This window comes from Ammospiza nelsoni, chromosome 3 (genome assembly GCF_027579445.1).
Source record: "Ammospiza nelsoni isolate bAmmNel1 chromosome 3, bAmmNel1.pri, whole genome shotgun sequence".
Lineage (NCBI taxonomy): Eukaryota > Metazoa > Chordata > Aves > Passeriformes > Passerellidae > Ammospiza > Ammospiza nelsoni.
The window spans coordinates 4,903,172-5,039,143 of NC_080635.1; the positions used below are offsets into that span (position 1 = coordinate 4,903,172).

The following is a 135,972-nucleotide window of genomic DNA, read 5'->3' on the forward strand; positions in this document are numbered from 1 at the left end:
CAACAAAACAGGAAAATGTGCTGGCAGTCATTAGCATCTCCCTGGAAAATGCCAGCCCAGCTTCCAGATCCAACTCTCCAGAAACCCCCAGAGAGACTGTGAGCTTTAGGGAATGCCAGAATCATCGTCAAAAATCCCATTTTCCTTCTAAAGAGAAAGGGGTGGGAACTGCTCCTGCTGGATTTTCCCAGTGGGATGGAATATCTGTGGAGGATACAGATCCCAAAAGAATCATGTCACACCACTGCCTGCATCACCTGTAGGGTTCAGCCACATCCACCTGGGCGACGCAGCACCCCAAAGGATCCCTCGGGATATCTGGGATCCCCCACGGGATCGGGCTGCTTTGCCGGGCATGCCGGCACCTGCCTTCCCGCAGAGCGCACAAACAAGTTGCTAAGTCACAGCAAAACCATGAAAGCAAAACCACAGAGCCCCAAAGCGCCTCTGAGTCACTCCCCGGCCGCCGCCACGGCCCCACAGCCCTCCCAAAATTCGCCGCCACCTGCAGCCGCTGATCCGTGCTCCAAAAGGCCGCTCCAAAGGGGCTGGGAAGGGTTTCCCAGCAGGGAAAGCCTCTCTGAGAGCGCACAGGATGGATGGAGGAGCTGAGGGGATGCCCAAACCAACCTGGCAGCTTCCACTCATCCCTTCTCTCCCATAACCTCACCTGGATTTTTTATTTTTATTGCTATCGAACGGTGCCAAACGCTGGTGAGGACGGGGATGGAGCCGAGCCCGGGCAGAGAGCGCTCCCGGGATTAGTCACGGGTTCTGACATGAGTCACGGAGGTTTGGCCGCCCAGTAAACCCGGGATTTTCGGGTTCCCGGCTCCGGGGTTGTCCCGGGGACACCTTTCGGTAAGCGGTGCCCGGGCCTCGCAGCCGCCTCCGTGGGATCCCGCAGCGGCTGGAACGGTGGGATCGGTCCCAAATGACCTCGTCCCGCCCGTGCCCGAGGTGGGAATTGCGGTGGAGTTGCGGGATGCAGGCGGGTGACAGCGGGGCCGCGGTGGCGATGCCGACAGAGGTCACTGTTGCCGAAAAGTTGCGAGGCCCAGCCAAAAAACCCAAAGGGAACTCGGTGGGGAAGGCGGCGATGGGGCCGGGCTGGAACAGCACCGCGTCCCAGCTGTGTGGGGACTTCCCGGGAATGATGCAGCGGGAAAAGAAAGCACCGCGATCCATGGGCTGGGCTGGGCTGGAGGAGCCGCGCTCTGCCCGCAGCCACCGCGGGACATCCCAGGACTAAAGAAGGGTCAGGAGGATAATTCCTCCCTGGAGAGGGAATGTGCTGCCGCCGGATGATCCCGAGGGCGAAAGCGGAGCCAGAGCAGGAAAAGGAGGGAGCTCGGGAATGCTGAGCCCTGGCAGAGCCCCTCAGCTCCGGGACAGCCCATGGGACACAGGGAACCGCAGTTTGGGATGTATCGGGTGGCGGGAGAGCGGGAGAGGCAGGAGGGGAACTCGCTGCTGCCTTCCCCAGCCCAAGTCCCAAAGGAGAGCGCAGAACGAGCGGGAGAAGGCGGCACAAAACACCCAAAAAGGTGACTAAGCACTGTGGGGGCAGCATGACGCCAGCGGAGCCCAAACTCCGCTCCCAGCTGTGCCATTATCACCGTTATCAGGGAATGTCTGGGGTGGGAATGTCCCATAGAGCCCATCCCTTTCCACCCCTTGCCATGGGCAGGGCCACCTTCCCCTCGCCGAGGATGCTCCAAGCCCTGTCCAACCTTTCCTGGGACACTTCCAGGGATGGAGAATGGAGTTACCCGGGTGCAGGAGAACCTGCACATCCCACCTCCCCCTTCTCCGCGCCCGAGCAGCGCTGCTTCCCCCATTGTGGCTCCCGGAGCATCCCTAAATCCCTCCCAGCAGATCCCTGCGGGGCGATGCACCCCGCGCCACATCCCAAACCTACCCCGCTGCTTCCATGGATTGTTTTTTCCCCCCGCCTCGCAATTCCTGGCAGCAGGCGAAGGGAGCAGCGCCTTACCTTAGTGGGCGGCGTGTTCCCGGTGTGCGTTCCCGGTGTGCGTTCCCGGTGCGTGTTCCCGGTGTGCGTTCCCGGTGTGCGTTCCCGGTGTTCCCGCTGGAGCCGGGCGGCGCCGCGGCGGGGCCGTAACGGGCGCGGGCGGCCCGGGCGCGCTGTGCCCCGATCATTGGTCCAGCTCACGGAGCCGCTGCTTTCAAATCGCGCTCGGAAGGAAACAGGAAGCCCCAGAGCTCCTCGCCAGAGCCTCCCGCGCCCACCCCCGCCCACAGCTCGCCTCTCCCCATCGCCAGACGCCGGGAATGGGGAATGGGGCTGTTCCCGCATCCGGCGGAAACCGGGAGCATCCCGAAGCGCCGGGGTCGCGGCGGGGAGTTGCTGGAGATGATCGGTTTCGTGTTGTCATTTTTCATCGTATCCGTGGTGAAATGGATCGTCGCCTTGCAGCCTGCTCGGCCACAAGGCAGCATCACCCTGGGAATGCGGGATAAACCCCATGGATCCATCGGGACAGCCAGAGGGTTTAGGACACCTTAGCTTTCCACCCCAAATCCAGCATTTGGATTTTTGCCTCTTTGTCCAGCTGAGATAAACCCGGAGGTTCATTCTGGGGCTGGGGTAGAGGCTTGAGGAGGCAAAAAAGTGTTTGTCCTTGGAAAACTTGTGGGGAATTTAATTCCCCATCCCTGGAAGTGTTTGAGGCCAGCGTTGGATGGGGCTTTAAGTAAGGTGTCCCTGCTCCTGGTCTTTAAGGTCCTTTCCAACCCAAACCATTCCAGGATGCCATGATATGCCACTGTCTGGAAATTCCCTCTGGAAAATTAGCACTTCATGCTTCCCATTTCCTCAGTTTAGAAGGAACTTCCCTGAGCTGCACCCAATTCCTAGGGGAAGGAACATCCAGGATTGTCCCATGAGACCTCCTGGCTCCTCTGATTTCCCATCTATTCAAGGGTCCATTGAAATTGGGTGCTTGTGCTTGTGGAGGTGTGATAAATTACTTAAATGTGCTTGTGGAAGAGGTGTGACAAATTAAATTAATTAAACTGTTTTTATTAAATTAGAGAAGTTTCTGAACAGCTTAAAAAAAAAAGGATGAGGGTTGGAATTTGGCACAGGCTCCGCCTCCTTCAGGACACCTCAAGCAATTGGAAAACCTCAGTTAATACACAATAAATTGGTTTTTTGTAAGAATCAGGTTTGCATCATTTTCCTGCTTTTGCTCTATTTTTAATCACTCTTGGTTGTCCTCCTCCCTCCATTTGACCCTTTGCAAAATCCTTGAGGATATGGGAAAAAACCAGGGAGGAACTGGCACAAATCCCACAGAACAGGATTAAATTTGGAAAAACAACAATCAGAATCCAAGCCTTTGGCTCTGCCTGAATAATCCCTCAATTTCTGGCTGCTTTTCATGGAGTAATTCCATGTGTTTGGTGACAAATTAAGGATCTGCTCTGCCCAGAACCAACAAGGAATGCGCCCTGCTCCAAGTTCATCCAGGGGGATGCACATGAAGGAAGGGAACACAAAGTGTTTAAACCAGGAATTATTTCCATTGTCCGGAAATAAGATCCACAAGCAAAGGAGTTATACAGCCAAGGAAAAGCACCATTCCCAGCCAAGGTCTTTCCCAAATCCCCCACAGAAACCACACATCTGCAAACAAACCTTCGTTACAAAAGTAAATTTATTATGACCTCACTTTTATAGCTCTTTTTTTTTTTTTTTAATTCCTCATAACAATTTATAAATAACTCCTGGTCGTGGTTGCCACAGCTGGGAGCGAGTCTGCTGTTTGGGAAGGTACAAAAAGAGGGAGATTTTTGGGAAGCCTGGTGGGACTACAGCACCATGGCCTGGGGATTCCCGAGGAGCAGCGGGGCCAGGCGCAGCAGCGCCCGCACGGGCACGTGCAGCCTCCTCAGCTTCAGCAGCAGCTCCGAGAAGTTCCTGCTCCCTAAAAACATCCAAAGCAAAGGAAAAGGGTGTAAAAATGAGCAAAGATTTGCACAAAATTGGAGGGGGAAGCTCCAGAGAGCTCTGGAGGTGTCATCCCATGGATCCGTCTGTTGTGTGCTGGTTGGAAAGTGAAATTCTACAGGAGACCTCAAATCTCTTTGAAAAGAGATCCCAAATCCAGGAAGAAGGAGAACACAGAGGAAAAGAACAGCCAGAAAGGGATTTGTAACAGGTAACTGGAATCTTCCATGCCCAGACACAGGAATTTGAGGCCAGCATAGGATTCCTGGGATAGGCCCCTGATCCCTCATGGATGTGGTGACATTTCTGCCCCAGCCCTAAGCAAGGAACAGAGCTCCCAAAATTAAGGTCCAGCTGCCTTTCTTTTCCCTCAGTAACCTCAGGACTGGTGTATTCTCAGGCTGCTGGAGAGCAAGGAGAAGCTGCCCAGTGAAGGATCCAGGATTTCCCCAAATCCCAGTTCCAGACTCACCTTCCAGGCCTCCAGCTGCCAGCTGCCCCGGTGTGGGCACAGAGTGGTAGATCAGGAAGCACGCCAGCATGCTCAGCTGGGATTCCTCTGGAGCCTGCCCGCTCAGGTAGGAATGCAGGGACACGTCCCCTCCGGCTGCAAGGCACAAGGAATACCCTTGGTGACATTTGGGAAGCAGGATTTCCACAGATAGATCCCACCGAAGTCTCCATTCCCCACAGAAGGTGGGCTGGGAGGTTGTTTTCCCACCTCCTTCCTTCTGCCATGGCCACCCTGCTGTGGTAACTGTTTGCTTTTGCTCTGGGAAAATTCTCCCTGTCCAAGATGAGGAAGGAATTTTCCCCGGGAAACATCACCTTCCCTGCTAAAAACCCCCATCACTCCAGGCAAACACAATTCTCCAGGGAATGTTCCACACTGCACTGAAAATGCCCTCCCTTCCCTCATCAGTTTTCCACAATTTTGAGGCAACAATCAACATGGACAAGACAAGAACAATCAACAAGACAAGAACCAGGTGAGCAACAGGGGGTGGAATGAGATGGTCTTTAAGGTCCCTTCCCACCCAAACCATTTCAGGATTCTTGGATTGAAATTCCTCCTTACCTTGAAGCCACTGATCCAAGGTGTTATCTATGGTGCACTTCATCACTGGCAGGAATTCCGAGTTCATGAAGAGCCCTCGGGTTGGATTCCTGCTCATCCTCTCCCGGTGGCTCCGGGAGCTGAAGAATTCCAGCACCAGCTTCATCTGCCACAGCTCAAAGGTCTCGGACATTTCCCTCCTTTCCAGCCTCCTCACGGCCTGGTAGTGGGAATTGGAGCAGGAATGAAACAAGTAAATGACTCCTCAACCCCTGCCCTCACTCTTCTGGAAAAGTGAGGAATGGCCACTGTGTGCCCCCCAAAAAGTGGAGAAAAGTGTTGCTTCCACCAGGAACAGGAGTTTCCTACCTGGTCGATGGCAATGTAGGTGGGCAGCATCTCTGGATTCTCCTGGGTCACGCACTCGTAAAGGATGGAGGAGAAAAGATCCAGGATTTCCTGTTTCTGAAGAAAGACAGGCGTCAGGCACAATTTATTCCAGGTCCCTGCCTGGAATTAATTGACTGAAGTTAATCCATGCAGTGGCATCATAGGAATTTGGGATAATTAATGATACCACTTGACTTCATCCTTGGGATAATTAAACTGGGTTTTATGCCTTCCCTTAAATAATTTTTAAAGAAATTCCATATAAAGCACCTTCTGTGACTTCCCCTAAATGCTTCATGGCTCTCTGGATTTGTTAAACACATTCCTCAAGGAATGAGACAAAAAATCCCGATATCAACCAACAGGAATCAGAGGATCATCCTCGTATTACACAACATCCTGCAGGATATTCCCTGCTCCTGCTGGTTGCAGGGCTAAATTCTGCTCTAGAGTTTAAGGCAGGTTTTCCCAACTTTTTATCCATGGAGTAAGTGCTGGTCCACACCAACACATCCTACCTGGCCCATGTCCATAGTCGGTTTGCAAAAATAATCGGCGAAGGAAAAGAGAGCGGGATCGGAAGTGAAAGCGGAAATTGCTTCTGGCTGGAAAAAAAAAAAAGGATTGAAACACATTCCTAAAGCGAACTTTTTGAATTTGTGCACAAAGGTAGCAACAACTGATTTCCAAAGCGTCCAGAACACAGGGGAGAAAACTGGAACCCATGCCAAAAGTTGGAATCAATGTCTAAAGGTTGGACTCAATGATCTAAAAGCTGGACTCAATTTAAAGGCTAGACTAGATGATTGAAAGTCTGGACTCAGTGATCTAAAATTTTGATTCAATGATCTAAAGGCTGGATGCAATCTAAAAGTTGGATTCCACGATCTGAAGGCTGGATTCCATGATCTAAAATTTGGATTCAATCATGTAAAGGTTGGACTCCATGACCCTGGAGGACTTTTCCGCCCTAAATGATTCCACGATCAAGCACTTCATGGGCAGGACGTGTCCAACACTCATGTCTGCCCATGCAGATGCACCTACACAAGAATTCCTGTGAAAGCCACCAGAATTCCCTCCCTCAGCAGCGTTCCTGGCAGGAAGCACCCTGGGAGCAGTACCTTGAAGGCGCGCGCTTCGGAGCTGCGGTGGGTGACGGTCTGCGCCAGGAGGCTGCGCCATCCCATGGGATCCTCCTTGTAGGAGAGCTGCCCAGCCCGGAGCTTCACGTACAGGATGCCACCCTTGGAAAGGATCGACCTGGAATGGCACAATGGGGCTGATTTATGGAATCAGGAGGAAATTCAGGCTGGATATTGGGAAGGAATTCTTCCCTGTGAGGGTGGGGAGGCCCTGGCACAGGTTTCCCAGAGAAGCTCTGGCTGCCCCATCCATAGAAGTGTTCCAGGCCAGGTTGGATGGAGCAACCTGGGGTAGTGGAAGGTGTCCCTACCCATGGCAGGGTGGCACTGGGTGATCCTTAAATCCCTCCCAACCCATGCTGTACTAATGGACTGAGCTTAATTTAATCCTTCCACTTGACAAGGGGGCAATCAACGATTAGACTCATTATCTTGGAGGTCTTCTCCAACCTAAATGATTCTGGGATTGATCAAGGGCAAGTAAATGACCTAAAAGCACCCCACTGCTGAGCAAAGATTGAGCTGGTTTCTCCCACCCTTCACTGGGAGTGCAAAGATGAGAATGATTTCCACACCCCCACCCCAGATCCTGTGTTCCGATAAAATCTCTGGTTCCCACAGCTGCCCGCCACCTTTCGAGTGCGTCACGAGGGCGGGTGGCACTTTTGTGACATGGGGTGACACGAGAAAAAGCACTTCACAGGGCTTTGTAACAGTCCCCAACAGTCTGGGAAATGTGATATCACCACCACTCAAAACCAAACCAAAACCATGAGTAGTAGCTGCTCTCTGGTGCCTCCATCCCACTGCCAGTCTCTGCGGGTTTTACTATCAGGTTTTCCCCGACCTGTTTTTTTGCATGAATTATTCACCTCAATGGGTGAAACCCAACTCTGCAGTTTCTTCCTTTACCCCTAAAGTGCTGTCAGATGCACAACAGTGACTTGATGAAACCCAGAGCTGTGGGAGGGTTTAAAAAAAACCATGAAATACGATTACTACGAGGTCATGATTCAGTTGAGCGTTAAAAACACTTACTGGAGATGAGTCGTTCCCTTGCTTAAATCTATTAATAATTCCCAGTACCGGGGGCCCTTCACTCTGATCTGTCAATAGAAACATTTTATTACTAAATATAACCAGAATCATTGAATTAAGAGGCTTTTACTTTTTTTTTTCAGGGCTGGTTTATAGTGTTGCCCACACAGAAAATTCAGGAGGAGGTTTGTGTCTCCTACAGGGAATTCCCTGCTGCATCAGATCTTGGAAGATCTTGATCAAGACAGAGAATTTTCTTTGGAATCATAATGGGACAATGTCATCCAGAGTCAGGCTAAGGAATCAAAACCCATCAGATCTCAGCTCTTGAGATTTGTGACACAAAATCCAGGTGATTTTCCATTAAAAAGAGATTTCCTCTACCTGCTTCAGTAAGTGGAGCTCTGGGAGAAGCGTGGGTGCCATCAGCTCCTCGGTGGCCTCCCCGTACCACTGCGTGCCCTGCAAAACATCACAACAGCCATGGGTTGGAAAAGCTCATTTCCATGGGAAAAGGAAGGAAAAGGGAACCTTGTGGGGAACAATTGCCCTGGCAGCAGGCAGGGGGTTCTGTTCCTAAGTAAACACAGGACTCATGTCAGGAAACACAGACTACCCAAGCTGTATTTTCCATGGATGGAGGGACCAACACCTAATGCTGGGCAAGGCTGAAACGTGAAGGTTTGGGAAGCAAGCTGTAATGGGAACATGGAGAACTCTTTGTCAGAATCACAGAGATGCACTTCTTCCCCCTAAAAAATCCAAGAAATCAGTTCTGAGCTTCTCCCATATAAAATAAATCCCACAGAAAGGACTCTTCCCTGAAGGACACCTGATGGAAGCACCAAGGAGAAACACCAAGTTGCTCATCTCAGAATTAGGAGAAGGCTTGGAAAACCACAAATGCTTCCAGCCACCTCTGAGCCTTTGGAAATTCTTCTGAAGAGGGAGAAGAACATGGGTCAGTCAGGACACCCTTGAAGACTCTGGTGACTCTCCCTGTCCTCCCTTCTGCTCTCCAGGCGCCACCAAAGCACACCTGAGGTGTGAGTGGGTTCAGCCCAACCCTTCACTCATTTGGGCAGAATTCAACTCGTCTCCACCACAGCTTGAAACCAAACCCAAGACTGGAGGCCACTGCAATGAAAACTGGGATAAATCCGAGTGTTTGGCCATCCCACAGCTCCTCAGGGCCTCCCAGTCACATTACCTTGTAGGTGACCTCTATGAGGGCGTAGCAGGGGGAGTTGGTGTCCACGTCCACGGGAGTGAGGAGCCTGGGCTCGGCCGCCAGCACGTACAGGTGACGCAGAGCCTGCAGGTGGTACCTGGGGTGGCAACCAGGAGCTCAGCACGGGCTAGGAATGGTCCCAGACACCCAATTCCTGCTCCACACCCAAATACAGCTCGTGTAGCCGTGGTATTGGTTAATTAACAGAACAGGGCTTAATGGAGCAGAACCAAAAGTAATTAAGGGTCATAAATGGACAGATCTTCCAGGGAAATCTTTCCAGCTGAGCAAACTGGAGCAGCCTCATCACAGCAGAGCTGGTGTTTCCTCACTGCCCAAAGATCCCTACCACTGTCACTTACTTCTTCCATTTCCCACTTTTTTTTTTAATGGAGATTTTTGGTAAAAGTCCATCACTTGTCTTTTGTAAGAAGATGGTTCAGCCAAAGGAAATGGAATCCCCACGAAAGCCTTACCGATTGTCCGTGCTGTGAACAGGGAAGTGAGGGTACAGAGCACAGAGAAGAGCAGCAATGGAGGAGTTGGAGGTACTCAGAGAATATCTGTAGGAAAAAGACAACATTGTCCTTTAGTTTTCCTTCTAAAAAACACAGGAGGCCAAAATATTTTGGTGGGATGAGGAAAGGAATTTCCAAAAGTGCATGAAGACAACATGACTCCCTCTGCCAACAGAAGGCGCATTTATGCATCCATATAATAAAAACAGAGAAATAGAGGAAATGGAAATAAGGGCAGAGATCTGCCTTTGGAAAAGGCCCATTACCTTCCTCCTCCCAGGAAGAGGAGCCCCAAAGCCATGTGGTGAGCCAGGTGGAAGCCATAGTTCATCTCTCCCCCCGTCTTCTTGTGCATGAAACGGCAAAGCTGGAGCACTTTGAGGTTCCCAGAGCCAGCCATCACCATGGCCAAGGCCAGGAGAAGGACACTCAGGCACGTTTCCAGGTTATAGTGACCCGTCTTCAAGCACAACAGAAAGGTTTCATCACAATTCCATGGCCAACAGCACATTCCAGGTGGGATGATCCACCACTTTCTACCCCAGCGCTTGAAAACCACATTCCCCAGAAGGAGGGAGAGCCAGCAAAGTCCTTCAATGATTTGCAGCTCTGCCACATCCTATAGATCATGTGTAATCCAGGAAATTAAAAGGGCTGGGTTTGTTCCCATTGAACTTTTGCTGAGGGTCACACAAAGCCATCTTTTTGCTCGGAAAAACTTACTATGGACGCCGTTGGAGCCGACAAGCACTTCAGGAAATCCGTGGCATATTTGTACTAGAAAGAAAAGGAATGCCCAGTGAATATGGATCCAAAAGGTGAGTGACAGCTCCCTGGGAAGTGAATGGAATCAAATAACCCTCCTCTTACCAGGCACTGAAATGCTGCCAGATTTTCTGAGCCGGCAAAACGAAATCCCAGGGATAAACACGCTCCGGCGATGATGTAGACGTGAGCTTGCCTAAGGAACAACACAAACGGGAAATGACTAAATGCTCCTCTTCTCCTCATCTGAATACACAGCACAAACCCCTTCATCCCTTAAAAATAAAAGGGAAGACTCATCCTTTATAGGATATCCCATATAACAAAACTCCCCTTTACAGGACAGTAAAATTCCCTGGGAGGAGATTTTTGGGATGTTACTCACGCCAGTGTTTCCAAGCTCAGGTCTTCAGAGGAAGGCAGCTCTGTTGCATGAAGAGAGATAATGTTCTCTCTTATGATCTGTAAAAAGCAAGGAAGGAAAATAAATCCAAGGGAAAACTGATGGCTCATTGAAACTTTGGCCACCAAGAGTTCATAAGTGATACCAAACAGGTCTAAGGGAAGGAAAAGCTGTTTCTTCCCCCAACAGAGACCATCACCATCCTGTAGTTCTCATATGTATTGAGCTCTTAAAAATTCCATACAATATCTTGGAATATCACTGATTCCACTGCTGGGAAGTTACTCCTAATGCTCAACTCCATGCAGCAGTTTTGGACCTGGCAATGCAGGGAAAAGTTGAATCCCTTCTTTCCCTGACATCATTTTGTGTCTGGAATAATCCCATCTCTCCTCAATCATCTCCTTTCCAGTCCTGGTGCTCCTAAATCCATACATCCCAGGGGACAGTCACCTGCGTCATGTTAATGCTCATTTCCTTGTGCTCCTGGCATGACAATGGAAATACCCACACAGAAAACAATCCAGGGAGGTGTGAAATTGAGAAGCAAACACACCACACATAAACAAACACCCACCTGAGGCACATTGCTGTTGACCCACTTGGAATTGGGCAGGATGTCATCCCACAAAATCAGGCATCGAGCCAGGGTCTGGAAAAAGGGAGAAAATGTATCTGTGGAATTGGGAAAAGCTATAAAAATATACCTAAAATTTAATGTAACATTCCCCATAAATTGTGTCATTCATCTATTTCTCCCCAAATTCTGTCTCCATGATAAGGAAGCTGCCACACTACACGGAGGAATTCTTGGAAGGGGTGAATTTGGCTGGGAAGCAAAGGGCTCTGGATGATGGGCATGTTGGGCTGGAATTCCTAAACATCATTTAAATGGATTGAGGAAGGAACCCAAGGGAAATCTTACCCTCAACAAAAGGAATTCTGGTTTGACAAAGTCCAGCAGATACATGGTGTCTGGTGCTTTGAGCCAGTCAGCAATGGATCTGCAGGGCATGGCAAAAGAAAAGGGTTTCCAGGTCACATTCCAGCAATTCCAAACCTCAGCAGAGCCAACACCAGGGCAGTTTAACCCTGCAGGAATTCCCTGGTCAATCAATACCTGTTGTTGGTCTTCAGGTAGATCATGGCAAGTGCAAGGGTGGCACCTGGACACGTCACATCCACGTTGATGGTGTCTCCTTCCTGGGAAAACACAGGGAACACTTCCCACAGGTTCACTTGGAAGGGAATGATGCTCCCAAAGTCATGGAGACACCTCCCAGAATTCCAGCTTAAATGAGGCAGCACTGGCACCACGTACCTTGATTTGGTAACTGGGAGATTTGTGCTTCTCCCTGTGCATTCCTGCCTGGAATCTCCTGTGTCCCCCCACCATGTACTGGTAGAGCTGCTCGGGAACGTTGAGGTCTGACATCCCAATCAGGTTACTGCCATGCTAAGGAAGGGAAAGAAGGAAAACATGGAAGTGCCTTCCTCTAGGAGAAAAACCCACAGGCAGCAGGGAGCCAAGTATGGAACAGCTCTTGGAATGCCATCCCAGTGGATATTGAGTCTCCTGACTTACCCCAAGGCACACCATTCCCAAGGCCAGCCCTGATGCCAGGGAATAGGACTCTCTGTCTGTGCAATATTCCATTTCTGGGCCGGGGGGACGCCCTGGAGAAACCAAATGAGCAAAATTCACCTTTGAAAATTCCAGCTTATTGCTTAATTCCTAGTGAAAGGAGAAAAAATTATCTGTCCCTCCTTAGGGAAGTCCTCATTGGAATGACAAGGAGCTGGCAGTTCATCCATCCACTCCCAAATAGCAACTCCCTCCTAAATGTTATGGTTGGAGTTCAGAGCCATGGTGAAAATGCCAAGTTTAACTGAGGATACTTTAAGATCCCGAACCAATCCAAATGCTATTGCTATAAAAGGATTGCACATATCCAATTTCTAGAAACACAACGATTTCACCCTTAAAATTTATCCCATTCCCTGTTTAATAAACCACACAGTCTCCAAGTATAGTCCCATGTAAACATGGAGAAAAACAAATTAACTCAGAATGAGAGCACAAGTGAGATCACAAATCTGCTGCTCACATCAGTTCTTAAGGCCTAGTGGTTAAAAACCCTTAAAATTCCAAACAGGGGAATTTAGGACACCAAATTTCCAGGTGGAATAAGTAGGAACAGTAACAAAGCTGCCATGTTTCTTTTCCTAAGTTCAGTGACTTTCCTTTTTATGCTGCACAAGCTCCCAAGAGGGACCATGAGGTTTGGAAAAATGGGAAGAAAATGTGGTGGGAAAAGGTGCCAAGGTTACAATCCCAACTCCCTGGTGCACACAGTGTCCAGCCCTCATCCTGTTTTTCCAGTGTTGGCACCCACCTATCTCAGCCAGCAGCACCTCAGCAGTGTGCCTGTGGGCAGTGCCCTGGTAGACCAGGCCTATCCCAACCACAGCAGCCACCTGGACGTTGTGGGGCACATCCAGCTCCGTGGAGGTGGGAGGCAGCAGGGCAGGGATGTGGATGCTCAGCAGGCGGGTGATGGACATGTCCATGGTGCCCAGCTTGGCAGCGGAGACGCCGAGCAGGAGCCCGATGCTCGTCATCTCGTGGCCCTGGGCAAGGGGACAAGGAGCAGTGAGGCACATTCCCAGTGAGGAATGGGAAAACCCCTGTCCCAGTGTTCCACTGGCTTATCCCAATGAGCTGTGTGCAGGGTGGAGAGGTCTGGTGGTAACACTGCAGGATGGAAATGGAGGTTACTCATTCTGCAGAAATTAGGATTGGGAGCGACCTCTGGAGATCATCCAGTCCATCCCCTCTGCTCACTCAGAGCAGGTGACACAGGAAGGCATCCAGGTGGGTTTGGAATGGAGTTTATTCAGAGGCTCCATGCCCTCCCTGGACAGCCAGCTCTCCATCACTTCTTCCAAAAAAGCAGTCCTTTTTTTTCCTCACATTGAGAAAGGATCCTTCCAACCCAACCCAAACCATGCACCCCAACCATAACGAAGCAACTCAGACATTCTCCCACACCAAGAAACTCCCAATGCAGCAGCAGTTCAAAGAAACCTTCCTTGCTTTTTTTGCCTAAAGAATCCAATCCCACTGGGACCTGCCTCTTGGATGCGCCAGAATTCCTCACCTTGGTCAGGTAGTCGTGGATGTTGAGGGTGGACAGCTTGGTGAGGTGCCCGCTGAGGCCCAGGGCCATGAGGAAGCCGGCGTACTCGTTGGCCAGCTCGGCGATTTTGGGCTTGTTGTAGACGATCCAGGCGGAGTCGATCTGGGAAGCGGGAGCGATCTTCAGGCCGGCGGCCACGCCGTTGTGGAAGCTGGCCCAGCAGGCCATGTTGGGGGGAACATCGATGTTCCCGCTGTTCAGATCCACAGTGGTGTTCCTCGGAGGGGCACGGCCTGCCATGGGAGAGGGGGTAACAGGGTCAGGAAAAGCCAAGCTCTTCATCCAGGGCCAAGTGAGGGAACAGCTCTGAACAGCTCTGTTCAGGAATGTCAGGACAGCCCTTTGCAGGATCCTGTATGACCCCAGGACTGCTTAGGCCATTTTTCTACTTCTCTCTCCTTCTGCACCTAATAAAAGGTTTCAGTGTTTGATAACACTGGCCCTGACCATTCCAGAAGGATCTTCCACCATTCCAGGTGGCAGATTCAAAGCCCAAAGGAGCTGCTTCCTCACAAAACCCACACCTGAGCCGTGAAATTCTTGGTGGAGAAGATGCTGTAAAAATTACTGTAGTGGGATAACAGCTGGAAGAAAGCCCATCCTGCTCTGGGATGGACTGGGAAGGAAGCCCTGACAAACGTACCAGTGAGGTTCAGCTTAGGGATGGGCAGCTGCTCTGTTGGCACAGGATGGTAGGAGAACAGGGTGAACATTCCTCGTCCAACTGGGAGTGCCATGGTTCGCTGGCACAGCTGCAGCAACCTGGTGGGGAGGTGAATCCAAAAATGACATGGAAAAATTTCCCAAATATAAACACCTACAAACAACAGGCACTGGACAGAACCATTTTCCCCTCACTGTGGCTCCTTCCTTCTCCTTTTGAACCAAATCTTTGGTCCTAACAAGGTTCATCTCCAAGATACCTTTTAGCTGCTGGAACCTGGCACTATTTTTCCCTTAAAGCCGGTTCAATAAATCCATTCCACAGACACTTCCCAGCTGTGCTGGAAGCGAGGTGAGGGGAAAAAGTCAAGTAAAAGTGGTTGCCCTGTGGGATCCTGCTATGAGTGGTGATAACACCGAGTAATAACTCACGTACAGAGGTGATAAGGTGCTTCCAAGAATGCCGACCACAATTCTCTATGACTTAGTCTGGAAACACTTTCTAAACTCCTTAGATTACTCAGCTCCCTAGGTCAGATTCAGAACCATGAATGCTGCATGGTAATGGTGTTCTCAGGTTTGCTTTTCAATTTGGTTTTTAAAGAAGAGGTTTTTAACTCCCCCCAAATTGAATAAAGCAGGACAGGGATAATCAAGGCCACTGGACACGGGTTTCAAAGGAATGGCATGGGACAGTGAATGTGCTTTCTGCGGAATTCCAAGGTCCCCTGTCTCAAGACCAGCCTGTCATAAAGGGTTCTCCAGCTTTGGGCATGGCATGGATGGTTTGGTCTCTACAGAGTAGGTCCTGCTTATATTTAACATTTTTTGGGCAGAACAAACTGCTACAAAATCCCTTCAAACCCAACAGACCTCAGTGTGCTGTTTGCCCTTCCCAAGAACCCCCTATTCCAACAGTGCTTTGGAATGGAATTGAAAGACTTGGATTATGGGTTTTTCTTGTAATTAGATTCTGAGCCTCCAAAAATATCCCCACAACCTTTCAGCTGAACGAAATACTGGGAAATAGAAACAGCTGGAAATGGAGAAATTTCCAAGGCCACATCGGATGGAGCTTGGAGCAATCAGGGATAGTGGAAGGTATCCATGGCCACGCTTGGAATGAGATGAGCTTTAAGGTCCTTCCAGACCCAAGCCAAGCCAAGCCATTCCATGCTTCCAGGACTCCCTACCTGTTTTCCTTCTCCTCGATGTACTCGTGGTCACTGGCCTCTGGCATCTGCACCACGTTGACGCGGACGGGCCGGGCGCTCTGCAGGAGCCTCCTCACCTCCTGCACCCGCAGGTCCTCGCTCCAGATCAGGGACATCACCTCCTCGTTCATGTCGTTCATGCCATCCTCATCCTCCTCCGACTCGGCTGCCGACGGAATGTCCGAGGACGGCACCGTGCCCACGGACTGCAAGGGAAAGGGAAGAGACAATTCCAGGGGGGAAAAAGTGCCAGGAAGGCACCACAGCCTGAACTCAGCCAGCACAATGTGATGGGTCTGTACACAGAAGGGATGGACACACTGATGGAGGGTCACAGCATTCCCATGTTCCTCACAGGAATTTAAAGGCCTGGAGGATTTCCAAAGATGGAAATCAAGTCGTTTTGCACAACCAAATGGGATAAATAACTAAAGACAAGAGGATATGACACCTCAAATGCATTGAGGAGGTGACGTGTGATGAAGTTCTTGCCCTTTCAAAATCTTTCCTTGTTTTGGAGCAATTGTAGGAAAGGGTTTTCCTTTCCCTGCCTACTCCATCAGCCCAGTCTGTGATGATCCCAATTTGTGATGAGTCCAACCTCAGCTGCTGTTCTGCAGATTCTGCTCCAAACCATGTGTTATTTTTCAAAGTGTTGATGTTTTCACACATCAATTTGGATTCCCTCCACAACTACCTTGAAAAGCAAATTACCCATTAAAGCAGCCTGCACAGCAGAAAATCCCAAAATTCCTCACTATCAGAAGACTTGGGATTCATCACAGCACCAGAATGGTTTTGGAACTTCTACACATGACCAGAAAAGCACCAAAGCTTAGGAGCACTCTTGGAAAACCCTTTTCCTATGTGAGATTTAAGAAATGCTTTTCTAAAGTTCTGCTCTCCTGTTTGCTCACATCACACAAGTGATGAGAGGACCCAAAGGGAACAGATCTTCCCGTGGTTCTCAGGGAACGTGTGGCCCCAGGAAGGCAAGTAAATGAAGAGCTGATGAATGAAACTCAATTTCTTCTGGTAAATCCACACTCAATCTCAACACACAACTGCACCACCCAGAGCTGCAGCGTCCGTTCTGAAACAGGAAACTCCACCCTGCCCTCCTGAGAAATGACAAACAATTTGGGGTTTGAAGCTCACTTTGGCCTTTTAAGGTCACATCAATTCGAGGCATTGTTATAAAGTCAGTGATAAAATCAAATTTATCATCATTTTCGATGATTCGTGAGGGTTTCGGTTGGGCACAGCTTCCACCAGCAGTAAACAAAAAGGATTTTTCGTGTGGTGGCAGGTGGGGTCTGACCTGGAGTTAATTAACCTTTCTGCCAAATTAATTACAGTTTTTATATGCAATTAGTCATAAAGCCTTTGCTGCAGAGAACTGGAATAACTTTATTGTCCCTTCCAAAGTTGAGACAGCAAAAAAGGATCTTGAGCAAGGTGAACTTCAGATTTCAATTCCAATTCCTGACTTTGGAAAAGGCTCCAATCTTCTGCCATGATAGGGTTTTATGTCAGCCTAAAGAACAATTTTGGTTTTCAACAAAGGGCTTTCAGTGAGATACAATTCCTTGGGATGCCGGTGATAGCCACTATCAGAAGAAAATGTTGAAGAGAAAAACATCACACTGGTTTTTTTAATCATTTTACCTCAGGATACAAATAACTAAAACCTTTTTTGGGGAAAAAAAGAGAAATGTGGCAAGTGTATTTCCAAATCCAGCTCTTCTAGTGGAAAGGAGGATGCCAGCCATGCCAACACAATGAGCCTCTGACAAATACTCACTTCCTTCTCCTTCTGTCATGGCTTGATGGCAGAGCCTCTGGAGAAAGCACCAAAGAATGGGAGGAGGAGGAGGAATCCAACAGCTCTGGAGGTAAAACTTTTGTCTAAATTTAAAAATGTGATTTATCTTGAGTTTTTTCCCAGCTATCCATGATTACCCATCCCTACTGGATGTTGCTTTTCACACCAAAACCCTTGTACGTGTAAATCCTCCATTTTGTCGCCCTCAGTTTGGGAATTAAGCTGGAAATCCCTGAGCTGCCTGCTGTGCCCAAACCCTGGGATTGGGAAATCCCTTTGTGGCCATACTCACGGATTTCCCCTTCTGCAGGCTCCCTTCCCAGGCCTGCTTGGACAAATCCTGGCGGCCGATGAGGAGGCACACGGCTTCCGGCCAGTCCGAGGACGGCTGCTCCCGGCACTGGTAGATGGCATCCCGGATGGGAAGAGCCACGCCAAAGGGAAGAGATTCCAGATCCCTCAAGGTGAAACCTTAAAAATTAAGGAGGAAAAAAAAACCCCTAAATAAGTGTTATCAATCCCAGACAAAAAGAGTGTTTCCTGTTATCCAAGCATGTGGTTATTTGGGAGTGTTGTTGATCCGCTCTTACCAACACTGGTCATCCAAAGGACCAATTTTTCAGCCAGGCTGGAAACAGAAGTGCTGGATTTGAAATTGCACCTGGAAAATTAAGGAGAAGCCAATAAAAGCTCATCCAGAAGTCAGCAGGAAGTCACAGACTCAACAGAACAACACCAAAAAAGTTTCCATACCGATTGTCATCCTGCTCCATCTGCTGCTTCCGTTGGCCTAGGAAAGACAAGGCTGTGTTAATTCCATGTTTTCCAAGCTCAAGGCACTCCCAGGATGGAGTCAAAGCATCCTTACCTGATGTGATCTTGTACAAATAATGGGAGGCTTCATTCAGCACAGCACTCTCATCCCCAAGGATGTACAGAGCCACACTCTGGGGAGGAGAGACACCAAAAAACATCATTTCGGGGTTATATTCCTGATATATTTGGGGTTATATTCCTGATATTCCTTTGCTTCCCAGAAAAACAGGCAGGAAGTAACTGGAATACTACCTCAGAAATGGTGCAGGTGTATTGTGGGGAAAAGGAGATTGAAACAACTGAACAACAACAAACTTTGAAGCTTTAAATTTTGGAGGGGAAAAAAATCCACCCTGAAACAATGCACTGAATTTTCCCTCATTGCTTCAGAGATAAAAGATAAATATCTTCCCAACAGAAAAACATGTTCCCAGTTATCCTTCTTGTGTTTCTCATATTTCATTTCTCTTGCAGGACACACACATTTTCCACTTGGTCTCCTCCACATCTTGGCTATTTTGTGAAGGTTCCAAGTGAAAAGCTGTTGGGTCCAGCCAGCAAAATCCAAGGGATCAGTCACTACATTTTGAAAATTCTGGGAAAAATCATATCCAGGTAAAATGACTCTGTTGGCTTTATGAAAATCTTTTAACTCTGAGCTCTACAAGGGCAGATCAGGCAGAGAGAGGAGGAAAATAGATCCTGGCTTTTCTTCCCTGTTTTTCTCCTTAGGCACCTCAGGCTTGACACCTCTGCTCCCAGTTGGAAGGGTTTTCCCATCAATGACTCAGGAAGTGATGCTGACCAGGAGATACCATCAGCACTCACAGGACTAAATACTGATGTTGGGGCATGCCCAAGGAGAAAACTGGGGAATTCTCATTCCCCAAATATAGATAATTCCAAGTTCCATTATTACTTTGCACAAACCACAGAAAAACACAGAAGTGGTGAAGCTGCTCAGCTCCAATACATCCAGTAAATGAATCCCTCTATTATTTCACCCTCCTTTAGGGATGTTTCACTCCCAGGAAATTCAGCAGCTGGAGCAAGCCCTGCCCACAGGGCAGTGCTGACAGAACGAGGCACATTCCCTGTATTCCCTGTCCCCCAGTACTCACCAGTACCACCAGTTTGCTCCTCTCACAGATCCCTGGTAAGTAGGGATAAGGCTGCACTCCCTCTCCCTTCAGGCAGGAACTCAGCCACTGGAAGATACTTGGAGGCTCAGCAGAAAAAAAGGAAGGATGTAGCATGAAACCTGTTTGGACTTAAGATGAACAGCAAAGACCATGAGCTCAGGGAAAAGGCACAAGAATTCCTCACCATTCCCAACTCCTCCAGCGTTTCCTTCAAAAACAAAAATCCAGCATCTCCCCACAAAATGTCACAGATCCCCCGTGTCAGATGGGATTTTATGACAGGAAGGAAAACTCAAGGCATCTATTTAAGGAAGGAGAATTATCTCAAAGGAATACGTAGGGGATAATCCTCCAGAATGAGGATAATGTTAACAACAAAGGGAATACCCAAGTATCACAGAATAGCCAAAGGCTTAAACTCACCCTGGTCAATTATGCAGGTCTGCCTGGAAGTTTTGACAAGGGCTGGGTAGTCCCTGTAGTAATAATCCATGTAAGCTTCCAGTTTCAAATCCCTGGAATGAGACAGAGGGGAGTCACAGACTGGGACAAAAACATTCCAACCTCCTAGATGCCACCTTTGGGCAGTTGCTGCTACTGGGGGAGAATCTGGAGCCATGGAACAAACAGGAAAGGTTTTAAATATTCTTTTCCTTCAAATACAGGGCAAGTTTGCTCAAATTTGGGCAATCCCACCAAAAGAAACAATTTTCCAGTGGGAATACCTGGCCAGCTGAACCAGGAGAACCACGAGGGAGCGGAGTCCTTCTCCCATCAGACTGTTCAGTTTGAGCTCCTCATAGATGAGGTGGAGAACAAAGAAAATGGCAGGAATGTGGGAGAAAAGGAGGGTGGAGGAATCCAAACTGAGGCTCTGGGAAAAGTCATCCCTGGAAGCTGAAACTTCCAGAGGGTCCAGGCGCAGAGCTTTGGCAATGGGGTGAGACTCGAAATTCCTGTGGTAGTCAGAGCTCAGGAGATATTCCCAGTCCTAGAGCAAAGAAACAGAAAGAAAGACAGAGGATCCATGGTGAAAATAATTTCCAGAAAGGTAATTCCAAAGCACTGTTACAGAGGAATTTTTTCCCTAAAAACCAATCCAAATATAACAGAGGGAACCATTTCTTACCTCATCTGACCCAGTTTCTGATGGCCTTGCCTTCTTTGGAGCAATGACTGGGGAGAGTGATCCTTCAAAATCAAGCTGCAACAAATTAAAGAAAAAGAAATAAAAATAGAAGAAATAAATAGAAAAGTTAAATAAAGAGGTTTCTTTGTGATTTCTTAGGAACCAGGGTTTCTTGCAATTTCTTTGGAACCAAGGTTTCCTAGGTGAATCACAACATCTGAACTCAAGCCAAGTAGGACATGATGTGGCTTGAGGTACTTCTGGATTTGCTGAACAAACCCCAGAAATACAAAATCCTCTTTAGGAAACAACAATCTGAGTTGTGACCTGTGTTTAAACTCAGAATTGATTTAATATGGATGGGATTAACCAAATTTAATACAGTGTTACATGTTGAGGTGGAATCAAATCTTCATCATTTATTTTTATAATAAGCACCCTGTAAATGTACCTCATGACAAAGACAGAGTAAAACAGGCCTGAAAATTAGAAGTGAAGAATGGATTTACTCACATTCCGTGTCCAGCAGAGCCTCTCAGTGTTGTACCCCATCATGTTCATGAGACAGGTGACAAATAAATTCCACTCTGAGTGGTAGCTGGGCCCTCCTGGGGCGTTGTAGGCGTTGTACCACTTCACCAACATCTGCACAGCTGTTTCCTTGGGCAGGATGGCTTTCAGCCCCTGCAGGCATCTTTTCACTGTTGGAAAAGAAGGAAACCATCCATCAGCTCTGGTTTCCTGGGATTTGCTTCACCAGTGGTGGAATTCTCCACAGGTTCCTCTGGTTGGACCTGCTTTCAACTCAAAATAAAGCCACAAAACTCCAACAGCTCTTCCCTGAGATGAGCACAAACCCTCCAATTTGGAACAAAAATAAGGAAAAATACTCCTTTTTTTGCTCATTACTGAAACCAGCCATGTCTGAACTGGCACCTCAGCCCTTCCCCAAGCAAAGCAAAAGCCACCCAAAGCTTTGGAATCCTACCTAATTCCGAGGTGGCGATTTCAGGAATACTGATCCGAACCATGGTGTTATTGCTGAGCTCCTGGAAAATCCAACAAAAGTGGAAATAAATCAGGAAATGCAGCAAGTGCAGGCAGAACAATTTTCTATCAATTCAGAACTCCTTAGTGGGTAAAGATATTCCCAAATCCCGGCTTTTGCTACATTAAAATGTGGAATTCAGACGCCAGCTCTGTGAAACACTGGAAATCTTGGAATGATCTTGAAATAATCTTTGTTCTGAAAAGTGTTGCCCCAAATGACAGGGAAATACCTACTAAAGTTACTCTGTTGTGGACAGGATCCCTCAGAGCTTGGATGAAAGTCCCAAGCTGCTGGAAAGTGCAGTCCTCAACGTAGGGGGAGTCGTGGAGCTTGGAAGAATCCCTTAATTCCGGAACTGGTGACAAAAGCACGCTCTGGAAAGTGGGAAAAATGAGCCCAGTTTAGAGTTCAAATTGAAGTGGAATTCAGAATTAAAGTGGATCTGAGCAAAGAACAGCTAGAATTGTTGGGTTTGAGGTACTAACAAGAATCTTGGAAATTACTATAAAACTTTCCAATCCCTGCCTTGGAAGTTTTATGGCAAACAGAAATAAATAAACAGGGCAGCACCACAGAAATCTTCTTTAAACACAGTTTATTCAGAGGATTTACAGAACAAGAAGGAAAGATTCAATTGCAAAAGTCACCTTAGAAGATAAAAAAACATTGATCATTACAAAAAAAAGGAATATTTCCTTATTTGTTACCTCTTCCAGGGGTCCCAGATGCTTGTTCAAAGGCTTGGATGGAGTACTGACACTATCCAAGGGAGTGCTTGGCCGAGGCATTGGGTTGGACATTGTCAGGGATGGAGCAGGAAGCCCAGGAATAAAAACCTTTCCTACCTTTTTGGTGGAAAAGGGAAACAAAGTTAAGTTTTTCTCTAAAAATAACCCTCACAAAAATTATTTAACTGCCCCATTAATGCTATGGATGCTTCAGAGCTCCCCTTTCCAGCACTGCTCATAAATTAGGGATGGAAAAGGCGTCGCTTACCCGAACCACTCCGGAATAAAGCACCAGATTCCCACTGCCTTCCAGAACCAGCAGTGTGTCAATTCCCTGGAATAATCAAGCAGCACATTCAGCTCCTTGTGCTTAATTAAGGAGGCACCAGCTGCATGACAAGGACATTCCACAGGTAACAATACCTCCACTGGAGCTGCATCCTTTGCTGGAATATTGGTGACAGATCCAAAGATCAGCTGTGATTTATCGTTGCTCTCTTGGAATTTTACACACCTAGGGATTAGGGAGAACAGGAAACATAAAAGATTTGTTTTGGGTGCTGTTACAGAAAAAAACCACAGACTTCCAACAGTGCAGTGAATTATCTGTGGGTTTTGTGGTTCCTTCATCCTTTTCCCTGCTTTGCACAAAATAAATCAACTTATTTTTAATTTTCTAGTTAATTAAAACCCCTGATGTATGGATTCCAGCTGGGAATTTCTGGAGTGCTTCTCCTGGTTCACCTGTCCCCAAGGAATGCTCACCTCAGCTGGAGCTGGGATTCCACTAAAAAGCACAGGAATTTCTGCCCACAAAGGTCGGTGGAAATGAACACTTTGGATGCCTGGGAATTCTTCTCTCTGGAAAAGAGGCCCAAGGACCAGGTTAGAACGTGCTTTGCTTTGGAGACTCCATGAAACATTCAGAAAGCCTGGAATAACACACCAGGAAAAACTGGTCTGAGTGCTCAGTTCTCTGCAAGGGAGCCAGGCACTAAGGGAACATCATTTCCCAAAAAAATCACGGAGTGCAAGTCCATGAAGACTCCAAGATGGCTCCAAATGAAGAAAAACCACTCAAATAAGCAGTGATTTCACTTAAATTCCTGCTTCCCAACTCTCATCCCAAGAAAACCAGCTGACCTCATGCTTGGGACTGTTTCTGTCCACAGGTGGTCGATGCAGAGCTCAGGAACGATCGGCTCCGTCTCCGGCACGAGGAAGGAGTCGTTGGCAATGGAATTTGGGGAATGGGTAACGCTGGGTCTCCTTGGGGACTGGGCACTGCTGGAAAGGTTGAACCTGTGCACTCCAGAGAAGGAATGGACTCCCAGGGCTGGGGAATGGGAACGGCTGCAGGCAGAGAAAGGGTATGGATGAGAAAGAGATCTTCAAACTCACGGAAAAATCAGATATTGATGCAGTCAAAAAGTGGATCTTCGAAATTGGGATAGAATCAGTCACTGGATATGGCCCAAAAGTGGATTCTCAAAATCAGGGAGAATCCCAGGGGGCCCATCCACTGACTTTAAAACCCAACCAAATGCTAAAGCAGCAAAAAGCTCATTGATGATGTCCTTTAGTTTTCTAGCACAAGAAAATGATTCTCTAATTATTTTCCAGGCATCTCTGTCCAAATCCAACAGATGAGATTTCAAAAGATTTCAGATGGTCCATTCCATCAAAAATCCCTTCCAAACTCTTCCCTCCAATTTCTTTAGAGAAGCCAGCCCAAAACATCCTGGGACTCAAATACCCTGCAGGCATTCCTTGATCCATGCCAGAACAGACTCCATGGCTCTGGCACAGGCACCACCCTCCTGTACTACTGGGATAATGGCACAGGAAGGGCATTCCAAGGGACATTTCAGGTGCTGCAACACAAGAGGCACCAGAGCCTTGCATGGAAAGATCAAGAGCAAAACGTGTCCATGCTATTCCATGGGTGCCATCCTTTGGGATTTGCTGTGGGTGCTCACCTCAAAGCTGCCATGTTGGAGATGGTGGGAGAGCGGGATTGCAGGTTGGGAGAGGAGCTGGATCTGCTCTGGCTGTGGATGGAGGAGTAGTTCTGGAAAGGGGAGCCCCCAGGGGAGTCTCCTTTGGAGAGGCTGCGGAGATGAGCGGTCAGGGAGCTGCTGGTGGCCATGTGCTGGGGGGTGCCCCCCTGATCTGGGAATTTCAGCACCAGGCTCTGCTCCTGGAAGGAAAACTGATGGCATGTGGGCAAGGGCAGCCAGGGAGAGGCTTTTCCAACAGCTTTTCCCATCAGTTACGTGTTACAAATTCATGCTCAGCCTACTGAGTTAATCCCATTAACCCTGCTCCTCTACTCCCACAGAAACTGCTCCAATGTTTGGTTTTTGGTTTTTTTTTTTTTTTTTTTTTTTTCCACAAAATCACAGGATTTGGTTGGAAAAGACCTTAGTGCCCAGCCAGTTCCACCCTCTGCCATGGGAACACCCTCCCCTATCCCAAGCCCTGTCCAACCTGGGACATTTCCAGGAATGGAGCAGCCACAGATTCTCTGGGAAACTCTGCCAGGGCCTCACAACCCTCACTGTCAAAGTTTTCATGGCACTAAGTGACTTTCCACTTTTCCTAAGCCTTCTGGTCCAATGTATGGAATAATATATTAATAATATAATACATGACCATCACCACCCCATGATCCCCCTGCTCCAGGCAAATCCATGGAAAAATTTTCTTAAAAACCAAAAGAACCAGCCTCATTAGATATCTTACTTTTATAAATGAAACAAATCCCAAATCCCAGCCATTCCTAACACACATAAGGGCACAGAAATGAACAGAGCTGTTTTCCAGGGATCTTCATTCCCCAGGGAATGTGTACCTCTGGCTTGACTCTCCTGAGGGCCCAGACTGTGTGTAAGCTCTGCACAGTGTCGTAGGTCATCACAATGGAAGGGTCAGCGCTGAGGAACACGATCCTCAGCGTGTGGTCAGCCACGTACTGCACCCGGGACGACCCAAACACTCCTGGAAAACAGGGATGCATCCCAAAAGATCAGCCCCACAATGATACTGTGAGCATCTCTCACACTCTCTCCCTTCCACAATCTGGGTTTCTCCCCTGGGCAGCCTCCCTGTTCATGCAGCCACTCTAACTGCATGCTTGGAAGTGACTCTTCCCGAATTTTTTGCTACAGGGACACACTGGGATTTGCTGCCACCCCGAGGGACTCTGGTGACATCCAATGTACCTCCAGACTTGCAGACCAGAGGGGCGATCTCATCCAGGGGGTGCAGCATGCTGAACATCGTCGGCAGAGGCTCCCTAGGGAAAAGGCACACAAATCAGAGCCTGGAATGTGACAGCAGGCACATAGATCTCATCTCAAAAAGCTTGCTGGATTCACTGAGTAGACTTTTTCAGGATCTCTGTTCCTAATCCCAGCTCTTCTGGGCACTAGAGAATCCCAGGGGAAAACCCAAAAGAGGGGATGAAAGCTGCTCATTAGTGCATTGCCCAACTGCTTCCTTTGGGATCCACAGAGGGCTTCCACAGGGGCTGGGAGCCTCAGCCTACAGGGAATGGGATGGGATCCCCACCAAAGAGGAAATGGGATCCTGCAGCTGAGAGAAAATGTCTCAATGGCAATGCCTCAGTGGCTCTCCCAGCTGTCCATGACAGCCTGGAATCAATTCCTCGGACAAACCTCAATGGAATCAGGCTGGTGCTTCCCAGATCCTATTCCCAGGACCAGCACTCCCAAACAGTTTTTAACACTCAGCTTTGAGTGTGCTCATTCAGAGTCACTGGGATGGGATAAAAAGACTGGAAGAAGCACATCAATAAAATCCCAGAATGGTTTGGGTAGGAAGGGATCTTAAAATGATCCCATTCCCCCCCCTGCCATGGGCAGGGACACTTCCACTATCCCAGGTTGCTCCAAGCCCCATCCAAGCTGTCCTTGAACACTTCCAGGAACGGCCCAAACACAACTTCCTCCTTTTCCACCCAATTTTACCTTTTCCCATCAGAAACACACAGATCTTTCACCACTGCCCTCCAACTCCTCCATTCCTTATTAGATTATCCAACAGGAAACCACCCACATTCCTCATCCCATACCTGGGTGGACTTGGAGGCACCTCATGGGAAGAACTGCTGCGCTCAAATAACAACCCATACTTGCTTGGCCAGACACTTGCAACCTATAAAAAAAAATGGATTTATGGTGGGATAAAAAAAATCAACCATGTGGTGTGTTGATGATGTCTTATAGGAAAATAAGATGTCCAGGGTTTTTATGCAGAGCAGGGAAACATAAATGTGGATAAAAATGTTACAGTTGTGGACAAAAAGCGTGGCAGAAGTTACCTGGAAAGGCAGAGCAGCGATGTAATCCTTCCCCTCCATGCTGTGCACGTTTATGCAGGAATTCTGCAAAATGCAGATACATTTCTCCAGTGTTTCCTCACTGCCTGGCACTGGAAAGGAAGGAACAAAACAATTACACAGTGAAGTTTTACTCCGTTTCAGACATCCCTTATACACAAAAAGTAAATTCTGACATTTCAAGTGGTGGTGAATGAGCTCCTGGAGTGTGTCCAGAGAAGGGAATGGAGCTGGGAAGGGGCTGGAAAACAAGGACTGGCTGAGAAAGCTCAGCCTGGAGAAAAGAAGGCTCAGGGGAGACCTTCTGGCTCTGCACAACTCCCTGACAGGAGGCTGCAGCCAGGTGGGGGTCAGGCTCTGCTTCCAGGGAACAAGGAACAGGATGACAAGAAACAGCCCCAAGCTGCACCAGGAGAGATTCAGGGTGGATATTGGGAAAATCTCTTCCCCCAAAGAGTATCCAGCCCTGACACAGGCACAGGGCTATAAAAGCCACGTGGATGTGGCACTTAGGGATGTGGTTTTGGCAACAGCTGGACTGGGCAGTCTCTGAGGGCTTTCCCAACCTAAACAATTCCATGATTCCAAGCCAAGGGAGCCGAGCTCTGAGCATTTGCCCAGCAGCACAAGAAGCAGGACACTCACCATCAGCTTTTTCCGACTTTTCCTGGGGGATAATGAAGTCACACCACAAGGCCTGAAACCCAACACAGCATCATTAATTCTCCAGAACGAGCTGCTCCCACAAAATACCACCTTCCCGTGTTCCCTGTCTGGGAAGGGTTTGTGCATTCTCTCAGTGCCCCTTTCCCACATTTCTGTACCTGCAGGACGGGGCTGTCGACGGTGAATGCCTTGTACACGGCAGACACTTGGCTTCTGCTGCCCTTGCTCCAGATGACCACGTTGCTGGCCACGTACAGCTCCTCGTCGTAGTCCACCTCCTCCCCAACATCACTGATGCCCTTTCTCAGCTGCCAGCTTTCCTGGAAAACAGAGGTTTGTCAAGGGAAAGCCACAAGAGCCATGGGTGTGATGAGTTTGGCACAGAGAAGTTGTGGCTGCTCCGTCCCTGGAAGTGTCCCAGGCCAGGATGGACGGGGCTTGGAGCACCCTGGGATAGTGGAAGGTGTCCCTGATCATGGCAGGGGGTGAAATGAGGCGATCCATAAGATCCCTTCCAACCCAAAAAACCCTGGCATTCCACGGAAAAGGACAATCAGGATCCATTTGGATTTATTTTGATGGAAGCCAGGGAGGAATGGGTAAGGGAGACCCTTTGTAGAGTTCTGAGATTTAGAGTGAAACCCCTTGCTTCCCAAACTCCTTCTCAGAGAGGAGCTGGGATATGGATGGATCCAATCTTAGGCTCGATCTCCATCAGAGCTGGGGATGTTCACCTGGAGAAGAGAAGCCTCCAAGGAGACCTTAAAACCCCAAAGGGGCGCCAAGAGAGCTGGAGTGGGACTTGGACACGAGTCTGCACTGACAAGACAAGGGGAAATGGCTTCCTGCTGCCAGAGGCAGGGTTAGATGGGGCACTGGGAAGGAATTCTCCCCTGGAAGGGTGCTGAGGCCCTGGCACAGGCTGCCCCATATCCCTGGAAATCAAGGCCAGCCTGGAGAAGCTTGGAGCAACTCTCTCTGCTGGAAGCTGCCCCAGCCCACGGCGGCGGGCGGGAACCGCACGGGCTTTAAGTTTCCTTCCCTCCCAACCCCCGGCTCAGCCAGGCCCGTACCCGGTGCCGGTCGTGGATGGTGACCTCTCGGAGGGAGCCCACGAGCCCCGCGGCGCCGTCGGAGGAGCAGAGCTCCGGCGCGGGCTGCAGCCGCCGCAGCTGCAGGCTCAGGGCGCTCGGGTGCCGCCGGCTCTGCTCGCGGCCCCGCGGCGCGAACTCCTGCAGGTCGCCGGCCGCAATCATCGTCGCCCTCTCGTCACAGTGGTCCGACATGGGGCCCCGATATCCACATTATTTCCGGGACGCTCCGGCGGCTCCCGCGGGCACCGGGACGCGCGGGGAGCAGCACCGGCGGCCCCTCACGCGGGCGCGGCCATCTTGGCGCTCCCGCCCTGCCCCGCGCGCGCCCGCGCCGCCATGGCCGCGCCTCACGGGGCGCCCGCGGCGCTGCCGGGGGAACGCGGCTGCTCCCGGTGTGTCCTGGCGGGAATCCAGCGCCTCTCGGCACATCCCGAGGGGAGATTTCCCCCCAGAATTGCCATTTCAAAGTGCCACAGTCCCGCCGAGCGCTGTTGGTGGTGGTTGGTGACTGCTGTCCTCCCGTGGCCGCTTCCGTCGCGGATCGCCCAGCTCGCAGCCTGGGGCTGTGCTAGACTGTCTTTAAATATGTTTAGACGGGATGTTGGAAAGTAATTCTTCCCTGTGAGGGTGGCGAGGCACTGGAAGAGTTGCCCAGAGAAGCTGTGGCTGCTCCATCTCTAGAAGTGTTCCAGGCCAGGTTGGAGTGACTTGGGATAGTTGAAAGTTTCCCAGTGCATGGCAAGGAACTGGGTCATGTTTAAAGTTCCTTCCCACCCAAATCATCCCAGGATAAAGAATAATCAGAATCCATGTAGGGGGATTGTGATGGAAGCCAGGGGTGTAAAAGGGAGGAAAGGGTAAGGGAGATTGAGAATGAGCCCTCTTGTTTCCTAAACTCCTTTTCAGAGAGGAGGTGGGGTGAAGATGTATCCGATCTTTGGCTCAATCTGCATCAGAACTGACAAAGAGAAGGAGGAGATCTAAGAGAGATCCAGGGAGATCTTAGAACCCCTTTCAGTGCCTGAAGGGGCTCCAAAATAAAGGAAGAAAGAATTCTGTGCTGACATTCTCGTTTTGTTGTTGTTGTTGTTGTTGTTGTTGTTGTTGTTGTTGTGTCCCCGTGAACTGGAACAAGGGTGTTTGTTCCAGAACAGCCCTGCCCTACTTCTGCATGGCTCCTTCTCCAGTCACGTCTTATTCATTTCCCTGGCATTTGGCACCAAGGATCCTTGTCCATTATTCCCAACAATAACCATTTGGCTCCATGGCTGCCTGTGTTTGAGCTGTGAACATTATCCCAGAGAATGCCCCATGCCTGGGAGTGTTCCAGGCCAAGCTGACAGGGCTTGGAGCACCCTGGGATAGTGGAAGGTGTCCCTGCCCATGGCAAGAGGTGAGGCTGGACCATCTTTAAGGTCCTTTACGACCCAAAACATTCTGGGATTCTGGAATTCTCTGATATGGTGCTTAAGAAACTACTTTGTGGGTCTGATGGGAACTGATGCAGCCATAGGTACAGCCTGGGCATAGGTACAGCCCTGTTCCCAACATTCCATGTGCTCGTGACATGGATTAGCATAAATCTGTGTGAGTCTGGGCTCTGCTGACTTATCCCAGCTAAAATCCTGGCTTCTGGCACACAGGAGGGGCTGTTCTGTCTGGAGTGGAGGGAGGTTGTGCCATCCCCTCTCCCTCCTGGATGGGAGTTAAGCTTAGGAAAGACCTTTCAGATCATCAAGTCCAACCGTCAGGCATCACCACCACCATGTTCACCACTAAACCACGTCCTCAAGTGCCACATCCGCAGGTTTTTTTGAGCAATTCCAGGGATGATGATTCCACCACTTCCCTGGCAGCCTCTTTACAACCCTTTCTGTTGTCATAGGATTTGTGCCCCATCCATCCTGGCCTTGGACACTTCCAGGGATGAGACAGCCACAGAATCTCTGGACAAGATGTGCCAGGACCTCCTCACCCTCACAGGGAAGGATTTCTCCCCAATATCCCATCAAACTCTCCTCTAAAACCTGAATGGAGTAGCTCAATGGGAACTGAAAGGGCAAATTATTTATTTTCATGACGTGAATTTCACAATAATAAAGAAGGGAGAAGCTGTGGATGAATCGAAAACATACTTGAAACTGGGCTTTGGGGTTCTTTGGTTTAAGCTGGGACAGAAGCACTTCTGAGAAAGGAGAAGCAGGGTGGGAAAAGCCAATGTCCAACCTTTGTTTGTCCAAAGTGATTTGCAGAGCAGGAGAAATTGTTCTGGGAAGAACCAGCTGAGCCAAGGGACAGGATGTGCCCGGTAAGAGCTGCAGCGTGTCCCAGTGCCCAGAGCAGGCACAGCAAGAAAAAAGCATTTTAGTGGCATCACAAAATGTTCAGTTTTTCCCTGCAAATTGTTTGGGAGCTGCATCCTGTGCCTGGGGTTTAGCACTGAGCACAAACGGGCCAGCTGCCCTCAGCTAAGGACGTGTTGCCAAAGGAGTTTGGCATTTGAGAGAACAGGAGCCCCTGCAAACTGAAATAAAAATAGGCCCAAAGAGGAAGCAGAAATAAAGGAATGATTTAGCAAAATGAAAATAAAAACACAGAAATAGCCAGGGGGGAAAACCCTCAGCAGACAAAAACCCACCAGTCTGATTGCCAAGTGCCATTTCTGCTAAACAATCTGATTTCCCAAAGGTTCTGTTGACTCTGAGGTCTCCCAAAAGTCTGGTGAGGAAACAGAGTCGATGCTCTGAAGTGAAACTGCAGAAAAGGGGTCAGACTCAGGCACCTGCATTGCTGGGATCCTGCCAAGGGAGAGCTGGGGATCCCTGCAGAGAGGGATCCTGTGGGAGGAGAAGCTGTGAGGATAAGGATCTCTCCCTCTGGGGCAGGACACAGCAGATGAACACAGACACCTTGCTGCTGATGGATCGGATAACCTTGGGTAGCGACTGGTTTAGCTGGTTCAGGGCCAGTCCTGCTGCTCAGGCAGGCAGGCTTTGTGTCCAGGAAAGGTTTTCCTCTCCTTCCTTTGACATCAGTTGCCCTTTTCCCTCTCCTGCTGTCCCAGGAGGTGTTCTCAGGGCCAAATGCCACCTGATTCCCAAAGCTGGGCAGCAGGAATGGGGGATGCTGCTTGGGGAGATCTGGTGAGTCAGGGGCCAAAAACCATGAGTGGTTTGTGTGGATACCCCCCAACAACTGTTGAGTTTGGGCTGTGGGGATGGAAATCTGTCACCTGCTCCAAAAAAGGCCACTCCAGTGTTCCATATGCCATGAGGAGCAGGAGGATGGCAGCTAGGTATCCAAGTGCCAAAGGGTGAGACTGGCTCCTGCCAGCTGCTTCCAGGCCTTTCCTATCACAAACCTCACCTGAGAGCTTCTCCTCTGATTTCTCCCCTCTGACTTTTTCCTCCCTCTCCATGCACCAGCCTCTTCCTCACGTCAGGTTGTGCAACAAGCCCTCTGGAGCTGGAGCAGAACCCAACCTGCTGCAAAGAAATGACCCAAATCAGGGGATTTTGGGGAGCTGCTGAAATCCTCTTTATGGTCCTGCGTGCTCTTGTTTATTTCTTTAATTCCTCTTTTGCACAAACTTCTCTTCCTCACCCCGTGTTAGTGGGACAACTGCATCCTGATGCAAGGGCCATTCCCACTCTGCAGCCCACAGAATCCAAAGCTTTTCCATTGCTTTGTTCCCAAAAATTGCAAAGCCAGCAGGAGCAGTGAGGAATGCAGCCAGATCAAAGTGCACTCGTGTGGCAAATGCTGACCACAAATGACAGGCATGGGACAAATGTCTGTCCCTGGTCTCGTCCTGCTCCCTGGGAGATGCTAGATCCACAGGGAAGGAATACCCAACATCTGAAGGAAAAGCAGTGCTGCTGGATCTGCATGGAAGATGCTCCAACTTCTTGCAGCAGTTTTAGTGAGAATCTCCCCTTTCCTCAGGGCCTCCAACTCCAGGAGCCCTTCCTTGGCTGCTGATGGCTTCAAGATGTGGGAAGCTGGGAGGAAAATTCAATACCTGTCACCAAAGCCTGGGAATGTGCAGTGAATAAGCAGCTTTGCAAGTCAAAGAAGTCTGGGAGTGATTTGTCGGAGGTTTTTCTTCCCAGATGGAAAAGGCTTCAAAGTGGATTAGGAATGGTTCTGTTCTTTGGGAAGAGTGCAGCAGGCAGTGACTCGTGTCACAGGTTCAGGGAGCAGAGAGGTTGGAGCAGAGAAATTCCAGTGCCTTTCAGCCACACCCTCAGGATGCTGGTTCCCCAAATCCCAGTCCCTTCCCGTGGAGGGGGGAACACTCATGGCCTTGATCCACCTTGGTCCCAAATGTCCCCATGCAAGGCCAGTGTTGGGGCCGGGTCTGAATATCCAGAACTCCCTTGTTTCCTTCCCATGCCACAGGAGATGTGTTCAGTTTGCCTTGTGTTAACAGCTCATGTTTGTTTCACCTGGGTCTTCCTCCTTTTCTTGTTTTTGTCCCTGTCCCCTCTTGTCCTACTGGTGTGGGCCAGGTGGGAAGGAGCAGTGCCTTCAGCTCAGCATTCCCATGCTGGACAGGCCACAGGGCAATGGGGGGAGATCCCAGAGGGTGAAGTCACTGGTCCTGCACCCGGGTCACAACAACCCCATGGAGCACTGCAGGCTGGGAATGAGTGGCTGGGAAAGGTCCGAGGTGTGCAGTGCCTGAGCACAGGCCCAGGTGTGCCCAGGTGTGCCCAAGGAGGCCAATGGCACTGGTGTGGCCACAAGACCAGGGCAGTGACCATCCTCCTGTGTGACCACTGGTGAAGCTTCACCTCAAATCCTGAAGGCAATTTTGGGCCCTGCATGGAAAGAAAGACTTGGAGGGGCTGGGGTGTATCCAGAGATGGGAATGGAGGTAGGGAAGGGTCTGGAACACCAGGAGCAGCTGAGGGAGCTGCGGAGCTTAGCCTGGAGACAAAGACGTTCAGGGGGGACCTTGTCACTCTCTGTAAGTGTCTGAATCATGGAATGCTTTGGGTTGGAAGGACTTTAAAACTCATCCCATTCCCCACCACGGGCAGGGACACCTTCCACTATCCCAAGTTGCTCCAAGCCCCATCCAACTTGGACACTGCCAGGGATGGGGCAGAGGAAGTTGTAGGTGAGAGTCGGAATGGGGCAGAGGAAGTTGTAGCACTGTGAGAGTCGGTCTCTGCTCCGGGGTAACAAGTGACGGGACAAGAGGAGTCTGCCTCAAGCTGTGGCAGGAGAGGTTTAGGTTGGACATTGGGAAAATTCCTTCACAGAAAGGCCTGTCCAGACTGTCCAGCCCTGGCACTGCTGCGCAGAGAAATGGCGACTCCCCACCGCGCAGGGGTGTAAGAGCCGTGCGGCCCTTGGGGACAGGGCGCAGTGCTGGCTCCGCAGTCCGGGGGAGCGCTCTCGGCCCGGCCGCGCCGGTGCTGCCCGCGCCCTCCCCCGCCGGGAGGCGGGACGGGGCCGGCCCGGGGCGGAGCGGCGGCGCCGGCGGCCCCCGAGCGAGAGTGTCCCGTTCCCGGGGCCGCTGCCAGTCCTGCCCGGTCCCGGTGGCGGAGCGGTGCCGGTCCGGTGTCGGTGTTGGAGCGCGGCGGCGGCGCTGGCGGTGCCGGCGGGCGATGGGCGGCGGGCGCTGGGCGCTGCTGTGGGCGCTGCTGGCGGCCCTGCGCCCGCCCCGCGGAGCGGCCGGTGAGTCCGCAGGGGCACGGAGGGGACCGGGGAGGGCACCGGGACGGGGGAGACGAGCGGAGCTTGGCCGGGGAGCGCCTTCCCCGCGGGGGCTGCTCCGGGCCGGCTGTGGCGGGGACAGCACGGGCGGCCGGTGGGTGCCGGGGAGAGGCTGCGCAGGGATGTCCCGAGGGGATTCTGGCCGATCGCAACCCGGAGCGGGTCTGGCTGCTGTGGTACGCGGGGTTCGGCTGTCCCGGGACACGCAGTCTGGCTGTCCTGCGACACAGGGTCTGGCTGTCCCGGGACACGCGGTTTGTCTGTCCTCGGACCCGCGGTCTTGCTGTCCTGCCACACAGGATTTTGCTGTCCTGGAGAACAGGGTCTGGCTCCTCTGGGACGTGACTTGGATATCCTGGCACACCATCTGGCTGTCCCAGGACAAAGCTCTGCCTCCACAGCGTGGTCCTGCCCCAGTACTTCACTGCCTGATGTGCCTCTGCTTGCCGGGGACACCGCGACAGGCAGGGACCACAAATTGTGGCAGATCGGGGTGGGATTTGCCCCGTTAGTCTTGAGCCAGCTACGTAGCGATGCTGAGGAAAATCCTCGGGAATCACCACGGTTTGTGGTGCTTTGCAGTGCAGGCAGTTTGGTGGATTTTCAACTCCATTTGGAGAAAGAAATGAGGAAATAAAGTAGTTTTTGGACTTTCAAAAATCCTGTGATCGGGACTGCCTGACCTTTGGGAGCTGCTGGGTGACCTCAGGGCTGCTGGGGGGTCTCGGAGTCGCTGTGCTGATGGAATTTAGCAGGGAAGAAAGGAATGTGAGTGTTTGCTTTGGGCAGGGAGGAGTTAAAGTCCTGATTGTCACAGCAGGAGCCTGCAGTGAGGGGAACCCTCTGTGGATGTAACCAGGAATCCTGGGCTGGTTTGTACAAAAGGTGTTTGAATAAGGAAGATTTCTTTGGATTCAGGTGTGGCCTCGGGGAAAATTAATTTCTTACAATCACAGAATTGTTTGGCTTGGAAAAGATCATTGAGTCCAACGTTAACCTGACACTTCCAGGTCTACCACAGCTCCCAGGGAATGGGAGGTTGGATTCCCCACAGGCAGGGGCTCCTCATTCATTCCTCCTGCTCAGTGAGCAGAAGCTCTTGTCAGCAGGTGAATTACTCCCAGCAGTGGGAATTCCAGGGCTGGGGATGCAGCCAGTGTTTTGGCAGACCTGGATGCATCATGACTGCAGTAAAGACCTTGTTTCAGTCGTGGTTACTTCATTCCTAATGAAGTATTCTGCCCGATTTTCCTGCTAAAATTCCTCTCCCTCCAGGGAGAAAGGCACAGAGGACCTGTGCAGCAAGCTCTGCCTGTGCTGGCCCTGGAGTTTTGCTGCAGTTCCAGGTGTTCAGGAGAGCAGCAGTGCCCTTGCAAGTGGTTTGATTTCCACGCCAGGTTTTGCCTCAGGCCTGGCTGTGGTTGGGACGGGAGTTGCTCCTGCACCCACACAGGCACGCCAGGCTTGCAACTCCCTGGCTTTAGCCCGGGGTTTTAGAGCCAGCCTAGCTGCTCTGGGCTCAAGCAAGAGCTCTCCTGCCACACAGGGTGAGTCCCTTCCAAGCTGCTGGAAGGACATCCCCATCCCAAACTTGTGGGGTATCCAAAGGCGGTGCTGGAGATGAGGAATTCCTGAACTCTCGTGAGTCAGAGAGGAAAGTATTTCATTCCCCGGCCAGCAAACACCTCTTCCCACTTAATTAGCGTGAAAACAAGGCTGAGATCCTCCTTGCTCTTTGTCTTTAAGCTTGGAGCAGCCCGGGGAAGCAGAAAGCATCCCAGGACACAGCACAAATCCATGGCCTCCCCAGCCAGGGGTCTGTGCCGGAGGAGCTGCTCTGGCCAGAGCCAGAACCCTTCAAATGGAGCATGAAAATAGCACTTGGAGCCTGGATTGTGCCAGGCAGGGAGCAGCTCCAGCCTGGGTGACCTCCGGGAGGAGCAGGGGAGGGAAGGGAATTTGGGGTCGCTGCTTGTTTGCGTTTGGCAGATCCTTTGGGAGCTCTGGAGACGTGGCTGCACATCCATGGCTGTCCCTGCAGCTTTGCAGCAGTCACATGGGCTCTGTTTGTGCTGCTTTGGGAGGCTCAGGGACACAGGTTGGAAAAGCTGCAGCTCTTTTTGTGTTTTGTTTTGTTTTTTTTTTTTTCTGAAAGGGAAACCCATTGTGCTGCGGGAGAGGCAGGGAGAGCCTCCCCCTTCTCTCTGGATTTAAAAACCCTGCTGGCATTCTGTCCTCAAGCAGCATTTCTTGAGGGTTAAAAATAGGAAGAGATTTAGCAAAGGGATATATCCAACCTCAAAATTGGGCTGTATTTCTTGGCTCTGGGAAAAGCACACCAGGCTCGTGCACCATTACTCACAACAGTGATGACGTAGCTGTAAAAACTTGTTGTTTGATGTTTGAGGGCTAAAACCTGCCCAAAAACAAACTCAGCTGAGCTCAGGTTCAATAAGAACTGTGCTTTCTTTATCTTTTAAACTGTGAGTGGTTGTTTGGCTTTTCTTTCTTGGAAAAGGGAATTAATTTAGTTGAAATTCCTGTCTGGCACAATGCCTTTGCTCGCTGAAAGGGAGATTTACCACTCAGCTCGGGATTGCTGATGGCTGGGAAAGCCTCAGGAAGCTCAGAAATGGTCCAGAAAAACCTCCACGTGCTGGATCCCCTAGATGTGATCTCAAAAACACACGCATTTTTGGAAGAGAATTGCTTGAAGTGGAGCTGCTCTTCTTCTCAGCCGTGGCTGGGTGGGAAGTGCTTGGAGGAGGGGGAAAATGCCATTTGGTGACTTGGAGGTGAGGGTATGAAATCCTCAAAAAGAGCTTTCCCTTGGGAAAAAAATGTGGGAGAAGACCCTGGGAGAGCAGCACTGAGCAGCAGCTGGCTCCTATACACTGTCCAAAGGCATTTCTTCATCTGTCTGCAGCTCTTTTCCTGGGAAAGGCAGTGAGTGGAGGCACTTAAAGAAAGTTGACTCAGAGCGTGTCCCGCTCTCCCTGTCCTGGGAAGGGACAGGCTCCTGGCAGAGCCTAAAATCAGCAAAATTCCAGCCGGGAGCTCTTCCTCTGCCCCAGCTGAAAATGCTTCAGATGAGGCCCCGCAAGGGGTTTGCCGAGTAAAGTCCTGTAAAGTCCCAGATTCCTGCTGCCCAGGCATCCTTTTATGTTCCAGTCCCGGGGGTGTAACACAGCAGGAATAGCTCCTGCCTCTCCCCAAAGAAACGTGGCTGAGTGTTTTCTCTAGCTTGGGCTGCTGCTGTTTGTTTTAAAAAGGACTTTTTTAGAGCTGCTACCTGTACAGAATCCTGGGACGACATTTTGGGAAATGGAAATGAGCTGCCTTTGATTATTCTTGGGGTTGTTTTGCTGCGAGGTCTCCCAGACTTGCTGGTGGTGGTGACAAGCCTCAGGTGTTGCCTTGCAGAGGATGCTGATGGGGAAGGAGGTGTGAGGCCATTCCTGTTGGCACATTCCCGGCGTTCCCAGCGGAGCCTGCTCTGGAGCACCGGGGAGGAGCCCCCAGGCAGCTCTGCTGGACAGCTCAGCTTCAACCCCACGGTGCCACGCGTGGTCATCAACGAGCACAAGGACGTCACCTTCAACTGCTCCATCCGAGTGCCTCAGGAGCTGCTGCGGCCCGATGCCCCGGGAATTTCCCTCTGGAAGGACGGGAGGGAGCTGCACGTGCTGGATCGCATCGCCAGCAGCCACTTTGAGATCGTCGTTGAGGAGGAGGTGGCCATGACCTCCACCTTCAGGTGAGTGCTGCTGGGGCAGGTGGGGATGAGGGCTGGCTCCCAGGGAAGGTGGGAAGCCGCAATCCCTGAGGTGGTGTCCCTTGTGTCCGGCAGCATCCTCGGCGCCCAGCGCTCGGATAACGGCTCCTACGTCTGCAAACTCAACATCTCCGGCGTGGAGGTGGTGTCTGACCCCATCCTGGTGCTGCTGGAAGGTGAGCTGGAGCAGCTCTGGAGTTGTGTCCTGGCTCAGTGACCAGGAGTCAGAATTGGGGAATCCTTTGCTTCCCTGTGTCCGTGCAGGTCTCCCGCACTTCATCCATCAGCCCGAGCAGCTGAATGTCACCAGGAACAGCCCCTTCAACCTGACGTGCCACGCTGTGGGGCCTCCAGAGCCTGTGGAGATCTACTGGTTCCGGAACAACATCCTGGTCTACCACAAACCCCAGATCTCCCCATCGGTCCTGACTGTGCCAGGTGAGCTGGGAGTGTCCCTGCCATGGAGTGTCCCTGCTGTAGGACACCACAGCTGGGAATGTGTCCCAGAGCTGCTCCCTGCCAGGAGGGGCTGTTCCCATGCCATGCACAGTCCTGGGGCCCCTCTGGAGCAGGAAGCCCCATCTGACCCCTTCTGGCTGCTGCCAGAAATCCCTTCCTTGATTTCAACTCAACCAACTCTTTCCTGAGCAAGCAGCAGATTTTTCCGCCAGCCTCTGGCTGTGCCAACAGGAACCTGGCTGCTCTCCTGGGCTGCTGGAATGTTGGTCCCCACTTTCTGGAAGAGTTTGGGATGCCCCCTGTGCTGTGTGTCCGTGACAGCTGCTGGGACACAGGGAGAAAAATCCTTGGTGTCCCATAAACCCCCACTCTGGTTTGCTGCAGAGGCAAAAGATGGGGTATTTCTTGCTTTGCTCACGAGGAGGAGGCTGGTGGTTAATTAAGAGCTGGGCTATAATTGCCTGGTCTTGGCACCCAGCAGCAGGCAGCCTTTAAAGGGCAGTGAAAGCCGGAAGGAGTGACTCATTCCTCTTGGATGTCCTCACATCCGCCTGGCACCCGCCAGGATGGGTCATTGGAGCAGAGCTTCTCCTGGCCCAGGAGCCCTGGCACCCTGCTGGGATGAGCCAGCACTCCCCACGTCCACCTTGGCACGGGACAGGCATCCCAAGCCCGGGGTCACCTCACCCAGCCGGGAGAATCCGCCCTCGGGTATTTCCAGTGGTCCTTCCCTGCCATCAGCTGCGGGATTTGAGCAATCCTTGACCAGCACTAAATCATCTGACCAGGCCGTGGCAGGGGCTCTTCTGCTTTCTGCCTTTCCCCTTTTGGAGGGAGAACAGCCCCTTGCTCAGGAGCTTGTGCAAGGTTTCCGCGGGGACATCCCGTCCCTGCTGTGTCCGGCAGGGATGGCACACGTGTGCCCCCGGGGTGGGACTGGGACAGCTGGAGCCTGGGGTCACCCCCGGGCACTGGCACCAAAAGTGTCACACAGGGAAGTGAAAACAGGCTAAAACCTTGAGTGTTTGGTGGTGGGATTGGGATGTTTTTGGGATATCCAGGGAACGGGGCTGTGTTTTCCGGCAGGACTCAACGAGTCGGCGCTGTTCAGCTGCGAGGCCCACAACAGCAAAGGCCTGACTGCATCCAGCCCCGGCCAGGTCAACATCAAAGGTCAGCTCCCATTCCCTGTTAAACCCCTGTGCAATCCCACACATCCCAGCACTCATCCCTCACAAGCTGAGGGAGATCCCTCCAATCCTGCAATTAAAATCCAGCAGGATCTGGTTGTAACGTGGTCATCCTGGTTTGGTCATCCCAGCACTGGGATGGGGGAGGGAGAGCCAAAATCTAAATTTGAAAGCAAAACTGTCAGCTTCAAAGCAGGATTTGGAAGGGCTGCATCGCTCCTTTCCTTCCTTCATAACCAGGGCGGTGCTCCATAAGAATTTTCCATAGGAAACAGTGGAAATTGCTGACATTCCTGATGGGAGCCGCTCCAGCAATGTAAGGAGGGTGTTCCCCAAAATAAATCATGGTCTTTAGGCTGCCCAGAGTGGTCACAAATATAGAAATGGCCAAAATAGTTCTGAAAGTGACATTTTTGTGCTTCCCTATCCGGTGGTCCGGCGCATCTGCAGAATTCAGATGTGGGGTCACACACTGAGCCCTGGGAGCTCCAGGGAAAAGCCACCGTGCCAGGTTTGTGTTTGGGCTTCCAGCTGACTGACTGCCCTTGGCTTCTCCCTGCAGGAATCCCATCAGCTCCTGTCAGTGTGCAGGTCCTCAACAGGACAGCCCATGGAATCAGGATATCCTGGGTGCCAGGCTTTGATGCCTTCTCTGCCTTGAACAACTGCAGTGTCCAGGTAAGCATCCAGAATTCCCATATCCCTGCAGCTCCCCCACACGGATGCTCCGAGGCAGGTGGAAGTTGGTGGTGTTTGGCATGAGCTGCACAGATTTCATGGAATCCTGGAATGGTTTGGGTTGGAAGGACCTTAAAGATCATCCAGTTCCAGCTCTCTTCCAACACCTTCCACTATCCCAGGTTGCTACAACCTGGTCTTGGGCACTTCCAGGGATGGGGCAGCCACAGCCTCTTTGGGCAGCTTTGCCATAGCCTCACAGGGAGCATTTTCTTCCCAATATTCCATCTATCCCAGCCCTCTGGCAGTGGGAAGTCATTCTCCCTTGTCCTGTCACTCCAGTCCCTCTCTGGCTCTCCTGGAACCCCTTTCCATTGGGCAACACAGTCAGGTTGCCATGTGTTTTATGCACCTGGTCGAACCCTTCCCAACCAAGCAGCATTCCCAAAGTCAGGATTTGGAGGGGCAGGTTTCCCTCAGCTCCCCACTCCTGGGAAGGAGCTGAGGGATTGCCTGTATTCCTGGAGAACTCAGGGAACATCACATCCATGGGTAGAGCCTGCAGGCATTTCCCACCTGCTGCACGTGGCTGGCTTTGCTGTCTCATGGATATGATTTTTGTCCTGGAAAAATCTCCACTCCAGCTGGGATAACATGTGGAGAGAGGAGACCTTTGAAGCCAGGTAAAAGTGAAAGGAATTTCAGGGAAGAAAGGTACCAGGGCTAATATTAGCACCATGTCCTGCTGCTGCCTTCCAGCCGGAGCTTGGGAAGCGGGGTGGAGAGCCAAGGAATTTCCTATGACTTAACATTCATGGTGTGTCTGTAGGAAATAGCCTTTGAAAGTGGAAAACAGGAGAGGGTTTCTGGCAAAAACACAGCAGTGACTCAGCCCTTTTGCTGCTGTCCCCTTGGATAATCCCCGGGCCCACCGAGCCAGTGACTCATTCCCGAGGGCTGCAGCTGGCCCACCTGCCAGTTCCAACTGCTGCAGCCTGCAAACATCCTGATTTCTTCCCAGAATCCATGAATTTGGTGGGTTATTCTCAGAAGACAATTGAGGATTGGGCTGGATGCTCAGGAGTTTGGTCCTGGAAGCGTCGTGTGTGTTCCTGTGGTCGCTGCTCGCCTCCCTCAGAGCATCTTTTGACAGCTTGGGGATGGAGGTGGCATTCCCTGACTTTTTCAGGAGACAGGCAACCCTTCCCATTATTTGTAAGGAATGGGAAGCTGAGGGAAACCTGCCCCTCCAAATCCTGACTTTGGGAATGCTGCTTGGCTGGGAAGTGTGTGACCAGGACAGCAGCAAGCCCAGGCTTGCAGAGTCTTCCAGAGAACTACTTGAAGCCTTTCTGGGAATTTCTCCATGAAAACCTGAGGATGAGGGCTGTTCCTTTATATTTTGGCTGTAAAACAGATGCTGGGACCATCCTGGGATACCATGGGGGACTCTTTAGATTGAGCACAAGGATGGGTGTCCTGCCATCCCAAAATAATGGATGGGGGTTTTTCAGAGAAGTGCACAGCCCCTGGCCACATGGATTGGGTTCTCCTTGTTCTTGCACTTCCCTCTTTCCCCCCTCTGTCCCAATCCAGGAAGTGCTTCCTACAAAATGAGATGCTTCCTAGAAAGCTGCAGTGGCTCTGTGGGCAGCTCCATGGGGGCTCCACATCCATAAATTTGTCTTTCTGTGAAAAGCAGGACTTGTTTTTGGGATGTTGAATTCATCCATGCTGCTAAATGTTACAAGGATTGGGATTAGTCCCGTTACATCCCATGGAGATAAATCCTGTTTTCCAATGATGTGCTGCACAAAAAGTGGAGCTGTATTTTGTTTATTTGGGATGTGCTGCCTGGTTGTTTTATTCAGGGCTCCTTTTACTCTGAAACAGCAAATCATTCCTCCCTCCTTCCCAGCATCCCTGGAATATTCCCAGCTCCACATGTGCTGGAGCCCTCTCCCTGTGCCCTGTGAATGTCCTGCCATGAGCTTTCCCTGCAGGAGCTTTTCCCCGCAGAGTTCAGATGGGAGGCAGGGCTCTGGATCCTGTTTTCTAACATCTCTCCCTGCAGGTTGTTGCTGACTAATCCCTGTTTGTGGGCTGATTTTCCAATTAAAGGTCAAGGAAGTCGTTCCAAGAGGCAACGTCTCCCTTCAGGCCTTCCATGCCTCGGTGCCTCCCCACGTGTACCACATCCAGCAGCTGGAGCCCATGGAGGAGTACAGCATCCGTGTTTCCTGCGGGAATGAGGTGGGCTGGTCGGCATTCAGCCCCTGGATAACGGCCAGCACCACAGAGGGAGGTAGGAAATGGGAAGTGAGGGCTGAGAAGGGTTTCCCTGCCTCAATCCCTCTGGAGGAGAGGCACCTCCCGAGTCCTGGTTGCTCCCAGGGTGGGAAAGGAAACTTCTCCCTTTTTCATGGGCTTTCTGGTTGAGCTCCAGCTCGTTTTCCATCAGATTCCCACATCTCTGCACCATTTCTCCCAGCTTCCCTGAGCTCCTTTCCCATTGATCCCCACATCTCTGCACCATTTCTCCCAGCTTCCCTGAGCTCCTTTCCCATTGATCCCCACATCTCTGCACCATTTCTCCCAGCTTCCCTCACTCCTTTCCCATTGATTCCCACATCTCTGCACCATTTCTCCCTCACCTTCTTTTCCCATTGATTCCCACATCTCTGCACCCTTCTCCCAGTTCTCCCAGCTTCCCTCAGCTCCTTTAATTCCCACATCTCTGCACCCCTTCTCCCAGTTCTTCCAGCTCCTTTCCCATTGATTCCCACATCTCTGCACCCATTCTTGTGGCTTCCCTCAGCTCCTTTCCCATTGATTCCCACATCTCTGCACCCATTCCTGCGGCTTCCCTCAGCTCCTTTCCCATTGATTCCCACATCTCTGCACCATTTCTCCCAGTTCTCCCAGCTTCCCTCACTCCTTTCCCATTGATTCCCACAGCTCCGACCACGCCACCCCTGAACATCACAATGTCCTTCAATGAATCCAGCTCCTCGCTGGAGATCCACTGGGTGAAGCCACCCCTGGAGAGGATCCATGGGGAGCTCCAGGGCTACCACATCTGGTACAGGTGGCACAACTCCGAGGGCATGGTGAGTCACCAGGAAGTGGGGAAGAATGGCTAAAATCCTGGAAAAATTCCCAGCAGGGATGTCCAGATGGGTTTTGGTGCTTCCACAGATTCTTTTGGAGTTCATTTCTTTGCTGTCTTGGGCTTTCATGTGGGCTTCAATCCACTCCTGGCCTTGCATTCCCTGGATTTTGAGCTGTTCCTTACTCAGATGGGGTTTTTCCCTTCCTTAACCCACAGCACAGAATTTCAGAGCTTGAGGAACTCTTTGGCCCAAAGGCCTCTCTGTGAGTGCATGAAATCACCTGGCACACCCTGCTTGCCTTTTCTAGGATTTGGGAAGCAGCTGCAGGAATTTGCTAGGGCAAGGTTGGCCCGGGCTCTGGGCAAAAGATCCCATGCAGAGCCTGTGGATAAGAGCAGGAATGGATCCAGCTGTTTGAGGTTTGGGCTCCTCTGTGCCAGGCTGGCAGAGTGACCCCGGCTGGAAACAGTGACTCATGCCATTTTTTTGTCAGATGCTGCACTTTCTGTTCTCCTTTTGCTTCCCTGTATAGATCCAGCCTGAATGAAGCCAGGGAAACAAAATCATGGTCTTGTGACTCGGAAAAAAAGTGCTGACAGGGGCTGTCTCCCTCCAGCAAAAGGCCAAGCCCAGGCCTTGCCCTTTAAGCCCTGAGAGATTTATTGTTGCTGTTGTTGTTTGTTCATTTTTGTCCATTTTTCCAGCTTATGGAGTGAATTTTTTTCCAGTTCTCATTTTTTCCGTGAGTCTGAGACACGAGACTGGAGTTCTGACTCCTCAAAAAGCTCCTTCTAAGGTTGGACCTGATAATCTCAGAGGTCTTTTCTAACCTAAATGATTCTGTGTGAATGATTCCATGAAATAAAGTCCCTGAGTTGTGGCCCTGCACAGGCTAAATCTGGACTGCCCCAAAATAACCACCAGTTTTTGCAGGATAAAGTCGGGAAGAAGCTGGATTTTGGTGTCACAGGGCCACCTGCAGGCCTCTCAACAACCAGAAAATTCCCAAAAGTTGGTTTGTTTTCCTTCTTAACCAGCAGTCCTTGCTGGAGCCAAGGCTGCCTGAGTTGGGACAGGAAGAAATTCCTCAACTACCACAAAACTCATAAAATCCCATTAAATTTGGCAGGTCAGCCCAGCTTTGTGCTCACAGTCTGGGCTTGTCCTCAGATGATACAGCAGAGCCCTTTAGGACAGGGAAAGATCCCAGTTTCAGGCTGGTGATAGGGAAAGGATCCCATGTGGCTACAAGGAGGAGGAAGGCAGGAATGTGGGAGCAGAGGTGACAACAGGTCCCAGCTCCTGTCACTGCCACTAGGTGCCCACGCATTCCCAGGGCATGGGTGTTTCACATCGGTTTCCGTGGCTTTTTTGGGACAGGGAACAGAAACTGGTTCCATTTGAGAAGCTCTGAGTCCCTCTCCTCATCTCTCTCCTCACCCACTGATCCCCCTCAGCTCCATTTCCTCACCCACTGATCCCCCCTCAGCTCCATTCCCTCTCCTCACCCACTGATCCCCCTCAGCTCCTGCTTTTTTTTTTTGTGGGATGTTCAGGAAGGAGCCAGGTACTGCTAGGCACAGCAGCCTGCCAGATGTTTTGGCTGCAGCTGGGCAGCTGTTTTGCAGCTGGAAATCGGCAGGGAGCAGCAGCAGCACTTTCTCAGCTGGAAACGACCAGGAAAGGATGGAATTTGCAGGGAAAGGCTCCTATGTTTTTACTAAGCCATGCTGCCTCCTGCCATGGTACCAGCCAAGGAAATACATAAAAAAATACATAAAAATATGCATAAAATACATGGGACTGTAATTAGCTGGACACAAAAGCCACAGAAGGAGTGGTTTGTGAGCTTAGGATCTACTTCCAGAGCACTTGGACAATCCTACCAGGAGCACACGGATCCTGTGGGTGCTCCCAGGGCTCCAGTGGCCAAACTGGCCACAACAAAGGCTGAGGGTCACAATCCATGTCACCAGAGCCTTTCCCTTCCTAGCCAGCTCCTTCCCTGCCTCTTTTCTGGCTCTGGCTGCTGCTGTTGTGAGGCAGAGAGGGCCAGGAATGCTTGGATTGAACGGGAAGCGCCGCTCAGCCCCGCTCCCGATCCCATCCGGCCCTCGCACACAGGGCCATTCTTCTCTCTCAATAGCCGGGCGCTGCACTTCCTCTGAGCTGGGAAAGCAGAGCAGCTCCAAAGGTTGCCAAGGGGACAGTGCTCAGTAAATCCCCAGGTTTCCCTGCCTTCCCCAGCCCAGGATGTTCTTCTCTTTCCTCTCTCCAGCAGATCGTGTCCAACGAGGTCCGGCTGAACGGCAGCGTGGCCGTGCTGCCCGTGGTGGCCACCAATGCCACCTGCTCCGTCCGTGTGGCTGCTGTCACCAAGGGGGGAGTGGGACCTTTCAGCACTCCCATGGACATCTTCATCCCTGCCAGTGGTAAGGAGATGCAGGGCTGGATGCTGGGAATAGCCCAGGGCGTGCTTTCCATGAGGCCGTTCTGCATCACTCCTTCGGATGCTTTCCCTGTCAGCCAAGGATCCTGATTGGGGAGCAGGACAGCCTCACCCCTCATTCCCTTTTTTCCTCATTCCCATGTAACCCTTTGGGCTCTGCTGAAAACCCCTGGGAATTCCTGCCCCAAGCCCCAGGTGCTGCAGGCTGATTCTTTCACCGGCTCCATTAACAGGATATTTTCTTAGGATTAATAACCTCAGCCCCCTCTTCGACTCCAGCCTCCGGGAATGCCGACTCCTTTGTCGTGGCCCTGGGATTTATCTGCGGGACAATTGCTGTTGGAATCATCCTCTGCTTGTCCGTGGTCATCCACAAACGATGTGTGGAGACAAAATATGGGTAAGGGGATGGAAAAGAGGGTGGCTCCCAAGGGGTGGGGGGCCAGCAGCCTGTGCTGGATTTGGGGACAAGGATTCTGTCTCCAGGACTGATGTTGTTACCACAAATGACATTTTTTAAGTGGGTTTTTCCTTCCCCTCCCTTCCTTAGCTCAGCAGTTCACCTTTTGCTCACTATTCCTATTTTTAAAGGGAAGTGATCTTGTGCAACTTGGTGGGGGAGATGTTTTGGCACGGAAATGAGAGAGCAGAGGGTGTCACTGGTCACCAGAGGGTGACCTGAATCCAAGGGAGTGGCTGGAGCTGTATCAGGAGAGGTTAGGCTGGATTTGAGGAAAAGATCCTTCCCCCAGAGGGAACTGAACAGGCTCCCCAGGGAATGGTCACAGCTCCAAGGCTGCCAGAGCTCCAGGAGCATTTGGACAATGCTCCCAGCATTTGGACAATGCTCCCAGGAGCATTTGGACGATGCACTGGGTGGGATTGCTGGGGTGTCTGTGCAGGGCCAGGAGCTGGACTGGATGATCCTTGTGGGTTCCTTTCAATTCCACGATTCCATGATTCCATCATATCCCATGTCCTGGAGAAACCCTCCTGCCTCATCCCACGCCCGGGTTCAATGGCCCAGCATTGTTTAAAAACACAGACAAAGGGCTGTTATCTCCTGCAATAACCCAACACTCCTCACTCATCCTCGTGACTTCCCAAGTGCTGTTTAACTGCCCCGTGCTCCCAGTTTGGGAACTGGTACCGAGTAAGGATCCCTTTCCTAACTGGTTGTTGTCACTCTTTCCCTGCTTTCCCAGTTCTGGAGCATCCTGCCCTGGTTTTGTTTCCCAAAGCTGGACTCTGCAGGGCTCCAGCAGCATTCCTGCTCCTTGAGTAGGAAATGAGTATCCTATTTCCTCCCCAAAACCTCTGTGACTCACTCCTTGATGGTCCAGTGGTGTTTGTGGAGCTGTTGTTTTGCTCAGACATTGCAGGCGATGGTGCTGATCCAGGAAAAAGGAAATGGAACATGCATTTCCCCTTTTCCTGTGCATCCCCTGGGCTCCTTCCCCTGCCATGTTGATTCCTTCATCCAGCTGAAGCAGCCACAGCAGATGTGTTTGTGTTCCCTTAGGAATGCTTTCAGCAGGAGCGACTCGGAGCAGATAGTGAGCTACACAGCCAAGAAGTCCTACTGCAGGAGAGCCGTGGAACTGACCCGTAAGGACACATTTTTGTCCCTCTGGAAGAAGCTGGAGGGGCAAATGGCAGCAGGCAGGACGTGCCTGAGCTCCTCCTGTCCCCCTCTCTTGCAGTGGGAAGCCTGGGTGTCAGCAGGGAGCTGCAGCAGAAGCTGCAGGATGTTGTCGTGGACAGAAATGCCCTGAGCCTGGGGAAAGTCCTGGGAGAGGGTGAGTAAAACTCATTTAATTCCAACCTCCTGCCATGGGCAGGGAACCTTCCATGAGCCCAGCTTGTCCTCCTCCTGTCGCTGATGAGGAACGAGCCTTTTGGCTCCATCTTGGAGCATTCCAGATCTTAGGAATCTGGTGATGCCCTGAGAGGTGGTGCTTTGGATAAAGGGATTCCTTCTTTCCCGTGGTGCAGGGGAGTTTGGATCCGTGATGGAGGGACGGCTCAGCCAGCCCGAAGGGCCCCCACAGAAGGTGGCTGTGAAGACCATGAAGTGTAAGTTGTCTCTCTGCCCCACTGGATACCAACATTCCCAGGACCCCTCTCAGGAACAGCATCCTGGCAGCATTTTGGGGTTCTAAAGCTCTTTCTTTCTCTCTGCTTCCCAGTGGATAACTTTTCCCAAAGGGAGATTGAAGAGTTCCTCAGTGAGGCAGCGTGCATGAAGGACTTTGACCATCCCAATGTCATCAAGCTCCTCGGTATGGGCTCCCCCTTCCCACCCTCCAGCTGGGATTTGGGTGGATCCTTTTCCCAGGGCACTGTGTGAGGTGTCCATGTTTCCCAGGGGTGTGCATCGAGCTGAGCTCCCTGCAGGTGCCCAAGCCCATGGTGATCCTGCCGTTCATGAAGTACGGAGACCTGCACAGCTTCCTGCTCCGTTCCCGGCTGGAAATGGCCCCCCAGGTAGGGAGCACCAGGAGCAGAGGAATGGGGTGGGATCGAGGTGGGAAGGGAATCCCCTTCTGCAGCTCCTGCAGGCTCGTTGGTCAATGAATGGCAGGGTCTGAGGGATGAGAGCTCGTCTGCTGCCGTGGGCTCATCCATTGGGATGGCAGCCCTGGATAGGGAAGCCTTTTGGATCAGCACTGTGTAACCCCCACCTTCCCTCCCCAGTTTGTGCCCCTGCAGACCCTGGTGAAGTTCATGGTGGACATCGCCCTGGGCATGGAATACCTGAGCAGTCGGAACTTCCTGCACAGGGACTTGGCAGCTCGAAACTGCATGTGAGTGTTTTCCTCTGCCCCATCCCGCGGGATGAACCCTGCGGATTTACAGCACAACTCTGCTCCTTTCCATAAAAGTTCCCTTGGTTCTGAAACCCAGAGCTCAGCCTGGGGTCTGTGTGCTCATCCCTGGGGCTGTGCTGATCCCTGTTTTGCCCCAGGCTGCGGGATGACATGACGGTGTGCGTGGCAGACTTTGGGCTCTCCAAGAAGATCTACAGCGGCGATTACTACCGGCAGGGCCGCATCGCCAAGATGCCCGTCAAGTGGATCGCCCTCGAGTCCCTAGCTGACCGTGTCTACACTACCAAGAGTGATGTGGTAGGTCCCTGTGCCTGGAGGGACAGTCCCCTGGGCTGAGCCACGCCGTGCTCCTGTTGGAGTCATTCCCTGGAAGTGCAGAGGGCTGCCAGAGCCAGCGCAGTCGGTTCCTTGAGTAGGCCCCTCGCTTCCATCCTGGTCATTCCAGTTTTGGGAGCACCACAGCTCTGCCCGTTGTCCCTTGGATGCCAGGCAGTGACCTTTCCCCATGAAAAGCTTCATTCCATTCATTCCTCCTGGAAGTGTCCCTTCAGCCCTTTTCCCTTTGTGCCGGCAGTGGGCATTTGGCGTCACCATGTGGGAGATTGCCACGCGCGGGATGACGCCGTACCCAGGGGTGCAGAACCACGAAATCTACGAGTACCTCTACCATGGGCAGCGCCTGAAGAAGCCTGAGGATTGCCTGGATGAGCTGTGAGTCCTGGGGTCACAGCTGGGAAAATGGATTTTCCTAGAAACAAACCTCTTAATGTTTGCACAACATGCCTAAGGAAAGCTGGATCCTGGAGCAGAGCATGTGCCAGCATCTGCTGAACTCCAGGCAAAAATCCCAACAAATATCCTCAGGGGAAATAATGGGTTTGGAGGGCTGGCAAAGTCACCAGGAACAGTCAGTGATAGGACTTTTTGGTATTTTATTTATCTTTGGATTTGTTTTGGCCAAAAAGGTCCTGGCTGGTGATGCTCCTCTTTGTTCCACAAAACTCCCTCTAGGTCCCTTCCTTGCCTCAAATCTATAAATCTGTGTCCCTCTGGAAAGGGAAAATGCATCATACACAGACCTGTGGATTTCTGAGCAGCTCAGCAAAGGCCTTTCTCCCAAGCTTCTTTGCTCAGTTTTTCTCCAGTGCTGCTAGAGCTGATAATGTTTAACCCCCCATGGCTGAGAGCTTTGAATCCCAACTGAATAACCAGAGTTGTACATTCCTAAAAGGCTTCTCTCCATGGCCTGTTCCTGAAGGAAGCAGTGCAGGAACCTCTACGAATCCAGCCTGCTGGAGGGCAGAGAGGCTGGCAGGGACATGCTGGGAGCTTCCAGGGTTCCCTGACATCCAGCCTGGGAGCAGGAACCTGCCAAGGGAAGGACTGGGCATCCCACACAGAGAGCTGGGATGTTCCCAGGGAACAGATCCCAGGGCTGCACTGGAAGAGACTTCTCACATTTCTAACAGCTTGGGCTGATGAATCCATGCCCTTGGGAAGCAGCCTGAGCAGAGGGAGTTGGTTTCACTTTGATTTAATGGGAATTTCAAGGCTTGCCCAGCTTGGAGGAAAACTGGGAATCAACCCCCATGCCTCCCCTAATCCAGAGGAGTGCAGGCTGCCCAGAGAAGCTGTGGCTGCTCCATCCCTGGAAGTGTTCAAGGACAGCTTGGAGCTACCTGGGATGGTGGAAGGTGCCCCTGCAGGGACTGGATGAGCTTTAAGGTCCCTTACAAACCAAACCATTCTGGGATCCTCTATTAACCACACTCCTCTCCCGATTTCCAGGTATGAAATAATGTCTGAGTGCTGGAGAGCCGACCCTGCCACTCGCCCCACTTTCTCCCAGCTCAAAGTCCAGCTGGAGAAGCTGCTGGAAAACCTGCCCAGCTCCAAGGCATGCGGGGACATCATCTACATCAACACCGGCCTTCCCGAGCAGAGCCCGGACTCCACGCAGGATTCCGGCTTCCTGCAGGCGGACTCGGACTTGGACGCCGGGGAGGCGTCGGAGCCCGGCTCCCCCGGGGCTGAGGCGGCGCTGGTGGCTGTGGACCTGCATCCCAGCGAGCTGTGGGACAGCAGGTACATTGTGGAGGAGCAGCTGGCTGGCCCCGTGGAGGAGCCCTACGTGCCGCTGCTGCCCTGCCAGGCGCTGGAGCCCGGGAGCCGATGGAGCCAGGCCAGCACTCTGCCGGCATCGGAGCGGCCCGGGCAGGACTCGGAAGCGCCGCCGGGAATGGTGTGAGCGGCACCACGGCCAGGACACAGAGGGAATATTTTAATAAACACTCGTCTCTTTTATTTATTATCTCCTGCACGGTTTGCCTGGTGGAGGCTGGCTCTCCCCAGGAGCTTTTTCCTGGGCTGAAGTCCCAGGGGTTTGGAATTGACAGCGGAATTATTTTGCTGTAGTTATTCATCTTCTCCAGGAGGAGCAGAGCAGGGTGGGGTGGATGGTGCTGAGGGGGCAGCTGGCCTTGCAGGGCCTGGTGTTTTCCCCCTTTTCCATCCCGTGTTAAGGTTTCTGGGATGGGCATCCCCCTGGATGGTGAGTGCTCCAGCTCTACAGCCTGCTGGGGGATTTCACACTGCAAGAGATCCCCATGCAAAACAGCAATGGGAGCTCCAATGGGAGCAGCGGGTGCTCCCACATTCCCTTCTCCCTGACAGGTTTCCATCCATCCCATCGCTCCTGCGGCAACACCAGGGAAACAGGAGCCTGAGGGGCTCCTGGAAGGGCTGGAGGCTCCCAGACATGGCCTGGCCCTTCCTTGCTGCCCCTTCTTTCGGGGGGAATTCTGCTGCTTCCATAGCTGGGGCTGCTCGGCAGCAACCAGAGCTGGACCCAGCACCTCTTGCCTCTCCTTGGGGGAGACCGGGCTGGGAATGGGGCGACCAGGCTGGGGAGGGGGTGCAGGAGTTGTTGAAGGGGGTACCGAACTGGGGGCGGAGGGTTGCAGCAGCTGGGGAAGGCATTTTGGGGCTAGGGAAAGGGATGCAGTGACTGAGATAGGGTGCAGGAGCTGGAAAATGGGGTGCTGAGCTGGGGAGGGGGTGCAGGGCTGGGAAAGGCTGGTCCCGGCCCCGCTGGAGCGGGGGGCTGACAGGGGCTCCCGCTTGTCCTGGCAGCACCAGAAAGAGCTTTGCTGGGGGAAAAGCCACCCTCCGGCACCCCAGCCGCGGCGGATGGATGCCCGGCCGGTGTCTCCCGGGGGGTGGATGCACAGGGAGCCCGGCCGGTGTCCCGGGGGATGGATGCAGAGGGAGCCCGGCCGGTGTCCCGGGGGATGGATGCCCGGCCGGTGTCCCGGGGGATGGATGCCCTCGGAGCCCGGCCGGTGTCCCGGCGGATGGATGCAGAGGGAGCCCGGCCGGTGTCCCGGGGGATGGATGCAGAGGGAGCCCGGCCGGTGTCCCGGGGGATGGATGCAGAGGGAGCCCGGCCGGTGTCCCGGGGGATGGATGCCCGGCCGGTGTCCCGGGGGATGGATGCCCTCGGAGCCCGGCCGGTGTCCCGGCGGATGGATGCAGAGGGAGCCCGGCCGGTGTCCCGGGGGATGGATGCCCGGCCGGTGTCCCGGGGGAGGGATGCGCGGGGCCGGCCTGGCGCCGGGGCGGGGAAGCGCCGCGTCCCCAGCACGGGGCAGCGCGGGGGCGGCGCGGGCGGGGCGGGGAGAGCGCGGGGCAGCCGGTGCCGAGAGCGGCGGGGCCGCACCGCACCATGGCGGGGCCGCGGGGGGCGCGGGGGGCGCGGGGCCGCCTCCCGCCGCTGCTGCTGCTGCTGCTGCCGCTGCTGCTGCCGCCCCCGGCCGCGCCGGCCGCCCAGGTGAGCGGGGACCGGGACCCGGGAGGGGCTCTGGGGGCTCCTCTGCGCTTCCCGCTCGCTCCGCGCTGCCCGAGAGCCCCGCAGCGCTGCCCGCGCTCCTGCCCCGGCAAACAGGTGGGCAAAGCCCCAAGCCGCGCTTAAACTGCACATGAGCTCTTTTCGCTGCTTCTGGGCTCTTTTCGCCCTTCTTACCCCACACCTGAAGCTGCCCCCGAGCAAAGAATCCCCGTTTGGGGCTTTTGGTGGTGGTGGGGGGGGATTTTCCAGCTTTCCGATGGCTCAGCATCCCGCCGGAGCTCGCGCTGGCTCTCGGAGCTAAACCCAGCCTTAACAAAGAGCTGTTTATTAAAGCCAGCGACGCGCCAGCATCTATTTGCTTTTGCCTCCCTTCCTCTGGGCTCGGGGTATCCCAGAGCTGCCAGCACAGCCCGGCTCATCCCCCCCGGCAGCCCGGGACCTCCGGTCCCGCTCCCGGGGAAGCAGAGGGCACCGAGAGCCTTGCTTGCGCTGCTGTGTTTGTCCTCTCTCAACCCTCAGCAGCTCTTTGGAAACGGGAATCATTCCACAGGGCGGTTGTGGAAAGGGGGGGAGAAATCCCTTCGACCAGGTGGGGCAGAGCCCACCACCTCCGCTGGCTTTCCCGGAATTCCATAGCCCCCAGCCTGGTCCCTGTGCGCTCTCTCCCCACATTTCTGAGCTCTGGGAACGGCTTTGCTCTTTTTTCCTCGGTTTGAAGTCAATTCCGCAGGAATCCCATAATAACGGTGCCCGTCTCCGGCATGAGTCAGTCCCGTGGGAGCGATCGGTTTGCAGGCAGGAGTCCCACCAGCGTTCCTGGCCGCGGCAGAGCTCACAAGACAGCTGTTTTCCTCTTCTTTTGTCATGTGGAAGTGGGACAGGGCTGGAGCTCCTGCAGGATGAAACATGAGTTATAGCATCTCTCCCACAAAGCGATCCCAGCCCTGCCTGGAGCGCTGGCCTAGGTGGAAAAAACTCCTGGATCTGGGGGAAAACACAAAGTCAGGGCGCTCAGGGAACATCGGATGCTGCGGAGCTCCCGCGCCAGCCTCCTCCCACGGGCAGCAGGTTGGCTCCTGGGAGGAGTGGCAGCACAGGGAGGTCCCCATCCCTGTCCCCATCCCTGTGTCCCGCAGAGCTGCCTCAGCAGGCAGCAGCTCCTGGCTGCCATCCGGCAGATGCAGCAGCTGCTCAAGGGGCAGGAGACGCGGTTCTCCGAGGGGCTGCGCGCTGTCAGGAGCCGCCTGAGCACCATCCACGCCTCCCTGGCCAAGGCCGCCCCCGAGCCGCCAGCCGGTGAGTCCCTGGGACAGCATTCCAGGGAAAATGCAGGTAAAGGGCGGCTTGGAATGATAGGGCCCTCTCCAAACTAATCCCTTTTCCATGACCTCGCAGCCGCTTGTCCTGCCCTCCAAGCCCCTGCGGATGGGAGGAAGTTCGGCAGCAAATATTTGGTGGATCACGAGGTTCACTTTGCCTGTGACCCAGGATTCCAGCTCCTGGGCTCCAGCACACGGATATGCCAGGCCAACGGCAGCTGGACAGGGCAGGAGGCCCGCTGTGCAGGTACTGCTCATTGCCCACCCTGGGATGTGCCTTGGAAAAGCGGATTTGTATAAACATGGGGGGGATAACGGGGTGCTCAAAGTGGGGAGGGATCTCGGCTCCCCCATAAAGTTCCAGGGATGGTTTTGGGATTTTTCTGTTTTAAGGAAAACTGGGAATTACAGCTGGAGCAGCTCAGCAGGAGAGATGAGGGGAAATGGTATCATGGCTATGACGTGCCTGGTGTAGGGTACCAAAGCATCCCGGTGTGTGCAGCATTCCTGAGCCTTGCTTCCCAAAAGGAGATGACACAGAACGTGCCTGCTTTTCCCGCAGAGATCAGAGAGTGCTCGAGCAGCCCCTGCCAGAACGGTGGGACGTGCCTGGAGGGTCTCAACCACTTCAAATGCCTCTGTCCCCCGCAGTGGACCGGAACCACCTGCCAGTACCAGGCTCAGACTGGTGGGTGACCCTTGATGGGGCATAAATGGGAGCATTTCATCCCCCAGCTCATCCCAGCTCATCCCAGCTCCCCATCCCGCCGTTTTCCCGCAGCTCCTCCCACCTGGAGCGTGACGGACGACCCGGCCTTCAGCCGGCAGCCCCGCTGTGCCCAGGTCGCCCAGACCCAGCAGTGCAGCTGCGATCCCGGCTTCCACATGAGCGGCACGGCCTCCAACGGGATCTGCCAGGGTGAGCCGGGACACGGCAGGGCTGCGGGGCTCCAGGGTCACGGAATCACATCGGGAAGGAGCACAGTGGCTCGGCTCCACCATCCCCGAGCACACAGCACGGGATTGTGCCCAGGTGGTTCTGGAATATCCCCAGTGACCGGCCGATGCTCCAAGCTCCTTCTGGAGGCTCCAAGGCCTCCATCCCATCCACGGATGGCTGAGCTCAGACCGGGCCCAGTGTCGCCCTCTGCGGGACACCGCCGGTCACAGCCCGCGAGCCGCGCTCCCATTCCCTGGAATCTGCCATCGGCCCTTCCCAACCCGCATCATGCCCGCTCCTCCGGCCCTCGCTCGCTCCATGGGTTTTCCCAGGAGGATGGGGCGAGATCCCGGTGAATCCCTGTCCCCGCAGACCTCAACGAGTGCGAGGTGTACCGGCAGCAAGGGGGACCCCGGCTCTGTGCCCACGCCTGTGTCAACATTCCCGGCTCCTTCCGCTGCTCCTGCCCTGCTGGATACGTCCTGCTGGGCGACGGCAAGAGCTGCGAAGGTGAGGAGGCTGGAATCCACTCGGTCCCAAGTGCTCTGCCATTTTCCCCCACTTTTTTCTCCATATCCAAGGGAAAGGCTGGTGTAGAGGGGAGGGGGATGATGGAGGGATGCTTTGCAGGATGGCAGCGGATGGAGGATGTTTGGATTGGCAGGAGCTCCAGCTGGATGCGGAGCTGGGTGGGGGAAAGAATCCCAGGGTTGTGCTGGGGAAGGCAAAACTCCACCAGAGTGCTTCAAAAGAATCCCTAAAAATGAAAATAAAATGCTTCTCTGGAAGCATGGCTGCTCCTCTCTCTCTCCTCCTCTCCCTTTCCCTCTCCTCTCTCCTTTACCTCTCTGGATGATGGAGCAACACTTTGGGTCTGCACCTCCTTGAAGACAACCCCACTGTGGCTGTGGAGAATGTTCCTGGAGCAGGGAATTCCTGGGAAGAGCCAAAAGTAATGTTAAACTTCCAGAATTCCATGATCAGTTCAGAGGGTGGCAGCATCTCCCCCAATCCAAGGGGATTGGGGTGCAGGTGGAAGGCAGCGGGTAGGAATGGTGGGAGGCCAAAACTGCCGAAAGCCTCCTGAAAAACAGGGAATTTTTTGTGCCCTGAAGTGTTGATTGCTGCAGTTCAGGGTGAGAAAATCCCTATTTCCCCATTCCTCCCTGGTTTTCCTGTGCTGCATGGCATCTCACTAATGCTCCCAGCAAATCCTCTGCATTCCAGCTCCTGCCAGGCGTCCCACGGGTGCTCAGTAAATAAAAAGGGACCGGTGTTTCCAAACAATCAAGCAGAAAGTTTGGAAAAGCAGCTGCCTTCCTGCTGGCAGAGGGCTGCTCTTAACCCATGCTGGCCTGGGGCAGAGCTTGGGGAGAGGAGATGGAATTCTGGGATGCTCCTGTATTTTTTGGGTCACGTTTAACCTGTTTCAATGTGGTTTTGCCTATCTTCTGATGGAAAGCTGAGTTCAGTTGGGGGCTGCCAGGCCCTGACGCCGCTTCCCACCCCTGTTTTCCAGATATTGACGAGTGCTCCCTATCCCAGGATAACTGCACAAGCGGGAGCACCTGCATCAACACTGGGGGGGGATTCCAGTGCGTCACCCCCCAGTGTCCCCTGGCCGCCGGCAACGTCTCCTACGTCAAAACTTCCCCCTTGTAAGTGTGGGGCACAGAATCCAAAACCTCCCCCTTGTAAGTGCAGGGCACTAAATCCAAACCTCCTCCTTGTAAGTGCGGGGCACTAAATCCAAAACCTCTCCCTTGTAAGTGCGGGGCACTAAATCCAAAACTTCCCCTTGTAAGTGTGGGGCACTAAATCCAAAACCTCCCCCTTGTAAGTGTGGGGCACAAAATACAAAACCTCCCACTTGTAAGTGCAGAGCACAAAATCCAAACCTCCTCCTTGTAAGTGCAGGACACAGAATTCAAAACCTTCCCCTTGTAAGCGCGGGGCACAAAATACAAAACCTCCCCCTTGTAAGTGTGGGGCACAAAATCCAAAACCTCCCCCTTGTAAGTGCGGGGCACAAAATCCAAAACCTCTCCTTTGTAAGTGTGTGGCACAAAATCCAAAACCTCCCCCTTGTAAGTGCGGGGCACAAAATCCAAAACCTCTCCTTTGTAAGTGTGTGGCACAAAATCCAAAACCTCCTCCTTGTAAGTGCGGGGCACTAAATCCAAAACTTCCCCTTGTAAGTGTGGGGCACTAAATCCAAAACCTCCCCCTTGTAAGTGCGGGGCACTAAATCCAAACCTCCCCCTTGTAAGTGCGGGGCACTAAATCCAAACCTCCCCCTTGTAAGTGCGGGGCACAAAATCCAAAACCAAAACCTCCCCCTTGTAAGTGCAGGGCATAAAATCCATGCATGGCATCCTTATGGATCCACAGCACGGCATCTCTATGGATCCATGGCACGGCATCCCAATGGATCCAACGCCAACAAGGTGGGCATGGATGCCGCATCCCCAAAAACCTCTCCTTGCTTTTCCTTCCGCAGCCAGTGCGAGCGCAACCCGTGCCCCATGGAGAGCCGCTCGTGCCACCAGGCGCCCAAAACCATCTCCTTCCACTACCTGCCCCTTCCCTCCGGGCTGCAGACGCCGGCGCCGCTGTTCCGCATGGCCACGGCGGCGGCGCCGGGCCGGCCGGGCCCCGACAGCCTGCGCTTCGGCATCGCGGGCGGCAACGAGCGCGGGCACTTCGTGGTGCAGCGCTCGGACCGGCACACCGGGGAGCTGCTGCTGCTGCAGAGCCTGCGCGGGCCCCGCACCGTCCACGTGGACGTGGACATGGCCGAGTACCTGGACAAGGCGTTCCAGGCCAAGCACCTGTCCAAAATCACCCTCTTTGTCTCGGCTTATGAGTTCTAGGGGTGGGTCCTGCTCCCTGCTCAGCATCCCGTGGATCATGGGGAATGTCCGGGTTGGAGCTGCTCTGCAGATGTCCGGCCTTCTCAGCTCTGTCCCAAAGTTCTTCTTCCCATGTGGATTTATGCCACCAAATGAGGTGGACAAGCTCATCCTCATCCCAGCTCCAGAGAGATGATGTCCTGCAACAGCAGATGGAAACCGCAGCCCTGATTTTCTCTGAATTCCCGTTTTTTCCTTTAGGAAGCGGTGAAGCCAAGTGTGTGGGAAGAGGGAGGCTCATGGCCTTTCCTGCTCCCCTCCCTTGTTGCGCCCGGTCCTGCTCCCTAAAAACACACTTCCACTTCCCTCTGGATGCTGAGAATCCCCCTGGCAGCCTGTAGGGATTGAGGCCTGGTGCCTCAATCCCCTGGGATTGATCAGGGCTGGAACACTCCATGAACACCCACCTGGGTGCCCTCCTTGGCAAATGGGGCAAAGGAGGAATTCCAGGGCTATCCCTGCTCCTTAAACCTCTCAAATGGGGATCCCCCATGGATCCTCTTCATAGCAGAGCTTAGCTGCACGTGGAAGTGGGAATATTCCCTGCTCCATCAGTCAGAGCCTCCATCCTGGCATAGGAATGCTGGGAAGAGCTGGGATTCAGCTTTTCCCAGGAGGATTCACCCTCCTGCTTGTGCATGTTCTGCATGTTCCCTCATCCCACTGGATTTAGTACAATTAAAGGATGATGTAAAGGATGATGTAAAGGATGTCACCGGAGTGAAGCACCTGATGGATGTGTGGATGGGGGAATTCTCACCCGGAGCAGTCCAAGGGGAATTGGGGTGTGGGAGAGCAAGAACCCATTATCCATGGTTTTATTTTCCTGCTTTGTTTTGTTTGGGAGGGGCTGGCTGATAGCAGGGGGCTCATTCCCACTGGAGCATCCTCATCCCTGAGCATTTCCAGCCTGCAGCATCCTTCCCTCCAAGGAATCCTCACCCTGGGAATCCTCATCCCTGAGCATCCTTTCCCCTGGGAACCCTCCCTCCATTACATCCTGCTGAGAGGCACCCACTAAAACCATTCCCACTCCTTGTCCCGGGGAAAGAGACTTCCCAAGATGGATCTGTCTCTTCTGAGGGATTGAGCTGCTGGATTTTTGGGGGGTATAGGAGCCTGGGAAGGGGTTGGATCTCTCCATCAGAACAAGAAGGGACATTCAGGGCTGTTGTCGGCGGATGGAGGATGTTTGGATTGGCAGGAGCTCTGGCGGGACGTGGAGCTGGGCAGGGAAATGCATCCCAGCGTTGTGCTGGGGGAGGGAAGGGAAAACTCCAGAGTGCTTCAAAAATATCCCCCAAAATTAGGAGAAAATGCTTTTCTAGAAGCATGGCTGCTGCTTTCCCTGCCTGGCTGGACACGTTCCTCCAACAAGCCATGACCCCATTTTGGGATGATAACAAAATCTGGGAGCTGAACATCAGGAATTTGGGAGAGGACAAGCTCCTGACAGGGCAGAATAGTTTCCATCTGCTGCTTTCTCCGGATAACACAGCTGGAGACGGGCGCCTGGACCACACTCCCGAGGCTTTTCCTTGCGGCACCATCCCAAACTGACAACATTTTCCTAATTCCCGAGGCCAGGGTGAGCTGGTTTCTCCCTTCCAGCCCTGGAAAAGTTTAAGTTCGGCTCTTTGCCTTTCTCAACCTCTGGCTGCCATTCCAGTTGACTAAAGGAGACTTTTTTCCCTACCCAGAGCAGCTGCTCCGGCATCTTTCAGACTTCCTGAGGTTGGAATTTGCAGAGAGAGGTTCTTCCGCTCTTGAAATGCAACTTTCATTTGGGATAATAATATTTGGGAGCTGAAAAAAATAGCAGGAATGCTTCTGCTTCCCTTTGGTGGGCACAGCTGGCCCCAGATGTGCTGTCCCAAAAACACCATTTCTCACCCCAGAATATTTAACCAAAAATTTAGAATTTTTCCTTCAAGTCCAGATTTTCCTGGACTATTTTTTTTTCCTTCCCTATGGCCTGGGGAGATGATGCTGAGCCCTGTGGGCATCAGCTCCAGGCCTCCACCTGTGCTGATGGGGCTAATTAGTCCTAAGTAACCCTAATGACGCTCCCCAGACACCACAACCTCATCCCCTGTAGGAATGGTGTTTTCCAGCCTTTTCTTTGGATTTGCCTGATTTCCCTGATGATCAGCGTCCTGTTTGCTTTGCTCAGGTGTGTGAGGCCCAAGGGAAATAATTCTTCCCTGAAGGATCTGAGGCTCCTCCCGCCCGGAATCCCACGAGAATCCATGCGAGTGTTCTGCCTTGTTTTTATAAAGTTTATTCGATCGCTAGCACTGGAAAAAGCTGAGCCCCGTGTCCTGAAAAGCCTCGAAAGGCAGGGAGGCAGCTGGACAAGATACAAATGCAACTTTTCCCGGGAAGGTTTGATTAAACGTCATTGAAGTGACTCTGACAAACACGTCTTCCCTTCGCCCACCGCATTTTTATTAAGTGACTGTCTTGGAACCGCTTTATCCCGGTTTTTGTCACGCCCTGACCCCGAGAGCGACTCCAGGCACCGCTTTTGTCCCGCCCTGGGGACACACGTTCTCTGTTTAATTAGGAGCGTCACTAATTAATGACGCACGGGCCGGTTCCCCTCACACGCACCGACCGCCAGGGGGCGCTGCCCGCAGTGCGTGAGGAGGGGAGGGGGGGCGGCGGCCATGACGCAGTGGCGGGAGGGGAGGCCCATTCCCGCTGCCGGTGCCCGTCCCGGTTCTCGGCAGGCGGAAGCCGCCGCCCTTTTCCCCCTTTCCCTCCCTTTTCCCCCCTTTTTCCCCCACCATTCCCGGGGGGACGCCGCCACCACGTGACGTGCGCGGGGCACGTGACAGCACGCGCGGCGAGGCCCCGCCCCCTTCGCGCGCGCACGGCGGCGGCGGCGGCCGAGGGGAAGCGGAGGAGGGCGGGGCCCGCGCGTGACGTCGCTGCGGGGTTGACGGGCGTGGCGAGGAGCCAATCGACGCTCGAGACGCAGCGGCCGCGGCCAATGGCGGCGCGCGGGGGGGGCGGGCCCAGGGCCGCGGCGGAGGAGGAGGAGGAGCGCGGCGGGCGGCGGCGGCGGCGTGAGGGGACGCGACGACATCGCGGCCCCGGCGGGCGCGGAAGACGCTGTGGCGGCGGCGGCGGCGCGTGCGGGCCGCGGGCGCTGAGCGAGCGTGTGCGGGCAAAGCGCCGGGGGCCGCTGCCGCCGCTGCTGCTGCCGCCGTTCTCCTCCTCCTCCTTCTCTTCCCTCAGCCGCCGCCGCCATTTTGTGCTAGTGCCTCGCGCGGGCGCCATGTTTGTAAGGAAGAATTAGGGCCGCCATCTCCGGCCAGCAGCACCTCCCTCCCCCCGTGTGTGTGTCCTCCCGCTCTCCTGTGCCCCGGGGCTGCCGCTCGAGCCGCCGCCGCCGCCACCGCCTCCCCGCAGCGCCCGCGCGGGGCGGCCGGGCCCGGGCGCTGAGTGCCCGTTAGTGTCTCACTAAGTAACCGTGAGTGCAAACCTTCATCATCTCTCCTCACTGAGGGGCCCGGCCCTCCTCCTCCTCCTCACCGAGCCGCCCCCAGCGCGGCCGTGCGCGCCGCCGCCGCCGCCTCCTCCCGCCGCTCCGCACCGCGGGCAGCGGCGGGGCCCTGCCTTCCTCCACCTCCCTCCTCCTCCTCCTCCTCACCACACCACAGCCAGGCACAATGGCCTTTGAAAGCCTGTTCTCCAAACCCCCAAACCCAGTTCTTGACCCAAACATGCCCGACTCTGACAGGCAACATGCAGGGGACGAAAGGTCGAGTAACATTCTTCTCTCTCTCCGCTTCTCATAATGGTGGTACTTAGTGGGGTGATGCTGGTAATGATGATGATGATGCTGATGATGATGATGATGCTCTGTTAATGTGCCTGAGGGGGTTAACGATGTTTTTGGGGGGCAGGTCACCTTCAGGCTGGAGCGGGGTGGTGGTGGTGGGGAATGCAAATTGGGGAGGGGGGGTGTCACTGCATTAAAAGTGCATTTTCTTAGCAAGGTTTTAATTTTTCCTTTTGGAATGCATGCGTTTTTACATCTTCATTGATTTATTCTGGCTGGGAAGGGGGGCTGTTTGCCATTCTTTCCATAAATTGCACTTTCCAGGGGGTGTCTGTTGAATGTCACCATTGTTCTCTGTCTCAGGCAGGAAAGGGTGCTCCGAGTTGGGCGGGTTTTTTATTTTTGGCTGTTTTTGTTGATACCACAATCTCTCACTAGAGCCATATTTAACGTCATTTTCTTGCCAGATTCCACCTTACACATTTAACTGGATCTTTTTTATGCAGATTAAGGGCTGACTGACGTTATCTTTGCCACCTCTCAATCCCCATGCGCAGAAACGCAGAGTCCTGTTCCTGGTGAAAGGACCTCTGTTGCTCCCTCCCTCCTTCCCTCCCTCCTTTTCTCTCCTGCAGCTGCTGGAAATTCAAATCCTTTCTCCAGGCAGCTCTGGCCTTCCTAACTAGTTCCAAAAATACTGTGCCAGGGTGGCAGTTACCAGAGCCTGAGCCTACACCTACCCTGAGCGTTCCTGACAAAGCTGCAGGAGTTAAAAACGCCGAGGTTTTGGCATTGCCAGAGCTTGGCCTCCCCCCACACAGCTCCACAACCGTTTGTGGTACTTCAGAGGACCAGGAAACACTGGGGAAAAAACAAGTAGACAAAAAAACAAACAAAAAGAAGGCTTGTGGGTAAATGCAAAACTGTTTCCTTGTTGGAGAAAAGAGTCCCGAGTTCTGTGTTATAAATTGGAAGTGGTCCCAAAATGCTCCTCGGGTCTAGTGCAGGGGTCAGGGCAGAGCCCAGAGCTGCTGGTTCTTGTTTTCCCCTTTCTGCTTGTCCTTGGGAAATGCTCATGGGATTGAGTGCAAGGGTCAGGGCAGAGCCCAGAGCTGCTGGTGCTTGTGTTTGTGTTCCACTTCCTGCTTGTCCTCGGGAAGTGATCCCTGAAATGGGCCTGGGCTTCAGTGGAGTCCAAGGCAGAGCCCAGAGCTCCCAGTTCTTGTTTTCCCCTCCCTGCTTGTCCTTGGCCAAGGGTGGAAGTTGTGTCGTGCTCTGTTTGCCGAGCTGAGCGCACACCAGGAATCCACTGGGATCTCTGGAGCTGGGGCAGAGCTGTGCTGTGGAGTTCCTGCAATCAGGCTGTGACTTTTCACTGTTTCAGGGATTGAAAATATCTGGAGTTCTCAAATCCTTGAGGACAAGCCCGAGTGACTCCGGGTAGTGCTGGGAGCAGAGTTTTTCCAGCTTGGAGTTCTCATCCTCTCACCAGCTGTTCCCACCAGTACAACCAGTTGTGACACTGGTAATTGTGAAATAGAGCCAATAAGTGCCACCTAACAACCTAATTAATTGTAATTTACAAGTGTTGCTTTATAATGTTTTAATTAATGAGGTGAAGAGCAACAATACACACGATCTGGGAGATCATAACTTATACTTTTTCTAAAACTTTAGCTCTGTAAAATGAGTTCATTCACTTCAAAAAGGCCCAACTCCTTTTTTGTGTAACCTCAGGTGTGCAAATGTAGGACCAGTAAAACCAGTTCACTGCAGGGAACACTCATACTGGCAACCTCATGATTCCCAATCAATTTGTGCAGCAGGAATTCTGTTAATAATTTGATTTGAGCTGCTCTGTTGAATGATAAAGAAATTACTTGGTAAAAAATAATTTAAAAACCCCTGTCTGTCCACACTTTGAATATTCCAGTTTGGAAGGTTTTAATGCAGTTTTCTCAAGACAGGAATGTTCTTTAATTAGTTTTAGTTAATTCCTGTTGTTGATAATATTTTGGTGATGAAGGGCCTGAGCCTTCCAGCACAGGAGTCCTGAACAGATTTTTCCTGCAAGCATTTTGTGAGGATTTCCTGGTTCTCTGTGGGTAAATCCGTGGCAGGGTAAGGAATAAGCTGGAGGCAAGTTTATTTACACACAAATCAGTGCCAGATTTCCCAGAAAATAGCTTGAAATTAATTTACTTTCACTTTTTACTGCTCCCAGCCACCCTCTGCTTTTGTTTGATTTTCCCAGTGAAAATTCTCTGTTATTTGGAGTTACTTTTCTTATTAATTGCTAATTTCTTAAGCAGCACCTTAGTATCAAAATTTGGGGAATTTTAGCCATCTGGGAATTTTAACCTAAAGTAAAAATTTTAAATGAAATTATGGGGAATGAAATCCTCAACAATGATTGAAAGATTCCCAGAATATTTCAGAAAATGCATCCTGGGTTTGGATCTTGGACTTAAGGAGCTTCTGGAGAAATCTTCTTTGGGTATAAGGAATTCTATTTTTAAGGGTGACCTGAAATAAGGTCAAAGAAGGGGAGCTAAAATCCAGGTTTAAAGGTTAGAAATTAAATTAAAATACCAGAATTGGTTTTTTTTTTTGATTCTCCCTTCCCAAACATTTGTGGAACTGCCTAGGGATTTCATCAAGTTGGTTTTCCCTGGAAGATCATTTGGCTTCTGTGCCTTTCTGATCCATTTGAGAGCTGCTCTAGGAATGCCCTCAGACACTGGGAATGTTTTCTGGGATTGTTTTCATATCCAGCTCCAAGTATCTGGAGGTTGTGGGAGAGGGGGGAACTCCTGAAAAGGAGGTTCTGCTCTCCCTTCCTGCTGCACAGCTCCAGTTTGGGATTTAAATTGGAATAAAAGCAGCTAAACCAGAAGATAATTCCTCCCTTGGCACTTACTTGAAAAATAACTTACTTTCCAATAAATGGTGTATTTGACCATTATCTTTTCAATCCATATTTATCCAGTTGTTAGATTTTTCCTTCTTTTTCCTTTCCTCACCTCCTTTTTTACATTCTTGAAATTTTTACATTCTTACATTCAGTCCTTGGAAAATGCTTGGATGTTGTGGAAAGAATTTAGAGATTAGAGGGCTTCTGTAATCTTCCCTCTGCCATGCAATCCAAGGGATTGTATTACTGAGGCTGGTTTACCTGGAAAGTTATTCCAGTCAGGGATGCATCCCAAAAGTGGAAATCCATGAGTGTAATTCCCAGAGGAACTGGGAGATGGGAACAACTTTGTCCCCAAGGAGCATTTTCTGTAGGTATTTTATGGAAGAGGATATTTTAATTGATCCTTGAGGGAATGAGTTTAACTGGTATCATCAAAACTTAATTGGATTTTTGGGAGAGCTGCAGGTATTTCAGGGATAATAATGTTCCAGTGTTATTTCATTAATGTAATTCCAAGAAATTCCAGGTCATACAGCAGTTATGTCTTTTCCCTGGCATATCCATTTATCCCAAAAAATCACAGCTTGGGGTTGCTTCAGACTTTTTAACTGTTTTTTTCCAGTGACAGGTGAGCTGGATGATAACATGGAATTTTATTGTCTTCCTGGTGTCACTCTTTCAGGGAAGATGGAGAGCTGGAAGATGGGGAAATAGATGATGCAGCCTATGAGGATGTAAAGGAACATGGCTCAAAAGGGGACGACAAACAGAAAAATGAGAAAGGCCACAGGAAATCCAGGAAAAAACGCAAAAAAGAGAAGGAAAAGAAAAAATCCAAAAGGAGAAGACGGGACAAGCATAAGGTTAGGAAAAAAACCAACATTTTGGAAGTTGTGATAGTTCTGATTTGATTCATGGGTGTCCAGGACAAGGATCCAAGAAATTGGCAAAGGAATTAAAATGTAAGACTTAAACTGGTCTTAAATGTTCAAAGTTAGGCACAGGGCTTGGAAGCTGAACCAGAGGGATTTGGGAGTTTTTAGGATAAGATACACAATGTAAATTTATCACTTTTGTGCTCATATATTTATGGAAAGAAGATGATTTCCTCAAAATTCACAAATTTTTTGTTGTGTTTTCTAGCATAACTCCCCTTCCAGCGATGACAGCTCCGACTACAGCCACGACTCTGACATGGAGCGCACGGAAAGGCCCCACAAAAAAAGCAGCAGCTCTTCCTACAGGGATTATGATTCCTCCTTCAGTCAGGTAGGAAGTTTCAAACTCATTCCTCTTGTCCTTATTGAGGTGACATTCCAAAAATACAAATATAAACAGTGTGGGTTTGGAAGTTTGGCTCCATCCCTGTGCCTGTTCTCCTGGATTTCTGGAAGCACATCCAGTTCTCATCTCCCTGAGGAGATTCTCAGATGTAAAGCAGAATCTGTGGTAGAAAATAAGCCTGATAACAATTTTTCTTCCATCAGGTGTCAGGAATTAAGGAATCTTTTATTATTAAGGAGTCTTTTTATTGCCTGCACTGGATTTAGGCTGGACTCAGAAAAAAACTCTTGAAAAGCCACTTCTCAGTATCTAAAGTTAATTCTGCTTTTTAGGAGCTCAGTTTTCTTGGCTTTTCTCAGCTGGTGAATTAAAATTATTAATTTTTCCTGAATAACTGATATTCCCTGTATTATTAATGCTTTTTTTTGGGGGCAAATCTGGTGATGATAAAACAGCCCCATAAATAGATTTTTAGAGCAGTTTGGAGGGGTGGGGTTTGGAAATATGGAATTGCTTCCTAATGCAATCCCTTTCCTTACAGCATGGACACGTGTCAGGGAATTACATGAGTTCCCAGAAAATGCAGCATAAAAAAAATGTCAAAAGTAAGGAATATGACAACTACAGTCATTACAGTGATGAAAACTTTGGCAATTACAACGAGGAGGAAAAGGATGAGGATTTTGCTGACCAGCTCAAACAGTACAGACAAGCTAAGGAGACTTCCAGTGGGGATTTGGGACCTCCATTCCCAAAGGAACCAGTGAAGAAACAGGGCATGAAAGGGATCCAGAAAGGTAAGGGGAGTTTTGGTGGCATTTTTGGGGTGGAGAACTGGATGAGGGAAGCTGCCAGGAATATTTTCCTGGGATATTCTGGCTGGTCAGAAATAACATTTCCAGCAGTATAAATTTAATTCATTCTATTTGTCTCTCTTTGATGCCTTGAAAGAACCATTTTCCCTTAATTTCTGTAATCCTTTTAAGAGGTTATTCCTGTTTTCCAGGCATTTCCCAACGAGGGAACAACTACAATGTTGGAAGGGGGCGTGGAATGCAAAAGAAACTGAAGCGCAAAGATCGCGGCAGGGGCAGAGGCGGCAATAAAGGATCCGATGGCTTCCATGAGGTACCTGCAATTCCAGGCCTTGTTCCCAACCTCTGCATCACCACTGCTCCAAAAAGAAGCTGATAAAATGTGGATTTATTTTTTCCAGGATGGCAAACCAGTGAAGAAATGGGTTAATATGAGCCAGGAGTTCATCAACCAGCACACAGTGGAGCACAAGGGCAAACAGATCTGTAAATACTTCCTTGAAGGGAGGTGCATTAAGGTAAAGTTAATTGTTTTTTTAAATAAATTTTTAGCAAACTTGGGTGTTGAAACTCAATATTTTCATTTCTGATGTGCTGAGGATTTCTAGATGGAATTATTTGTGGAAAAGCATCCCTTTCTGTTACACACTTTGATTTAAATTCTAATAAAAAATCACATTTTTATTAATAAAAACATCCTAAACTTACTCTGAGAATGATAATGTGTTAATGACATAATTTCTCACAAGTCTGGAATCTAAATAGGCAGCAATTCCTGAATATATTAAATTATTTCCTGCTGATTTGGGAACTTTGAAGGGATTGCTTTGTGGTGCTAAACTTTAAAAAATGGGATTGGTAGAAAACACAACCACTGAATGCTTCTCACTTTTATTTGGTTCCTTGGGATTTAGCAGTGGAATTTTCTGTTTCTAAGCCAAATGGTAGAAATAAAAGTGAAATGTTGTGTTCCTTGCTGCCTTTCAATACCTTTGGCTCACATGACTATTTGCTGCCACCTTCAGTTTTAGAAGGGACTGAAAGAGCACTCGGTGTCTTTTTCAGGAAAATAAATCCTAAAAAAGATACTCAAACCCCCATCCAGCAAAATAATCCTAAAGAATAATAGAATATATTAAAGCAATTCAGTGAAATATAATTTCAGTGCCTTTTTAATGCAAATTCCTAGGTGAAGGCAGAGAACAGGAATTGTCTTCTGTCACCATTCCATCTATTCCTTTGAATTCCAATCCAGGAATTTTCTCTATGTCCAGATCCCCTCTACTTACAGCTTTTACTGCTTATAATGGAATTTAATGTTGGTAAAGATGAAAAATCTAAATTCAGCAGAGGAGGATGTTCTTATTACTATGGGATTAAATTACTCAGCATTTCAGATGGATAATGGTTTTTCCTTGTTTTGTTTTTTTCCAATTTTTTATAGGGCGAACAGTGTAAATTTGATCATGATGCAGAGATTGAAAAGAAAAAGGAAATCTGTAAGTTTTACATCCAGGGTTACTGCACCAAAGGAGAGAACTGTATTTATTTGCACAATATCCTTTAAAAGTACTTCTAAATTCACCTGAAATTTATATTATTTTATTTCTATTTATTTTGATAAAAAGGATTTGTAAAGGTGAATGTTTTTTAAGAGACTCTACCATCTACTGTATAGATTAATTACAAGATTCTTTTTCTCAAATACTTCAGAGGAAAAAATAAATATAAAATTACTGATTTGTAACATTAAAAATAAAATCCCAGGAATTTTAGATACATTTATCCACACGTTTAAGACCCTGATCTCTTCCTATTTGTCATTATTTTGGTGTTTTCCTCTGGAATTGAGACCTTTCCCTTTTTAATCACAATTGCAAAATTAAATCTGAAGGCCACAGAAATGTCATTTTTAGGAGAATTTTAAATGGAAGTTAAGAGGTAAGTTGGTTGTTAGCTTCCAAAATTCCTACCATAAAGATAAATTCCTGCTGAAGAATTGAGGGATAGCTGCCAGCTGGATTTTACAACCTTCCCAAACTGTTAAAAATCCTTAATTCCTTCCTCACATGAATTCCCCTGCAAGTTCTACCACACAGGAGCAAAGTGTTATCAAGGAGATAAATGCAAATTCTCTCACGCGCCCCTGACTGCAGAAACCAAGGAGCTGTTGGATAAGGTGAGCGATCCAGATACTGGGAATATTGGGATTGCTGCACTCAGAGTGGGGAAGGGATGGAGGAGCCTTTTCCATGTGCTCTGGGAAACCCTGAGCTCTGCTTTATTGGGATATTCCCTCTCCAGTCACTGCCCACCAGGCCTTTAAAGAAAAGAGGTGTGAATCCAACACTTGAGGAATCTTGGAATAACTCCTTCCACACCTCTTTGAACTAAGTGGACTTGTGGGAAATTGTTCCTTCCTGAAATAGAGAAGTATTTTCTTGGCTGGGATTTGGTGTCCTGGAAAATAACTCCCAAAAATGAGTTTAGAATTCCTTTGGGTTGGATGTCACTATCCAGCAGTATTGTAGCAAATAACAGAAAAGTTGTTTATCTAAATATGGAAATCATATTTCAATAAAAGGCACAAGACTAAATTGAATACTGGAAAACTCAGTGACTGTTTGCCACATGGCTTTGTTGCAGGTTTTGAATAATGAGGAGGAACCCCAGAATGAAGATGAGAAGGAGCTGGAGGAACTCCGGAAGCGGGGCATCGTTCCCCTTCCCAAACCCCCGCCGGGGGTCGGACTCCTGCCAACCCCCCCGGAGCAATATCCCTTCTCCGAGTCCGACATGGAGAATTACCAAGATCCTTCAGGAGATTATAAGAAAATCCCATCTCTTTTTGAAATCGTTGTGAAGCCCACCGTGGATTTGGCACACAAAATTGGGAAGAAGTAGGTGTTGGAATTCTGAGGAGAACTCTTCTAGATATTTATCATTGAATCTTTAATCATTGTTCCTATCAGGATTCTGGGCTAAGTTGAGCATCTGCCAGATACTTGATACCAGGATTATTTCATAGTTTCCATAGAAAGGAACTTAGGCCTGACCTTTCAGAAGTTGACTCTTGGTTTGCATCTCCATCTGCAGGTGGAGCTGTTTGTTCCCTGCTCCAGTCTTTTTGTAGTTGGCTTTTTCTTGGGCAAAACTGATGGAGATCAGCAAATATTGGAAAAAATGTGGTTTTGGCCAAGATAAAGAATGTGGAATGGGTGTAGTTGGAAATTAATGCTCCTTTGGGAATTTTATCCAGTGTCAGATCAAATAAGAGTGGGAGGGGGCGAAGAGAGCCAACTGTTGGTGTTTGTAGGTCCAAAATTTGATTCCTTGTTTTTCTTCTGCTTCCAGGCCACCAACCTTCTACAACAGCGGGTCACCCCCGCGGCCGCCGTTCCAGGGCAACGACCCCCATTCCCAGCACATGTACAATCCAGGCTCGAGTCCAGGGCCAGGTCCTGGCATGTCCCAAGGACACAACGGGCCCCCGATGCACCCCGGCTCTCCTGGGCACCATCCCTGCGGAGGCCCCCAGGGGCCGGGAATGCCGCAGAGCCCCCCCATGCAGGGCGTTCCCCCGGGGTACATGGGCCCGCAGAACCAGACCGGAATGCCCATGCAGGGCCAGCAGGGTGGGCCACCCCTCACCCCGCCGGGGATGGGAGGATCCTACAATTCCCCTGGAGTGCAGGGACACATGGTGAACATGCCAAGGGACAATCACTGCCCCCCGGGGCCACAGTACCAGCAGATGCCCGGCGAGTACGAGCCCATGCAGAACCCAGCTGACTTCTATGACAACTATTATTCCCACCAAGCTGTACACAACTTCCAGCCAGCCAATAATTCTGGAGGTAAGGACATCTGCTGGATGAATTTTGGATAGGAGCTTCCTGGAATGTCTTCAGTGTTCTGGCTTTCTCAGTTGTGTTGTTAAGTCATGTTATGCTTTAGGGTGAAATGGGATGTTGGGAAGAAATCCTTCCCCTGTTAGGGTGGGGAGGCTCTGGCAGAGTTTTCCCAGAGAAGCTGTGGGAAACTGCCCCATCCCTTGAAGTGTTCCAGGCCAGGTTGGATGTGGCTTGGAACAGCCTGGGATAGGGGCAGGTGTCCCTGCCATGGCATGGAACTGGATGTCCTTTAAGCTCCTTTCCAACTCAGTCCATTCCATGATTCCATGTTTATAGCTACCAACATTCCTCTAGGATAACTGCTAACTGGAGTTTTGTCCTGCAGATGGGGCATGGCACGGAGAATTTACGGATCACCAGGCTCACCTCATGGCTCCGGAGTCGCATCCGGGCGGGAGCGAGTCGGACTGCATGGGCGGCCACATGGGCCACAACCAGGGCATCAACGTGCCCGACTTCCTGCCCGCCATGCAGAAGGCCCTGTATGCCAGGCTCAGCCAGAAGCACCAGCGGGATGGAGACTCTGCCAGCAGTCAGGGCCAGAGGGCCATGAGCAAAGAGGAAGGTGGGCAGGCTTTGGTTGGAATTCTCATCATTCTTGAAGGCCATGGTCAGCAAATCGGTTGACGTTGACTCGTGTCATGTTACTGTTATTGTCACTGTCCCCCGTTACTGGGAATGGTTACTGGAAGCAGCAGCAGCTCAGTATTTTCAGCTCTTCTTCCCAGCTTATTCTAGGATCTTAGTGTAGGTTCAGTCCATCCTGGCTCCAGTGAATAATCTTTGGATCTATAGTTGCACTTTTAAAAGGTCCTTTGGTTGATAATTACTTTGGAAAATCCTGTGTTGGACCAGAGGTGTTGTTTCTCACTGCCAGGACTGGAAGTGCATCCTCTGTCCTATTTATTCAGTTGCTCCTCTTGATCTGTTTCCTGTAGGGCAGCATTTTTCTTTCTCTGATATCCTTTAAAATAAAATACTGTAATTTCTTCTCTTCCTGAATCTCAACCTCTCCTACAAACTTTGGGATTTGGATTAAGTAAGGCAGCAAATTCATAGTTTACCTGGATTAAAGACCACTGCAAGGGGCCATTTTACTTTTCCTTCTCCTGTCAAGACTCAGATTTTAGATTGGTTTTTGTACTAGCACTGATAGGGATTGCTTGAAAGCAGGTTACTTTCCCAGGTTAATATTGATGGATATGGAGACACTTCCAGGCTGTGTTGCATTCTATCTCCACTCCCTCCAGGTTTTTGTGTTATGGCATTTCTTTAATTACATGGATTTTGGTCATTTGAGGTTGTGGGAGTGATTTTATATCAGATCTTTTCAGTTTGATTTTACTCCCATTAGAGAGTGTTGGATTCTCTTAAGAATTATTTGCTGGAATAATCTAAATTTTCTGGCATTTCTTTGATTTTTAGATGACAATGTCAACTGGTATTCCAGCAGTGAGGAGGAAGAGGGGAGCAGTGTTAAATCAATCCTCAAAACCTTAAAGAAACAAAGCGAAAACTTTAGGAATCGGCAACAACATTCCACGGAGCAGCACATGCTTGGGATGCCTACGGATCCCAGGCTGGCAAAAGACAAAGGTGTGGGGCCTCAGGCTGCTGACCCGCGACTCCGGGCGTCTCCAAGGCCCAATCCCAGGAAACCTTCGGAGTCGGCGTCCCTGGATCCCCGGCTGGCCCGCGATCCGCGGATGCACAAGGTCAGCGAGGGCGCCCATCCCGGCCCCTCCCTGGCCGGGGCCAAGCTGGATTTGCACCACGCCCACGCCGGAGTGAAGGTCAAGCAGAAAGGGCTGGATGATGATGAGGAGGACTCGGAGAGGGAGCTGAGGGAACGAGCTTTCCTCATTCCCTTGGAGCCTCTGCCGGGCGTCACGTTACGGGATCCCCGCTCCCAGCTGCGGCAGTTCAGCCACATTAAGATGGATGTGACCCTGATGAAACCTAACTTTGCCAAGCACATTGTGTGGGCCCCCGAGGACTTGCTCCCAATCCCTCTGCCTAAACCCGACCCCGTCTCTTCCATCAATTTACCTCTCCCTCCACTCATTGCTGACCAGAGACTGAATAAACTGCGGAATCTGAAGAACGATCCACACCCCAACGCGATGCCAGCTGATCCCCGGCTCGCTGCCAAGGCCAAAAACAGCCTCGTGGGCCGGGGTGGCTACTTGGATCCATCCACAGATTCCCATGCCAGTAGCTCCAGCAAACTGGGGGATCCTCGCTTGCAAAAGAACGTTGATCCCAGACTCCACAGACTGTCGAGTGCAGACACTCACCATGGAGCTGGGAAGGATTCCCACCCTCCCAAGTTTGACCCCCGGCTTGCTAGAGCTGCTGCCAGCTCATCCCAGCCCTCAGAAGCCACGACTCCGAAATCCGACCCCGATGCTCTGCCTCCCTATGCGCCCAAATTATCATCCAGTGGTGTTAGGCTGGGAACTCCCGGCTCCATCCTGAGCGGGATCAGTTTGTACGATCCCAGGGATCACAGCTCATCCTCGGACACGGCTCCAGCCAGTTCGGGAGAGAATGGAGAGAACCAGAAAAAAAGCATTTTGAAAAATTCCAGTAAAAATGAGCCGAGTCTCGCGGAAGATGCGTCCCAGCAGAAGGCTGCCTCCAACACGGAAAAACCCACGGAAGGATCAGCGGAAGCTGCTTCAGACAAGGCCAACAGTACCAGTAAATCTCAGGCTAAACACTCCAGCGCTGCCCCTGCCGTCCATAATCTCCCAATCCAGGCTCTGTCGGGGTTAATCCGGCCACAGTACAGCGACCCCAGGCAGGTGAGGCAGCCCGGACAGGTAACGCAGGCCCCGGAGAGCGATCCCAACGGGGAGTCGGATGATAAATCCTTGAAAGATGTTTTCAAGACTTTCGATCCAACTGCTTCCCCGTTTTGTTAGCAGACGGCTTTGGAGTCTTTTTACCGTTGTGGGTATTGCAGTTCTCTGCTGTTTTGTACCTGGGTTACCTCTTTTGGCTTTATTTATTTTTAAATTATAATTCCCACCACTTTTCAGCTGCTAATCTCCGAACCACACGCAGTTCTCCAGTACGCTCGAGTGTTTGCAAAGCTGTGGTATTTTCTAGAGAATCCTTTTTCTTTCCAATTTCAGGGAGACTAATAATTGACCTGTAGAAAGGAAACCAATCCCCCCGGATCGTGTTAGAGCTGAGAAAAGCACTTTCATTGTAAATAAGTCATGGAAAATTCCCAGAGCTGTATATGTGTGAGCTGCCTCTTTCCCAACCACCACTTAGATCCGATTGCCACATTTGTATAGATCCAAGCAATATTATGTACATGAATTCCCAGGAGAGATGCCGTTCCAGGACTGCCAAACCCCTGAACTGATGGAAAACCTCACGGAAATGATTTCAAAGGAAAGCGTCGCTCCTCTTTTCCAATGAGTTGATGTAAGACACAGACAGTTTTTATTCCTGCAGTCAATATTAGTGTAAAAGAGACTATATCACATATTGAGGATGAAAAATGTCATATCTTTTAAAAGTATTTTATTCTATGCTGTACATAGAAGAAATTGTGAAGTACATAACTAGCAAAAGTAACTGTTCGAAGTGGAGAAAACTACATTGTCTAATACGAGAAAAAAGGTTTTTATTTAATTTTTTTCCACGCCTACACGATTGGGATTTAGTGCTCCAAGTTCCATTGTGGTGTTCATGTATTTCAACGTATTTTTGTATTCAGCTGCTTAATTTGTATTGCTTTTTTTGTATGGCTGTAACTGCAGTACTTGTATTCATGGTGTCTCGACGACATTTTTAACAAAACAATTAAAAAGGGTACAGTTAATTCCTGGTGACGACTCCGTGTGCATACGGTGGCAGCTGGGAGGAGGGGACTAAAGCTGGGCTTTTTGGGATGGTTTGTGGGGTTTTAACATAACCTTGTACCTGATCCCCAGGTCTCATGGAGAGAATTGCCATTTTCCATCATGGAACATCCTGCATGTCATGAATTCTCCAGGTTTTGCATGGGAGAGCACAACTGTCCTCCAGACCTCCTGTCCTGCCTTTAGGGTTTCTTTTTCTCCAGAGGAAGTGCAGCCATTCCTAGGCAGCTGCTTTTCCAATAAAAATGTGCCAGCCTCTCAATCAATCATCTGCTTCCCACCCCCTTGGAAGCCTTCTCTGCTTTAAGTCTCTTCCTTGGTGGACCTTTTCCTCGTGTTTCTCTCTTAGCCAAGTGATGGTCATGGACCTTTTCCTCTTGTTTGTTGGCCAAGTGGTGTTTCCACTGGGACAGCAGAGTGTTTATCCCAAATTCTGAGGTTTTGCCTTGCATGGATGAGCCAAGGGAAGCCTGTGATTCCTGCACAGCAGAGGAAGCATCTCCGAAGGCATTCCTGGTTTCACTTTGCCTTCCTGATTTGCCAGAGCATGGATTCCATTAATTTTTTTTTTTTTTTTTTTTTTTTTTTTTTTTTTTTTTTTTGTGTAGCAAACGTAGAGAATAGACATGGAACTGGGTTGTTATTTTAGAGTAACCCATTAGTCCTTTATTAGTAGTCTGTTATTTCTTCTACTCACTGGTGTGGCTGGTCAAGATTTTCCTCAAAAACCAAACCAGCAGGGAAAAATAGTGTGGGAATAGGACATGGATACAAAGGCCTGTAAGTCCTCACAGCCTGTTGTCTCCAAGTGTGTTTCCTTCCTGCCTCCCTCCCTCCTTCCCTCCTCTGCTTTATCCATTGCAGATTGCTTCCCAGAGTCTCCAGTGTGCCTGCTGCTGCTTTTTCTTGGAATATGGAGGAGATTCCTTGCTGCCATGCACGTGATGGAATTCCTGGGCTGGGGAAGGTGGTTGGGATGCAGGTGGGACACCAAGGTGGGCTGGAATGGGCTGCAGCCACCATGGAGCCAGTTGTGATCTGCTGTGGTGTTGGATTGTGTATTTCACAGGGGAGGCTCCCTTCCACCTCTCCTGCAGGATTCCAGCATGGAGCAGTGTTTCCATTTGACAACTCATGATCCTGAGGCTGGAAGGATGGATGTGGAGAGCCAGGATAGAGGAGCAGCAGTGTCACCAGTCTGGGATACTCTGGAAGCTGTGAGGTGGGTGATCTTGGGAAGTGAATGTTTACTCTGGATAGGAGAGAATCCTGGGGCTGAGTGGGATTTTGGGAAGAAATCTGCTGGCTCAGGGGCAGCAGGTGAGACAAAACACTCCCCACTGCTGTATCCCTGGATATGTGAAGGAGGAAAGGCTGAAGGATGTCACAAAGCCTGAGCACCTCTGGATCTCAAAATCCTGGAATAGTTTGGGTGGGAAGGGACCTTAACTCATGATGCCATTCCACCCCTTGCCATGGGCAGGGATACCTCCAACACCTCCCACTGGATCAGGATTCTCCAGAGCCCCGTCCATCCCATCTCACCACCTGGGGGTAAAACACTCACCAGAAGATTCCTGGCCTCCCCACGGAGCCTGTTCCAAGATTTTCCTGCCACAATGAAAAACTCCAACATGAATCCTTCACACTGCAAAGTATTCCTCTGCTTCCAACAGCACTGGGACAAGCAGCCCCTCTGGATTTACAGATGTCTGTCCATAACTGTGTGTCCTTTCCTAGGATTGGGATGCTTTGGGATATTCCTGCTCCGAGGGGGTTGCTCTTGCACCAGAGACATCAGGGTGGGCTCAGCCTTTGCCCCTCGAGTTTTCCGGAGCCCTAATTCATCCCGGTCGGAATTTAAAGCCTCCTTGGCTCTGTGCTGTGTCAGATTTTTCCTCCATTGCTGGCAGAAAGCAGCAACTTCTTCTTCTTCAGGATCTGCTGGGGGTTGTCCCAAACCCTGTTGGATGAAGGAATTGGTTTAATATATCCCTGTGCATCCTAAATTATGGAAAAGTCTGGCTGTGCCAATGTGTGCATGATCCACATGGCGTCACTACCTCTTAATGCTTCAAAATGCTTCAGAATGCATCAAAAGCTTCTTAGAGGGAGAGGAAAGGAGGGCAGTTTGTTGATAAGCAGGGAATTTTCCAAAGGGAAATTTCCAGGTCATAAAGGACTTTGGGATCTAGATAGTCAAATTTAATGAATTAATTAATTTAGCATCAGCAAAGTGGAAAATGGGCAAATAGAAGAATGCTAAGTTTAATTAAGCACAGGAGGAGCTTTGTCACCCTTGGGGCTGATTGTTCAGCAAATGGGATTCTAAAAAATCTGTGTTTCCTTCAAAAAGAGATGCTGATCCCAGGAAAAGCAGTAGGATTATAGAGGATGGGATTCAGATGGAAATGCTGCCTCAGGGAGAGGCTGGTGCTGTTTGCACTTGTTTTCCAGTTGTTTTCAGGAAAAATCTGCTCCCATGGACTTTACAGTCAGATCAGGTGGCTGTAGATGGCAGCTGCATGGGAAACTCTTGGGAATTTGGCTTTTGGGAATAAAGAGGATAGCATGGACTAATTCCAAATAAAGGTGCTCTACAATCCAAAAATTCAGTGGGGAATGGACCAGGTAAAGGTGACTTCAAGGACAGTCAGTGCCTGGGATGAATGAAAGTATTCCATGAGGAATATCTGCTCCAGCTGGAGTCCCACAGCAGCCAGATCCCAGCTCCCATATAAAGACCTGGATGAGAAACACCCAGAGCATGGAATTGCCCTGGCACAGAGGAGCTATGGCTGCCCCATCCCTGGAACTGCTCAAAGCCAGGTTGGATGGGACTTGGAGCAACCCTTCCCACCCAAATAATTCCAGGACAGGTTCCATGATGGACTCACTTTGACACACGCCGCCTCGGCCGCCCTCAGGACGTGCTGCACTGCTTGAATGAGGTTCTGCACGTTGCTGAGCAGCAGCTCAGAGGAGGCCCTGCTCTCCCCAGTCACTGCTTTCACCCTTCAAAAACATTCCAAAGGATTTTATTGGAAGGACATTGGACATCCTGACAGTGTTATTCCAAACCCAGCTTGTCCCCAGGGAAACCCATGGAGAGAAGGGAGGCCTCCAAATTGTTCCTCAACTCTTGGACAGTACCCACCGCCCCTAGGACCTCTGGAGACCACCACCCACATTCCTTGGAGAAGGGATCCCTCTTGGATCACCTTGGAGAGGTGATCCCAGCTGCTGGCAGCTCACCTGGCCACGATGCCGAGCTGGCTGCTGATGGATTGGGTGTGCTCAATGGCACGGAGCAGCTCCATGGAGCATCTCTGGTCCAGGCAGTGCTTGGCAAGGATGTTCCCAAACTTAACAACCACCTGCCCATCAGAAACCATTTGCCTGGCACATGCAACATACTGCTCCTTGCTCTGGAACGGGATAAAAATCAATGGGATTGGGGAGAGAAGGGAAAAAAAGCTTTTCCTGCAGAACAGGGAAGGTCCAGGAGGCTCAGATAGATCCTGAGGAAAGGACAGGGTGCCAAGCTCACATCCAACCAGGAGGAAGGAATTTGGAGTATTTTGCATAAATAGAGCTGGTGCCACTGTCCCAAGAGCTGGGTGACACAGGGATTTGGGATGGAGTTGCCGTGATCCTAAGGGAAAACTAGAGGGATGAAACGCTGCCTTACCGCAATGGGGCCCTTCCTGTGCAGGAACTGAGCCATGTGGAGCCTCCTCGTGGCCATGTCCTGGGTCACCTGGGACACCCTGCTGGGGCCACCCTGCCACTTGTCACAGTTTGCTCTCTCCTGCTTTGCAGGGGAGGTGCTGGAAGGGCCATCCTGGTGCTGCCGGGGCAGTAATGGAGCAGATTCCAGACCTGGAATGTGTGGACACAGCGATGCCGAGTGCTCTCCTCCACCTGGATGTTTCTGAAGGAGATTTTGGTGAGTAAAGTTGGTGGGAGAGCTGCCCACCCCCTTCTGGGTCCACTCCACCTTCCACCAGCCCTTCTCCGTAAATCCAAAGCCCTTGGAGCTATCTCAAAATGGGAATGGGGTGTCCTGCAAGCTGACAGTTTGCAATTCATTCCCAGCACGATGAGAGTTCTAAAGCACTTTGCTGAGGGACCTGGGTCTGTGCCAAAGCCTTTCCCAGCTCCTGACACCCATGGGAATGGAGTTGCTGGTATTCCCAGAGGGAATGTGTGGAGGTGAGGGAGAGCTACAGCCTCTCTGCCTCTGAAATGGATTGGGATGGATGTAGGAGAGCCTGGCTGATCGGATATCCAGGAATCCAGGGCTGCCAGCAACCTGAGCTGCCTGAGTGGCCCAGGGTCGGCCTGCTGACCTCCAGAGGCCCTGCCAGCATTCCTGCTCCGTGCTGGGAGCACCAGGAATGACAGACAGCCCTGACCAACACCCTGCCAGGGAAAAGAGCTCCCATACCAGTTCACGCACATCCTGCACGGCTCCACTCACTCCTCTGCTCCTGCATGGATGAATTCCTGCTGCCTCAGGGGGCTCTGGGGCTGGGGAGAGTCCAGCTGTGCTGCTGGGTGATCCTGGGGAGCGTTCCTGCTGCAGGCATTCTCTGAGGCACCGCAGGGTGTCCCTGTCAATTCCATGGATACCCCAGAGCTGTGTGACAAGGTAGTGAGCCTTGGCCGACCAGTACCACACCATGCCTTCCAGGTGGGGATCCCCAGGGTCCTGGCGGGGATCCCCAGGGTCCTGGCAGGGATCCCCAGGGTACTGGTGGCTCTGGAAGTGCCGCCGGGCGCTTCCCACCACGTCAGCCGTGAGGAGCAGGAGGTGGTCAGCCATGGATAGGAGGTCAGGCTGGGATGTTAGTTGAGCACTGGCCCCCAGAGCACCTGGGAGGGTGTTTCTGACCCTCTGGACATTAGCCAGGAGCTGATTTGCCTTCTCCTCAAAGCCTTCTTTGCTCCTCTGCCTCTCCTCTTGGGGGAGGTCGGACAGAGCTGCTCCAACCACATCTTGGATCAGCTGCAGCTGTTTCTTGTTGACCCTTTCCAAGTGGAGCAGCAACGCCTTGGCCCTGAGGGCCACGTCCCTCTGCAGGAGCTCGAAGCGGGTGGCCAGGCTGGCAGTAGGCAGTGGGGAGTGCAGGAGGGTGTTGGACACATCCAGCAGCGCTTCCATGAGCACCTGGATCTCCTCCCGGAGTGCCAGGATTTCTCTGGCACCGTGGTCTCCAGGGCAAGATAGGAAGGAGAGCCGGGCAGCCTCCTGCAACCTGAGGGAATTCTCAGCCACAGCAGCCAGGAGGCTCCGTGGGCCAACCTTGTTCCTCACGGCTCTGCTCAGCTCCCTCAGGAACAGGACATCCCTGCCCACGAACTGATCCATGGCATCCAGCAGGACACGCATGCCAGTGGCCCACTGGACACCGTGCAGCTCCAGCATGGCCTTTTCCATCCCACAGGATTCCCTGAAGGACACTGCCTTCTCCAGGAACCCTTTGGTGTTCAGCTCAGCATGGGAAAACTTGGCTTGGAGCTGCAGAAAGCTCTCCTGGACATGAGAGGGATTGGGATTTTCCCTACTGCAGGCTGCGCTTGCAATGCCTCCTGCCACCTGCACTGCTCCTGCTGAACCCAGCAGGGTCTCATCCAAAGCCTGCTTCCCTCTTGGAAAGTCACCTGACAGGATAAATCCAAGCACTTGCTGGGCCAGACCATTCCAAGAGCCTGCCACAGCTGCCAGGCACTCCCGAGTCTCCTGGATCCTTCCCGAGAGCCTGAGTGCCATTTGGAGAAGCCTGCCTGGAGCAGGGAGCTGCCCAGGGGCCGTTTCCTTGGCCAGGCTGATGATCCTTGGGGTAAGGGCTTTGATATCCCAGTGCTGCTCCAGCACCTGCAGCTGGGGGGGTTCAGCCACAGGTAGTGCTTCCCGTGCTGCTTCCACATATCCATCAGAGAGCTCCAGCAGGATGGAGCAGGCAGCATGGACAGTGTCCATGTCACCAGCCTGGGATGCTCCCAGGAGAGCTGTGATGACAGAGTGTGTATCCCCTTTCCATGGATCCAGGTGGGGGTTAGCTGGTGGTGAAGATGGATGACTTTGGATATTTCCTTGGAATGCTGCCTCATCCGTACTGGTTCGTGTCCCAGCATGGGATGGGCTGAGCTCCAGCCCCTCTTCCACCCTGGTGCTCCGCACTTGCTCCCGGAGCGGGCTGAGGATCTCTGGGTGATTGGAGCCGTCCAGCCCCGCTTGGACATGGAGAGCAGAGTCCAGCAGGGAGCTGGCTGCCTGGGAAAAAGCACCCCGGCTTTGGAGGCAGGAAAACCTTCCTGGAATGAGGGCCGTGACTGCTCCCAGCTCCAGGATAGATTTGGCCAATTGTTCCACCCACACCAGCAAACCATTCCTGAAGATGGGATCCGTGGTCCTGTCCACGTGCCGGGTGGAGGCTCCCACCACCCAGCGTGCCCAGCCCATGAGGCAAGCGCTGTGCCAGGAGAATCCCTCAGGGTCCCAGCGTTCTAGTGCTGCTTCACACCATTCCTGTTGCTTGGCCAGCTCCAGGATGGATAACTCAAGGAATTCCCTCATGCCGATGGTCTCCTCAAAGCAGTGCAGGAGGCTGTTGGTGGCTCTGGCCCAGGCACAGCTCAGGGCCTGGAGCTGCTCCATGGTGTTCCCACTTGTTTCCATGAGCAGGGAAGGGAGGCTGGCCAGGAGGCTCCGCAGGTGCTCCATGCCCTCCCGGATTTCCCTGGCAGTTTGGGCCTTGGCACACCTGGCCAGGAGCAGATCGGCCGCTCGGAGCATCCGCTGGGCCTGAGCGAAGAAGGAGGCAATGAGGGGCTGGAGCTTCCTTAAAATTCCTCCAGCTCCTGCTGGACAGCATCCTGAATGGGCAAGGCTAAGGGCACCTTCAACCAGCTGCCTCAGGGGCTCCTTCTCCTGGAAGAATCCATCCAGGATTTGGCACAGCGTGGCCCTGAGCGCTGCCCGGTCCAGGTTTTCCAGTTCTTCCCTCAAGCTGTGACATTCCCGCTCCAGTCCCTGCTCTCCCTGGCCCTCCCTCTGGCTCATGTGGCTGCAGATGCTCCTCCTCAGCTGCAGCAGGGCCCAGCAATGTTCCACCAGCTCCAGCTGCAGATCTAGCCTGGATGACTCTGCCAGCAGCATTCCATGGAGAATGACCGCGTCCAAGTGGGAGCTGAACCCGCCCTCGGAGAGACGCAGGGGGTCAGGGTGGGAGAGGAGAGCCTGGAGCCTGCTCAGCTGCTGGGAGAAGATCCCACTCCTGTCCTGGGGCTCCCTGAGCAGGGAGAGGAGCTCCCTGATGGTCCTCTCCGTCAGCTGGAATACAGAATCCTGGGAGAGGTCAGCTTGGCTGTCCCTGGAATGTGTCAGGGCTGTGTGGATGAGTGGGACGCACTTGTGGAGCAGCTGCAGGGTCTGGGCCAAGCTCTTCCCTGCAGGACAATCCCGGAGTTCCTGGAGGCGCTCGGCTGTCAGGCGGCTCAGCCGGAGCACGGCCTCAGCGAAGGGCTGGAATACAGCCAGCAGCCCTGGAGTGTCCCGGGCATCCCGCAGCACGCCCAGGCATTCCAGGAGCCAGCTGGCAGTGCCACTGATCCTCCTCATCCCTGCAGCCTCTTCCAGCTGAAGGATCTAACCAGGAAACAAGGCAGAAAAGCCGCTCAGGTCAGGAATTCCCATTCCATCCCTGGAGCGGGAGGAGGAGTGGTTTGCTCCATGGATCTGCTGGAGCTTCCCGCTGCTCGTGCCCCTTCCCGGTGTGCCCTCACCTTTGCTGTCTCCATCAGGCTCCTCCTGGCGGCCGCTGCCAGGTGCTCTCGGTGCCGGGGGCTGTCCGGATGCTCCTGGAGCTGGAATGCTGCCAGCACCACGTCCCTCCCGGCCTGGAGCAGGGATTCACCCACGGGACACGCCTCCGTGCTCCCTTCCTCGCTGGAATCCTCAGACAGCCTGGAGTGGAAGGACTGGGCTCAGCTCTATTCCCCACTCCCAATCCCGCCTCTCCAGGAGGATGCAGGCTCCCTGACACCTTTTCCATCACTTCCCAGCCCAAAATCCACCCGGGAGACTCCCACCCACCTCACCTCCTTGCCACAGCAGCGAGTTCTTCCATAGCTTTGGCTAATTTTCCTGCCTTTTCCCCCAAAGTGGGAAAGGCCGAACAAATCCCATCTTCCCGTTGCAGGGCGAGGAGGAGGTGGCAGAGCTCCACAGCCATGGGACAGAGAATTCCCTGGATAGCTTTGTTTTCTGTTGGGAGCCCGAGCTCCGAGAGAGAAAAAGGCTCCATGTCGTCCTGCCTGGAAAAGGGAAAAACCCCTGGGGTTAATTGGGATCCAGTGCGGAACAGTTTCCCAGCGAGCCTGGATGGGGATGGCAGTTCCTGCCTCGGGAAACGCTCCCGGCTTTAATTTCGCCCAGCCCTGAAACCAGGTCACTCACCTGGAATTCCTGGAACACCGGAGCCGGGATTTCCTTTCCCGGGGGATCATCACGGGGTGTTCCCGGCACTGCAGAGCCGGCATTCTCTCACAGGGAGGGATTCGGACATCGGGGCCGGGGGGAGCGCGAGGTCTTTGCTGCCCAGTTCCCGCCGCTCCCGGGACGCCATGCGGGACGTTCCCATGGGAGCGACGCCGGGATGCGCCAGCGTCGTCATGGCGACAGTGGGCGCGGGGTGATGGCGTCACACCGCGCGCCGGCCGCGGGGCACGCTGGGAATTGTAGTTCGACGGGTTGTTCGCGTTATGGGATTCCCTCGGCCCGGGTGCGCAGGGGAGGGATCAGGCAGGAATATCCATCCCAGTTTTCCCCGTACAGGGCTCACTCCTTCCAGGGGCGGTTTTGAACAACTCAAATGTGCGCTCATGTAACGGGGGCAGGACACAGGTGACCCTTCTGATTATCCTTAGTGTGGAATACTCCCAGGAAAGTGTAGCCTCCCTCCCGGGAATCTGAGTTTACAGGTGAGGTAATTCCCTGGACACTCGGAGAGTGACATAAATAACCTTCAGGATAAGGACTGGTCTGCTGCCACAGATCCCACCTCCAGCTGGGATCCCGCTCCCATTCCCACATCCGTCTTTTGAGTTATCTCCCGAAGGAATCCCGCTTCGGGAATAGCCAGAGGGAGGAGCCGCTCATCCCCGATCCCGGCCGGATCCCGCCGCATCCCGCATCCTGCGCGCGCCCCGCCCCGCGCACGCGCCCGGCGCGCTCCCGGTGCCGCGGAGGAGGAGGAGGAGGAGGAAGGAAAGAAGGGAGGAAGGAGAGCAGGAAAAGCGGGAGCGATGGACAGCGCCGGCAAGGAGCGGGAGGCCGTGCAGCTCATGGCGGAGGCCGAGAAGCGCGTCAAGGGCTCGCACTCCTTCCTGCGGGGGCTCTTCGGGTGAGCGGCCCGCATCCCGCATTCCCCCTTCCCATCTCCCGCATCCCCCTTCCAATCTCCTGCATCTCCCCCCGCTTCCCCGGCTCTGGATCCTCCTCCTCAGCTCTTGTCCCCCTTCACACCCCCATTCCCGGCTCCTGAGCCCCCGGCCCCCCTCCCATCTCCTGCATCCCTTCCCTCCCCATCTCCCACATCCGCCCATTTCCCTATTTCCTGCCCCCCTTTCCCATCTCCTCCGTCCTCTCCTTCCCGATCTCTTCCCCCTTTTTCCCAACTCCTGCCCCTCACTGTGGGTCAGTGTTTTCCTTATCCCTGCCAGAGCACGGGGAGGGGGCACACGGAGCGCTCCCATCCCGATCCAAGCCCGGATTCCCTGGATCAGCCCCTCCTGGCCATCGCTGGTCGCAGCGCTGTGACGGGCGCGCTCGGCCTCTGCGGCTCCTGTCCCCTCCCCGCGCTCCTCATCCCGGCCTTATCCCGGGGGGAATCATCTCCCGGCATCCCCGGGTTCGCCCTGGCACGGATGGGCTCTCCCGAAATCCCAGGGAACCCGGGCATCCCAGGACTACGGCCGGCGTTATCCCAGAAAATGGCAGAGCGTCCTTTTCCCCGGGCCTGCTGTTCCTGGGGGTGTGCCTGCAAACGGAGTGGTTTGGCCACCCCAGTCCTGCTTTTCTTCCGTTTTTTTTTTTAAGGAAAGAACATTCCCGGAGCGATGCTCTGTGCAGGCCGGGAGGTTTTTATCCATCAGCCCGGAAAAATCGGCTGCGGCCGCCCGAAAATCCACAAGTTTTAAATAGAAATTTCTCTCTGGCCGCCGGCAGATTAATCAGTCAGGGCCTGCTCCAGGAGCATAATCCGGGTGGCAAATTCCTGAAAATCCTTGGAGGGAACGGACAGAGATTTCGAGAGAGGAATTTTTAATTTTCAGGGCTAAAAGCAGATGGAGGGGAAAAAATAGGAAGGAAAGGTGGGGGGGGTGGGGGTGACTCGGCTCTTGGCACCTTCCCTGCAAACGGGATGTCCAGGATTCCCAGTGCCGGCCAAATGCCTTCTTCCCACTTGGGCTCTTCCTGGAATTGCTCCATCACCTTGCACAAGAGCTGTTATCCCTTTATTTCTGATTTTTTGGGATTAAAAGGCTGGGACTTGCCTTGTTCCAGAGACCTCTCCGGGTGTAGCATTCCTCGGTGCTGCCTCTGTTGGCTTTGGCTTGTGCCAGAGGTGCCTTCCAAGGGCAAGGAGGGATCCAAAAATCCCTCCTGTGCTTCCAAACCAACCGTGCTCGGCTGCCAGAGGGAGAGAGGGAGGGGAGAAAAGTGCCAGAATTCCCAGGGGATGGGAAAGAAAGTGGAATAATCCCTGTTGTGAGGTGGATTTAAGAGCAGTGTGGTTGTGGCACTTGGGGACATGGATTTTGGGGAAATGTTGGATTCATGGGCTTGAGAGATTTTCCAGCATTAAGGATTCTGGGATTCCTTTTTTAGTGTGGGAGCAGAGCTCAATCCCTCCTGGCTCCTGTCAGGGAGTTATGGAGAGCAAGGAGATGCCCCCAGAGCCTCATTTTTTTTCCCAGGGTTTCCATGAAAAATCTGCATTTCCTTACCAAAAGTCTGACCTTTGGCATCTTGGAATTCTGGGAGAGCCCCCAAATCCAGCATTCCCCTTTCAGTGTTCTCCCATGGGGAGTGGAATCAGCCTCACAGAGCCCGGAGAGGCCAAGATTCCCAATTCCCAATCCCAGCTTTGGCTCTGGAGCCGTTCCCTCCCTGCCTGCCCTCAGGAGCATTCCTGCTGCATTCCAGGGGCAACACCCGCGTGGAGGAGGCCTGTGAGATGTACACCAGGGCTGCCAACATGTTCAAGATCGCCAAAAACTGGAGTGGTGAGTCCCAAATCCTGGGATCTGGGGGGGCGTGGGTGATCCCAGAGCGCCCAAACGTCTTCCTGTGAATTATTCCATGGGAAATGGTCTCTGTGTCCGTGCAATTCCTATGTAAATACTGGGAGAGTGTACAAAGGGAGGCAGTTCCTATTTAAATACTGGGAGAGTGTACAAAGGGAGTGAGCTGAAGGATGTTGGAGGGATTTTAAGATGCCAGCTGATGATCCTGCTTGGGAAGCTCTCATCCCTGAGTCTCCCTAGGTTCTGGAAGAGGCGCATTCCCGCTCGCTCACGGGATTCACGGGTTGTATTCCCTCTTTTCCAGCGGCAGGAAATGCCTTTTGCCAGGCAGCCAAGCTGCACATGCAGCTGCAGAGCAAGCACGACTCAGCCACCAGCTTTGTGGATGCTGGGAATGCCTACAAAAAAGCAGATCCGCAAGGTAAGGCAGCGGAATACGGCACTGGAATGTGGGATTGCTCCCAGCCAAAGGCTCACTGCTGGCACAGCTGCATTCCTGCTTTTCCACAAGGTGCTTTGGGATGATGCAGGAGGTCAGCGCTGTCCTGGCGTCTCCTCTTGGTGTTTGTTGGGATTTGGGATGCTGCAGGGTGTTGGGACTTTTGGCAGCTTCCATCCTGGTTTGGCTTGGCTTTGGGGAATGGCTTCAGGCAGTCACTGAGCTGGATTGCAGGAGGATCCCTGCTGTGTCCCCGAGGCTTTCCCCAGTCCTGGCCTTTGTTGGGATTAGAATAAAGGATCTGGGATTCTTTTAACCAGGCTGTGATTTTTGGGAAGGTCTCCAATCCACTTTTCCCTAGCTAGGTCTGGAAGCAAACCCCCCACCTCCCATCAGCATTATCCCAGGAGACGGGAACAAACTCAGGGTGAATGACAAACTCTTAGATTCCCTGGAAAACAGCAGCGTTTTGGAGTTGATCCCTTGTAGTTTGCTCCATTGGGGGATGCAGACAGCAAACTTGGGGTTGGGTCATCCTGGTGTTTGTTCCTTTGGGAATTGCTTGGGGTGCCGGGGCTGAGGTCATTCCAGAGCCCCGCTCTGTGGGCAGATATTCCCTGGATGAGCTGCCGGGTGGGTTTGGGAGCGGGAGTGGCTGACGCTGTTGTCTCTCACACACGCTGCAGAGGCCATCAACTGCTTAAACGCAGCCATCGATATCTACACGGACATGGTAAGGCCCCGCTCCCGGGAACGCCGCGCGGCCTCCCGGGAACGCCGTGCCTCATCCCGCTCCCCTCCCGTCCCCAGGGCCGCTTCACCATCGCCGCCAAGCACCACATCACCATCGCCGAGATCTACGAGGCCGAGCTGGTGGACATCGAGAAGGTGAGGGGACATCTTGGTGACAACATCAGTGACGTCATTGGCAGCCCTGGCGCGGCTTTCCCAGAAAACCCGTGGTTGCCACATCCCGGGAAGTGTCCAAGGCCAAGCTGGAGCAGGCTGGGATGGTGGAAGTTGTTCCCAGCAGTGGAAGGAGATCACAGCTGGAGGTCACTTCCAGCCCAAACTGTTCTGGGATTTCCTTGCCCTGAGCTCAAGAATTCCCTTCTCCCATCCAGCACCGGAATTCCTGGTGTAGGTGCAATCCAGCCATGAGCTGGAGTTAATGGTTTTCCCAGCCTGGAGGTTTTCATGGAGCAATCCCAAGTCTCTGGTGTGTCCCTGTGCCAGCAGCACTGGCCAAACGCTCCAGTGAGGATCCACCTCGGTGTTCCCCACTGGAAAAGCTCTTTGGGAGTGTCATGGAGCCATTTTAGTCACTTTTAGTTCCCACTTCAGCACTGATTCCCTCGTTCCCATTTCCAAACTCCCTGAGCAGAATTCCCGCTGTGGATCTCCTGCTGGAATTTTGCAGGACAAAACTGGATGGGATTTAGGGGTTATTTTCCAGGCAAGGATTTCCTTCCTCAGCTCCACTCCATTGGATCCCACCTCCCTCCCTGAATGTTGCTGCTGTTCCCTGGGGTGCTGTATCCCGGGATGACTGATCCCACATTTCTGTCCCCAGGCCATTGCACACTACGAGCAGGCTGCAGATTACTACAAGGGAGAGGAATCCAACAGGCAAGTCCTTGGGATCAGCGGGAAGGGCTGGAACAGGGATCTATCCCTGGAAGAGGGATCCATCCCAAACACTCCCACAACCAGCACACTTCTAATTTGGGCTGTTCCAAGAGAATTCCTCTAAATCCCTGCTCTGGGTTCCCACTTCTCTCTCTGGGAATGGGTGCTGGGGCGTGGGCTGGTGAATTCCCAGGATTCAGGGCCTGATTTTTGGGATGTGGTTGCAGCTCAGCCAACAAGTGTCTGCTGAAGGTGGCGGCCTACGCGGCGCAGCTGGAGCAGTACCAGAAAGCCATCGAGATCTACGAGCAGGTCAGGAGCCACATCCCATGGGAATAGCACCTTCCCAAGGAACAGGGCCCGGGGTTGGCAGAACTGCCAGAATCAGGGAATTGTTTAGGCTGGAAAGGTTCTCTGAGGTCAGAGTCCCACTGTTCCCCCCGCATGGCAAAGTGTCCCCAAGTGCCACATCCATGATTTTCAGTGTTTCCAGGAAAAGGTTGGGAAAAATCCATAAAAATTCCCCTTATAAAAATTCCCCTTTGAATGTATTTACAACTCCCTTTGGCAGAAAATTCCCTCCTGGATTTATCAGCTCTGCCTTTTGTCGGACATTTACCTGGAAATACCAACAGAGTGTTAATCCTGGAGCAGCTTTTCCCCAAGTGGATTTGTTTTTCCATTTCGACTTCCCTTGGGATGAGTTCAAAACCTCCCTGCTTCCCAACAGCTTTTTGTCATTTTTCCCATGCCTTTTTTTCCCAGCCCTGTGGCTCAGGGTGGAATATGAATTGGTTTAATCCAGGCTTTCCTTTCCTGCCCCTTTTTTCCATGTTTTTTTTTTTTTGTCCAGGTGGGAACAAACACGATGGATAACCCTTTGCTCAAGTACAGCGCCAAAGAATATTTCTTCAAAGCTGCCCTGTGCCACTTCATCGTGGATGAGCTGAATGCCAAGGTCAGTTATCCCAGAATTCCCAATCCCTCCTCACCAGCCTCAGCCAGCTGGGAGAAGCTCAGTGGGCTCACAGCTATTTTTCCAAAATCCCTGATCCCTCCTCAGCAGTGGCTGGAATTCATCATGTGCCACTGTCACATTGGATTCTTAGTGAATATTTTCCTAAGTTTGAGGATTGGAAGGCAAATCCTGGGGAAAAATATAGGAATGGTGTGTGAAGGAATCTCTTCTCTCTTCCAGCTTGCACTGGAGAAATACGAAGAAATGTTCCCGGCTTTCACAGATTCCCGGGAATGCAAGCTATTGAAAGTGAGTGACCAGGGGGATTTCTCACTTTTCCAGGGTTTTTTTCCTTTATCCCAGCATTTTAGAGGACATCAGCCTCGCTTTTCCCTGGGTTTGGCCCAGACCCCTGTTTGTGGTGGGTGCTTTTCATGGTCTCTGTTCCCTGGGATGAGATGCCGGAGTGGGAACATGCAGGAATAGAGCATTCCCTAATTTTTCCTGGTGTTTTCCCAGAAACTGCTGGAAGCTCATGAGGAGCAGAACAGTGAGGCCTACACCGAGGCTGTGAGTACCCATGGGTGCACTTGGGAATGCTGCTTCTTCCTTCTCTTTTTTGGCATGCCTGTGCCCTGCAGAGAGGGGCTGGGGACAGCTGGTACAGCAAGGTCCCAGCTTTCTCCTTAAACATTCCTGGCTTTTCATGGAGAATTCAGATCCTGTCTGGGTTTGCTGTGGCTCTCTTGGCGTTTTACAGGAGCCTAAAGAGCTCAAGTCGGGTTTGGAGAGACTTTTCGCTGGACTGTGGCCCTGTGCCTTTTCCCTTTTTCCCTTTTTTTTCTTCCATTCCCTTTTTTTCCTCTGCTTTCTGTTGTTTCCCCCCACTTCTCCTTTTTTTTTTGCCCTTCCTCCTTTTCACCCCCTTCCCTTTTTCCCTCACCCCTCTTTCTTTCCCTTCCTTCTTTCTAGTACCCTTTTCCCTTTTTTCCTTTCCTTTCCTTTCCTTTCCTTTCCTTTCCTTTCCTTTCCTTTCCTTTCCTTTCCTTTCCTTTCCTTTCCTTTCCTTTCCTTTCCTTTCCCTTTTTTCTTTCCCTTTTTTCCCTTCCTGTTTTTCCTTTCCCTTGTTTTTCCCCACTTTCCTCTTGCATTTTTTCCCCCTTTCTCCTTGTATTTTTTCCCTTTTGTTTTTCCCCTTTGTTTCCCCTCCCCTTGGTTCTTTCCCTTTCTCCTCTTCCTCTATTCCTCTTCCCCTTTATCTCTTCCTCTTTTCCACCCTTCCCTTTTTCCCCCTTCCCCTTGTTTTGCTTTTGCCCTTGTTTCACCTTTGCCTTTGTTTCCCTTTATTCCCTTTTCCCCTTATTTTTCTCTCCCTTTCCCTTGTTTTTTCCCCCCCTTTCCCTTTATTGCTCTTTGCATTCCCCTCCTCCCTTTTCTGTCCTTTTCCCCTCCCCTTTATTCCCAGGAGGAGCCACTCGTCTATTCCCATCTCTGCCACTCCCCCCCATCCATCCCCGCCGCATTCCCGCCTCTTTCCCTTTCCCTCCCGCTCCCTGATCCACGATTTTTGCCGGTGCCAGGTGAAGGAATTCGACTCCATCTCGCGGCTGGATCAGTGGCTCACCACGATGCTGCTGCGCATCAAGAAAACCATCCAGGGCGAGGGCGACGGCGACCTCAAGTGACGCCCGCGGGCCCTTCCCGCCTCCAGCCGAGGACTTTTCGGGAATTCCCGACCCAATCCCGTGCTTTCTTTCGTCGCTTCCCACTCCCATGGCTCACTGTGTTTCTTTAGCCCCCGCTCTGTGGTGACGCTCCGGGCGGATGCCAGGCGGGAGAAGCCCTTGGAGCGGAATTCCTCCTTCTCCTCCTTGGGTTTGGTCCCGCCCATCCCGGTGCCTGCACTCGCAGCTCCCGGTTTTCCTGCTGTCCCGTTGGTTCCAGCATGTACATATTCCATCACGGCCAGCACAGTACCAGTAAGCGCTTCCAGCCCGTTGTGTTCCCGTTTTCCCGTTCTCAAGTGTTGGATACACTTGGATTTGGGGGTCTGGAAGTGGTGCTAGGCAGAGGCTTTGGGAATTGGGAATATCCTGCACATCCCCACCACGCCATAGGCATTCCAAGAGCCTTGGGTTGGTGTCGGCCCTAGGTCCTGGTTGGTTTCCATCTTTCTTGGATTGATTTCCCACTTTAGTTCGTGGTGCATCCCATCCCTCCACTCCCAAATATTCCACCGGAGGAAGGATCTGTTTTTGCACCTCACCCTCTGCGTGTGCCGGGCACAATCCCTAAATTCCGACCCTTTGGCTGCACGCAGGTGTGGATCCCACAGGAGCCTTGTTGGAATCCAGGTGGCAGGGGGGGCACAGTTTGCTTGGGAAAAGTTGAAAAATTCCTGCAGGAATTGATGGGTGTGTGAGGATTGAGCTGCCTGGTTTTTCCAGGATGCATCGGAGGCGCCGGGAGCTTGTGCAATTTGTCACTCTTTGGGAAGAGTGAAGTCAGTAATTTAGGGCTGTTCTGGAGGCTCCAGGCAGCCCCAGCCCCTCTTTCCTTTGGAAAAAGTCAGGTTGGAATGTTGGGCTTTGGATAGAGCTTGGCTCGTTGGGCTCTAAAGTTCTGAAAACCAAAAATCTTGATCCATGCCAAATTCTCCTTGGTTTGGTGTTTTCCCACCCTTCCCGATCTCTGTTTCCCACAGGTCCTTGTGTTCATCCCAAACATCCCAACCAGATGGAAAAGTTGGGAGGCAGTGGGGGGGATCTCCCAGCTCCACAGAGTTCATCCATTCCCACCCTCAGGAATGGCTTTATCAGGCGTCCAGCACTGTGGGAGCCGGGATGAGGGGAAGCACAGCTTGGGAGGCTCCACTTTTCCCGGTGTTTTTTCGGTTCTGTTGCCGTTCCCCGTGTCTGTGTTGTAGGACAGGAGGAGCAGGAGGGCTGTTACTCCATCCCTACACCTGGTAGTTGTGTGTGAGTAGCTCCAGCATGTCCTCTGCTGTATCCATGGTGAATTGTGACGGTTCCCAGGTGACAATTCCGCCACTCCCGCTGTATTCCCGCCCCACCTCCATCACTCTCTACTTGGAAAACTTATTTAAGGAAATGGCCTTAGCAAGAATATCATGTTTGGTGTGACTCTGTACATGAATAAAGTGAAAATCATGGATGGAAGGAGGGAGAAGTGGTTCTTCTGGAAAACTCAAAAGGCTGGAGCACGGTGGGATGATGGAGGCTGGGAGGGGCTGTGATGCCTTCAATTCCTGTTGGGAATCAGGGAATGATGTGGGTGGGAAGGGACACCTTCCACTATCCTGGCTTGCTCCAATCCCTGTGAATACTTCCAGGCATGGGGCAGCCACAGATTCTCTGGGAAAACTCTTCCAGGGCCTCCCCATTCTCATAGGGAAGAATTCCTTCCCAATAACCCTCCTGAATTCCCCTCTGTCACTGGGAAGTCATTCCCTCCCTCTTGTCCTGTCTCTGTAATTCCTGATGAAGAATCCCCCACGCTTTTCCTTGCAGGCCCCTTCTGGGGTTTCCAGGGAACCTTCTCTTCTCCAGGTGAACTTTCCAAGCCTGTCAATATCCCAAAGTGTCCCACTTGGATACGACTGAGTCACTGGGAGGTCTCCATATTCCATATTTTAATAGGAACAGCTCAAACAAGTAACTCACTTACAAAACATTCCCCGGCTCCAGATCCCAGTGCTCAGCCCTTAAATATATCTACAACCCCTTTCCTTCCATTGGGAATAACTGAGCTCCAGCAGGAATAAATATCTCAAATATAACTCTTGGAAATGTCCTCTGGTACAAAAATTCCTTTTTTTCTATCTTAGAGTTCTATGAGAAAGCCTCTGCCATCCCTTTATCCCAAAAAATAGCTCTGTGCCACAGGTGGGGGGGGGGTTTATTGCTGGATCTCACCAGGCTGGATTGTGCTTACCTTTCCCAAAGTTCTGCTCACAGCTTCAGCTGAGGAACTGCTGTGGGAATACAACAGGAACAGGCAAAAAAATGGGAAAAAGAATGGGAAAAACTGTGGGTTTTTACACTGGGAAGTCCATCCCAAGGTTTGAAGCTTTAAACCATAGCACACAGAGCTGCTGTTGCAAAAAACCAGGAGTCAGCCCAGCTGGAACAACACTCCAAGGCTCCTTCCCCGCCCAGGGGAAATCCCTCAAATCCTATTCCACTAAAAATGGAGCAGGAAAAGCCTCTGAACTGAGCCCCTTCCAGCACAGCTCCAGGAGATGTCTTGTTCTCCAAATTCCATGGGAGCTGGAGCAGCTGGAAGGTGAGAACTGACAGGATCCAAGTGCCAGACTGCTCCAGTTTCCCTGCAGTTGTAAAACCAAGGAAGTAGCACTTGGCTGCCACCTGCCCCTTTTTGCTGCTCAGAGACTCCAAACTCCTGGAATGAAACTCCAAAGCTGCTCCCACTCGTTGGGATCTTTGGCAAAAGCAGAGAGAAACCAACGTTTCCTGAAAAGCAAATTTAGCCAGACTTCTCCTGGATGAAATTCCACTGGGGAAAACACAGCGAATGTCATAGAGAAACATCGGTTCTCCTGATTGTCCATGTGGCATTGAATTCCCTGGAAAACAAACCTGCACCACCAAGGTACCTGAGCCACCCCCTGAATTCCTACAAATTCCCTGGTGTGGTGCCACCCTGCCCGACCATCAGGAGATGGAGCTGGGGAAGGAATTTCTAGAGGAAAGCTGGAAACCCACTCTTTCCCAGCTTCCCACCACCGGCCTCCCTCAGGCCAAGGACTATACAAGGGGTGCAGCCTAAGGAGCAGGAGGCAATCCCAAATTATTCCATGTTCACCAGGGCATGGAGCTGGGGCTGCCCAGAGTCCGTCTGCGTGTGGAGCACGGTGAGCTCTCCCAGCAGGGACTCCTGTGCTCCAGAGGCCTTACAGTCCGTGCTGGAATTCCCACTTCCCGGGACTGCTGCCAGGCTCTGGTAGGGGCTGTTCTCTGGGAAGGACAGCAGCTTCTCCGGCATTTTGGGGGACACCTCGTATTCCTCATCAGGAAGCTCCGTTTTGTGCCCTTCGTCATTTTTTGCAGCTCCTTCCACGATGACAAGGAAGGACTTCCAGGGGGTGTTTTTATCATGGATCTGCAAAAGAATAACCAGGAGACAGAAGGTTGGATATGGGATGACAAAGTTTGGATCAAGCTTGTATTTGATGTTGGTAGAAAAATTTTTTGTTTTGGAGTCATGGAATGGTTTGGGTTTGGAAGGCTGGACCGTAAAGATGATCCAGTCCCAACCCTTGCCATGGACAGGGACACCTTCCCCTATCCCAGGTTGCTCCAAGCCCTGTCCAGCCTGGCTTTTCAACAATTCCACGAATGCAGCACCCACAGGTTTTCTGGGAAAACTGTGCCTGGGCCTTCCCAACATCCCCCCTAACTGCGGGATCATACTGAGGTGTGCTGGCTCAGTGTGGATTTGTCGGTGAAGGTCCTGTACCCAGAGCTTTTCTGGGAGAACCATGCCAGGGCCTTCCCAACCTCCCAGGGAAGAATTCCTTCCCAACATCCCACCTAAGCCCAACTTCCATCAGCTTGAACTGCAAGTCTGCTCTGGGTTTGACCCATCAGTCCCACGGAACGTGGCTCTGAGGAGCTGGAATGTGGTCCTGGCAGGCCAGGACTGTGGGATCGTACCGAGGTGTGCCGGCGCAGGGTGGATTTGTCGGTGAAGGTCCTGCACCCACAGCTTTTCTGGGAGAACCGTGCCAGGGCCTTCCCAACCTCCCAGGAACAATTCCATCCCGACACCCTCCCCAGCAGCGGGATCGTACCGAGGTGTGCCGGCGCAGGGTGGATTTGTCGGTGAAGGTCCTGCCGCAGGCGTTGCACATGAAGGGCTTCTCGCCGGTGTGGATGCGGTGGTGCCGCTGCAGCGCGTTCAGCTGCGTGAACTGCTTCCCACACTGGTCACAGCAGTACGGCCGCTCCCCTGGGAATGCAGCATGGGACACAGGCTGGGAATGCGGGCCGAGCACAGCTGCTGTGCCTCGGCAGTGCCCAGCTACCCCTGGCTGGCAGGGAGTGGTCAGGGAAAACATCCTGGGGTACAAATGTCACACTGCGACCCCTCTGGAGGCAGCAAGCTCCTCCCAGCCCCGTAAAGATGTGCTGCCACTCTCTTTTTCCATGGGTTTTCCATTAGAGACTCAAGTCCTGCCCAGAATCCAAGTATTCCTCCTCCTTGTTCACCCTTCTCTGAGCAAGAACCCCTGAGCCACTGCCAGCCCTGGGATCACTCTGAACACACCACAAACTCCCTGTTTGGAAACAGATCCCATTTTCCTCCTTCCCTGGAAAAACCTTCGGAGCTATACCAGAGCTCTCCATCACCAATGATCCTGGCAGGTTATTAAGGTATCTCCACAGCCTGTGGAAGAATTCCAGGGAATTGCTGTCACTCAGGACTAGTGGGAGAAGGGGAGAACATGAGACATTAAGCAGTGCACACGGGGAAAAACGTGGCTGAGAATTCCTTGCTGGAATATTGCAGTGGCGAGGGGTGTGTATCCAAGAAAAGAAGCACATCCTACCTGTGTATCCCAGAAAAGGGACACATCCTACCTGTGTGGACTTTGATGTGCTGGTACAGGGAATTCCTCTGGGCAAAGGTCCGGAAGCAAACCTCACATTTGAAGGGCTTGGATCCTGTGTGGATCCGGTTGTGGTGTTTCAAGTATTCCTTGGAGGCAAAGCTCTTCCCACAGGTTTCACACATAAAAGGCCTTTCCCCTAGAAAAAGGGGAAAATGAGGATTAAACCAGCAGAACTTTGGGAATGCTGTTAAAATCCCACAGAAATTCCAGAGCGTGTCCTCACTGTGGAGATATTTAAAGGTCACCCAGTTCCAAACCATTCTATGGGCAGGGACACATTCCCCTATCCCAGGTTGCTCCAAGCCACTCCCAACCTGACCTGGAACAATTCCAGGGATGGGAATCCACAGCTTCTTTAGGAAAAGTGTTCCAGGCCTCACCACTCACAGAGAGGAATTTCTTCCCAAAATCCAATTTAAATCAACCCTCCTTCAGCTTCAAATCACAGGATATCCTTGGGAACCTTTCTCAGGCAAATCCCACCTAAGAGATGACAATATCTAATTTTATCCATAAAAATGCAGACAAAAAGCATTTTCTGAAGGCAACATTTTCCCTGGAATGTTTGGGATTGGATTTTCCCAGTTTTCCAGCCTCACCTGTGTGGCAGCGCCTGTGGTAGATGAGCATGTGGTTCTGGGTGAAGCGGGCCCCACACTCATCACACACAAAGGGCTTCTCCCCTGTGTGGATCCTGCAAGTAAAAAGGAATGTTGGAACTCCAGAACGAGACTTTCCCTCATTCCCATTGATCCTTACTGCTGGGTAAACACCCACATCCAAAAATGTTACGGTAAAAGTGAATTTTTCAAAGTGAAACGCAGCTAAATTCAGAAAATCCTCTCCAGGTTGTGGCTCCAAATCCTTGGGATGTGAGGGAAAGCTTCTCAGGGGGTTGGGATGGCTGCTTTTCCTGGAGAGGCACATCCATGTGGCAAAATACATCCCCAAGGATGAGAAATCCCCACCACCGGCTGCCACCACACCCAAATTAAGGCAGAATTGAGTTTCCAGTGTCCAAAATTCCTGAAAGGGCTCTGGGAACGGAAAAAAAATCAGGTTTAAACCCTCAGAGAGGATTTTCTCCCTCATAAAAATATCTCTGTCTGAAGGCAGATAAAATAAATGATAAAATCAAGTTAAATCCCTCAGAGAAGATTCTTACTCTGACAAAATGGTCTCTATCATGAGACAAGGTAAAATGACTGAAAAGATCAAGTTTGAGCGCCTCAGAGTTAATTTCTGCCCTGATAAAAACACCTTCAGAAAAATAAAACTGATAAAATCAGGCTCAACCCCTCAGAGAGGAATTTTTGCCCTGATCAAAATGTCTGCTCTGAGACACATGAAATAACTGATAAAATCAGGTTCAAGTCCCTCAGAAATGATTTTTACTCTGATAAAAAAACCCTGGGACAGATGAAATTACTGAGAAAATCAGGTTAACTCCCTCAGAGATGATTTTTGCCCTCATGAAAAGGGCTCTGCCCTGAGGCAGATTAAAGAAGGTATAAAATTAGACTAAACCCCTCAGAATCTACTTCTTCCCTGATAAAAATGCCCTCAGAAAGATAAAATAAGGTTAAAATCCCTCAGGGATGATTCTTCCCTTATCAAAATGCCCTGAGGTAGATAAAACACTGACAAAAACAGGTTAAAACCCCTCAGAGGTGATTTTTTTCCCTGATAAAAACAGCCTGGGTTCTGGATCAGCTCCGTGTGGGTGACACCAGTGACGCGCCACCTCCTCCTGTTCCCAGATCCATTGTTTTCCCTGCTTCGCCCCCAAATCCATCATTTTCCCATTGAAAACCCTGCAAAATGCTTCCCAAATATTTCCACACTTGTCTTTGTATTGAGTCTGAGGATGTGCTGGAGGAATCCCACCTGGATTTCCCTGCAGCACAGGCCTGGCCCATGCGGGATATGAGGAGAAAACAGGGACGGGGGAGGCCCTGAGAGAGAAAACAGGGACTGGGGAGGCTCTGAGGGCTGCACCCCACATGAAAACAGGGATTTGGGAGGCCCTAAAAGAGAAAACAAGGATTTGGGAAGGCCCTGAGGACTGGACCTCATTTGAGGAGAAAACAGGGATTTGAGGTGCACCTCGTATGAAAACCAGGGTTTGGGAGGCCCTGAAAGAAAAAACAGGGATTTGGGTGGCCCTGAGGGCTGAACCCTGTATCAGGAGAAAGCAGGGATTTGGGAGGCCCTGAAAGAGAAACCAGGGATTGGTGCACCACACATGAAAACAGGGATTTGTGAGGCTCTGAGGACTGGACCAATTTGAGGAAAAAACCAGCGATCTGGAAGGCTCTGAAAGAGAAAACAGGGATTTGGGAGGCGCTGAAGGCTGCACCCCATTTGAGGAGAAAACAGGGATTTGGGAGGCCCTAAGGGCTGAACCTTGTATCAGGAGAAAACAGGGCTTTGGGAGGCCGTGAACAAGCAAACGGGGATTTTGGAGGCCCTGAAGACTGGACCCCATTTGAGGAGAAAACAGATTTGGAGTTCACCCCATATGAAAATCAGGATTTGGGAAGCCCCCAGGGCTGAACCCCACATGTTAACTGGGATTTGGGAGACCCTGAGGGCTGAAACCTGTATCAGGAGAAAACAGGGCTTTGGGAGGCCCTGAAAGAGAAAACAGAGATTTGGGAGGCCCTGAGGGCTGGACCATATTTGAGGAAAAAACAGCAATTTGGAAGACCCTGAAAGAGAAAACAGGGACTGGGGAAGCTCTGAGGGCTGCATCCCATATGAAAACAGGGATTTGGGAGGCCCTGAGGGCTGCATCCCCTATCAGGAGAATTTGGGAGACTCTGAGGGCTGGACCCCATTTGGGGAGAAAACAGGGATCTGGGAGGCTCTGAAGGCTGCACTCCATAGGAGTAGAAAACAGAGATTTGGGAGGCCCTGAAGAAGAAAACGGGGACTGGGGAGGCTCTAAGGGTTGCACCCCACATGAAAACAGGGATTTGGAAGGCCCTGAGGACTGGACCGCATTTGAGGAGAAAAACAGGGATTTGGGAGGCCCTGAAAGAGAAAACAGGGATTTGGGAGGCCCTGAAAAAGAAAACAGGGATTTGGGAGATCCTGAAAGAGAAAGCAGGGATTTAGGAGGCCCTGAGGGCTGCGCCTCGCGCGCAGGGAGCGCCGCTCCTTACCTCATGTGCGTTTTCAGCGCCGAGGGCTGTGAGAACTTGGCCTGGCACTCGGGGCAGCCGTAGGGCTTGTGTCCCGTGTGCGTGCGCTCGTGCAGCCGCAGCGCCGTGCGGGAGCTGAGCCCCTTGCCGCACTGGTGGCACTGGTGGCGCTCGCCGCCGCCCTCGTGCACCTGCAGCACGTGCCTCTTGACGTCCTTCTTCCTCTTGAAGCGCTTGGCGCACAGCTCGCAGGGGAAGCGGCGCTCGCTGCTGTGCACGTGCCGCTGGTGGCTGCGCAGGTTGCAGCGGTTGGCGAAGGTCTGCGCGCACGTCTCGCAGCGGAACTCCAGCGCTGAGGCAATGCCGTGGCTCTGCTGGACGTGCTTCAGGAAGCTCTTCTCGTACAGGAACTCCTTCTGGCACGTGCCGCACTTGAAGGCGCCGCCGCGCTTCTTCTTCTCCTCCTCCTCCTCCTCGCCCTTGGTGGGGTTCTCCTGGGAGGCCGCCTCGGGTTTGCTGGAGTTCTCCTCCTGCTCCCGCTCTCCCTCCTCGCCCTTGGGCTGCTTTTCCTCCTCGGCGTTCCGCTGCTGCTCCCGCAGCCTCCGCGTGTATTTCTTCTTGGGGATCTCCACGAACACCTTCCTGCCGGCCAGCCGCCCGCTCGCCCTGCGGATCTTGGTGTAAGGAGCCTTCAGCACTTCCTTCTTTTTGTCCGCCTTCTCCTTGGCCTTGGCAGCCGGCCCCTCGGGAGACGCTCCGGAACAATCCGGAGGGTCCCGCTCGGCCTTGGCCGCGGGCACGGTGCCGGGGCGGGCGGCGCTCTCCTCCTCGGAATTCTGCGACTCCGAGAAGTTCTGCAGCTCCAGCAGCACGGACTCCAGCATCTGCCTCTTCAGCTGGAAGCAAGTCTCGGAGAGATCCAGGCACTTGAGCTTCTCGGCGATCTCCAGCATGCGCTGTACCCTGTCCTCCTCCACCTCCACGCGCGCCGTGTAGACGAACTCCAGGAAGGAGGCGAAATCCGCCACGCGCACCTCGTTGAGGAACACGTTGCTGCGGGGGCCGTCCACGGGCTCCTCGTTGAGGAAAACCTCCTTGAAGAACTTGCTGGTGGCGGCCAGCACGGCCTTGTGCGCCGGGAACTCGGCGCGCACGCCCTGGTACTCCACGCTGACGGTGACGTCGCACAGGTGGCCCAGCAGCCGCAGCTGCTGCATCTCGTTCAGCAGGTTGATGGGGGAGGACTTGGACTCCAGCAGCACGGGGGTGCTTTCCATCTTCCTTCTCCCTGCTGAAGAGATCCCCACGTCAGCCAGCGGGATTCTGCGTGTTTGGGGCGGATGGAATCGCTGGGTTGGGAAGAGCTCTGAGGTTGTTTAATCAAACCTCAGAGTGATCTCCACCTCCTCAAGAAAACCATGGAGTGAATCTGAGCTTAAACCCCAGCCCTAGTTTTCCATGAAACCCAGAAGCTACCCTTTGAGACAGGGATGGAGCAAACAGAGCTGGCACCTGGAATTAAGGAACGATTCCTGGCCAGACCAGGCAACAATAAAAGGAAGGCAAGATTAAGGAGAAAGTTCACTGCAGTCCTAAAAGCCCGTCTGAAAATGCCTTCCATATAAAATTCCAAGCTCTTATGCGATGGATAATTGTATCCACACACTGAAAATCCCCCAAATGATGGGAGTTCCTCAAAATGGACTCACAGCCTGCACATTTTGGAGGCCCATTTCCAGCCTTCCATTGGGCCCTGTTTCTCGGGAATGTCTGAAGCTGCTACAAAGCTTGTAAAAAGAGTGGAAGTTTTAGGGTGTTTTCCCAAATATTTAACCCCAGAACAAACCAGGTTTCTATAGATTTAAGGTGCTCTGAGGAATCTTTTGAGCCTAATCCTGTTCCTACCTGAACCTGAGGAATTTCTTTCCACGTCCTGGGAATTAAGTGATGTCTCACCCAATGCTTTATAAACAATCAGTGATACCTAAGTGCCACGTTTTTTACCCCAATAAAATGATTTTTAACTACTTCTCGTGTTATTTCACAACTACCCCTCTAATTCCATTTGGGCACTGTCCCTTTCTCAGGAACACCTCCCTTTCCAGGGGCAAAACTGGCTGGAAAGAGACAAAAAAGGAGAGTGGAGAAAGGATTCCCAGGCAGCTGCTGCTGAACTCATGGAGAGCCCCACAGTGCCCACTTCCAACCCCATTTCCAAAGGACCCTGGATCACACGGGAATGCTGGGGTGGGGGAAAAGATGGGGGGAAAAAGGGGAGAGAAAAGGGGAGAAACAAGGAGGGGAAGGGGGTGAGAAGAAAAGGGAAGGGAAAAGAAGGGGGAGAAAGAGGAGCGAAAAAAAGGGGGAAAAAGAGAAGGAGGGGAGGGAATTAGGGGGAAAGAGGGGAGGAAGAGAAGGCGGGCGGGGCCGGCCCGCCCTGGCCCCCGCACTCACGGCTGCCGCCCCGTTCCCGGTTTGTTCCCGGTTTGTTCCCGGTCCGTTCCCGGCCGCGGCTCCCGCTCAGCCCCGGGCGCGGCCGGAAGCGCTGACGCGCCTCGACCCCGGCGGAGGCGCGCCGGAAGTGACGTAACACGGCGCGCCGTGTGTTGCTAGGCAACGCGGCCTACACCGCCCCCGACTTTGGCATTCCCAAATCCCGGCGTTTTCCCCTGGGAAATGCGGGCGAATGAAGGAGGGACGGGCTGGGCAGCTCTGGCAGCTTTATTAAAGGAGGAATTGGTGATTTACAGCACTGTGTTTGTACAAACACACACCCCGCCCTGCCCATTCCCAATGGGATGCTCCCACAGCTTTGGGAAAAATAAATCTCTAGACAGATGCAAACATTTCAGTGGAATAAATACCCTCATGAGGAATTACCCCTTTAGCACCACCAATGCAGCTCCCAAGGCAGCTGCAGTGACCATTGGGAATGATTCCCTCCATTCCAAAGAATAACTCCCACCATTCTGCCCCCAACCACCCATTTTTGGGTTTTCTGGGTTTAAAACTGACTTTATAAGTACAAAAGGGAGGGGTCAGTGCCCCCGGTGTCCCCAAGCCCAGGTGTCACGTGTGCTGCCCCTGCTTTAGCACTTCCTGGTTTATAAAGTTTGGACGGTGGTCAACCGTCCAAATTTCCGGCATGGGATCTCCTCCCGGATGTGCTTCCACTAAAGTCTCTATTTTGGACCAGTTGTGGTCTTTTTTTTGTGTGAGGTCAATCAAGAAGCTTCTCCAGTGAGCATTCCGGTCATGGATCTGGGGAAAAAAAAAGAGAGTGGGACAGGAAAACAATTAGATCTGATTTTTAACTGCCAAGTGTTTAACTAAATCCAACAATCCTGGGATAACTCCACGATCCCGCGCTCCAAGTCTCAACTCGAACACAAACAAGGCTCTTTTGCCAAATCCGTGCTGAATTTCTGGCTCTGCTGCCATGGAATGCATCCAAAATCAGCTGGAATTTCAGCACACAGGCAAAATATTGACTTGGAGCTGGAAGGGAACCTCCTGTTCTGTCTGTGCTGTCACTTCCAGGACCTGGAGGTCTCTGGGAAGAGCCGAGCTCAGCGTTTTCCAGCGGTACGCTCGGAATGTGTGAATTCCTGGTAACGTGCAGCACGAGGTTGAATAAACCATGGTGTTATGAGGCTGGAATGAGGGTTAAAGCGTTGGATACTCTGCAGTTAATCCATAAAAAAATCTAAAAACCCAAGTCCTTCCTCAAATGCATTCATGGAATCTTTTAGAGAAAAAGATCTCTGAGATGACGACCACCAGGAAGTGCTGTATCCAGTCACTCCCAAGGGTGGTGATCCTTCCCCTAGGGCTGGGAGGTGACAGCATTGCTCACCTCCAATCCAGCAGCGGGAGCTGCTGTGCTGCTGGAGCAAAATCCCACCAAGTTCAGGAGAAGATGGCGGCTTTAAGATGGTAGTTTTAAGATGGCGGCCTCAAGATGGCAGCTTTAAGATGGCGGCTCACCGCCCTGCCCTTAAACTCATCCCTAGCACAGCCCCTCCTGAAGGCTGGAAATTCCTGCTGCCAGGATGGCTCTGGCAGGCTGGAGGTGGCACTGAGGAGGGGGAAGATGCCATGGGGGATGTCCTACCGCCACGTGCCGGCGCAGGGTGGACATGTCGGTGAAGGGCCTGTCGCAGGCGCGGCACTTGTAGGGCTTCTCGCCGGTGTGGATGCGCTGGTGGCGCCGCAGAGCTCCCTGCTGCGTGAAGGCCTTGCCACACTGCTCGCAGAAATAGGGACGGGTCTCTGGGAATGACAGGGACAGCAAAGGGTTAGGGGCACTTAGGAGAGAGCAGCTGGCTCTTTCCTGAAGTGTTCAAGAATGGATGAGGCTTGGAACAACCTGGGAGAGTGGAAGGTGTCCATGGCAAGGGGTGGAATGAGATGACCCAAGGTCCTTACAAATCCCAACCATTCCATGATAAATATTTCCCAATACCTGCCAAGGCTACTCTGTAACTCCATCCTCCACTCCGAATTCCTTCAGCTGCACAATCCAGGCCTCAGTTTTCTAGGACACCACGCAACGCTCCCATGAGCCCTGCTTCCCAAAGGAATTTCCATCCTTGGAGGTGTCCAAGGAATGCCTGGACGTGCCACTCAGTGCTCTGGGCTAGTGACAAAGTGGAGATTGGCCACAGTTTGGACTCCACGACATGGGAGCTCTTTTCCAAGCTCAGTGATTCTGGGATCCCCTAATTCAGCAATGGGCTGGAATGTCCCCATGCACACTGGGAAGTACCACAAAGCCACCGTTCCTTTTCCCAGCCTTGGAATTACCTGCGTGGACGTTGCTGTGCTGGGCCAGGGAGGCTCTGAGTCCGAAGGCTTTCCCACAGACCTCACACCTGTAGGGTTTGGCTCCCAGGTGACAGCGCTTGTGGCACTTGAGGTACTCGTTGGTGGCAAAGTGCTTCCCGCACACGTCACACCTGAAGAGCCGCTCTCCTGAGGGAAGAGAAACTGGACATTGGGAATTCTTCCAGGGGAATTCTGTCCTTCAGAGTCAGTCTGCAAATCACAGAATTCAGGCTGGAAAAGACCTCCAAGGTCATCGAGTCCAACCAGTGCCACATCCAGCTGTCCCCTGAGCACATCCAGGCATGGGGACTCCATCCCATTCCAATGCCTGATAACCCTTTCTTCCTGATATCCAACCCGAACCTCCCCTGGCACAACTTGAGGACATTCCTCTCATCCTATCACTTGTACTTTGGGAGCAGAGCCCAAATTCCCCTTGGCTCCTGTCAGGGAATTGTGGAAAGCAACTAAGTCCCTCCAGATTCTCCTTTTCTCCAGGCTAAAAGTCCTTCTATCTCTACAAATTCCTTCCTGGTACTTGGATACTCTTCCATGAGTCACAGAAAAAAAAAAAGGGCATTTATTTAATATCTCAGCAATAAAATAGGAACGGCATAGGAAAACCACCTGGAATACTGAATTCCCACCTGTGTGTGTCCTTTTGTGGCCGGTGAGTTTTCCTTTGTCAGCAAAGGAAGCGCCGCAGTCCTCACAAATGTAGGGCTTCTCCCCAGTGTGGGATCTAATGGAGAGAAAGCACCAAAGATCAGTAATTAACTAGGTCTTGATCCCTAAAATACTGGATTTGAAACAATGCTTGGGTTTTAAATGTAGTGGGAAAAGGAAATTCTGCTCCCTCAGAAAACAGAATGTTTCCAGGTACAGGTGCTACACTCCAGGAGTAAAACTCCCATTTAAAATTTACCTTTTAAAATTCAAAATTCCCATTTAAAATTTACCTTTTCATTGCTTTCAGGCCCTAAAAAATCCATCTTTTTTTTCGCAGACAGCTCAGAGCATGGGAAAGGAGAAAGCAGGGAAAATAACAGAAAATGACAATCAGAAAAATCTGAGCATAATGTTTGGTCTTAACTTATTCCAACCTAAACAGGATGATGTCCAAAATCATTCCTGATTTTGAGCTGTCAGGACAAAGGATTATCATCAATCTTGCTCTGGAGAAAGATGGGAAATTCCATGGGATGATTCACCCTCTCCCGGGAGAGGACACATCCACAAAGACACCACCAGGGAGCAACTCATCCTGTCAAGCTCCAGCTGAGCGGCGTGGATTTGGAGTTGCACACGGAGATGAAATCCCATGGCAATTCCTTGCTCTGAGGGCAGGCACTGCTCAGGGTCTATTTATCTCCAGGATCCCTGACTCACTCTTCATCACTGAGGGCCATTGTGGGATTTTAGAGCCTGTCCCAAATGACGGATATTCCGTGCAAGTTTGGACAGGGTATCCATGTCGAAATCCCGACCCTGAGAGATGCAATGTGGAGCCAAAGTCTTTGCGTAAGGGAATTAATCACGGACCCCACTGAACCCGATATCCCGGAATATAAGGTGCAAGGAACGTGCATGCCTGGAATCTGACCTGGTATGGATCTTGAGCTGGGAGGGCTGAGCAAACCGGGAGTGACACACGCCACACTCGTAGGGCTTCTCTCCAGTGTGCGTCCGCATGTGGAACACCAGCGCCGTGCGGGAGCTCAGGATCTTGCCGCACACGGAGCACAGCGGCCGCTTGGCCCTGCCCTCGTGCTTCCGCATGGAGTGAGTCCTCACATCCCGCTTCCTCTTGAAGGTGGCCTGGCAGAGGCTGCAGGAGAACCTCCTCTCCTCGCTGTGCACGCAGGCGCGGTGCTCCTTCCAGCTGGTGTGGCTGGCGAAGGCCTTGCTGCACACCTCGCAGCGGTACACCTTGCCAGGCAGGCTCTGGTGCACCTCCCGGCAGTGATCCACGTATTTCTTCCGCGAGACAAACTGCTCCTGGCACTTGTCACACTGGATGACATAGATGGATTTCTTGTTGGCCATGCTTTTACTGGCCTTCTTTAGTTTAAATCCCTGTTCGGGTTCTTTGCTGTCCTTCTCTGTTGAGGCTTCATCCTCATCCTCCACCTCAGAACATTCCTCATTGTCCCTGCTTCCTTCAACTTCTGAGTATCCTGTGTTATAGTCTCCCTGCTCCTCGCCCTTCACACTCATTCCACCTTCATCTTCATTCCCTCCTTCAGCTTCCTGGGATTCCTCTTGCTCCTTGCTCCTTGCTTCAGCAACAGATGGATTCCCAGCATCTTCCTCACACCCTGAGGTTTCTGGTGTCCCATCCCAAGTCTCTCCATTGGGATCTTTGTCACGGCTCATGGGGTTTGGACTATGTGTGGGTGGAACAACCATCCAATAGACAGGCAGGAGTTTCCTCTCTTGCCCAGACTCATGGATTTTCCTGTTAAAAACGGAGGACAACTTCCATTAAGTTTAATTGAAACTTATTAACTGTTTAATTGTTCCAATTCAGGCCCTGGGGGAAAAGTCCTTTCCTTTGAATTGTTCCTCGCACCATTTAAGAAATTCCCAGCGTATTTGGAAAGCCTGAAAATAGGGAGATTTTGGGAAGAGTTGGACTGGATAATTAAAGAAAATTAAAATGACTCAGTTCATTAAGATCTGTATTTTTCACCTGACCAGAAATGTAGGATGGACTTTTCCTCCCAGGCCATAAAATTACTGATTTAAACCAAAGGAAATAGAGATTAAATGCTCAGATAGAGACACAAAATTCCTCCTTAAAACCCCAAATCTGAGGATTCCAAGGAAATCTGGTTGCACAAGTCCCCCTTAATCCAATGGGAAATTGCCTATCTAGGAGACCTCAATCCACTCATCCGCACTGCAGGGCCAAGTAAAAAATTTCAACACACTTTGAGTCAGCTCCAAGGAATTCTGGAACTGAGTCAGGGAGGACTCCAGGAATGATTTACCCTGGAATCCCAGGGAAGGGCATTCCCGGGAATGCCGTACCTGAGGTGGGAGGTGTAGGCAGCCCTGTGGGTGAAGCTGGCGGGGCAGCGCTGGCAGCGGAAGGGCCGGTCCCCGGTGTGTGTCCGGATGTGCACGGCCAGGCCGCACTTGGAGCTGATGGCCTTGTCACAGTAGGGACACGCCTGGGATTCCTGCTTCCCCTCCTGCCCCCTTTGGAGGGAATGGCCATCCTTGCTTTCCAGGCTGGTGATATCCACACCCAGCCTGGCTGGGGAATGTGGCTTGTTGCACTCGGGCTGCTTTGCCGGCCTGGATTTTGGGGCTGGAAAAGCTGTGGCCTCCTGCTCCAGGTCTCCTGCTTGGCCTCCAATGAACTCATAGCCTGGCAGCAGCTCCTTATGTTTCTGCCTATCCCAAAGTTTCCTCTGCATGGGAATTGCCACGACCTGGGAAGAATTCCTGGGGTTCTCCTCTTGCTGGATACAAGGCCACTGCGATCCCCTGTTTTCACCCCTCTGCCCTTTCAGGTGGAGGCTCAAATCCAAGCCCTTCCTGTCCTCTGCCTTCACTTCCTCACAGATATCAAGCAAATCCTTGCATTCCAGCCTTTCTGCTATTTCCTTCATCCTCTGGAGTTTTCCCGCCTCGATCTCCACCTCTGCTGTGTACACGAACTCCAGGAAGGAGGTGAACTCCTCGGTGTAGATGTCCTGCAGAGTCACCGTGCACTTCTGGGTGTCCAGCATCTCTTGGTGCAGGAAAAGCCCCTTGAAGTAATTGCTGGAAGCTGCCAGGACGGCTTTGTGAGCCAGGAATTCCTCCTGAATTCCCAGGTGCTGGGTGAGGACCGTCACGTCGCACAGGTGCCCGAGCCGGTACAGGGAATGCAGAGCCCTCAGGAGGTTGGGAGCAGCAACCTTGGACTTCATCAGGATTTTCTTCTTCTCCATCCTGCCAGAAGAAACAGAAAAATGTAGAAATTATTTTTGTATCTTTCCATTCAAGCCCAGTGGAATTCCATGCCCTAATTCCTTGTTCGCCCTTCACAGGTGGAATCGTAGAACCACTGAGATTGGAAAAGACCTCCAACCTTTGATGGAGCACTGCCATCAGAACTAAACCATCTCCCAGGAGCAGGAAATTGAGGGAATATGGGCAAAAGAGTGTTTCTTAAATTCTACTGGAAAAGGATTGCTCACATCCAGATTCCTACTGGGTAATTCCCACAGCCAGCAGGGATCTCTGCAACGCTCCCAACCCAACACCTGCCAACCATTCCCACATGGAGACACAACCCCAGCACACTGGAAGCAGTGCAGATCCCGAGGTTCAGCTCCAAAATCCACAGGAGCTTCCAGCCCATCTGCTGCCTCCGTGTTTTCCAGCAGGAAATCCTGGTTTGTGTGCAGTGCTTAAAGAAATCAATGAGAGCAGCACGTGCTAATTTCCTGCTGCTCCTTTGCAAGATTCCCATCTGCGATAAGACCCCGATCCGTGCTCCCATGAGAGCTCCTCTAACACCAGGATCTGACATGGAGCCCGATGGGAGAGATAAATTCCAAGATCATCTCTGAGTTCAGCTGCTTCTGGATTAAACCCCCCCAGCAACTGAGGCATCTTTCCACAAATCCATCAATTCCCACCATTTTTTCCTTCAGCAAAACCCCTGAGATTTGTATTTTCTGTTCCCACTTGGAAGCTGATCTTTAGTTTTCCAGTGCTGCCGAATCCTTAAGTCTCCAAAACACTCACTCCAAGGATTTAAACAAAATCCCCATTTCCTCCTCATTTTATGAGTTTGTTTATAACTTCTTTCCAGCCTTTTCCCTGGCAGTTTGCGAATAAATACTTTAAAAATGTGCACACGTGTGCAAGATTTGCAGAAAGCATAATTAATCCAAGAGATTATTTGCAAAGACACTTTAATTGCAGCAGAACTGATGCAAAACTCAAACCATATTTCAATTCAATTACAGAGTTCCTGATGAGGAATTGGAATCAGCGCAACTGGAACTGGTACAATTCCTTTAGAAAAATAAAGCCCAGCAGTGGCCTGAATCTATGAGAAAATATTTTTATTTGTATATTTTTATAATGTCCATTTACCTGCTGGAAAAATTTCTATTTTATCCCCCTGAAATCTTCATTTATGAAGATAAATCTTCATTTATGATGTTTCAGAGCATCCCTATTTATCGTTCAGGATCAATCTCCATTTATCCCCCCAATCTCTATTTATTCTCCAGGAAAATCCCTATTTATGCTCCAGGAAAGAAACCAAACCAAACCAAAAAACCAAGCCAAAACAAAAACAAAACAAAACCAAACAAACCCACACAAAAAAACCCCCCCAAAAAAACCAATAAAAACAAACCAGCACTCAATTTGCGCTCCAGAAAAACCTCCATTTATGCTCCAGAGAATTTCCATTCCCCCTCCAGCAAACTGCTGGCCAAATTCCTCTAAAAATCCTAAAGTTTGGGGTTTATTTTGAAACACAGAGCACTTGGATTTCTCCCTGCCCACGTTACCTTCGGGACCCCCGTGCAAAGGCTCCTCCCCCGAGGAATTCAAGGCTGGCCCAGCACCGGCGCTCACCATCCTTCGGGAATGCCGCCGTGCCGTGTCGCTCCTTTTACCGCTGGTACAGCCGGGATCATTTTCTAGATTTTGAATGCAGCCACAAGATTTTTATCCGTAGATGTGAAGCGCTGCGAGGAAAGCAGAGATAGGGAATGTTTATCCCGGCGGCAGGCTCAGCGCTCCGGGACACGAGGGGTCACCTGTGCGCTTCCGGAGGCGGCAGCAGCCGGGAATCGCCTCCCGCCCGGCAGCAGCAGCCCAGATCGCTCCCGCCGCTCCCGGGGGTGATTCCCGGTGCTCCTGGACTCCATCCCAAGGGTCCCTCCCGGCCCCGGCCCTCCCTTACCCCACCGCCGCTGCCTCCGCCGGCTCCCGCCCGAAAGCGCCATGGCGGCCACGGCCTCAGCGCCGCCGCCATTTTGAGTGAGGGCAGGGCGTTCCCACACAACTGGGGATAAAACCTTTAAATCGTGCCTTAAATCGACCCGAATCCCTCCCTCCCCCAAAAAAAACCCATTCGCAAAATGACCCGTTTTGGAAACAGTTTGTTTTCACGCTTTCAAAAAGCCGGGTTTTATGAGGTTAAATGACCTCAGTGATGCGTGTCCTCAGTTTGTTGGGGAAGCTCCTCAGGCTCTCCCAGTGAGGGTACTGGGATATCCATGAGGGTACGGGAATATCCATTGTGGATACTGGGATATCCGTGAGGATACTGGGATATCCATTAGGATACTGGGATATGCATTGTGGATACTGGGAGATCAGTGCCTGTGAAAAATGCCAGCAAAACTTTCTAACATAACACATATAATATTAATTTTAGTATTTGCAAAAAGCAAATCATAAAATATAAATTTTTCACAGTGCCAGTGTTAAAAGAGATGTTTATATAAACCAGTATAGAGCTCTGAAATTTAGTGGGGTAAATCCGGGATTAGGACAAACACAAGGTCTCCCTGTTTCTTCCCACTGGTGATCCCATATTCCTGTCCGTTATCACATAAAATAATTTCAAGGTGGGCTACCAAGCACTTCCAATTTTTTCCCAAGATAAATTCCTCTATTGAAGCATTTTTTCCCACTTAAATGCAGGTTTTTAAGTCTTCACATTTTAACAGCTTGAAAAAATGTTGGATGACTGTAATTCCCCGAGGAAATGTAAAATAAATTCCTTCATAAAAAAATAAATCAGGAAAGGCAGACATCTGTGTTATCCACGTTTTCAGTTCTGATTATTTTGTTTGTAGCGAGGGAATGTTTCTATTGTCCAGACACAGCTCTTGGAGCGGGAAGAATGAGCAGCAATATGAGTGATCCGTGTTGAAAATGTCAGGATAATATTCCTGTATCTTCGCACGAGGGAATGGTGTTTGCTTTTCCTTTATCGGAAAACTGGCGTGCTCGGCAGCTCTCACCCAAAGGAGTTGGGAAGCTCCCGGCCAATTTAGTCTGAATTCCACAAGGATGGAGGGAATTTCTGGATACACTGCTGGGTTGTATCTGTGTGTCCCACATCCCAGGAGGGGTTTTCCCAAGGCTGGATTTCGCTCTGCTCTTTGCCACCGGTTTTGTTTCTCAGGAGATTCACTTGATTCTCCAATGTTCCATGCGCTTGGATGCACTTCAGGGGTTCTCTAGAACCCATGGAATTCTCCATGTCTCTCCTGTGGGGGGAGAGAAGGAACAGCATCATAGCTGCTCTTTCCCAATCCCTAATTTTGCAATTTCAGCAGAAGGGATGAAACATGTGGGAGGCAGCTGTGAGAGATGCCAGTCCCAGGTGTCCTGTGGTGAGTGAAGAATTCCAAGCGCCGGGATGGTGAAATAAAACAACCTCTTATGCCAAAACAACAAAATCCAGGAAAGAATTGGAGCCTGGGAACTCAGATTTTATCTGGGCACTTCCCTTGGTTGGGAGTGGAGAGATACCTTGGGCTTTGATTGTGCTGACTAAAACCAGGAAAAGGGGAAAAATTGGGAGTTGGCTCTGCCAGTCAGGTTCTGCTCCTGATCCATCAGGCATTTGTGGCTCAAGGTCAGCCAGGACATCTCTAGCAAAGCAAAGGATGAAAGTGTTCCCAAGTCCCAGGTTCCTTCCCCCTGGAGCACAGCAGGAAGCGGTGCCGGGGCATTGGTGATTTTGGCTCTTCCCAGCAAAGCTGGGGGACATTTTGGAGCCCCCCCAGTGAAACATCCCTGTATGTTTTCCCTGGATGGGTATCCCTTCCTTACAGCTCCACCAGAGGATGCTGCAGGCTTCAGAAAGAGCTGCCTGGACTGTAGCCCTGCTCATCCCCTTAAACCAGAGGAATCCAACCATGGATATCAACCATGGCACTGCAGAGAGAGCTTCCAAAAGCCTTTTCTCAGGAGCCAAGCAAACCTCCATATCATCCGTGAAGCATGGGCTAAAAATGCAAATTCCAGAGAAATTCCTGATGGAAAGCACAGAGCAGCCCTTGCTCCGTGTGTCAGCACCGAGCTCTGCTTAGCCTCTTGTCCTGTTCTCCATAAGAAATCTTGGCATGGGATTGTGCTACAAATCAAACATCTCACGGTTTCTCCCCCTCATGTTCAGTCTCAAGGAGAAGGAGTTCTGTGTATCCTGGCAGAATGCTTCCAAGATACCGGTGTCACTTGAAAAACACGGGAATTGAGGGAAGTCTGTGTGTGTTTTGTCTGAAAAGGAAGATTTCAGAATCCTAAAAACCAGCAAAGTTTAATTCCCACCAAGGTTCTGGTGGAAAAACCTGAACACCAGAGCAAACCAAGGTGGAACAGGAGAATACCTTCAATACCAGCAAGTCCAGCCATCAAATTCCAAGATCATGGAATGGTTTTTGTTGGAAGGGACCATAAAGATGATTCAGTCCCACCCCCTGCCATGGGATACCTACCACTGTCCCAGGGTGCTCCAACCTGGCTTTGGACACTTCCAGGGATGGAGCAGCCACAGCTTCTCTGGGAAACCTTTACCAGGGCCTCCCCACCCTCCCAGAAAAGGATTTCTTCCCAATACCCCATCTATCCCTGCTGTCGGGCAGTGGGAAACTATTTCCTCTTGTCCCTTCATTCCAGGCCCATGAAAATAATCTCTCTCCATGTTTCTTGTAGCTCCTTCAGGTCCTGGAATGCCACATTTGGGTCCTCCCAAAGTTTCTCTTCTCCAGGCTGAACACTTGGAGCTCTGGAACACCAATGACTTTTATGGATTGAGGTAATAAATGAATTAAATAAAATATAATTAAATTTAAAAAAAATAACAAATCAGTTAAAAGCCCCTTTCACTCTTCTGTGCTCCCTGGGGTTATGGAGCGAACACTTTGGATGCCAACTCCGTGTCCCTGATGTGGGGACACATCCAAGAGTCACTGGAAGGGCTCCCACCGAAGTCAAGACCCCAGTTTGGGAAGGTTTCTCTGGAATGAACTTGGAGCCAGCTCAGCAGCACCCTGGGCATGAAGGAACACAGGATTTTGGCTCTGGGCTGTGAATTCCGGACGTTCCCTTTAATTTTTCTCGGGATCTCATTCCTGTGTTAGTGGTGTTTGTGATAGGATGTATTCCCACAGCTTCAGGGCAAGAGGGAGTGGGGCTGCTTTGGGATTCATTCCCTGCAATCCTGACCCTACACTCCTGACAAGTGATGTGTTAGGGCGATGGAAATCCAAATTCTGGGAGTGTATCTATGATGTTTTCCTTCTGGCACAAAATAAATCCTCAGCACAGCTCATTTACTTGTTTATCACACATTTTTAAGCTCTTGGCACTTGGCAAACTTCTTTTCCTTCTTCTCCCAAATATTTTAACCCCTGCTAAACTGTGGGCACCAAACCCAGAAGTTGCCTCTGGAAGCAAAGGATTTTCCATCACAGTCCATGGATACTGAAGGCCTGATCCATGTATTTTTAACTCCTTAACACTCCCCAGTCAAGCCCAAATTGAAATTGTTTTAATTGATTTTTAAATAGTTGAGTTCTGGTTGAACATTGAAATAGGTGAGTCTGGGGGTTATGGAATATCCTAAAGATCCTGTTTCCCCATCTGGGGTCTGGAAAACAGGTGGATAATGTTTAGTCTCCAGCTAATGGACAGGATGTTAATGCTTTTCCCGCTTGGAAAGGAGCTGCCTCCTGTTTAGTTACAGTTCAAAATAAAACAAATACTCCATTAGCAAAAGGAGGTGGGAAGGAAAATCCCTTTTTTTGCTCCCCTCTTCTCCACAGGGTTCCTTCCAACTCAATATTCCGCAATAAAGCTGTACAGAATGCAGAGGATCCCAGGGAGTAAATTCAGATTAGCACCTTGCTGCCAGCCAGAAGAAATCCAGCAAAACAACGCCCAAAGTTATTCCTAATGGCAAGAAAAGAGGGAATTCCTGCCAGATTTACTCTCCTGGTGTTCCAAGACTCCGATTAAAAGAGCTGCCGATTTCATGGAGGTGATTCCGGACAAATTCCAGCTGATCCCAGCTGTTCACCAGGGAAAATTATAAGGAAAATAAATCTAAATACATCAGATTAAGTGATGTTTTTCCAACAGCTGGCTGTGTTTTTCCGTTGTTCCCCAGAAAGCAGCATTCCCTTGTAAGATCCCAAACTTCATGTCCTCCTACAGAAGCCTCTTGACTTTTAGCCACCAGAATTATCCCAAAATTTTTTTTTAATGTAAATATCTGGCTTCCCAGCAATAATATTTTTCCCTCGGTGTTTATTTTCCCTTAGTGCTGAGCGCTCACCGTGGTTTGCGAATCCAAATTATTTGGGGGAAAAGCAGGAATCTCAGTTTATATCTGCGTCCTGAGCCTGAGTGTTTTCAGGGAGAGTATTCCTGCCTCCAGGTGCTCCTGCAAGGATGAGAAAATGCCCTTTTTTAGTCCAAGTTTGGGTGTGGAATCTTGGCACAGGAATGGCTAAACATGGAAGGAGCAGCTGCCTGGAGAAACAAACACCTGGCAAAATATTTTGGGGAATTTCAGGATGAGTCATCCTGGGCCTTGCTGGGGAAGCTCGGACCCAGCTGCAGCTCAGGAGGTTGCCTTTAGTTCCACAGAATCCCATGGAATTACTGAGGATGGAAAAGACCTCCGGGATCGTTGTGTCCAACCTGTCACCCAGCCCAGGAGTGACACATCCATGTATTCCTTAGACTCCTCCAGGGATGGGAATTCCAAACCCTTTTGTGCCGTTCCAATCCTTAACAACACAGTCCATGAAGAAATTCCCATCTGCCTTCATCTCTTATTCCATCCAGGCCTGTTCCAGGGTTCCAAATGTCCCTGGGTGATTCCAATGCTACTATTCCATTCCATTAAGAAATTCCTATCTCCTTCATCTCTAGGAGTTCAAGGACACTTCCAGGAGTGAGCCTCCAACCTTCCCGGGCAATTCCAACCCTTTTCATAATGAAATTCCCATCTGCTTTTATCCCGTTCCAGAACTGCTCCAGGGATAGGAACTCCAAACTTCCCTGAGCCGTTCCAATGCTAACACCTCATTCCATTAAGCAATTCCCATCTGCCTTCATCTTATTCCATCTTTTCTCCTTTCAGCTCTCCTGCTTGGAGAAGGTCTATGCCAAGATCCATCCCCGCAAAGCCGATGGAACGCCAGGAACTCATCGCAAGCCAAGTGTCCAAGATCATTAAAATCCCAATTAATCCCTTTTGATCCATCACCAGCGCGGTCATTAGGCACAGTCATTAAGCTTCAAACTGCAGAGTGAGACTTGCATGACCATGAGGGTTTTGCCAGCCTTCAGGATAAAAGTGTGGATTAGGGATTTCTGGAGGAGGAGGAGAAGGATTTGCTGAGTTTTCCCACTGCTAATTTTCCAGCTTTGTGCTTATCTCTAATAACAATCGCAATAATTATCCCAGTTAATTTCAGGAATGGCTTTTGGAACCATGTCCACCTTCAAATATACAAAAATCCATCACCAGAAGTGTTCCCAGACCAACCACTCATCTTTAAAAGGAATATTTTCCCATCTGGGATTAAAAAATTAATATTCCTAGGGAGCAGTGGGGTTGAGAATGGCCGGATAACCTTTGGAAAAGCAGCAGGAATGGCTTTGGGTCAGGCCATGAACTCTTTGTTAAATCATCTGCTTTTACTCTGGGATATTTAATGATTGCCAGGAATTCCAGGGATGGAGGAATGCCAAGGTGGATAAAGGAAAAGTATCCCTTTGGATGGAGCTGGAGTTCCAAACCCCAGAACGTCCTGCCCCAATTTTTCCCATCTGGATTCATTATCCCTTATAAACTGGGATTGCAGGGAAGTAGGAAAATGTTGCTGCAAGCACAGAGAAGGCTCCAAGTGTGGAGGAATTTTCTGGGATACCCACAGGCAAGGCAAACTCCAGCACTGAAAAGGACGGATCCAACCTTTGGGACCTTCTTCTCAGGGAAAACACATTCCATAGGGAATTATAGCAAACAAAAACCTGGGAGCTGGACATAATGTGGCACCTCATTCCATCTAAAATTCCTTTACTTTTCCGTATGGGAATCACAACAGCAGATACAGGGTACCCACCAACATTCCAAAGGCTGGTGATTTTATGGATCCGTTTTTATAGCTCAGAGGGATCGGCTCCAGGTTATCCCAAAAATCTGTTGGGAGCACCGGGATGGCTGCAGTGGAATTGCCAAGCCCAGGCTTGCATTGGAAGCTGGATGGATCTGGTTTTTTACTGCCTAACTGCTCCCAGGCATGTGAACACATGGAACCCCATCCTTGGAAAAAATAAAAATAGGAAAACAGGTTGAAGCCTGAAAGTGTCAGGGAAAAATGTGGGAGAGACAAGGGAAGGAAGCCAAAAGGAAGGGAAAAAAGATCCCAAATTCCTTAAACGTCATTTTTAGGTCCATGGATCCGTGTCCAAGGATCCATGCTCATCCAGGAGCTGCTGAGGCTGCACATTTCCAACTTCCCAAGGGAAAAGTTCAAGAATGGATCCGTGTGACTCCACAAACACTTTCCTTTCCGGGGCAAAAATTGAGAATTCTGGACACAGACCTGGAGCTGGGATAGGAGCAGGGAGCTATTTATAGGCCCAGAATGCCCAACTGCAATGCCAACATCCAAGCTTTCCTGCCTTTTCCCAGAGCTGGGACAAGGTCACTGTGGGCTGAGCCACAAGGATCAGGTGGGAACCTTGTTCCTCTGGAAAACAGAAGTGTATGGGAAGGAAGTAGAAGCTCAGAATTCCAGAATTCCAAGGACAAAGTGCAGGAGCTGCCCCTGGCATGGAGCGGCTGGGAATGGAGCACAGGAGCGTGCCTTGGCATCTCTCCCTTCTTCTCAACATTCCCAATAAAAGTGGAAAAGCCACTTTGGTTGTTTTGCTGGGAAGAGAATTCCAAGAGTATCTCCACACCTTGCTCCTTCCACAGGGGCTGCTCATTCCAAGCCTGGCAGCTCCACGTGACCCAGGATAACCTCTCCTTATCCAGGCTTTGGAAAACTAAAGTTCATCCCAGCTGGATAGCACTTCTTGGGGATTCTTGTGCTGACACATCCCATCCCAGGGGTTCACATCTGGGACACTCATGGATTCATCACCTCACCCCTGAGTAATCCCAAATTCGCATCCAGGCGGGAATGACGGTGGATCACGTGTGCCGTGACGGAGGAGGCAGATCTCTTCTGGGGATCCGTGTTCCCTAGGGCTTTTCCAGTCCTTTCAAGCTGTTCCCAGCGAAATGTTGGCAGGAGCCAGAGCTTGCTCTGACGGAAGGAGGCTGTTCCCTCTAATCCCCCTTTCCCAAGAAACTGCTCCAGCCATCCCAGGGCATTCCAAGCAGGGAATGACCGCCAGACCCTGCTGTGTCCAGCAGCAGAAGCTGGAACAGTTCCCTTTGGAAAAGCAGGATGAGAATGTGGAGCTCATGGTAAGGAGACCTGTTCTTGCTGGGATCCCGGCTGGAGCAAGGAGGAGAACTGGGAATGACCCCACCCCACTGTGCTCTTGGAATCCAAGAGCTCCTTACCATGGCAACAGAGCCGGGACCACAACTTGGGATTTTTCCAGCAGCCCCGGGTACATTCCAGGCTGTTCCCACGGGGAGTTTGGGCTCCTCAGTTTGGCACCAAGACCTCCAGAGGAGGAGGGAATGAAGCGGGGAGTACAATCCCTAAAATCCCACAGAACTGGGAAGAACAAGTAGCTGCTATTCCCAGGAAACAGCTGGAATACGTGGAGAGCAATTCCAGTGGGAAAAATGGATCCCACCAAAAGAAACCACTCACTCCTCATCCCTGGAGCTGTGGCTGTTTGATCCTGGATGGATCACACCAGGATAGGGTGGATTCTTCCCCTTTAGGGAATGGCTTTTGGAATCCAGGTGGGAGTGTTTCAACATCAGCATTCCCACTCAGAGCCAGAACCGACAGGGAAATTTATAGTCTGAATTCCATAGGAGATCAGTGTGGAATGCTACAGATTTAGAAATAAAGATTGGGAAATGAGACAGAGAAGCTCTGAAGGAAGGGCGATGCCAGCACTGCACATTCCTAAAATCATCAGCTGAGCCAGTGGATGCCACTTTTCCATCTCTTCCTGTTAAAAATCCTGGAGATGGTGCCTGGTTCCAATCCTGCCAAGGCATAGTTCAAAGGGAGCAATCCTGGTTAGCTGCTGGGAATTCCCATGTCCAGGTACCACAGTGGGAAGAGGAGCCATGGATGCTGTGGCAATGCTGGCAATAAACCAACCAATCCCATTTATTCGGGAACAAATCCATCCCATCTCTTTTCCCTCTGTTTATTTGCAGCAGGATGAGAATGACATTCCCATTATTTTCCAAGCTGCCTCACTTCCAGTTCATGCTTCCCACTTCCCTAGGGATAATATTGGCTCTATCCAGCTCCGGCTGCCCTGTTGGGGTTTCCCAATAGCTGCCTATCCTTTCCAGCTTTTCCAGGGAATTTTGGAAAACCCACACCAAACCTGGGGTGTTTAACTGGGAAATGAATCAGCTCCAGTGGGATAAATTAATGGGAAGCTTGGCCTTGGCACAGCACATTCCTTGGGGAAAAGACCTGAAGCTGAAAGTATCCAGCTGGGATTTCAGTTGGAGCCCTCAGAAAATCCCAGGAGGATTTGGGAATGGGCTCAGCCTTTAGGAACAAGCTCCTGGGGTTTTTTTTTTGCCATGGATTTTTCCTTCAATCTTATGCATCCAGTGTCTCATTCCCTGCAAAACCAGGGAGGAGGGAATGTTTACCCAGTGAGGTCAGTGAAAAGCTGCCTCCAGCTGGGATCTGGCCTACAGGTGGCCGGGAGGGACAAGAACCCAAGGATTTTATCCCTTTGGAAACATCAGCCCCGCTCAGAGCATCTCTGGTTCCTCCCCACCTTTCTCCTGCTGCTCCTTTCAGGATAACAATGGCAGGATCCAGATGCTTATCCGCAGGGCTCTTCCCATTTCCACGCTGGCCTTCACCAAATTCCATGGGGAGGTCCGGAAGCAGCCACAGATAACCCGGCAAGCTGGGCTGGCTCCCCGGGAAAGGTAAAACCCTTGGAATTACAGCAGGGCAGGGAGCACCTGGAACAGGATCCCTAATTCCTTTCCAACATGGGAATGTGGCCATAATTAACCAGTGAAATCCCGTCTCAGGAGCTGGAGAATGGGTCCCAATCCATGTTTTTTGTGGCTGTTTCCATTTTCCCAGTGCTGCACCAAAGAATTCCCTTTGCTCCATCTATTACCTTTCCATAGGCAAATCCAGCACTGTGTGCCCACAGCCATGGCATGGAGGAGGATCCTGTGGAAACACCAATGAATTATGCTGGAAAAGAGAGAAAATTCCTTTTAAACCTCTAAGGAAGCATTTTCTTCCCTGCTTTCAGGGTAAAAAAAAATCACCTTGGAGCTGGGTGTAGAATCAAGGGAAGTTTTTCCTCTGGCTGTGATTCCCTGCCCAGCATCCCAGGGAATTTTCCCTTCGTGTTCCCTTTTTTTCCCTTGCTGAGGCAGGGAAATTCCAGCTGAGGCAGTCCCAGCTCCGGCACATCCCTTGGCAGTAGCACCCACCTCCTGTGGAGCCGTGATAAGGAGGGAAAGGAGCAGCCTTGGGACACGTTCTCCAGCCAGAAAACTCTGCCCAGCCTTCCCAGCCCTTATCTTTATTGCCCACATTCCTAACAATCCCAAGTTTTATTTACAGAGCTCTCATCCCCAAGGTTATGAGAAGCTCTGGGCGCATCCATGGGCAGGATCCAAGGTGAGGATTGACAGCAGTGCAATTCCAGCAAAAATCACAGGATTGATCCTCCCTGCTCCGAAGGCAGCCGGGAGCAGGGAGGCAGAGCTGGGAGCCTCTGGAAAAGTGCTGATGTTTTCCTGCCTTGCTGGGACCCTCCCAGCAGGAAATTGGGCATTGTACTGGGAGCGCTGAGTTTTCCGGACAAATCCTGCCAGGATCCGTGTTCTGCTCCGCCGTGGGCTGGGAGCTCTTTCCTTGGCCATGGAGGGACGCTCTGGCTTCCCAAAGCAGCTCCAAGAAAACCTTGGGATGGGGTTTAGAACCTGGCTTAAGGCAGGGATTTGATCCCTGAATTCTGTTAATCCAGCCTCTGTTATAATGGAGCGAATCCAAAGGGAGCTGCAGGTCCTGCCCCTGCGGTGGTGACCTCTGGCTGGAATCCAGTCTGGGATTCTGAGATTCTGGGAAGATCTGGGGACATTTCCCTGGGCCACTGAGCCCTGTCCCAACACCAGAGGGATTGGGAACACATTTGGGATTGAATCCCAGCCACTTCCCAACTTCCCAGCTCAGCGACTCCAAATATCCCGGGGTCAGGAGCAGGGATTGATTCCCATATAAATCACCAGCACAGAGCGAAGGCCATCCCATTCCAGGAAAACCTGAGATCGTGGTGATGCTGCAAAAAGGGCAGGATTTGCTTCTTCCCAGAGCCCAAGCAAGGAATTAAAATCTTGCTTGACTTTTCTCAGGAATTGTAGAACTTGTTTTGTTTTTTCTTTCCCCCTTTCCCAAACTTCCCAATACCTTATCAGCTGGTTTGCCCTGGCTCCAGCTTTTGGGATCTTGTTTTTCCATCAGTTTTACAGTGGAGTTGATAGGAGATTATTCCTCAATCCCATTGAAAAGTAGGGAAGCACCTCCGGATCCCCCTGGCAGCCCCCGGATGTGGAGCCAGCAGCTCCTGCCTTCCTCCCATTGAATTCCCAAGCAACCTCATTTCCTTGGATAAATAGGAGGGGGAAGAGGGAAAAGAGTTAAACTGGACAAAACCAGAGGGAAGAAAACTTGGAGCAGCAGGGAAAAGGAAAAGCTCTTGGAATTGCTCTGGAAATCCCACCAGGCTTTGCTCAGGACTGGGAGTCTTTTCCATTAAAAAAAGGAATTTTGGTGTTTTTCCCAATCCAAACCATGGAATTGGTGCACCAACAGCTGGGAACAGCACAGGGCTTTTCTTCCCTCCTGTTTGCCATGGATTTTCAATCCATCTGTTCCACACAAACCGTTGGAACTGAGGTCACACTTGCCTGGGCTTGAAGAGGGTAAAATGGGAATTCTTTGGGAATTCTGTCATTCCAGCAGCTCCCAGAAGGAGGTGGGATACTTCTGATCCTGCCACAGGGATTATCCTGCTGGGATAATCTTTCAATCCAACCATACAATTCCAGTGGGAATATCCCATTTTTCTCACCTCCCAGCCAGAGGAAAGGAAAACAGATGATTTTTCCCTCAGGATTCCCCTCCTATCCCTGGAATCATGAGTGCTACCCAATTCCCAGGGCAAATCCAAGGCCCTGCCAGAGTCTGTCCCTCTTCCTCCTCATCTCCAAGGAGGAAGATTTGTGGGATAGAAGGAAAAACCTGGAAAGGAGCCCAGTGTGGGAAGCAGGAATGGTGATGCTGCTGGCTGGATCAGTCTGGGCTTTGCTGGGATCAGCTCCTGCCGGGAACGACCCCAGTGTTTTCATGTGCTTCAAGCCATTTTCCTGCCAATGTTAAGGAATATTTGAACTTTCAGCTCCTCTCCCTTCTGAATTTTGGGATCTCTCCTTGGATGGGGAGAGGGGCTGGAGCAGCCACATCCCGATGTGGGGGGGCTCTGGATTTCCCAGTGGATATTTATAATTTCCTTTTTTAAAATGTAATTTGTTCTGTGACATGATCCAGCAAAGGGATCCCACATTCCCCACGGGATCACCTGGGGGGAGAAGATTCGGGAAAGATCAGGATCGGGAGAACAATAATCCCAGGCTGGACTGCGTTGGGAATGACCTTGAAGCCCATCTCATTCCAACCCCTTTGGAAAACAAGGAATTGATTATCCTGCTTCCACTGCAGGTTGGATTTCCCCCTTTGTGGAGCCACTTCCCTGGGATTTTTTGGGATGTCCTCACTTTTATCCCCCTCTCCGAGCCCATCCCAGGCCGCTGCCGTGATCCCGGGAAAGCTGGGCAGGGTCTGGAGGAGCCGCTCGTCCCTTTGGAGAATCCCACCCTGCTTTTCCTTCCAGTTGTTGCCGCCCTGCCCGGGCAACACCCGGCGCTTCCCGAGCCTCGGGTGTGTTTCCAACCCTGCCTTTCCCTTCACATTCCAGAGCCACCTCCTTCCCGGGATTTGGCACATCAGCGGGAACAGCGATTCAGCGCAGCTGGGCTGGGACGGCGTTAAAAAGGCGGGAGGAAAATGGGAAAACAGGGAACAATCCAGCTGGGGGTGTTGGAACCTCTGGGATTGTGCCAGGGCTGAGTCATTCGCGGCCCTCCCAGCCCCTCCGGCCGGGAATGACATTTGGGAATGGCAGCAAAGCCCGATTGGCTCAGCGCAAGGTGGAGCTGGAGCCGCCGGAGCCAGCCCAGATCCTGCTTTAACCCCGTCCTTGGTTTTTGCTGCTTGCGGGAATTTGGGAAGGACTGGAAGTCTGGATTGTGCCACAAATGTGGGAATTCCAACAGGAGGGGGAGGGAAAACAGGCAGGGAAGTCTGTGGGATGAGCAAAGGGGGGAAATCAATATTTAATAAGAGAGCCTGGTGCTTCCCTGCCTCTCCTCCAGGAAAAAAAAAATGGATCTATGGATACACCTTCCTTGGTCGATGTCCTAAACATCCCAAAGAAAAATGGGATTACCCAAATCCTCCACCCCGGATCCCAGTGCCTTTTCCAGACCTGGCTGTTCGCATTTCTGGGATCACAAGGCTGGGTTTTAAACTGCTTCCTTTGGAATTCTCCCTCTGGCACCACATGGCAATACAGGGATCGCCTTGGATCCCCTGCTCTTGATTTTAGGTGGAAATTGGGAATTATGTTCCCCAGAGCTCTTGCGGGCAGAGAAAACCTGTTTTCAATGGGGAAAAGAGTGTGAGACAGAGGGGGGAAAAAAGAAGGAAACAACTCCTCATGGATCCCCTGGAATGGTTCATTCCCATGGTAATTCCCATGGTAATGTTTATTCAGGCAGCATCTGCCTGAGGACACACTCCCTCTTATTTTTATTTTATTTTTATTTTTATTTTTATTTTTATTTTTATTTTTATTTTTATTTTTATTTTTAGTTTATTTTTATTTTAGTTTTTATTTTTAGTTTTAGTTTTAGTTTTAATTTTAGTTTTAGTTTTAGTTTATTTTTTTAATTTTTAGTTTTAGTTTCCATTTAGGCTGGTTTTGTTTTTCTTTTCATTTTTACTTACTCCTTAATTATTCCACCTGGAAAACCAATCCTGCCACCAAACGGATGAGCTAAAAGTGGGAATGCCCAGCAGAAAATCCCAATTTATGCAAAAAAATCCCTCCCAAATATCCTAAAGATGTTCCCTCTTGCCTCCAGCTTCCCACAAGGAATAGACACACAAATCTCAGTAAAAACCACACAGGAATTCCCCATCCTTAGTGAGTTCTCCACTTTCTTTGTGTTTTGGGAGAGAAAATTTCCCAATTTTCCTTTCCTTAGGCAATCCCTGTTTAGGGAGGTGAGTTGGAATTCCCTCAGGAACAGCAGGAGCTGCCAAATTCCCTGATGGCTCATTCTGGATGACCAGGAAATTTGGGAATGAGAGGGAATTTTGCAGAGCTGCAGCATTTCCCCCACTCTGGCTGGTCTGAGCTCCAAATCCCAGTGCAGCCCCTCCGGATGGGTTGGATTGTTTGGAGAAATCCTGGAGTTTATTTGTGTGTGTGCTCTCCAGGTGTCCTGGTGGCATTCCAACACTAATATCCCCAAACCTCCTGCTGGAATGAAAGCAGGGAATTTGGCTTGGGATTTAATGTCCATCCTCCCCTTCATCTTCCCCCCGGCCATTCCAGAGCTCCCCCAGAAATATTCCTTGGAGAATATCCTGGTGGGAGGAGCGGTCCATCCCCATGGAAGCCTCTGATTGAATTCCTGTTTTTTCCTAAACTGGCTCCATCTGGAGGAGAGGTTGTTCCCACCCCACATTCCCACCCTGGACCACCCAGGACAGTCCAGTCAGCAATTCCAGGGCTCCAAACACATGAAAAATTCAGGAACAATAAAAAATCCCTCAGATAACAAAGGAAGAGGGAAGACATCCCTTGGAGTGAGGATTTTCCCTAGGGTGATTGCCCTGTTCCCACTGGGATCTGAGGAGCTTTTCCTTCTTGGATGAAACACTTCCAGAGGCATGATTCCCACTTTTCCAGCTGCTATCCAGTTTAATATTCCAGGTGTGCTCCACTCCTTCTACTTCCAGGAGGAAAGAGCTTGGGAAGAGTGCCCCACTTCTATCCCAAAGAAATTTCCAAGTATGGATCTGCTGGGGGCCAGTGGGATTTCTCCTCCCTGGAATCGAAGCAACTGCTTCCAAATGGAAACAGAAATTGAATTCGTGGTTTTAAGCACAAAGTGGGCTGGAAAAATGGGACAAAACTCAGGGATCATGTCCTGACTTGGCAGCCAGCAAATTCCTTGGAGCTGCTAAAAACACCTGGAGCCGGCAGAGACCCCATGGAGCTCCTGGAGTTTTGTCCTGGATTTTATCTGGAGAAATACAGAATTCCTAGATTTGCTCCAGGTTGGTTTGAACATCCCTCCTCCTCCAGCTTTAGCCTGGAAGTTGCTCCAAAGTTGGAAAAATGTGGACAGGATAAAGGGGGGGAAGAATCAAAAATGCCAGCATGGAATCTGGACTCCAAGGAACCAATGCCCTGCTTCCATGAAAAGGAGGGAGATGCCTGGAAGGAATGGGATATTTGGGATGGGAACTGCTCCTTCCTTTCTTTTTTTCCATCTAGGTTGGCATTCAGCCACTCCATGAAAAAAGTCGTGGAATGGTTTCAGTTGGAAGGGATCTTAGTTCCTTACCTCATTCCATGGGCAGGGACACCTCCCACTGTCCCAGGGTGCTCCAAGCTGGCCTTGGACACTTCCAGGGATGGAGCAGCCACAGCTTCTCTGGGAATCTGTGCCAGGGCCTCCCCACCCTTCCAGGGAAGGATTTATTCCCAATATTCCATCTAAGCCTGTTCCCTAACAGCAGGAAGCCATTCCCCTTCTCCTGTCACTCCATCCCTTGGGAATAATCTCTCCCTGTTTTCCTCCTCGGCTCCTTCAGTTCCTGGGATGCCACAATTGGATTATCCTGAAGTTCTTCTTTGCCAGGCTGAGCAATTCCAATTCTCACAGTTTTTCCTCCTGGCAGAGCTGCTCCATCCCTCTGATTATCCCCGCGCCTCCTCTGGATTTGCTCCAACAGCTCCACGTCCTTCCTGTGCTGGGAGCCAGACCTGGATGCAGAATTCCAGCTGGGACTTCCCCACAGCACAGGAGGAGGGATGTGAAAACCCAAACAAAGCAATTCCTTTTCCTGGCGCTTGGAATTCTGTTCCCATTAAACCCCTTCTAATTCCTGCTCCTCTACATTGCCAAAATTTTGTGGAACAGGAGCTCCACCCCATTCCAAGAGCCTTCCCAGAGCTTCCCAGCCCCATCTCCGTGTCCTTGTGGTGTCTCCAGAGGGAGCCGAGTTCCTCCAATTCTTTTCCCCCCGCACAGGTGTCCCCGCCTCCGGCTCCATTGTCCCTCATCCCAAAGTCCCGGGATTTGCCGCCGCTGGTGTCACACATTCCACGCCCTTTTCCTTCTTTAACCTCCGAGCGACACTTTTAAACCAATTCCTTCATTTTCAGCAATATTGTTATTGGTTTTAATTAGTTGTATTGGATATTCCCTTTGGTGGGAATTCCGCTCTCCAGGAGATCATTTGGATTGGATTCCTATGGAAAACAGGAGGTTATGGATGTGTTCATCCAAAGGGGGTTGGGAAAGAAAATCCTTCTAAAGTTTGGAGCAAGGACTTGGATTTTCAGTGGGAGCATCCAAGAAAATTTAAGGAGTGTGGAATATTCAATAAAAATCAAAGAAGCACCAAAAATTCCCCAAAATATTCCCACATAAGCTTGGAACATAGAGATGTTCCTAAAAGTGATGGGAGGGAGATTTCCTATCCATGAAACTCTTGGAAACAGGGGTAAACTTTTTCTTTTTTTTTTTTTTAAACCAAAACCAAACCACTGGAAAATGTTTTTAGCTTTATTTTTGCAAACATTCCGTGAACATTCCATGGTTTTGAACAAGAAGTTCTTCCCTGGGACAGGATTCCTGATTGGACATCCTGCATGTCCTAAGAAAGAACATTCCCATAAATTCCTTGATTATCCTGGAATGACTTTTAATATTTAAATGATATTCAAATATTTTGGGATTTCCCCCAGTTTGGGAATATCCAGAGAAGCTTTAGTTAAAAATTCCCTGGTTTTGTCCAGGAAAATTTTCTTGCATAAAAAGGCCAGATTGGGTTGTTGGAAGAAGTTGTTGGTTGGAAAATTGTGGGATCAGCTGGGTGGACAAACCATTATCGGTGTTTTTCCAACAGCGGAGCCGTGTCCTGGGCTGGCAGCAGGGAACTGCTCCTGTGCTGAGCTCTCTCATTCCAAGTCCAAAATAATTCCCCCCATTCCTGGAATTCTGGATAAATCCAATTAGAAACAGCATGCAGGTGGGGTTTCTCCCTCCCATTTTTTTGGGAAGTTTTTCCTCAATGCTCTGGTTTGGGAGTGTTGGCTGTGGCTCCCTGAATCTTCACTCAGATGGAGATTCCAGAAGATATCCCAGCAGTCAGGGCTTTCCCAGGAATGCTGTGCATGAGCAGGTCTGGGAATAATCCAGGGTTTTAATGGGATTTTTGGCAGCTTTTTTATTTAGGAGGGAAGTGAAGGACCAGATTCCTGGTTTTAATTTCTCTGTTGGATGACAGCCGTTCCCTCAGAAATTCCAAACCCATCTAACCCGAGAAATCCTGGAATGAGCAGTGGATCCATGGCTGTGCCAAGCAGGAAATGACTTCCCAGACTCCCAGGGTTAAATCCTGAATCTGCTGCTGCCAGAATGACGCTTGAGGAGAAATCCTGGGAATGCAGGGAGGGAACTGGGAGCAACCCAGCATCAAAGTCTGGGACAGCCCATTCCAGTGGGATTGTCCCTGCCCTGCTCATGGATGAGCTTTTCCAGCCCAATCCTCAAATTCCATGAGGAATCCTCATCCATGGGATGCCAGGACAGTGCTGGCTCGGGATGGCACCAGAGCTCGGCCGAGCTTGGCTCCATCCCGGTATTCCCAGGACCTTCCCACGACCCAGCTCCTATTTCAGGGCTCTTCCATCTATTTAAGGAAAGGGGAAAATGTGCTGGAATCTTTGAGCATGCGCGGGAGAGGCCGCGTCAAATATTCCCTCTTTTTTAGAGGCTGCTATCCACAGATCCCACGGCTTTTTAGCCGGGATGTTTTCCTTCCCCTTTTAGCAACACATGCCTGAAAAAATCTCGGCCCCTATTAGGGCTTGGAAAACTCAGCTGCTGCCGGAGGGAATAAATCAAATTCTTGGAGGGGGGAAAAAAAAAATAAAAAAAAGCAGGAACACCACAAAAATAAAAGCATAAAAGCAGGAACGCAGCGTGTCATACCCAAAACTTCGGGATGGGAGCGAGGAGCTGGCGGGAAAGGTGCTATAAATACGTATTGTACTGTTGGCTTTTTGCAAATATTAGGGTGAATGCTGTGTGTGTAATGTTAAAATAACTTTGGTTTTATTTCTGCTATTAACAAAATTTTAGAGCAGTAGGGGTAGCTGATGTGGGTATGAGTGAATTCTGTTTGGTCGGGATAACATCCAGCAAACGTGCCATGAGGACCCTGCTGCTGATATGCCAACTATCAGCATCTGCCCTTTGATAAAATTACGGACCGGGGCCCGAATTGGAAGCGATAAAGAGGAACCCAAACCACACCCGAGGGACACGCATGCTCTGGAGGAGCGGACCCGAGGAGAGGCCGTGCAAAACAGCTCCCGGGATATGTAAACTGCCTTCCTTATGGATATGCCTCAGGGTCTGTGAAGATGCAAAGGACCGAGGTAATGGAAAGGTGTTTAAGGGGTGTCCCGAAGGTGAGGGGGTGCTCTTGGCTGAGTGCCAGGATGCACCTTGCCATAATCTTTGCTTTTCTTTGTCTCCTGTTGCCCTTTATTAAACTTTGTGAATTTTCACAGGAGAGCCAACGTGTTTCTTACAAAGGGAAGCAGGGAAGCACAACGGGGTGCACGCTACAGGAAGCCGCGGCCTCCGGTGATAAATAGGAAAGCCTGGAGCACAGGATGTGTTTCGGGAGAGCTCGGCGGGACAGCGGGATGTGACTCCGCTGGTCATTTGTCCACTTGTCCGGCGGCATGGCCACGCTCCGGCCGCTCCTGCTGCTGCTGCTGCTGGCCTGGCGCTGCGGAGGGGAGGACGCGGAGGTGCTGTGCGCCGACAGCGCCTGCTACACCCTGCACCGGGATGAGAGCAACTGGAAAAGCGCCCAGGAGCGCTGCCAGGATAACGGAGGCAACCTGGCGCCGGCGGGCAGCGCGGGCGAGGCCGAGCGGCTGCGGGAGCTGCTGGCCACCGCCGGCTGGGCCGGCCCGGCCTGGCTCGGGCTCGCCCTGCCCCGGGGCCACTGCGTGCGGCCGCAGGAGCCGCTGCGAGGCTTCTCCTGGGTGGCCGGAGGGGAGCCGGGCAACTTCTCGCAGTGGGCATCCGAGCCGGCCGTCACCTGCGTGAGCGCCCGCTGTGTGGCCCTGAGGCCGCCCGGCCCTCACGGCCCCGCCGGCTGGGCCGACCGGGCCTGCCGGAGCACGCTGCCGGCTTTCCTCTGCAAGTTCAGCTTCCAGGGAATGTGCGGGCTCCTGCCGCTGGCCGGCCGAGGCACGGTCACCTACGCCACGCCGTTCGGGGTGCGCAGCGCCCGCCTGGCCGCCGCTCCCTTCGGCACGCTGGCCGAGGTGCAGTGCGACAGCGGCCGGGCCGCGGCCTTCGCCGTCTGCAAGGGGCCGCTGGCCGGGGGCGGCTTCGCCTGGCACCCGCCGGGTCCGCTGTGCCCCGTGGACTGCGGGCACCACAACGGGGGCTGCCAGCAGCGCTGCCTGGACGTGCCCGGCGAGCCCCCGCGCTGCGCCTGCCACCCCGGCTACGTGCTGGCCGCCGACATGGCCTCCTGCCTGGCCGAGGATTCCTGCCATCCCAACCCCTGCCAGGGCTCCTGCCGCCCGCGGCCCGGCGGCTTCGAGTGCGGCTGCGAGCCCGGCTACGCCCTGGCGGCCGACGGGCGCGGGTGCTCGGATGTGGATGAGTGCGAGTCCGGGCCGTGCCAGCACCAGTGCCACAACATTCCCGGCGGCTTCCAGTGCCTCTGCCGGCCCGGCTACCGCCCCGCGGGGCCCGCTGGCCACCAGTGCCACGACGTGGACGAGTGTGCCCAGCCCCACGCGTGCCCGCAGCTCTGCATCAACATTCCCGGCTCCTTCCGCTGCACCTGCCGGCCCGGCTTCCAGCGGCAGCCGGGAGGAGATTCCTGCCTGGATGTGGATGAATGCCTGCGGGATCCGTGTCCCGGCGCCTGCCGCAACTTCCCCGGCGGCTACGAGTGCCTGTGCCCGCCTGGCTCCCTCCGGGACGCGGATGGCCACGGCTGCAGCCCCGGAGAGGCGATCCCAAACAGTATCCCAGAGAGCTCCAGCATCCCACAGAGCTCCAGCAGCATCCCACAGAGCTCCACTGTCATCCCACAGAGCTCCAGCAGCATCCCAAAGAGCTCCGGCATCCCAAAGAGCTCGGGCATCCCACAGAGCTCCGGCATCCCACAGAGCTCCGGCATCCCCCGCACCACGCGCATCCCATGGACCACGAGCATCCCGCGTTCTCTGGGAATGCCCACGGCGGGACTGGGGGCCGGCTCGGACGAGCACAGCGCCGACGGGCCGCGGCTGCTGCTCTACTACATCGTGGGCAGCCTGGTGGCCATCCTGCTCCTGCTGGCGTTCGCCCTGGCGCTCGTGGCTTGCCGGAAAAGGGCGGCCAGGAGGGAGAAGCCTCCGGCCAAAAACGCGGCCGATAATTATTGCTGGGTGCCCGAGCAGCCCGAGAGCCGCGGGGAGCGCAGGTAGGAGAGGGTTAAAAATCCCAGTGGAAGGGTGGGAGGGAATGCTTTGTGCCCAAAGTGAGCTCCTCGAGCTGTTCCAGTGGGATTTGCAGCCCTGCTGCTCCAAGGGTTAACGAGAGGGGAGAGGGAATGGGGTGGAATTTGTCTCCTCAGCTCTGCTCCAAAAGGCAAATTCGAAATAGTTGGATCGTTTTCCTAAAGGGAAACTCCTCACTTGGAATCCTCCTGCAGCCCCTTGTGCACTGCTCCCTCTGGATTTGCCTCGTTCTTCTGGAAAAGGGTTTGAAGTTGGGATGGGAAAGGATTTGAAATTGGGATGGAAAAGGGTTTGAAATTGGGATGGGAAAGGGTTTGAAGTTGGGATGGAGAAGGGTTTGAAATTGGGATGGGAAAGGGTTTGAAGTTGGGATGGAGAAGGGTTTGAAATTGGGATGTGCCTCAGCAGAGCTTGAGCAGGCCCCTGCAGGCACAACCAGGGGGGGGTTTAAGGGTTATTTTTGGGGTTTTATTAAAAATCTGTCGCCTGAAACCAGGGAAAACTGCTCATCACGGAGCCAAGGAATGGCATAAAGGTAGGAAAAGCTGTGTTTGGAGTAACCACCTCCTCATTTCCTGAGTATCCTGCCTAAATCCACTTCTAAACCGAGAAAACAATGCTCTCCTTCCCATCAGCCACATGAGAGTCTGGGCTTTTCCTGTTGGATCATTTGTTTTGGGAAGGATCCTTCCCGGCTCCAGGCTGAGCATGTTTTCCCTCTCTCCCTGTGTAAGGAACATGCTGGAATTGGAATATTTGCTGTTTATTCTGTGTAAAACTCGTAACTTCAAAAAACCTCTCTGGGCCAGGTTGCTCCCCAGGTACTTCCCAAAACTCCTTGAGCCTTTTCCAGCGGGAATTCTGCCCAAAATCCTGAGGGGCACACCCAGCAGCACCTCCCTCCCTCCATGGTTTATCCATGCAGTGAAGGGCTGGAAAAGATCAGCCACGGGATTTGAAGGGTCCAGCAGGTTCCTGAAGTTTCTGCTGGAGTTATTTTGTCCCTGGAGCTGAATTGCTCCAGGAATGGGAATAGAACACAAAGGAGTTTGTGGTGGGCAGGGAGCTGCATCCTGTCATTCCCTGTGCTGAGCAAAACCCTTTCCTGCTTTTTTCTTGTCTTGGGGCTCCATTGTGAGCTGCAAACAGGAAAATGGAGCTGATAGGAATGTTTTCCTTGTGCTGCCTGGGTTGGGAGAAAGGGAGGGAATGCAGCAGCAGGATTCTTGGAAATCCTGCTGAAAATTCCCAAATCCCAAGGGAGCAGAGCATGGAAATAGCTGGATCAATGAAGGAAATCCCATGTAATTATGCTGGATTTGTGTCTGTGTGAAGTGACGGCCTTGGGGTTTTTTATGGGATATAAGGCTATAAAAAAGGAAAAGAAAAGGTGAGGGTGGAATCAGAGCTGAGAAAAACCTGAGGTGTGTTGCTTATTCCCCAAAAATCAAAATCCTGATTTCTGTTGCAACCTCTGTGTATTCCATTGGGGAATGATGATGGATCTAGGGAAAGACATGGATTTGTGGCAAGGTTTAGGTTGGATTCTCCCTAATGGAACATTTCCTATTGTAGCATCCTCCCTCCTGGTGCAATTCCACCTGGATCCAACCTCATGTCTCTCATTTTTCCTGACACATCTTGATCCGTGGCCTCCTTAGGGAGTTGCCCAGGGACTGGTGAATCCCACAAAGTTGGAGCAGGATGATTTGGTGCCCTGTCTTCCCCAGGAGATGGGATGTTCATCCTGCTCCTTGGAATGTTTTGTTGCGGATGAGTGTTTCACTTTCTCAGAATGAAACTCTTGGATTTACAGGATAAAGTTATCCCAACACCTCTCTCTGGATGAAATTCCAAGAAAACCTGTATAAAAATGTGTTTGCAGTGGGTTTTAATAAAGATATTGCTAAAAATCCATGGTCTGGTACTCCTAATCTTTGTGCTCCCCACGGTGGGTGGGTGGTGATCCCAAATCCTTTCCTAGGGCTTATTCCATGATCTCAGCCTTTCCCAGGATTGGTGCTCCTGGCCAGGGGCCATTCCCATCATCCCTGCTGATGCCATGGGGTGGGAGCATTGGGATGGGCTGTGTTGGATCCCAAAACCACAAGGTAGGTCCTAAATCCATGAGGAAAGTCCTAAACCCATAAAAAAGGCCCCAAAGCCACAAGAAAACCCTAAATCCATGAACAGGGTCCCAAACCCACAAGCAAGGCCGTAAACTCAGGAGGAAGGGCCCAAGTCCATGAGCAAGATCCTAATCCCATGACCAAGTTCCTAAAACCAAGAGGAAAGTCCACGAGGAAGGACCTCAACGCATGGGCAAGGTCGTAAGACCATGACCGAGTTCCTAAAACTGTGAGCAAGGCCCCAATCCCATGACCATGTTCTCAGTCCCACAACCAAGGTCCTGAGTCCATGGCCAAGGTCCCAGTCCCACAACCAAGGTCCTGAGTCCATGGCCAAGGTCCCAATCCCACAACCAAGGTCCTGATTCCATGGCCAAGGTCCCAATCCCACAACCAAGGTCCTGATTCCATGGCCAAGGTCCCAATCCCACAACCAAGGTCCTGATTCCATGGCCAAGGTCTCAATCCCACAACCAAGGTCCTGAGTCCATGGCCAAGGTCCCAATCCCACAACCAAGGTCCTGAGTCCATGGCCAAGGTCTCAATCCCACAACCAAGGTCCTGATTCCATGGCCAAGGTCCCAATCCCACAACCAAGGTCCTGAGTCCATGGCCAAGGTCTCAATCCCACAACCAAGGTCCTGATTCCATGGCCAAGGTCCCGGTTATACAGCCAAGGTTCCAGTCCCATGACCAAGGCCCTAATCCCATGGCCATGGTCCTAATTCCATGGCCAAGGTCCCAGTCCCACAACCAAGGTTCCAATCCCATGACCAAGGCCCTAATCCCATGACCAACATCCCAAATCCATGAGCAATCCCTTTGATTTCAGCACCTCTCTGCGTGAGGGACTTTTCAGGATCAACTAATAGGATAGACCCCTTTTAGATCCTGTTATCCCATGATATTTCACATTATTTTACATTCCGTTGCTTTCCATTCCTTCGTGGACAACTGCCAGCATTCCAACAGAGCAACCTCATCCCAAAACCCTGCAGAGAAGCCAAAAATTCCCCCCCCTGTTGACACAAACTCCCGGATTCGGGGGTCAGGACAAGCATTCCGAGTGCCCGCTCCGAGCAGAGTGACAGGGACAGCCGGGATGAGTCAGAGCCAAAGGCAAAGGCAGGGAAAACATGATTAATGGGATTGGGGAAGAGGAAAGGCAGCCTGTCAGCAGGCAGGGCAGTGCTGGCACCCTGACTCAGCCTGCAGAGCACTGGGATAAAAGGGAATTATGAAAGCGTGATTAATCCCATTCCTCCCACCCCATCCCGATTATCTTTTGGGGACAAACGTTGTCAGTCGGGCAAGGCCAGCGAAGTGGGATCATTGTTTGGGAAGGCTCTGTTTTTTCCTGAAAAAAAAACCTTGACAAGGAATTTTTTATCTGGGTTTGCAGTTACTGAAAAAAAAAATAACAGCAGGAGCAGAAATTTATTGTTTTGGGTTTTTTTTTTTTTTCATCTCCACCGCGTTCTGTTTTCCTTCTTTTCCTGTGGTTTGCCAGGATGTTTTCTCCCTTCTCTTGGTGGTTTTCTCCAGAAAACAGAAGCAGAAGTAAAAGGAGAAATGGAAGAAGAATTGGAAATAGTGAAGTGAAAATTGTGGGAACAACAGGTGTTCCTAAAGCCAGATAAGGTCAGAGTTATCCAGCTCCCAGGAGATTTCTGGGAATGATCCTGCTTGGATAAATTCTTTGTTCCAAGCTCCTCCATGGACACTTTCTCCTTGAGGTTCATCCCTGCTGCTGGAATTAAATTCCATGGACATTTCTTTTCAATATTTGGGGCAGATCCGAAAGGTCCAATGGGATTAAAGAGTTGTTTATATTATTATTATTATTATTATTATTATTATTATTATTATTACTACTACTAGTACTACTAGTACTACTACTACTACTACTACTACTACTAGTCCCAACTTCCCAACTTCCCTTTTCCCCACAGCTTCATGGGATTTACGGGAAGCACCCAAGGTTGTGAGAGGACAAAACAAACCCCAAGGGTTCAAGAAAGGACAAAGAAAGTTCAATAAAGTTCACTAGAATTTAATAAAGAAACCTCCTTGCCGTGATCCGAGGAAATTGGGATTTGCTGCTAATCCCAAAGGCCAATTGCAGTGCCCGGGGCTGTTGGAATTCCGTGAAAAAACAGCCTCAAATCCCCTTTTTCTGGAGTGGAGAAGCTTGGGACATTTGGGCTGCATTTTTAGGTTGCTCCTGGCTCTGTTCCGGCAGCACAGAGGGATCCCCAAAGGATAAACTGATGGAATGGGATATCCATTCAGAGGTGTCTGTGGGGAGTAGGGGAGATAGGGAGAAAAGTCATAATAATGCTTAATAATAATAATAATACCAACTACTAGAACTATATAAATTATATATCATTATAGATGGAAATACATAATTATATGTTAGTTTTTTATTGAAGAAGTTTTCCTTAATCAAACCTAAACCGTTCCCCTTCATCCCATTCATTATTCCCCAGGAGCATATCCCGATTCCACCTGACTCCACCCTCCTGTCAGGGATTCCCGAGAGGGAAAAGTTCCCCCTGGAGCCTCCTTTTCCCCAGGCTGAGCCCCTTTCCCAGCTCCCTCCTGGTGCTCCGACCCCTTCCCGGCTCCATTCCCATGTCTGGACGCAGAGATGCTCTGTGCTGGATGCAGAGCTGGACACAGGGTTTGATCTGCGGGATGAAGATCCCAGCGGGGTGAAGATCCCAGCGGGGTGACAATTCCCAGCGGCGCTGCTCCCACCCCGAAACCCCGCTGCCGTTTCGCGCTTTTCCCGCGGCTCACCCCGTTTCCCCCGCGTCCCGCGGGACGCCCCGGGCGCTGCCGCCGCTCCCCCCGCGCAGCCGGGCGGGCCCCGCCGGGGCGGAGCCGCCGGGAGGATGCGGGCGGGGGCCCGGGGCGGCGGGGCGGGGGCGGGGGCAGCGCCCGGCCGGGATTCACCGCCGCGCTCCCTGCCGGCCCCGCGGGCGCTTCCTTCCCCCGCCGGGGCCGCTATAAAGGGGGCGGCCGGGCGGAGCGGGCCATGCTCAGCTCGGGGCGCCGCCGGCCGCCCCCTCCGCGGGACATGCGGCCGCTGCTGCCGCTGCCGCTGCCGCTGCTGCTGCTGCTGGGGACGGCGGCGCGGGCACAGCCGCGGAACGTGTACCCCTCGGGCGCGCAGTGCCTGGAGCACGAGTGTTTCGCCGTGTTCTGGGCCTCCCGCTCCTTCTCCGGCGCCAGCGAGGGCTGCCAGCGGGGCGGGGGGCACCTCATGACCGTGCGCTCCACCGTGGCCGAGGAGGTGATCGCGCTGCTGCTCCGGAACCGCGAGGGGCGGCTCTGGCTCGGGCTGTCGCTGTCGCCCTCCTTGCCCTGCACCGACCCCAGCCGGCTGCTCCGCGGCTTCAGCTGGGTCACCGGCGACCACAAAACCGATTACACCAACTGGGCTCCGTCGGGGAAGCGCTGCGGCGAGCGCTGCGTGACCGTGTCCCGGGAGCTGCGCTGGGAGGAGCGGCGCTGCGAGGAGCCGGCCGACGGCTTCCTCTGCCAGTACAGCTACGGAGGCAGCTGTCCCCGCCTGGCCACCCAGCCCGGTGCTCCCGTCACCTACAGCACCCCTTTCGGCGCCCGCGGAGCCGACTTCCTGGCGCTGCCTCCGGGCAGCGTGGCCATCATCGCTGACCTCGGGCTGCGGCTGCGCTGCGACGACGGGGACGGCGCGGAGCCGCGCTGGGGCCGCGACACGCCGGGAGCGTGGACGTGCGAGCTGGGCGGCGGCGGCTGCGCGGGGAGGTGCGCGGTGGAGCGCGGGCGGCCGCGCTGCTCCTGCCCCGAGGGCGCCGTGCTGGCCCCGGACGGGCGCGGGTGCCGCTCGCCGTGCGAGGGAGCGCAGTGCCAGCATCACTGCGTGGTGGCCGAGGGCTCCTTCGTGTGCATGTGCTCCGTCGGGTACCGGCTGGCGGCCGACGGCGTCAGCTGCGAGGACATCGACGACTGCGCCAGCGAGCCCGGGCCGTGCGAGCAGCAGTGCGTGAACACCAAGGGCGGCTTCGAGTGCCGGTGCCACAGAGGCTACAGGATGGAGGACGGGCACTGCCAGCGCCAGCCGCCCTGCTGGGACCTGGCGTGCCAGCAGCGCTGCGAGGAGCGGCCCGACGGCGACCGCTGCGGCTGCCACCCCGGATACGCCGTGGACCCTCAGAATCCCTCCCGCTGCCTCCCGTACTGCAACACCACCGAGTGCCCGGCCCTGTGCGGCGACGACGGCGGGGACTGCGAGTGTCCCCCGGGCTTCCTGCTGGACGAGGACGAAAACCTGTGCATGGACGTGGATGAGTGCGACAGCGGTCACTGCCAGTTCAACTGCACCAACACCCCCGGGAGCTTCCAGTGCCACTGTCCCCACGGCTACTTCCTCCAAGGCATCGACTGCATCCGCATCCTGGACGGGGACGGCGAGGAGACGTCCTCGGGGGATTTGGAGCTGGAGCCGGGCACGCCCGTGCCCAGCCGGCCCCC

The 135,972-nt window shown here is 51.7% G+C and overlaps 10 protein-coding genes across 17 annotated transcripts in view; 7 read left to right on the top strand and 3 right to left on the bottom strand.

Annotated features, from left to right (window-relative positions):
- Window positions 1-3,665: 3,665 nt before the first annotated feature.
- ANAPC1 (anaphase promoting complex subunit 1) lies at window positions 3,666-28,617 on the bottom strand. The gene is made up of 47 exons (XM_059467921.1): window positions 28,394-28,617; window positions 27,479-27,640; window positions 27,300-27,351; window positions 26,637-26,746; window positions 26,388-26,470; window positions 25,516-25,589; window positions 25,146-25,291; window positions 24,271-24,491; window positions 23,435-23,644; window positions 23,057-23,152; window positions 22,715-22,805; window positions 22,560-22,625; window positions 22,271-22,408; window positions 21,797-21,937; window positions 21,501-21,561; window positions 21,026-21,213; window positions 20,513-20,587; window positions 20,109-20,374; window positions 19,807-19,898; window positions 19,363-19,511; window positions 18,294-18,372; window positions 18,179-18,215; window positions 18,016-18,086; window positions 17,718-17,896; window positions 15,580-15,806; window positions 14,367-14,485; window positions 13,685-13,956; window positions 12,920-13,154; window positions 12,109-12,200; window positions 11,845-11,979; window positions 11,644-11,726; window positions 11,449-11,527; window positions 11,101-11,175; window positions 10,506-10,582; window positions 10,226-10,316; window positions 10,079-10,132; window positions 9,622-9,815; window positions 9,314-9,400; window positions 8,817-8,934; window positions 7,991-8,068; window positions 7,607-7,674; window positions 6,548-6,686; window positions 5,942-6,028; window positions 5,403-5,498; window positions 5,055-5,253; window positions 4,449-4,583; window positions 3,666-3,953 (listed from the first exon to the last, which is right to left on the bottom strand). Exons 1-47 carry the CDS (start codon window positions 28,604-28,606, stop codon window positions 3,838-3,840), a joined length of 5,856 nt encoding a protein of 1,951 aa, XP_059323904.1. The 5' UTR covers window positions 28,607-28,617; the 3' UTR covers window positions 3,666-3,837.
- A 5,314-nt stretch (window positions 28,618-33,931) lies between these two features.
- MERTK (MER proto-oncogene, tyrosine kinase) lies at window positions 33,932-50,947 on the top strand. 3 transcript variants are annotated; one of them, XM_059468231.1, is made up of 19 exons: window positions 33,932-34,102; window positions 37,565-37,898; window positions 37,992-38,092; window positions 38,181-38,354; window positions 39,462-39,548; window positions 40,128-40,243; window positions 42,365-42,548; window positions 43,202-43,353; window positions 45,635-45,788; window positions 46,052-46,205; window positions 47,328-47,413; window positions 47,509-47,604; window positions 47,801-47,881; window positions 47,995-48,087; window positions 48,174-48,292; window positions 48,503-48,612; window positions 48,774-48,933; window positions 49,211-49,347; window positions 50,425-50,947. In XM_059468231.1, exons 1-19 carry the CDS (start codon window positions 34,033-34,035, stop codon window positions 50,882-50,884), a joined length of 2,868 nt encoding a protein of 955 aa, XP_059324214.1. In that variant the 5' UTR covers window positions 33,932-34,032; the 3' UTR covers window positions 50,885-50,947. The 3 variants fall into 3 exon arrangements, with proteins under 3 accessions (XP_059324214.1, XP_059324216.1, XP_059324215.1); XM_059468233.1 differs by having other exon boundaries at window positions 46,085-46,205; XM_059468232.1 differs by having other exon boundaries at window positions 45,638-45,788.
- A 1,413-nt stretch (window positions 50,948-52,360) lies between these two features.
- FBLN7 (fibulin 7) lies at window positions 52,361-58,352 on the top strand. The gene is made up of 8 exons (XM_059469683.1): window positions 52,361-52,465; window positions 53,620-53,779; window positions 53,879-54,049; window positions 54,365-54,490; window positions 54,584-54,721; window positions 55,115-55,252; window positions 56,262-56,400; window positions 57,243-58,352. Exons 1-8 carry the CDS (start codon window positions 52,361-52,363, stop codon window positions 57,613-57,615), a joined length of 1,350 nt encoding a protein of 449 aa, XP_059325666.1. The 3' UTR covers window positions 57,616-58,352.
- A 2,426-nt stretch (window positions 58,353-60,778) lies between these two features.
- ZC3H6 (zinc finger CCCH-type containing 6) lies at window positions 60,779-74,215 on the top strand. Of its 6 annotated transcripts, none has more exons than XM_059467723.1 (12): window positions 60,779-61,132; window positions 65,044-65,323; window positions 65,505-65,630; window positions 66,187-66,442; window positions 66,634-66,773; window positions 66,862-66,978; window positions 67,905-68,016; window positions 68,530-68,639; window positions 69,107-69,360; window positions 69,815-70,317; window positions 70,700-70,984; window positions 71,800-74,215. In XM_059467723.1, the coding sequence occupies exons 3-12, from the start codon at window positions 65,556-65,558 to the stop codon at window positions 73,299-73,301; spliced, it is 3,354 nt and encodes a 1,117-aa protein (XP_059323706.1). In that variant the 5' UTR covers window positions 60,779-61,132; window positions 65,044-65,323; window positions 65,505-65,555; the 3' UTR covers window positions 73,302-74,215. The 6 variants fall into 6 exon arrangements, with proteins under 6 accessions (XP_059323706.1, XP_059323705.1, XP_059323701.1 ...); XM_059467722.1 differs by having other exon boundaries at window positions 60,781-61,132; window positions 65,044-65,224; XM_059467718.1 differs by having other exon boundaries at window positions 60,782-61,423; window positions 65,044-65,224.
- Window positions 74,216-81,600: 7,385 nt separating this feature from the next.
- On the top strand, window positions 81,601-82,766 carry LOC132071886 (uncharacterized). The gene is made up of 2 exons (XM_059469721.1): window positions 81,601-81,942; window positions 82,065-82,766. Exons 1-2 carry the CDS (start codon window positions 81,640-81,642, stop codon window positions 82,686-82,688), a joined length of 927 nt encoding a protein of 308 aa, XP_059325704.1. The 5' UTR covers window positions 81,601-81,639; the 3' UTR covers window positions 82,689-82,766.
- A 432-nt stretch (window positions 82,767-83,198) lies between these two features.
- On the top strand, window positions 83,199-91,776 carry NAPB (NSF attachment protein beta). Its single transcript, XM_059467717.1, has 11 exons — window positions 83,199-83,665; window positions 85,471-85,550; window positions 85,876-85,992; window positions 86,697-86,743; window positions 86,821-86,898; window positions 87,584-87,639; window positions 87,867-87,951; window positions 88,493-88,597; window positions 88,838-88,906; window positions 89,117-89,167; window positions 90,178-91,776. Exons 1-11 carry the CDS (start codon window positions 83,568-83,570, stop codon window positions 90,280-90,282), a joined length of 891 nt encoding a protein of 296 aa, XP_059323700.1. The 5' UTR covers window positions 83,199-83,567; the 3' UTR covers window positions 90,283-91,776.
- Window positions 91,777-92,234: 458 nt separating this feature from the next.
- Window positions 92,235-100,952, bottom strand: GZF1 (GDNF inducible zinc finger protein 1). Its single transcript, XM_059467715.1, has 6 exons — window positions 100,853-100,952; window positions 98,420-99,689; window positions 95,852-95,946; window positions 95,221-95,388; window positions 94,431-94,588; window positions 92,235-93,739 (listed from the first exon to the last, which is right to left on the bottom strand). Exons 2-6 carry the CDS (start codon window positions 99,673-99,675, stop codon window positions 93,428-93,430), a joined length of 1,989 nt encoding a protein of 662 aa, XP_059323698.1. The 5' UTR covers window positions 99,676-99,689; window positions 100,853-100,952; the 3' UTR covers window positions 92,235-93,427.
- A 149-nt stretch (window positions 100,953-101,101) lies between these two features.
- On the bottom strand, window positions 101,102-108,960 carry LOC132071036 (GDNF-inducible zinc finger protein 1-like). Its single transcript, XM_059468314.1, is given in 8 exon segments — window positions 101,102-101,516; window positions 101,519-101,659; window positions 102,513-102,670; window positions 103,205-103,372; window positions 103,873-103,967; window positions 104,829-105,683; window positions 106,259-107,170; window positions 108,751-108,960. Coding segments are annotated over 7 exon segments (2,430 nt in total). The 5' UTR covers window position 107,170; window positions 108,751-108,960; the 3' UTR covers window positions 101,102-101,414.
- An 18,013-nt stretch (window positions 108,961-126,973) lies between these two features.
- CD93 (CD93 molecule) lies at window positions 126,974-131,239 on the top strand. The gene is made up of 2 exons (XM_059469001.1): window positions 126,974-127,222; window positions 127,358-131,239. Exon 2 carries the CDS (start codon window positions 127,535-127,537, stop codon window positions 129,287-129,289), a length of 1,755 nt encoding a protein of 584 aa, XP_059324984.1. The 5' UTR covers window positions 126,974-127,222; window positions 127,358-127,534; the 3' UTR covers window positions 129,290-131,239.
- Window positions 131,240-134,463: 3,224 nt separating this feature from the next.
- The window catches only part of THBD (thrombomodulin), a 3,532-nt gene continuing 2,023 nt past the window's right edge, over window positions 134,464-135,972 (top strand). The window contains exon 1 of the mRNA XM_059468342.1: window positions 134,464-135,972. This exon is cut by the window's right edge and continues 2,023 nt beyond it. Coding sequence (XP_059324325.1) covers window positions 134,495-135,972 — 1,478 coding nt within the window. The 5' untranslated portion in view covers window positions 134,464-134,494.

Coding starts and splice junctions, on each gene's coding strand:
- GZF1 (XM_059467715.1), bottom strand. CDS start 99,675: ATGGAAAGCACCCCCGTGCTGCTGGAGTCCAAGTCCTCCCCCATCAAC. Junction 95,947..98,419: donor GCGCTGAAAACGCACATGAG/GTAAGGAGCGGC, acceptor TTTTACTTGCAG/GATCCACACAGGGGAGAAGC. Junction 93,740..94,430: donor CCCTGCGCCGGCACACCTCG/GTACGATCCCGC, acceptor ATTCTTTTGCAG/ATCCATGATAAAAACACCCC.
- MERTK (XM_059468231.1), top strand. CDS start 34,033: ATGGGCGGCGGGCGCTGGGCGCTGCTGTGGGCGCTGCTGGCGGCCCTG. Junction 47,882..47,994: donor GGCTGTGAAGACCATGAAGT/GTAAGTTGTCTC, acceptor TCTGCTTCCCAG/TGGATAACTTTTCCCAAAGG. Junction 48,934..49,210: donor ACACTACCAAGAGTGATGTG/GTAGGTCCCTGT, acceptor TTGTGCCGGCAG/TGGGCATTTGGCGTCACCAT.
- ZC3H6 (XM_059467718.1), top strand. CDS start 61,332: ATGGCCTTTGAAAGCCTGTTCTCCAAACCCCCAAACCCAGTTCTTGAC. Junction 61,424..65,043: donor CAACATGCAGGGGACGAAAG/GTCGAGTAACAT, acceptor TCACTCTTTCAG/GGAAGATGGAGAGCTGGAAG. Junction 65,225..65,504: donor GAAGACGGGACAAGCATAAG/GTTAGGAAAAAA, acceptor TGTGTTTTCTAG/CATAACTCCCCTTCCAGCGA.
- CD93 (XM_059469001.1), top strand. CDS start 127,535: ATGGCCACGCTCCGGCCGCTCCTGCTGCTGCTGCTGCTGGCCTGGCGC.
- NAPB (XM_059467717.1), top strand. CDS start 83,568: ATGGACAGCGCCGGCAAGGAGCGGGAGGCCGTGCAGCTCATGGCGGAG. Junction 85,551..85,875: donor GATCGCCAAAAACTGGAGTG/GTGAGTCCCAAA, acceptor CCTCTTTTCCAG/CGGCAGGAAATGCCTTTTGC. Junction 88,598..88,837: donor TGGATGAGCTGAATGCCAAG/GTCAGTTATCCC, acceptor TCTCTCTTCCAG/CTTGCACTGGAGAAATACGA.
- LOC132071886 (XM_059469721.1), top strand. CDS start 81,640: ATGTGTCAGGGCTGTGTGGATGAGTGGGACGCACTTGTGGAGCAGCTG. Junction 81,943..82,064: donor AAGGCAGAAAAGCCGCTCAG/GTCAGGAATTCC, acceptor TGTCTCCATCAG/GCTCCTCCTGGCGGCCGCTG.
- FBLN7 (XM_059469683.1), top strand. CDS start 52,361: ATGGCGGGGCCGCGGGGGGCGCGGGGGGCGCGGGGCCGCCTCCCGCCG. Junction 52,466..53,619: donor CGGCCGCGCCGGCCGCCCAG/GTGAGCGGGGAC, acceptor TGTGTCCCGCAG/AGCTGCCTCAGCAGGCAGCA. Junction 53,780..53,878: donor CGCCCCCGAGCCGCCAGCCG/GTGAGTCCCTGG, acceptor ATGACCTCGCAG/CCGCTTGTCCTGCCCTCCAA.
- ANAPC1 (XM_059467921.1), bottom strand. CDS start 28,606: ATGTCGGACCACTGTGACGAGAGGGCGACGATGATTGCGGCCGGCGAC. Junction 25,292..25,515: donor TCTGGTCTGCAAGTCTGGAG/GTACATTGGATG, acceptor CCTGTTTTCCAG/GAGTGTTTGGGTCGTCCCGG. Junction 14,486..15,579: donor ATCGAGGAGAAGGAAAACAG/GTAGGGAGTCCT, acceptor CCTCCCCACCAG/GTTGCTGCAGCTGTGCCAGC.